Source organism: Manis pentadactyla, chromosome 5 (genome assembly GCF_030020395.1).
Source record: "Manis pentadactyla isolate mManPen7 chromosome 5, mManPen7.hap1, whole genome shotgun sequence".
Classification (NCBI taxonomy): domain Eukaryota; kingdom Metazoa; phylum Chordata; class Mammalia; order Pholidota; family Manidae; genus Manis; species Manis pentadactyla.
The window spans coordinates 89,887,623-90,031,801 of NC_080023.1; the positions used below are offsets into that span (position 1 = coordinate 89,887,623).

The 144,179-nt window shown below is 37.3% G+C and overlaps 1 protein-coding gene across 1 annotated transcript; it reads right to left on the reverse strand.

Annotated features, from left to right (window-relative positions):
* Positions 1 to 16,885: 16,885 nt before the first annotated feature.
* DKK2 (dickkopf WNT signaling pathway inhibitor 2) lies at positions 16,886 to 115,594 on the reverse strand. Its single transcript, XM_036920940.2, has 4 exons — positions 114,572 to 115,594; positions 21,476 to 21,626; positions 20,100 to 20,255; positions 16,886 to 17,684 (listed from the first exon to the last, which is right to left on the reverse strand). The coding sequence occupies exons 1-4, from the start codon at positions 114,791 to 114,793 to the stop codon at positions 17,434 to 17,436; spliced, it is 780 nt and encodes a 259-aa protein (XP_036776835.1). The 5' UTR covers positions 114,794 to 115,594; the 3' UTR covers positions 16,886 to 17,433.
* Between the last annotated feature and the right edge of the window lie 28,585 nt (positions 115,595 to 144,179).

The following is a 144,179-nucleotide window of genomic DNA, read 5'->3' on the forward strand; positions in this document are numbered from 1 at the left end:
GGTGACCACCAGAGTCCCTCCCACTCATTCAGAGATGAAGCCTGTCAGTAGGAAGGAAAAAATGCTTCCCTGTGGCCTGTTTCCACCTTGAGTCTTTTTTTGACAGAACAAAGATGGCCAGTTGGACCAAAGTTGAGGTCTTTTTTTATGTGCTGGGAACTTGAGTTCTCTGGGAATAGTGCCAAGACCACCAGACTCATTGACCTCACAACTTTTTACCATCACATCATCAGAGTGAATTCTAGTCCCTCTGGTCAATATTAGATTCTGACCAGTGTGAGTCAGGTGAAAGGTTACTAACTTAAAAATCACTTTGATTTTTTTTTCTCTCCTTTTGACCCCTTTCCATTGTCCTGGTAATTATCTTGTACTTATCACTCCTTAATGCAAGTTTGTATGTCACTATATACTGGATTCCAGGCTACTGGTTGACAAATGCCTGCTTATCTCTATATGGTTATAATTATTTAAGTTGAAAAGTTTTACACCTTATTTAAGAGGAGTTCGTTTACAGGGAAACTTTATGAATAAGAATAAAAAGTAACTTAAATAAAATTTGGCTCTCTATATATTTGTAAACAACATATCGGACAAGGGGTTAACATCCAAAATATAGAAAGAGCTCACATGCCTCAACACCCAAAAAGCAAATAACCTTATTAAAAAATGGGCAGAGGATATGAACAGACACTTCTCCAAAGAAGAAATTCAGATGACCAACAGGCACATTAAAAGATGCTCCACATCGCTAATCATCAGGGAAATGCAAATTAAAACCACAAGGAGATATCACCTCATACCAGTTAGGATGGCAAACATAGAAAAAACTAGGAACAACAAATGCTGGCGAGGATGTGGAGAATGGGGAACCTTCCTACACTGCTGGTGGGAATGTAAATTAGTTCAACCATCGTGGAAAGCATATGGAGGTTCCTCAAAAAACTAAAAATACAAATACCATATGACATGGAAATTCCATTCCTAGGCATTTACCCAAAGAAAACAACTCAGATTCAAAAAGACATCTGCACCCCTATGTTTATTGCAGCACTATTACAATAGCCAAGATATGGAAGCAACCTAAGTGTCCATCAGTGAATGAATGCACAAAGAAGATGTGGTATGTATACACAATGGAATACTATTCAGTCATAAGAAGAAAACAAATCCTACCATTTGCAACAGTGGAGAAGGAGATTGAGGGGTATTATGATTAGTACACATGGTGTGCATGTGGGTCATGGGGAAGACAGTGCAGCACAGAGAAGACAAGTTGTGAATCAGTGGCATCTTACTACACTGATGGACAGTGACTATAATGGGGTGTGGGGGATGGACTTGATAATATGGGTGAATGTAGTAACCACAATGTTTTTTATGTGAAATCTTCATAAGAGTGTATGTACATCAGTGATACCTTAATAAAAAAATAAAATAAAAAATAAAATCTGTCTCATGCTTCATGTACATAAGGAAATATTTCCACTCCTCCTTTGGGTCTTGCCTTTCTAGAAAATTAAAATTTAAATGGACACAGTGGCTTCACTGCCTCTACTAATTAAAGTAATGGTAATGGAGAATAATTATGCAGAATGGGAAAGTAAAATCAAGTTCAAGGACACAATAAATTCAATATATGGCACCCATGCCTGCATGAATAATGATATATCTCAAAATATCTTGGCAGCAGATATCATCAAATTATTCCTCAATATCTTATGAACTACTCTGCTTCCCTTTATGGGAAAAAAATACATTTTTTCTCCATTAAATGTGCATGCAAAATGGTCATCCTTCACAACCATGGATTTTCACTACAATTTTCATTATTATAGTCAACAAATACTGAGAACCTGTTTTGAGTTGGAAATACAGAAGAAAAAATAATTTATACTTTTCCTTTTACTGCATACTTCCCTGTAGTGGGGCTGGGCTAGACCCTGCTGTTGTATTAAAAGGCATTGAGAAGATATAGTGGGGGATCTGTTGAAGCTTTCAGATATTAAAGTCTAAATAAGTTAGAAATATTCAATTTTGAGCAGTATTACCTAAAGTAGTGGCCCAAAATACCTAATTCAACCCACAGTACAAAAATTTATTAATTCTTAAAAGAAATGTAAAATTTTTTTTTTGCCTGATGTTTACAAAGGTTCATGATGGGATTTCTGTTTGTTTGCTCGCTTTCTTTGATTTGTTTTATAGGTCAAAGTATGTGTTTGAGATGTTCCAGGTGGATCGGCTCTCCTCCTCCAGTCTTTGATTACTTTTCTGAAATGAGAATATGGTCTCCATATTATTATCAAACTTGGAGCAGAATCATCTTTGCACTGATAATACAGTTAGTCAGCAGAAGTCACATCCACCGAGGGGCCACTGTGGAGGAAGCCGGAAGGGTGCTCAGTAGGGGCTGAGGGAGCCTTGGCCCATCCTCCTCTTAGCCAAAGCTTTGACCTGATCCCAGACTGTGCTTTCTTCCCCAAAGAAACAGGCCATGGGAACACATTCTTTCCTTCCTACTGAAAGGCTCCATCTCTGAAAGAGTGGAATGTAAAACCTCTGGTAGTCACCTCAGCAGAAGTGGCTCCTCCCAGGCTTCTGGCTTCTTTTCCCAGCTGTACCATCAGGTCATGGAGTGACCGTCCATAGGTGAATTTCTCTGTGATGACACTCACCTGCAAGGAAGAGGTAAGATGCAGAGTTAATGTTCATCTCAAGCATCTTGCCTGAAAGATGTTACATGCTCTTTCAGAGAGAAAAGTTAGCACATGATGTCATTGCTTCCAACATATGCTCAGGTGTTAAAAAAGAAGAGGGGGTAACTAAAGCAGTACTATGTTCTTAGAGAATGTTGCTAGGCATTGAAGGAGGGTCACACAGATAAGCAGGTGGCAGGTTATTTTCCTACAACTTATGCATCATGTCACTCTGACAAGTGGAATTTAAAAGATATTTCCAGCATGGTGTGATGTACAGTGGAAATGTTTGAAGAAAGAACAGAAAGAACATGGAGAAGTGATGGGGGTCCTGGAAATATGGACTTGATTTGAACCCTTGGATGAAAATCCTCTTTTCTGGGTTGTATCCACGACTTGTGATATTACAGTGATGACATTTGCATTCTCCAGCCCAGGATCAGCTGGGGAGGAAGTAAGGGCTCAGTCCAACTGCTTTAGTGAGCACATAAACCATGACATCTCGTGGAAGATAAATCTAATTAAAGGACAGTAAACCCTAAGTCCATTTGCCTCTCAACATGCGAAACAGAATTCTGCACAACTGTGACATTTGCCTGAATTTAGAGAGGAAGTTTTTATCTATCTTCCTCTGCATCCTGGTTTTGGGTTGAAAGAAGTCATAATTTTCAGATGGTGATGTCAGATCCTTTCCCACAATAGAGATTAGACAATACCACAAACACAGATTTATGGTTTCATGGGAGAAATCTCCTGTTTTCAAACGTTCATCTTCAACAATGGCTACTGGCAGGGAAGAAGAGCCAGTCATGCATTAGACACAGGGTACTTTCTTGTCAGTGATGAACGATATGCGGACACAAGCACTGTCACTTCTGCTGTGCCCACTCCCACTTCAAACCTCCATTATTCTGCCATGTTTAAAAATGAGCTTTCATAAGATCAGCGCACCTAAGATGGATGACATCATAATGCATTTGTGCACAAGAGTTCTCTTAAGGGGATAAATGTTCATCACAGCTAGCAATAAAAATACAACAAATTACTTTGTATTTCTACCAAGGTGATTTCTATTTCAAGGTTGAAAAGGGTCTTTCTTAAAGTCTATATTCAATAGTTGAGGAAACTATTAAATTAAAACTCTCAAAACTAGAGCAAAACCATTACTTCCCTTTCTACCTCTGTAACAAGATAAGATTTGACTAAGACACTGAAACCCCTTCTATCTTTAAAATTACTCCATTATGTATGTTAAACTTGCCAGAAGTTACAGATTTGCTAATAGTATCAAGACACTGTGCTTAGTCATTTCAGAATAAATTGTTTATTTATTACTCTTATATAAAAAACTATTGTCTCCACTTCAGCATCTTATGGTGATTTAGTGCTTTTCATCTGTGTGTTTCTTTCTTTAAATACTATCTTGTTCCAAAAGGAACATAAGGGAATTTGTGAATATGTGTACAGTATAGTAAGATGGAATAAACGTATGATAAAACAAGGTAAAGTGAAAATAAGAGACAAAATTTAAGTGAGGGTAGCACAAACACTTTTGTAAAATTCACTCTATTTTCCAGACATGAATTAATGAGACAAAAACATTATTTGTCCTTTCAATTCCATTCTGTCATGATCACATGGTGGGGTTTTCCAGAGGTTATGTGACCATCTCTCCAATGGTGTGATCACTCTGAAGGCTAGTGGGACGTGTGCTTGTGTATGCTTGCCTTTTAAATTTTTTCATTTCAATGCCTGATATGGTATTAAAAGATTCAGCCCACATAAACAAAAGCACTTTGGGGCTACCTAGTCATTTTTAAGAACATAAAAGGGTCCTGAGAACTGCTGTTCTAAAATATGAACAATTGCTTTTACTTCCCTTACATTAATTAAAGCCTGACAATTTTCTCTCACAGACATTTAATATTAGTTATTCTATTTGATTATGGGCAAATGAACAACTTTCAGTTATTTATGATGGTATTATAATCATCAGGAGAGCAGTAAATCTAAATTGTTCTCTTATTTTGAGGCTATTGATTAAAGCTCCTTTGAGGAACTTATAAAAGCTATGAACCCTCTCAACCAAACAGAACCACAGACAAATTTTCACACATACTTCATAATGTTTTTAAACACCCTGACTTCTGTCTGTTGGTACCATAGAATCCTAAGAACTCCCACACAAGAACATAGAGGGAAACTCATATCCTGGTTTCCTGTAATTGACTGCTTTACAATACAGTTTTAAGGTAAATTTGGGTAGTAAAGTAAAGAGAAGCTTAATGAATAGTGGTTACCTTTTCTCCCCTCTGTCTTGTCATCTCTGTTTTTCCCCATGGTGTAAATTAAGGTAAATTATTTCTAGTAATACTGTAACTCATTCTATATTAGAAAGGAATATTGTTTCTGGTCATGTTGGTATATGGGCAGTTTTGCAGGCTCAGCTTTTCTTACTTAGATCCTAAAAATAATAACCTCAATTACATAACATAAATTTACTTTTTTGGAATATTCTGATCTCAAAAATAGAAATACTAAAGTCTCACAGATTTTAAGAACTTGGCTGCAGTCAGCTAGGTGAGCTGATATAGGCCTGTAGAGACTCTCATGAGGATGTTTTAGTTCCAACTATGGCTTCTGAATTCACTAAAATGTATTTATTGAGTGCCTCCCATATGCACAGACCTAGGCACTATAAGGGTTATTTGATTCCAGAATGACATTTGGCTGAGACTCAACTAATTTAGAGGACATAATTCATAATGTGGACATTAAATATGTGGGAGATGGTGTAACATGATCAAGCAAAATGATTCAAAAGATTGTTTCTAAATTCAGAAATCTTGGTGGATGTAACATTTACTGTCTGGCTGGCTTGAGCAAATATTTTAATCCAGTCTATCGAATTGGCATAAAGACAGTACCTGAGACATAAGGTTATTGTGAGAACTACATTTAGTAATGCATATAAAGTACAGAGAAAAGTGTGTGTCATATAACAAGTGCTCAGTAAATGTTATTACAGAAAGTGCTGTGGGATGTGATGCAATGAAAAATGCAATATGAATTTGGAGAAGAAAAGGATCACCAGGGGTCAGGAAGGTCTAAGGGAGAGTTCATGAAGGAGGTAAGACTTCAGCTGTGAGGCAATTTAAGTGGAGTGGGGAGTTATAAAGTTCTCGAGCACCATAAATTTAAAGTCTATTGGAGGAGAGAGTATCAGCCCCAATATGTATAAGCACAAGTGTCAGAAACATGGAAAGAATGCTCAGGTCTCTAGAGATGCACATAGAAGTGCTAAAACACAGGCAAGTGAAAAGGATAAAGAGTGGGCGTGAGTTATTAAAATGATTGGAATGGAGCTAAGTATACTGCACTTCTTATGGGACCAGATTGTTTCATTCATCCCTCCCAAATTAAATTTCACTTTTCTCAAAGGAATCTTTTGTGGCTAATGGTTCCAAAGGGAGGATTTGTCTTTTATTTCTGGGGAAAATGCACCTTATACACACAGAAAATACATACACGCCCACACCCCAAAAACAAAGCAACAAAATTCGAAGTTTATGTGCTTTATAAGGCACTTGTGCTTTCAACATATCTTCATTGAAAGAATTTAAAAAATAAAAGACTATGGAAGGAATTTTGGAAAGGACTCACAAGTCTACATTAATGGAAACAGATATTTCTACAGAAAAATTTCTATTTTTGCTGATTTTTTAAATGGCCATGATGATATATCCTGGTTTTGTTAGTGCACACTTCCTGATTGAGAACCCCCATTACTCTAATTAAAATAGCACCACCTGGTTTTAATACTGCACAATAAGTCTTCTGCCGCTTAATCCCAGGGCTGCAGCCACAGTCACAGTCTGGGCCATGCAGAGGTCATGCGGTGCTAGTTCACTTGCAACATTTTATGGATTAGCTGGTGGAAGAGCCTAAGGGGCAGTAGTGCTGGAGATTGAAAAAAAAAAAAAAGGTAGCGAATCCAGAATAAAGAACAAGATTCTAGAGTTGTGTACATATATGCCAGTTGTGTACGTATGTCCTTCACTCAAAATGGAGGCCTTCAGTTCTAGAGAGACGACCTTTTTGAAGAGACGCCATTTGATGGACTGCTGTGAGTTAAGTGTTTACATAGGGACTATATCTAAGCAAAAGGACTGAAGGAAGGGTGAGTTTCATGGGAACAACCTTGGTGAGTTCAAGAAATAGAAAAAAAATCTTGGCTGGAGTGGAGCCATGTGTCGTTGGATTTAGGGGCTATTCTGAGAGTGATGGGAGACTGGACTTTTGTAGCAGAGCCATGTGTGACGTTTTTTATTTTAATGGCAGTACAACAACAAAAAAGTGCCATCTCAATTAAAAAAAAATAGTAACTGATACTCAGAAATGTCAGGGAGTGGTGGGATGTGAAAAGAGTTTAAGAAAACTCCAGCCCCTCTCAGTCAATGGTTGATGGACAGAGATGCAGGCCCAGCATTTTCCTATAGTTCAGGACTTTTGTTTTGTTTCATTTTTCAGGAGGTCTAGAAATCCAGTTTTTTATATAGGAACTTTCAATGTTCTGAATGTTAGCAAATAATACAACTTTTCCTAAAATCGGTGTACAAGACAGCACACTAAATACAAGTGTTTAGGAGACAATTAATCACGTTTGGAAGACAGATGAAGCTCTGGCCTTGATAATTTACCATCTTTATGATGTTACACCTTGTCTTACAGACTGTGAAGGAGAGCAGTGAAAGGGAAAAGAAGATTAACATTTATATACCTCATCAGGTATCAGTCAAGGTCTTGGCAGGGAACAGATGGCAGACGGAGGCAAGTCACTGAGAGACTGATGAGGTCATGTGTGTAATGGCTTAGGCAGGTGTAGGGATATGCAACAAGCGATGTTGAAGCCCTTGGGGTGGGGAGCAGCAGGAGTGGCGTTGCTGCGCTGCAAGGAATCATTCCTGAAACCTGGAGAGGAGCTGGGAAAGGGTGTGCATCCCCGTCTGCAGCCTTGGGTGGGGAATACAGCCACCAGCGGACTGTGCCAGGTCAGGGCAAGAGCCGAGGGGAGACAGATTTCGAGCCCTCTGTCCTCACTTTCAGGGCTTCCTCAGGTGTCTCCCTTGGCCTAACCCGGCAAGGAGCTAGAGGCTTCGGGAGCCCCTCATGCGGCTGATACCAGCCAATCTTCTGGAACACAGGAGGACAAAGGGAAACCATCCAGCAAGTCGGGTACCTTTTTTTAAAGTGATTTTAAAATACATCACAACTTAATAATTATAGCACAACAATCAAATAATAACATTTTTTACAACTTAGGGTACCTTTATGGAAACCAGTTTAAACTAAAAGTTGTGTGTGGGGGGAGGGGTTTAACTGCCAAATATGGTCATTATACATATTTTTTTTAATCTAACTCTGATAGTTGAATTTGTTGCTTTTTCAAGGAAGAAGTGCTTCTCGAGAGTACTTTCATAGTCAGCTGAAAATTACTCATCAAACACAGGGCTTTTGGGAAAACAAAATCTAGAATCACAATCAGCCTCACTCTCTTCTTTCAGGACCCAAATCTAACGTGTGAATGGATGGATGGACAGATGGATGCCATTAGTGAAAAATTGTTTATAACATTAGAAATCACCATTCCTCCAAAAACTGACAAATTCTCTAGGCCACATGAGGCAAAGAAACAAGAAATATATGAAAAAGTATACATGAAAGAACTTGGCCCACAGGTGTAAAATTGAAGCAGATTTGTCATAGTTTGGGCAAATCTCCACCTCCCTGCCTCTAAGCCCCAGTCTGGTGATACTGGCAAGTCATTTTCAATCTGGATTTGTTCCCCTGACAGAATCATTAGACATTTCTTTAATGTATGCAGTCAAAGAGTGATTTATACACTTCTGTCATTTTTAGTAATTCTGTGTGCACAGTAATTCTGTGGTCCCTCCTTATCCACGGGCGATACATTCTAAGACTCCCCACAGGGGGTGCCTGAAACTGCAGACAGTACCTAACCCTATATATATGATGTTCTTCCCTATATACATGCCTTTGACAAAGTTTAGTTTATAAATTAGGCACAGGAAGAGATAACAACAGTAACTAATAATCAAATAGAACAATTACAGCAATGTTCTGTAATAAAAGTTACATGAGTGGGAGCTCTCTTTCTCTCTCAAAACATCTCATTGTATTGTACTCAACCTTCTTCTTGTGATGATGTGAGATAAGATGCCTGCACGATGAGATGAAGTGGGTGAGTGATGTAGGCACTGTTGACGTAGCGTTCGGCTACTGTTGACCTTCTGACAATATATCAGAAGGAGGATCGTCTACTTCCTGACTGGTTGACGGAGGATAGCTGAAACCACAGGAAGAGAAACCACAGAAAAGCAGGGACTGCTGTATTACATAAACAGAGATAATATTTTGGGAAGGCACAGAAGACAGAGTACAAGTTGAGTGGACTCTTAAACTGACTTTTTAAAAAGTAACATTTTCTAATAAATGGTGATTAATTTTCTGCTCTGAACTGTGTTATCAAAGCAGAATGTGAAGTGGGGTGGAATTGAGATCCAGTTACTGTTTTACTGTGTTAACCATACCAAAGGTAATTCCCTGATACATACTGCCCCAAATTCTGCTTTGAAAAACCCCATGCCTGCTTTCCACTTATGTGAATTTTTGAATTTTTAAATTCTCAGTTGTCCACGTATCAAATGGCATAGCGTTTATTTGTAAACTTTATAAACTGTTACATACCTATAAGCTGTTCTTGTTAATATTATCCAAACTACTAACTAGATGGATTTGCCCCCTGAAAAGAAATCAGGAAGAGTATCTGCTGGGGAGAGAATGATATATTCTTAGCCTTAATTCCAGCACTAACTGCTGTGATTGGGAGAAAATAAGGAAACAGCTTTAGGAAGTACTCAGCAAATCTTGGAGTGAAGAGTTACAAGAGATAACCTTTGCATCAGCTCTGATACTAATGAACTCTGTGACGGTAGGCAAGGCACAGAATCCCCATAATCCTAAAAGGCATGGTTGTTTATCCCAGTGGAGGCAGTACAGGCTACGGAGAAGAGTGCAAGATCTGGATTCAGAGAGTCAGGGTCTCGAATCCTTGCTCCACCCCTCCTGGCTGAGATGATGTGAAGATGCCACTAAGTCAGCACCTGGTCCATAGTAAGCACTCAAAAGAGACAAGGCAAGCATTTTGTAAGGAATAAAGTACAAAGTGTAGTGAGCCACTTGATGGCGTTCTAAGGCAAAGTAAAGTGTGCTGTATAATAGCAATGATTGTTATCGTGTCTATATCCTCTGGGAGGGTCTTTATAAGCCTTCTTCTTTGTCAGCTGACAATGAGGTAAGAGTTGGATTCTTCCTATGATGACCTGAAGAATCAGGCAGGAATGCTGGACTAGCACAATATTCTGTTTGGACAGCCCCTAAATCATTAGGTTTTCTGTGAAGCCCCAACCCCAACAGCTGATTTTCACCCAACCAGTCCTCTTTAAGTGTTCTCTTTGACTTATCTCTAAGCTACCAAAACAAAACTTTTTCCAAGGAAAGTTCCCATATCCCTTGCTTCCTAAACATTTTCTTGAATGGACTCTGCCTGTCCTTTCTTCCAGAGGACCGACCTCTTCATTCTGTCCTCGTCTTTAATACTGAGTAGGTTTCTCTGAGGTTTTTTACTATTAAATAACAGATACCCATTCTCTTCTGTAACCTTAAAACAGTGTTTTGAGCAACATCATTAAAAAATAAGTCTTAACTGCTTTCAAGTTATCTTTACCTCCTTTATTTTAAGGAAAGTTTTTCCACAGCATCTTCACATTTCTCCATAGCTAACATTGATTTTTTAAATTAAGGTATCACTGGTATACACTCTTATGAAGGTTTCACATGAAAAACAATGGGGTTACTACATTCACCCATATTATCAAGGCCCCATTGAAGTCACTGTTCATCAGTGTAGTAAGATGCCACAGAGTCACGACTTGTCTTCTCTGTGCTACACTGTCTTCCCCGTGACCCCCCCACACACAATGTGTGCCAATCATAATACCCCTTAATCCCCTTCTCTCTCCCTCCCCACCCACCCTCACCCACCCCTCCCCTTTGGTAACCACTTCTCCCTTCTTGGAGTCTGGGAGTCTGCTGTTGTTTTGTTCCTTCAGTTTTGCTTCATTGGCTAACATTGATTTTTAACAGTCCTCAACTGAAGCCCATTGTGTATTGAGGAGTTTACTCCCCATAGAGAATTCTAGGTTCCATGAAACTTGTAAAAATAAGTTTTGCTCTGTATTCCTTTCAGGCATTATAAAAGGCAGCATCGCTATATTTGGATCTTGGAAAGTTATAAGACATGGATGTGTGTTAAATAGCTTGAATGTTACTGTGAAATTTCCACAAACAGCGCTCAGCCTTACTGTTATCCATATAAGCTTTACATGCAACATACAACTGGGCACAGAATGCATGGCTATTGGAACAGACAAGAACATAGCAGGAAGGAGCAATAGGCAAGGTAGGAAAAGAAATGCAAGATAAAGTGATCTCAATTTCAAAGTGTGCCTGAAAAGCTTAAGTAGGTCTTAGAATATTTTACATGCACTAGCTGATCTGATGTTCTCCATCTGTTACCAGGCTCTGGAAGCTGAGTGGCCATTAAATACAGAATGATGATTGGTGTGGCAGGTGCAGTGGAGGGGGAAGGTGTGGAGCAAATAAAACAAGTCCATGGCATCTATAAGAAATGCTGACCCCCAGGAAATTTTAAAAGGTTGTGCACTATTATATTCATGACGTATGTGTGAGAGGTATGAGGCAAGTGTACTTCTCATGAAAGTACTTCAATTACTTACATATTGTTATTTCTTTAGAATTCCCAGATACTACACTACACAATTACTTAAACTCAAAGAGAAATGTGACTCGCTTTGACAAATTGCTCTTTAATGCAATTCATTGGCCCAATGTCAACACGAGTTTTGTGTGAGCTACAACCTTTGCTAAAATAATTTTCTAAACCTACTGCTGTGAGTCAAACTATTTTCTTCCTGTGAGTTTTCTTTGACACCCTTTGACATCTGTATTATATTGAAGCTTCTTATTAGCACCTTTTAGGATTGCCAGCATTCCACTTGATGCATCCTTCTTACACTCTTACTTGAATCTTTCTCTACTCAGACTGTGCACTGGCCCCTGTTTATTCTCTTTTCTACCTCTTCCTGCCACGCCCACATTCTTTCATTTGTCTGTAACTGTATCTCTTGGGACATTACAATAGGTTCTCTCTTTTCCTTGATGCAATCCCTCCTTCATATAATTTTTTCTTAAGCCCTCAAGATGGCTGATGAGAATTTACAAAGGGCAATTTATTAAAGAATAGTCAGTATTCTACTAAGGGCAATTCATTCTTCATATATTCAAAGCAAGGGCACTGTATAGGAAGGAGGGTTTTTTTAACCATTCTTTTCTTATCAACAGTTTCTCTATGTCCTTAATCCTCATGCTAGGCTAGAGGGAATCCACTCTTTCTTTCACAGTCTTCATCAAGTCTAACAACAGCAGATCCAATTAGTTCTACCTCTAGCATACCCTAAGTCCAATGATACCTCATGGCCTCTGCCTTTCCTCGCTGATCTGAGCCACCAGCAATTCTTGCCTGGATGCTCTAGTCTCTTCTACACAGCAGCCTGGCTGACCCTTTGGAAACATGTCAGCTCATGCTACTCAAAAGCTATCACCAGCTCCATATTTCTTTCAAAATAAAAATACGATGCTCAAGAAGGTTCTACACATCTGATCCAACTCCTTCTCTGACCTCATCTCCTATCTCTCTCCCCTCACCCGTCCCACCCTTGTCTCCCCCTCACCTTCTTCCCATTGTCACATGTTAGCCCGGACTCTGCTTCCTGTGCCACTATTTCTTCACATCTTTCCATTGTCAAACCCTCACTTCACTCAGGTTTCTACTAATACTTGCCTGCTCCAGGAGACCTTTCCTGACTACAGAATCTAAAATAGCACTATTCATCTCCCTCTATTCCTTTGACCTGCTTCAGTTTTCTTCATAGGGCTCATCCCTGTCTCCTGTAGTATTTATATAATAGTTATTTAGTTATTTTCTGCCTCCTAGCTATTGAGCTAAAAAACGACTGGAATGTAAATACAATGAAGGATAAACTCTACTGGTTTGGTTTTCTGCTTTTACCCACTGTACCTACTACCACATATATAACTCTATTTTGTAAATGTGGTAACATCTTTGGCTTAATCTTGTGTGTCCTAAAAATTCACTGAACTTTATTAGAAATGAAATCTCTCATTCTAAGGAAACAATGTCCAGACTACAGCTGCTGGTGGAGTCCCACTTCACCCAGGCATCAAGAACCCCTCTGGCTTGAGACAGAGCAGAATATGGAATAAGGGTGGCAAACTTTTTCCTTTAATTTGAGAATTTTGAATTTTGATTTCTCATTATTCTGAAGAAGACTATAACAGGTATAGACTTTAATTTCTTTGGAATTGAACATTTTTTTTACTTTAAAATGCAAGGGATTTAAATTTTGTATTTTGACTTTGTACATGTATACAATGGAACGTTACTCAGCAATAAAAAAGAAAAAGAATGAAATTCCTAGGGACTTCTTAATGGTAGAGGGTTTATATTCAAAAGTGGGCCATCTCTGTATCATTGGAACTTTATGACTTAAGTGTTTTTGTATATTTTATTATCAGGTACCCAATGTGTCAGTTAATCTGACTGCAGGACCTCTACTAGACTGTGTTAGATAATATGATGGATGTAATTTGGGAGGATAAAAAGAAAAAAGAGTTATTTTCCAATTCTGATTATAGTGTATTCTTGGAGTCAATTGAATTAATGAACTATTTTCATCCATTTGGCAATCTTCAGGTACTAAAATCTAAATTGTCCACCCTTGTCCTAAGAGGATCCATAAAAGAGGAATTGGCATTAAGGGAATGACCTCATCAGTTAATGCTCTACTAGACAGACAGTTGCTTAGGTTTTGGCTAAAACCCGTATCTTCACCATAAACAAGTAGTGATGTGCAATGGATTAAAAATATGAAGATCTGGGGAATGATACGGGCTTCTTTTCTAATTCTCAATGTTAGTTTAATGTGGAGTATATCATAATCTTTGTCTCACTCCATCTTCACCCCATTCATTCCTTTCATGTTGTATAAATTATCCAGTTTTGGAGAATTTCAGATGAGATTCTTGAATGAGAAATTCATGATTCTGTCCCTTTCCCCACCCTTATTCTTCAGCACTAACTGCCAGAAAAAAGCATTTCATTGTCTTTTTACCCATCTACTTTGTGAATTTTACAGGATGGCTCCCACAGGTAGAACTGATGTTATCTGGTTTTGCCCAAGAAGGGGTTTTGAATCTGTGTCTTTCTGGCATCTTACCCACAGATGAACATCACATTGTCTGCTTTATCAACCATAGGGCAAATTGTCATCTGTCTTTCTTCTTAAACTTTTTCTTATGACCAGAATATGTGGGTAGAGAAAGGTGTAATTAACTGACCCACACCCTCAAATCCTAAAACTAAAGTAAGGCATTTTGTTATGACAATTAAGAGTTAGGACAATTTGTCATGTCTCAGAGCATCCCACTGAACTCAGTGGAGAAGAAAAATACCACCCATATGATTGTCTAAAAATACACTGTATCTAGGACATATAACTGTCCTCAATTTGAGGAAATGAATAACTATGTAAGAGAACACTTCAGTGACTAAGTAGAATAACACGGGAATTATGTTAGCAGTGCTTGAAGTATCTTCATCTCTATCCTCTGGCCACGGGACCCCTTCAGCTCTGACCTCTGGCTTTGGTTCTGTTTTAGCTTCACTAAGTTGCCATAGCTATACTTATTCCATTCCACTATGTCACAGAATGTTGATTTTCCACATTTCTAGCCTATTGACATCTCTAATACAACATGGGCTCTTACAAACACTCCTGGTCTCATAATTGATGAACACTGTTTGTCAAACACTTCTGACTTCTCTGTGTTCAGGAAGCAGAGGAAAGACCTTCCTAGGAAGTGGATCTGAGTTCTTGCAGGGCCAGGTAACTCCCTCTGTATTCATATAGAAATAAAGATATTTTGTAGCCTTTTAGCACTGCAGGGGAATGAACATATCTAAGCATGTTGCCATCTCCAGTTTTGAAAATTTTACCCTGGAGAGAAGACAATAGGAAATATGGTAGGTGGCTTCAAGGATTTTGAAGAAGTTTGGGAAGAGCCCCTCCACAAGGTGTCCCAGAAGGCAAAGTAAGAATAAATGGGTGGAAAGACCAAGCGGAATACTTTAGCTTCATGAAAATATAACTTTCTAACAATTATAGCGGTCCTGGCATGAAATCGACTGCCTTCAGTAATAGTACACTGCCCAGGATCATTTTAGTGATGTCATCCAAGGATATTGACTCAGACTGTAAAGTCAGACCAAATCTAGTCGAACTCAGAATCTATGATTCTATGAAAGTTTTCCCATAAGCAAAACACAAGGAAATTTGAATTCTACTTTTGGAGGAGAAAAAATTTAATATATTTTATCTTATTACACATTTTCCCTAAATTACCAAGTCAATAGCTGCAAATATATTCTGCTACAAAGCTTTCTGTAAGAAATATCTCTATAAGAAAATACATCTCATTAACATTTCCTGTAAATAAATTACTTCAAATAATAATTTTTGAAGGGATGTACATAAGAGAAATAATGCAGAAACCAGATTGTAAATGTAATTGCTATATAGGAAATGTTTGACTGAAATGTTCCATTTTCACGTTGCCAAGCTTCTCTTCAGAAACCTGTTTGTGTAGATTTTGGTTCTTGGCTAGATTAGCTTGTAATTTTTGTTTTAGCAGACATGTGGGGAAAATGTAAACCTTAATTATCCTGGTAAAAGTGTGTGGGAACCTGAAATTCTTCGTAGACATGCAGGCTCAAATTCAATTTCTACTGGGAGAACTTGAATTTGATACTGCAGATGGGATTTAAGTAAAAGAAAATTAAGGAGTGACATGCAGCCTATAAATGAAAATGTCAAAAGTAACAACTATAAGATGACTTCTTTTGCTTTACACTCTAGACTTATTTAGAACTGAGTAAAGTAAAAACAAGTAATAAAATAGTTTTAAAAGAATTTAGAATCTATTGTTTCTATAGATTACCAATGTGTAGATTTTACAAGTTATTCCATTTATATCTTTTAACCTCAATGGCTGCAGAAAACAGAAACTATATCTTTGGCAAGAAAAACATCTGTTGCAGAGAGAGGTTGGTGTAGAAAAATCAGATGGTGCCATTGGCCGCTTAAAAGCTTATCATGAGCAATGGAACCTTACACTCCTACCTGTCTTGGAAGTCCACTTCATGAGACCTCCTCATATAAAGATTATTTTAGGACCTCAAAAATATAAAATAAATATTTTGAGGCCAAGTAGTGACCTCATACTGAACTCAAGTGCATAGTAAATACTGTGATAGCAAAGGCCATGTACAACTTCCATTTAGGTTGTGCAGCCTCCAGCTTCAAATATGAGGGGCCAGTTTGTGCTTCAGACATATGATCTGAGTGTTACCAAAACCTGGGTACTTGACGGTTTTCTCCATTGTCTTGCTGTGCTTCAGTGCAGGACAGATATAGCTCAAGTCTCTATCATCAGCTTACCCTAGTATTCTGCAGAGCATGTAAAGAATAAATGTATTTATCAGTCTAATTCTATCAAATATAGGGAATGCCAAAGCCTTCAAAAACCATGACTTGTTAGCATTGTTTCCCACATATTTTGGAGGTCTTAAAATTTTTTGCAGTTTATGAGAATTCTGCCCTGTGATATTTGCAATTAAAGGATAATCTTTAGAAAATAAAATATATTCAGGTCAGGAATCACATACAATCAGGACAGTTGCAATTTCATTCTTTTAGAATCTGAATAGACTGTTTCCTTATTATACTGTTCTTACTAATTATAAGTGAAATTAAATTTTTGAAAAATGTAACAAGTAGTTTGAGGAAAACAAGTATGGTTTTTGTAAAGGCCTTGATAAAAGACCGGCAATTATTTTGAAATTATGTGGAATATATGCACTGCTTTAAAATTTTTTTTTTTTTGTCTTCAAAAAAATGGCCTTCAATTGAGCAGTACAAGTAGTGTTTCAAACTGAAAGGTGCTTCTGTGTTGCAAATTAACTATTACTCCATGCTTTCATTTCCTATTTAACAACTCTTTTCATGTTTTGGAGCCTGTTGTACACCATGGTATATGGGGAGTATTTTGTTAGACTATAACTATGATTACAAATTTTTATAGGCAATCACCAATCGGAAAGAAACTGAGCCTCTGGCAGCACCTAAACCCTAGGAATGTGACATGGTATTCATCAATAATTGTCACTGTGTGCTTTTTTTTTTGGTAACAGCATTTTCACAAGTGTGTACATTATTTACATAAACAAGTTGCATAATGGAAACACACTGATTGTACTACATTTGTCATCCTTTCTAATCCTCCCAGTTCTCTTTTTCTTTTTCTCTTTCTGTGACCTATATTTTTATCACATTCCTTATTTTAGCCATTCTGCTGAGACCCAAACCCCATTTTCCACCATGCTATAATGCATTAAATACACAGATTCACAGTCTGTTGGTGATCTTTTCCACAGAGGTGATCATATTTTCTGACACACGTGGAGTCTGGCTTTGGAGGAATAGGTGGCATCTTTCCATACTTTACAAGACAGGCCCTTTGCGCAGTCACACCGCTGGAATATTTCCAGCCCATGAGAGCCCTTCCTGCGCTGTTTGGTGCAGACTTCCCCCTGATGGAGCACTGGCTTGCAGATTTTGGTCCAGAAGTGACGAGCACAACAAAACCCTTCAATGCAGTCTGATGATCGCAGGCAGGGGTCTCCTTCATGCCCTGCAGAGATGTTGGCCAGAAGTTATTACCATAACACTCTAGAAAAAAACTCCTTTACAATCAGAAGCACATAAAATATTTTTGTTTATACTATCTTCCATGACATTAGCATTTGTAATGAAAAGTCTTGGATTCATATAAATTGGCTCCCCATCTAATCTCATAAATCCATTAGGACCTATGTCCATTATTTGCTGTCTGAACATGAAGCTTAACAAATGGCTGGAACTGTGCTTCATCTTCTCTTTATTTTGGCATCGTCTGCTTTCAGGTATTTCTTTGTTATGTTTCTTAATAGATGAATGAAAAATAAATAAAGATAAATACTTTCAAATTAATTAACTCAATATCTTCTTGGAAGGTGTAAACAAACTCTGAATGAAGGAGAAGTCTGGAATTCTCAGGGACTCCTAAGACCATGTACCAGCTAGAGTCTAGCTGGAAAAACAGAAACTCTGGGTATTCAGAACAGAGGATATTTAATGCAGAGAACTGGACCCACAGGTAGTGGCAGGGCTAAGAAGCACCACAGGATGGTAAAGCAACAACGCAGGAAGCCTGTACCGCATTTAGGTTGGCGGACCCAGAGGAGCGGTGATGTCAGATTCTAGGGACGGGAATCCCTGGTTGGGCCTGGAATCCCACCAGGCTCGCCTGGCAGGAGCTGAAGCCCCAGGGAGATCCAGCTTTGCCAGAACACTACCAGAAGCCTGGAGAATAGGCCTGCTGTTTTCTTTCTCTGCCTCTCTGTCTCCCACCACAGCCAAAGCCACGTGGCCAAAGCCACCTGACAGGAGTCTGGGAAACTCGGTCTGTAAGGGGCTGACACAGAGTGGAGCAGAGAGAGGGCAGACAGCCCCAGGGTCAGGCAGGAGCGCATCACAGAAAACAAGCACATCTGGATATTTAATTTAGAAAAAAAGATTAAGTCAACAAAGAGCATCCACACATCATAGTTGGGTTGATGTGTAACCTGTATAAAGAAAAGGTCAGCAAATTTCTCTGTAACATGCCAGATTATAAATATTTCAGTCGTTCAGGCCATATGATCGGTGTCACAACTCCTCAATTCTGCTGCTGTATTGCCAAAGCCACCACAGATAATGCCTATGACTGGGATAGCCTGTGACTCAATAAAACAGTATTTATATAAACAGGGAGAAGGACAGATCAAGCCCAGAGGCCTTAGTGTGCCAAGCCTGGTCTGGAGGGTTGGCTGTCACTCCAGACATAACTGGCCCACTGTGTGATATGGACACATGCACTACTCAGTGATGTGAGTTCCTCCTAGTTGCCATAAAAAATTACACACATAATTATATAAAAATAATTAGTAAGTTTGAAACCATACTGTGACATAAGTATTGGAATAAAGAGGGATACTCATGTAATAACAAATGCATGTAAATTTGGTGGAATGGAAAAGGAGATACGGTCAGAGACTTAGGCCTTCAGGAGTGTAGACAAAGGATAACTGAAGAGGAATTGTCAATCTCTTTAGCACTAGCCCTGTGACCATTCATATTCTAGGTCAGACTAGTAGGTCAGCTATTCTACAGGATCCTAGCTCTGGAGAACATGGAAATGTGGGAAAATGGTTTTGTGGTCAAGACTGGGAATACAGTGTTTAAAAGAGTCAACTGATTTTCCTCGTTGCTGAACTTCTCAGAGCCTTCAAGGTACCAATGTTTATTATAAAGTTCCAAAAGTGGAGAGAGAGGCATTATTACACAGCTCTTGAACACAGGGTACTTTAATTCACAGAACATCTTGAAAGAGTCGTACTCTTCAGAATGCACTTGTGAAAAGTCCCCTTTAAAACTGGAGGGGTTTCATGCTTTCCAAATTGTATTGTTCATAATTAGGTCCAACAATTTCATACTTTGAAGTTTTACTATTAGTGATTAGGCTTCGAAAGGGATTGAAGGGCCATACATAATCCACTAGAAACCAATTACTTTTGGTAAATTGGCTTATGAATAGTAGCATATCTAGTTTAGTGAAATAAAATTTCTGAACATAGAAAGGCAAGAAAAAGACTCAAAGCTTAGTGATTTAATTAGTTATATGGCAGCAAATGTATTCCCATTTATTTATTTATTTTTCAGACTGCTTTACTGTTCGATATGTGACAGACATGCTTGTAAGGAGATTTCTTCTAAATTCCATGTAAAAACTGCAGGACTGTTTAGAAGATGGTGTGTTGACCAGAGGGCTGCAATTCACATAATATATATTTTCTAACAATTTGATGTCTTTAGGAAATGTCTAGCATCCACATAATTAAGAATGAATAAATTCAGTTAAAATGCTGCCATTAAAATAACTTCCTTGTATTTTTTTCTAAAATCAAAAGGATGATTCTACTTCTTTACAGAACAAGCAAAGGTAAACCCAGACCTGCAGCTCCCCTACCTTTTATATGTGACATCTTCGTGTGTGGCCTTCCCAGGTTCTGCCATCCCAAGTCATGGTTTGAATAATGACCGTGGTTTCGATCTCGGTGCCGAGTGCCATCCAGAGCTGGGATGTGAGGGGTTAAGATGCTTTCAGTGACCGGGATGCAGATGCCTGGAGATGGTTGGTAAGCAGTTAGACATCCAGTTCTGTAAAGTGTGTTCCTTATCCATGTATTCTGATGGGAGGTACAAAGCCATCTATCACCTATCTACTTATCTATCTATCTATCTATATCTATATATCTATTTATCTATCATCATCACCCATCTATTCGTTCATCCATATTCATTTATTTACATATTTACTGAGATGGAGTATTGGCTAGTTTGGCCCTGAGCCAGGCTTCCTTGATTGGAATCTTGTCTCTCTCAAGATCAAGTGACCTTGGGCAAAAAAAGTAATAAAAACAGAATTCATTTCACTGTTACTGTGAATAAATGTGAAGTGCTTAGAAAAGTGACATAGTAAAGCATTAAATTAATATTAGTTATTAGTACTTTAAAATTGTCTGACCAGCCATCCATCTTCAGGATCTAGCTTCCTTTGTTCAGTCAACAGTGCAATCCTGGTTACAAAACTGTAAACATCTCTAATGTATGAGGTCTTTTCTTCACCTTCTGTCCAAGGAACTCCCAGGAGGACTATGCCCAGAGGTCAGAAAGAAGTATAAAGATAATGTGAGCCTACTTATGTTGTTTTGTATGACAAAGTGTATGTTTCTGACTACCTTCTGTGATTATTTAATGGTTTCACTATGTGTTGTCTAGATTCTTTATTTCATTATAATGCTAGACTGTCTGCCTACAAATTCATGGAGATTGGGGGAAGCTAGGCTTATGGAAAGGCTGGGAATAGACTCCTGTGTCTCCTTTTGGAGGCACCAGTCACTCCATCACCATCTGACTGTGCCACGGGAAGGACTTTTAAAAAACACCGTGAACATGAGAATCAAGGCAAGAAACGGGTGTGACTCTGCAAGAGGGTCTCACAGCTGGGCTGCTAAATCACAGCAGGTTGTTGCTTCAGTCCTTTCACATGTACATACTTCTGTGTTTGATGGAAGAACATCTAGCTATTTCTATCTGACACATCAACATGGCACTGTTAGATCGCCATGGGTTATAAAATAGGGAAGGTGACCAGAGCCCAGAAATACTGATTTGGGACATAATCCGGGTAATCCTACATGAATCTGAACCATGATCCAATCCTTGTCAGTGTTCAAAGCCTGCTTACGTTTTCAAGGGCTGACAAGGAGAATTTAGCCTACCTTCTAGACAGGTCTCCTACATGAAAAGAATGAGCCCAGCAACACTGAGCTAGATCTTTACCGTTACTGCAGCGGGTGCCAGGACAACACATGCCATCTCTGTGGCAGCGCTTCTTTTTCCTGCGACACGCCATGCAGGCCGATGCTCCCTGGTGGGGACTGTGGCAGTACCTCCCCATCTCACATTCCTTATCGCTGCTGCAGGGGTAGGCCTGTTGGGAAGTGGAGCAAAGCACCAAAGGCAAAGTGGGTTAGATCCTGTAATGCCCGTGAAAAGTTACCGCCGCGAATCATGATGGAAAATAACCCACAGTATGCCTTCCTTGAGGGACCTGTACCACTGTAACAGGGTTCTGAGCCCAGACCCTGCACAGTGACCTACTTAACTGGGAACCTGATAAACCCTGATTGTTGATAGTGGCAAAGAGAGAGTGGACACCATTCATAGATTTTCATTGGCATGACACTGGATTTGGAATTGAGACTTTGTGTTGATGAGGAGAGCCCTTAAGAGCGATTTTGGGGGCTCAGAAACGATTGTAACTTTTAATACTGCCACTGATTTAAGGTGTAGATGAAACCATCAGTCTGGCCACATCATTTTTCATCTGCTAAACTAGGATGAGGGGAAGGTAAAATAAAACAACTAAGGGCTGTGCTAGATGCTAAAACACATCTCCTGCCCAATTCTGAAACAAATATTTTAAGAGTGACTCTTCACAGTTCCTGCCTGAGAAGATCAAGGAGGAGAACCATTTCCAGAACAGTGTGAGGCAATGAACTGTTCGGCACAAAGAAGTCAAGGAGCACAGCATCCTCATTCCAGACCTGGTGATGAGCAGCCATAAGGCCTGAGTGGTCAGAGATGCTGAGCTGCTGTTACATCACCATGTTCTTAGGAAACTGAAAAGCAGGCTCCTTACACACAAAAATAGCCCTAAGGGCTACTGCTCCATCAACTTATACAGAAAGGACTTCTGTTTCTGCATTTCTCTACCAAGTTGTATGTTCAGAAGGTTACTTAAGCAGGTTCACATAAAAAAACAAAAATACATTCTCCACTTAGGCCCCCCTTGCCTCTTGGAAGTCCTCGGAGCACTTCAAATGTCCCATTTTTCAGAGACTGATTGTTGAGAAACTGAAACACCACACTATGTATCAAACTTATATTTTGAGGCATGTTTACAGGAGACTTATTTGAAAGTCCTTTTCTCAGTTAATTTTTTTTCCCAATTTTCAAAGTAATGTAAGTTTTAAAATTGAAAAATATTAAAAAAAAGAAGCTATGTAGTTGTTTCTAAGCAAGCACAAATGATTTGAACCTGAAGCTGTAGGATGAAATGTTTGCGACCCTCAAATAATTAGTGTGATTTGAGTGCTTTCTTGGGAACGGAGGTCTGATGCCTGAAGTGAGACTGCGGTGCACATCCCTTTTCCCCCTTCTCTCCTCCTCTCATTCCCTTTCTCTCTCTGTTTCTTCCATCACCTTTTCTCCCTTACCCTTCTACTATGTGTGCATAACTCATTCTCAGGTGATTTCCATTTAGACCTGATCATCTTCAGTTAGAAACAAATGTGAAATTGTCACGTGAGTCTGAAATCTTTACACGTTGTTCTATGAGGAAAAAATGTACTTGAGCATCATTATAACTTACTGTTTACCCTCAAAAGAAAATAAAAAATAGAAAAGCCAATACCTTCAAACTGAAAGCGCTTTTGAAGGATTGCACAGTGCCAGTGTTTGGGGACTACATTATAATTGGAGCCAGTAAGAGCTATATAACAAATTTGCATATTATTGTCCCACTCTGGAACTCCATCATTAAGCTTTAGAGAGAAACTGAATGAGGTCGAATTCAGAGTATTAGGCCATTTTTCAAGAATCCAAGACTGATGAAAACAAATGTCACTTCCAGCCTTGCCACACTCTTCCCCCCAAGCACTTTACTCCCTTCGTACTTAAACCCAATTAATCTTAGAAATACAATTCACATGTTTCTGATTCATTTACATTTATTTCATCAAATTGTTTTGCAAGAAACATTTGATGTCTTACAATATTTTTTCCTTCCGTAAAAATAGGGCATGTTCTTTCAATGGAAATAAACACACGCCACCTAAAACATCGGGTACAATTTACAACTCAAACAACAGATCTTCAAGGGAGTCTGAGTACAGAATAATACTTGACTAGATCCCTAGAAAATAGTCTATATCGTAGAAAGCAAGTTGTTTGTTAAATGTAGCAGTTCATTTATGTAGAAAATTGTGGAAGCCAGATCATCATCTTCCCAATCTCAGTTGATGGGAAATGGAAAATATTTGATACAGATGATATTACAAAAAGTAATATGGACAGTAGTCTTTTATTTGACTAGGATGAGGTAATCAGATCCCTAAGGGGGATGAAATGAGAAAGTGTTTCAGGTGATCTCTGGAGACTGGCTAGTGAACAGACCTTTGGTCACAATTAAACCCTTTGTTTTACTTCTGAGTTTTCAAAATAATGACATTGTACATGTTTAATGATTGGGGAGGAAAGAAGACAGAAACGTCACAAAGTGTTCATGTGGGATGGCCACCCATCTGGACTCTTGCAAGATTGTCCTAGTTTTGTTGTTTAAATCGGGACAATCCTTTGTCCCCGCAAGCACTGTTTGTAACAATCTAGGAAGTTTTCTGGAGCCAGAAAACCGTCATCAGCTGGAAAAGCAGAAAAAAAAAGCCTGGAGGGGGAAGACCCAGCTGTGGGAATGAAAAACATTTGGGGAGAGTGTTCAGAGGCAAGTAGAAGGCAAGGGCCAGGGATGGTAACGTCTGGGGTCTCACAGCGCACAGCAGAAGGCTGGCAATTATATTTGGGAAACCAGAACAGACTGGTTTTGCTTAGCTCCTCAGGGAGATGACTGATTTCCCTCATCATGACATTCCATATGATAGATCTATATTTCAATGAACACACAAGGCATGCTACCCTTTAAGGTGGTCGTTTCAAAATCAAACCCAAAAACTGCAACTCAGGAGGTACGGGGACATATAACTCAATCTGGCTAATGTGCCCTAGTGTACTGCATGCCAAACGCTGTGTAATCTGATCTTTTCCTTTGTCCACAATTACCTCCAGGGGATTAGGGTGTATTAGATGCATCTTTGAGGATTCCTGAACATAAGGCCAGGAGGATTGAGCTATATTAAATTTGAGGGGAAAAGTTCAGATATTTCATGATGTTCTGGATGTTTGCCATAGATTCATTAGGCAGCTGCTCGGGTATTCATTCATTCAATATTCAATAATTATTTATTCAGCATTTATTTATTGACCACCAACTTTGATTCAGACACAACTAGTTCAGTGATCTTCAAATGTTTTGTCAGTGACATTCCTAAAATGATTTTGAAACACATACCCTCTCTATGTAATATGCAAAATTTTTCAGCATAAGTTTGTTTGCTTTATTAATGTGATATGTAATGTTAAACATTTTATAAGATGAAGTCCACAGTAATTTGACATGATTCAAAAAATAAAATAGCTGTTCCCTATCTATTGATCAATTGGCATACTGATCTTAAAATAAATCACAACATATTTATTGATAGATACTTTTTCTTGAAAAAATTAGATACTCTTAGAAAAGATTCAGTTAAATTTAAAAATATACAAGTCATCATAATAATTATGGATGTTCTGTACCCAGAACATTCCAACTGGGGCCAAGCTTCACTTTTAAAGTAAAGATAAAACAAGGAAAGAAAATGCTTTTATGTGTTCAGTATGCTCTGATCAACCATTAAAATATCTTTGTTAAAACCAATATTCCAAATTCTACTTTAGTTTGTCATCCAAATAAAGTTTTTGTACCTCTGGCTAATGCAGTATATCAAGATTTGGAATGACGGTCTTGCCTTTTTTCCCTATAAAATGGCAGAAGACTTATTGTGAACACAGGAATATACCCAGACAATTTTAAGGAAAAGAACCATGGCAGATGAGGATTTGGAAATTGATTCCCTTAAAACAATTCATGCTGTGCACACAAGGAAAACATTCGAGTACCTTTTTACACATACTCATTTGAAGGCTAAGGTTGCTACACATTTGATTTTTGATATAAAAGTTCAGAGCTAAAAGAATTTCTGCTAAAACTGCCTGGATTATAAATCAGGAATGAAGGATTTCTGCCAATGGTCCATTAACTTTCTTAGTGTATCCAGAAAGCCTCACTCAAATGTTAGAACCAATAATTCTATGAAATAAAGGGCCTTGGCTTCAGTTGCTCCACCCTGTTTTCTGTGTGTCATTAAGCAGAAAAGAGATTCCAGGGAATTCTCTACTTTGAACATAGACCACATTCTCAGCTCTAACATGTACATTACTGTTATTGATTGTGGGGTAAATGGGGAGAACTAACCCTTCCCATATGGTCTCAGTAGTTAGAGAAATCTAAACCATATAGTTTACCTGGATTTTTATTTTTGTCTGTTTTGACCCATTTCCCCTTCATTTGGAATATTTAGGACAAAATGCTTCTATTGCATGGTCAGAAAGCAGTCTCAGGAGTGCTTCTGCAGCCATGGTTGGAACCCTTATACTCCATATGCAATTATAAAGCCCTTTATAACTCTGAAATTGGTTGCATATAATTATCCTAAGCAAAACGGAGGAAGGAACCAAACAATTTCAATTTTTCTTCCAAATCCGGGATTGAAAGTCTGTAATATAAAATTTTCATCATAGTCTTACAAATGTGCCTGACCTCATGACCTTCAGAAAGGTAACATGATAAGAAGTTTGGAGTTATACTGCAATTATAACCTCCACAATTAATTAGCTGTTCCAAATTACTTACTAACTGAATCTGTTTCCTCCTTGATAAAGTAGGTATAATTCCTACCTTCATCAGTGTTTCCCTACTTGCCTAATCTTTCAAATCTCTGGGGTTTTCTTTGAAAACTACTTATTCACGGACTCTATCTTAGAGACCTAATTCTATAGGATGGGATCCTGTCCAGGAATCTGTATTTTCAATAAATCTTTTCCTGGTGATCATACATGATAAGATAAGATAGGGAAACACTGTTTTAGAGGATTGTTGCAAAGATCAGGGATGCCTCTTGTGTATACATCATACAGATAATGTTTGGTCTGTATGAGATATGGACTCAGTATTATCTCCCTGAGATACAGATCTAATTGGGAGACAGATTCCCTGACATTAGCGTGAGTCCAAGAGAGTCACTGACAACAACTGTTTCCAGGCAGGTTCATCTTCACTCCTAATTAGCCACTGAGCTTTAGGGGTGGGCTTGAGAATTTCGAAAACTAAATGAGAAAACAAAGTAACATACAACAAACACACCAGTGCACTTCGGGAGAAGCTCAGTATAGACCCAGAGCTGTCAACACACTCATTGTGGCTGGGCTGTTTCATACCCTCATGTGGAGTACACCTGTGTCTTGGCAATGCATACCTTAGCAGTTTTCTTGTCTCTTGTATCCTTCAGGGCTTTACAGAACAAGTACTCTTCCCCCACATATCAAGTATGATAAACAGATGACGTGTGTTTTTATTATTTTCTCCTCTTTATATATCATCAAATTTCCCTTGCCAATGAAAAATCACATTTAAAATTCAAATAGCAATGTCTGGGTATATCTGAGAATGTCACATATTTTCAAATTGCTGTTTATAGAAGATCTTCTTAGTGATTATAAAACGAACAGGTCAATGTTGGCAAATAGTTTTGTGCCGAAATGTAAACATTTGTTGGTTTTAAATGTTATGTGAGTTTGAGTCATTTTCACTTACAATGTCATGAGTTTAGAAATGAGGTTATGAGAATCCTGTGATGTGTGTGTGTGTGTGCATATATGCTATCTTACATTATCTGGGGAAGTATACCCAAGAACTGTGTAATAGAATTTACCCACGAGAAGGTAGACAGGGTTGTTTAGAACAGAGAAAAGAGGAAATCTTTGTTCCATGTAAACCTTATCAAACATTTATAATTTGTACTAAGTGCATGTATTGTCTATTAAAATTAAGACAATTTTTAAAAGAACTAATATTATGGTATTCAAAGTGAAATTTTTTATTCCTCATTAATGTATGCCTCATGGTTTTCATATTAGGAAGGCCTGAAAGAACTTGGGTTTCCTAGAGCTGGCCTTCTTGCCAGAATATCAAGAATCCAGAGTGAAGTTTCTTGATTAGAAATTTTCTCTTTTGTTTCATAAATGTCACCTTGTTAGCAGAATCAGGGTACCAATTCAGCATTCAAGTTTTATATATATGTATATACACACACAATCCATTGTTTCAACAATTATTTAATTGAGCTAATATTTATTGTCTTGACTGATTTCACTTAGTGTAGAACATGCAAACTTTATGCTTCTCTAATCTCATTTAAATCTCTTTCATTTCCTCTAGGAATTAGGCTAGACTAATAATTAATTGACCACTCAGCACCTTCTATTCTGATTTTGAGGAAACAGTTGATAGAAGCTGATAAAATTGAAAAGATTGCTCTTTCATGATTGGAAAGATGGATAAAAACACAGCAGAATATTCATTTGCAGTGCAAAAGACTTAATTTCTCTTTTAGAACTACTTTGTCTTGTATAAATATTACTTGAAATAATAAACATTACCATTCAAACTTAGAGTCATAAACCAGAAGGCAGGAGGTGTTTTGTCCTCTGGGTGTGCTGGGAGGTGAAGCAGTGACTGGAGAAGCGTGGCCCAAAGGGATTGATTTCCCAGAGGGATGGCCCAGAGGGCTGAAGCAAGAGGTTCGCTCAGTAGCAACTGGCACAATGACTGAATCCACTAAGACACCTCTTGAGTAAAAAAGTTCAAAGAGGTGGTTCATGGTTCTAACACAGAACTCTGCCAAGCTACTCATCTATTTCTGCCTTTGCCACTTGGAGGAAATAAACAGTAAGTCTGTGAAGAATCCGGGACTAGAATCATGACCCTATTATATACTACTGAGATCTGGAGGGAGTAAGATGCAAGTTATATGCGCAGCAGGAGGAGGGATTTTATAACTCCTGAGCTTTCAATAAGCCAGCTTGTCTGTTACTAAAAGAAAGAAGTTGAAGTTATGTCATGTAGTCAGTTATTTTACCATCCTTATTCTTTTGTATTTCCCAGCTTGATTCTTTCTCCAGGTAGCTCAAGCTGATATTTATATAACCTGTAAAACAGGGAAGAGTCTGTGCTCCATGTCCACGTTTCATTTTTATTTATTTGGAATGTTCATTTGATAAGGCAGATCTCACATGGAAATTCATATAAGGAGCGCTCTAAGTACACTTATATTGTTATTTCTTGGTTCCAAAGAGCAGGACAAACTATGTTTGAAAGAGTTCGAACCAGTCTCAGAGTCTCTAACAGAATGATAGTGTTAAAGCATCTGGGTGGAGTGGTTCCCTGACTTCCTGACAGATGAAATTACAATAGGCAAAGCTAATAATTTATTTCAGACACTTACAAGACAATTAGGTTGAAAAGCCCCAGCTTGGAGAGTTTTTTTTATTTTTAGTGTCTGATAACAGCAATTATATAACCACATGTCATTTATTAAAATAAAATACTGTTCCAAAAACTAATCTATATCTCAATACACACATGGTGTTACTTCTTAATCTCCTGCTCCCATGAACCAATTTAAATTCTTATTGTGCGGGAGAATGAAGGAGAGGTAACATGTAAGGATAAAGGAATTTATGTCTAGCAAACAACATGGTGCAGAGAAAGGCATCACTCATTGGTTTATAATCTACTTTTACCAAAAAATTCCATTTAAGTGCTTTGCTAGAGAATTGGGAAGGGAGAAAAGTATGAGCCAGATGACAGATCCTTTGGTTTGTGTGACTTTAGTGTTCAAATCTCCTCCTCAGAAATGTAGTATATCTTGTGATGACATACTGAATGTGCTGGTAATCCCAAAGAAAATACATTGAAGACGCTGGTCCCCCACACCACCCACATCCCAGTACATCTACTTTAGCAACCGGCACATTCTCAATGGTGCAACCGAGGTCAGATGATTTGTTATGAGTTGAAAAAAAAAGAAAATGAAACCACATCTGCAGGCATAAGACACGCCCCCTCCATCCCATTGGCCTTTCCAGCCTGTGCAAAAAGTATGCTCCTCTGTGTGTTTCTGCTGCTTTTTTGTTGGACCTTGTTTATTAGTATGGATCCCCAGAGGTACCAGCATTGGGCTCTTTTTAATCCCTCTGTGTCTGGCCTCACATTCCAGCAGACTGCAGCAAATACGGGACTTTAGAGTGTGAGATGGGGGATGGAGTGTGGGAAACAGTGGAGTGCAGCTAAGAAAGCTAGGGATTGGGATAGGTATGTCCTGCCTTAACACAATTTAAGGACTATTTTGGTTAATAGGAAGCCCAGACAAATCAATCCAACAATATTCATTAGCCAAGGGGTTAATAGAGTTCTTGTACAGCTTTGCCAGGATCAACCTGTAATCTTATACTACTTTTTTCAGAATTTTTTTCCATTCACATCCAACAGTAAAGTGCTTCTAGGCCTATGTAGGGAATACTGTCTGAAGCCTGTCCTGTTTGTTTCTGTTTTAACCAAAGAAGGCAGCCATGTTACAAAAAGATGATCAGAAAACATTAATGTTCTTAGCACGGTATATGAACTTATCTACCTCCCCCGCACTTGCTTATGCATCCCAGCTATATGGGGCTCCTTGCACATCTGTCAGCCAGCCACACTCCCTCATGACTATGCATTTGCAAACAATTTTTCTTCTGCCAAAAATACCTTTCCTCCATTCATTTATCAGCAGAATAATTCCAACTAATCTTTTAGAGCTGTATCAAGTAACTTCATTTTGGGTAAACCTTCTGGGCTGGCTTCTTATCACCGCTGATTTGAATGTCCCACTTAATCTGCACCCCGCTATCACTGATGTTTTCTGTACTGGCTAAGTGCTCCATAAACCATGTATAACCTGCAACTATATAGCTTGGGATAGCCTATGTGCTGAAGAAGAAAGGAGGTCGGTTGGTGAGTGATTTTCCAGGCAGCATCTTGGCTGTGTTTCACGGTGAGCCTCAGATTCACATTTTCAAGTGCTGTCATCTGCTCCTTTACATTTCATTCCTATAGCTGGTGACACTTTTCACATATAAATTATCAGAAGTAAGAAGAACACTCTTTCATTCTTAAGTGGTACCAGTGATCTCTGCCACTGAAATATTGCAGCTACTGGCAGCAAGGACTCAGTTCTTCACGTCTTTCCTAACTGTCCTCAGGGAATCCTTTAACTCCCTGGTGGATGGCAGCGGTAACACTGGGTACTTCTGAGGATCAGATGGCCCTGGCCACACTCTACCTTAAAAACTTCTTCCCAACTTTGCTCTGCCTTCGTCTCTCAGTATCTTTCTTACTGATGGATCAGATTTGATAGTGCTCCTAGTTAACCTCCATCACTTCTGAGGTATTATTACAGGAAGCAGAAAAGGTGAATAACTCACAATGGCATCCTTTAAACTTCTTGGAGATGGAATATGAAGGGGATTCAGTTTCTTGATACACTGTAGTCACAGCTGTATAGCATCCAGTACATAACAGCAAAAGCAATTTTTCCAAATGCTTGCCTTGTAGAATGCCACACCAAAACTTTTATTTGATACCTAACTTGTTTAGAACCCTAAATAAATTGTTAAACAAGGGTCTCACCAGCCATATGAAATGATTTCAGTCTTATTGGCAATTTTTCCCCCAAAAAATGTGGAAGGTGCTTTTAGGTTTTGAATCAAATTAATTTCAAATCGTGTATATGATTCTTGTCCACACCTATCCAATTCCTGTCATCATGCCACACATCAGGATTTTAGAGACACCTTTACATTTTTCAGGCCATCTCCCCTGTTTAAGAATTTAGAGAAATTTGCAAGGGACTTTATTCAGCCTAAGCTAGGTTCATATTTGATATTTGTAGAAAGATGATATGAGCCTGTTGCCCAGGCAACGAGGTAAGAAATAACTCTACTTTCTAGGTGAAACTTCCAAAGTCACCTGTTTGCTGCATGTTTTGAGTCCAGGCAGGGATGTCACTGTACATTTGAAAAGGTTAAGTTTCTACAAGATTCCTGTGCAGCTTAGCTGCACAGTCTAGAGACTAGAGTGATTGGATTCCCTTATTCTATAGGAAGGAGAAAGATACAGCCACACCTGGGCACAGCAGGTATCAGGATGGATTACGGTCTGACTGTAACATTTCCTGGATTTAAATGAGATCACCAGAACTCTATTCACACAAACAAGTCAAGTCGTTTACACATTAACATTGGACGAAGTGATTTTTATTACAAAACCCAGCACTAGCCAGGCTCTTTTCCGAGGGCAGATCAAAAGCATGAGGATCTGGTCATGTGCTGTTTTTCATCTCCCTGCTTGAGCCCAGCACTGCCTAATACACCCTGATCAAATGCTGCCTGGGGTTTTAAACAGAAGGGTTTGGAAAAGCTGAGAATGAACTCTTGAAAGAAGACTGCTCATCCCATAGTAACGAGAAGTGGAGCCATATCTTTATAAATGGTACATTGAAAGCTGACTACAACTTACAAATAATGATTCCAAGAAACATTAGAATGCCTTTCTTATATAGAGACATTAATAAATAACATTGCTAAAAGGCCCAAAACTGCTCTCTGGGAAGCTTCCAAACAGACATCACAGATCTTTAAAACACAGTTTCACAGAATGAATCAGTTAAACAAGTAATCACCAAGTTACTGATTATGCAATGATAATTAATATTAATATTCAACAGCAACTGCACATAGAGCTATTTATCTTTCAGGTAGTGAACTTCTTAAGTATTGACAAATTAACTCTCTGTGTCACAACTGCTAACCTATGTTTGGAGAGCTCTAGGGAGAACTTAACATCCATGTTCTGTTCTGGTAATGCCTGCAGGGGGGATCTTTCTGCTGTTAGATAAACATGTTTGGATGTACAGAGATGAGGTCATAATACACACCCATGTTCACTGTCTGGCCGGTTTATGGCTGAGTCTCCAACCAATACCCAATCAAAGCAAAATGTGTTTCCAGTGACACAGCAACATGGTTTTCATTGAGGACAGACTTGCCGAAAATAATACAAAAATTGTCTGGGAATTTGGGTGCGTAACCTGGGTGTGGTGAGGCTGAGCCTTTAACATTTTTCACCAGAGTTTAGTAACTCTCCACATAACCTCAGCTCAGTGAGGATCCTCAAATTCAGCACCTCACCAGCCAAACGACTCCTCCTGCTAACAGATGCCACAGTTGCTAGAGCTTCTCTACAAACTACACATATTTTCATGAGACCTTGAACACATAGTTCATGATTTCCAGGCTCCTGGAAACTGCAGATATTCTGCACGTGTGCTTTTGACAAAATGATCTCACAATTTGCAGAGACACTTTATCGACGTGTCACTTTACAGATGAATAAAGACCAACTGCTGGTCTTTAGCACAAATCAAAAATTTTCATTGTAATCACTTTTCTTTAATAACTGCAAAAGTTATAAGCATTCAAGAACTCAACTTACTGGATAGTTTGTGATAATTTTTAACTCTTAGTTTTAATAACAGTATTGCAATTATCTTTTTAAAGTTCTTTTCTCTTAAAAAAAAGCTCCTGAAATATTTGAGGATTAAATAATATGGTGGGTAGCATCTATTTTAAAATGATCAGCAAAAAATGGGGATGTGTTGGTGCATGTGGATGAAGCAAGATTAGCCATGAGTTAAAAATTGTTGAAGCTATGGGGTGCACACATGGGGGTTCACTCATATGATTCTTTCTACTTTTGTGCATGTTTAAAATTTTCTTTAAAAAAAAAACTAAAGAATTCCTGCAGCATAGGCAGCACTCTAAAACTTATCTTCCAGGAGCAGCCATCTCCAGACATAATGTGAAATCATTTAGTTTTACACATAGATAGAGCACAGGTAGCACTCTGACAACGTGGAAACAAAACTCTCTTTCTTTACCTGTGTCCATCCCTGCCTTGGAGAGGCTGGAAGGCAAATCTCTGAGAAGGCTGACAAGACATCTGATGCTGTGAGTTAAGTTCTGAGCTTCTACAAACTGGTTTATTCACAATCTACTACATGGAAGTTGCCACTGGATTTCTGTATTTATGCTGTAGCTTCTGATCCTCAAAGCTCTAGAGTGAAATTTAGCCCACAAGCCTACAGGGAAATACCCATCCCAGCCATTGCCACCCATTGATGATTTACTGAAGTGCTACTAATGTAGGCATCTTAGTGGTGGTAAATATGCATAAGACATGCTTATTGCTTTCCAGAGACTCAATTTACAGGGCTGAAACCAACCATTGCTTTCATGAATAGTCACATGCCAAGCAGTGGCAATACACTTACATTCAGCCCAGCCTTCCTGGGAGTACACAGGAGCCCCCTTACCTTACCAAACACGGTGAAAGAGAACTGAAGTCAGACTGAGTGAAAATTTTCTAAGTACATCGAGTCTCAATTTCTTGTTTTGTCACTGGCTTTGGAATAAGTGGAGTATATGTATGACCTGGAGGTGTAGGACTGTAACTCTTGACATTAACCACATCAGCTGCAGTTGGGGTTCCCCTCCACCCACTCCAGATTCACCCCGTGACAGCTGCTTGAAAGGTACTGTGAAGATAAAATGTTTTCTTTAAAATGTCATGTTGTTTGGCAACATTTGCTAAATGTCTCACTAATTGAGATGACAGGTCTCTCTGTTTTGCAGGAAAAATAAAAGTAACTAAGGATAGCTACTCTCTGAACAGCCTTCCCATAAACTCACATCTGTACAGCACCTTCTGGCTGACAAAGAGCCTTTGTGCACATTCTCTCATCTGATTGGGAAGGTGAGTTGGGGAGGCATTTAAAAAAAAATTTATTGATGTGAAATTCGCACATAAAATTAACCATTTCAAAGTGAATAATTGAGTAACATTGAGTACATTCACCAGGTAGTGCAACCACTACCTCCCCCTAGCTACAAAGCAATTCAATCCTTCCAGAATATGCCCCCAGTGGTGCCACACCCACTAAGCAGTTTGGGGAGGTCCTGAGCTTCAGCTTCCTGACTGAGGAAGCCACCCGGTGATGCTAGGTGACCTGCAGTGAGTGCGTGTCGGTGTAAGGGGCAAAGCCCAGCTTTTCTAACTCTACATTCTTTCCCAGACCAGACTCTGGTCTGCATCATCATCATCCCAATGACATGTGAAACCAGCTCGCAGGCCTCTAGCCTCAAAGCTTCTAATTCATTCACGTCTGCAATGGAGCCTTAGTTTGCATCCCAGTAAGTTTCCAAGCCATACTGACGTTGCCCGTCGGGAGACCACACTTTGAGAACCACTGTCCCATACTGCGTTGCCTGTTCTCTTTTCTAATTGTAAGTTTTGCTAACTCAGTGGTGTTTTATAGTTAAACAAAGTAAACTTATAAGAGGTGTTTGCTTTCTCCACCTCACAGGTATTGGGGTATTAGCTGTATCAAAATCAAAATGACTATGTGCAGGTGAAAGCACTCAGTCAACTTAAAAACTACCATGTAAATTAGAAGTAAACTCTGGGTTGAGGATCAGTCCCTTTATTATCTCTTCCAGCACGTCTAAGGAAACGACTAAATGTGTAAGTTTGCACTATTCAAACTACCTTATCATGGGTCTGACACTGCCTAGCATGGAATAGTCATTAGTGCTGAATGAATTCATTTATGACAATCAAATGTAAGAGGGTTTCTTTTACTTGAGGCACTTCTGAATGTATGGCTGTGAAGCACCTACATGACTGACACAGTGGGCAGGGCCTTATACACAGGTTAAATCCTCACCCACGTCAGGTATCAAGCCAGTGTCCTGGTCTAACTGCACTGGGAGGTCTCAGCATTGATGAGGGCATTCCCTCCTCTCATGGATCTCTGTGTGAGTTGGTGCCAGTGTTTTAGTATCAACCCCAAACCACTTTCTTCCCCCCTCACCCAATGTGTGTACATGTGTATAGATGACAATTTGTAATATAGACAACATATATCCCAACATCTGCCTACCAGATCTGTGCACTCTCTGCTAGCCACTGGCTTGAGGTTGGGTAAGGAAGCACATTGCAGGAGAGTAAACAGTAGAGCTGACAATGTCTTGTTTTTAAAGTACTGGGGTCCTTTAATCTTCCTTCTTCCTTTGATGTCAAATTTCCTTCTTTTTGCAGTGTCACTGGGACTAAATGAAACACCAGGAAACCATTTACCATTAAAGGGTGTGTTGTTACAAACACCTGCGGAGCCGAGTGTACCAGGTGACTTGAATTATTCAAACATTTCTAGATCTCTGCTCTGTGTGGGTGGCTATATTGACTCTTTTTTACTTTGGGTAAAAAGATGATGGCTCTGGTCACACTGTTATGACTTCTACTTATTTTATGCTCAAACATCTAATAAAGGCACAAACAACCGGTGTGTGTGGAGAGGAATGTTGATGGCTCTGATGAACACAAAAGCAGTTGCTTGAAAACACATAGAATCTTTGTACAAAGGGTTTCTGGACCCAAACAAAAGAGATAACTTATTGTGATCCAAGCAGCTGAAGTCTGGGAGACTGAATTCTGGGTTCAAGTCCCAAGTCTGCATCAATTAGCATGTAAACTTTGCACATACCACTTAACATCTGTGGGTTTCTGGTTTTTCATCTGTAGAAGGAAGGAGATCCCCTAAAAAAAAGTTTTGCTTTGGTGTTTGTCTTTAACAAGCTATCTGTTGCAACTAAGAAAAAATTTACCAAGTTTCCAGGGACTATTTGTCATTAATCTGCTTTTCTTTTGCATTACAGAAATAATATGGTATTACCTCCTTTTGTTGCTTTTTTCCATCTAATAAAACAAAGTAGATATCTAAGCAGAACATTTGATAAATATAAAGTAGCATCATTGTTAACACACCCTGGCATTACAGAAATTCTAATAATAGCTAATATTTATTGAGTGTTTACTATGTGCTATGTTCTGTGTTAAGGGCTTTACAAGCAATAGATTGAGTGTGAGGCTCCTTGCACAGTATAAAACATGTCCTGAATTGCGAATTTTAACAATTCAATTCAAACTGGAATGTCAGAAGGGTCCCAGCAGATATAAAGGTTTTGTGAAAATCCATATAGGTAGAGATGATTCTTCGGAGATCTTCAAAAAAATTGCAAATGTTATTCTATTTCCTTCTCACAGCAGTCTTCTCCATCTCAGTAAATGGCAAGTCTATAAAGGCAGCTGTCAGGCCAAAAACCTTAGAACCATCCTGGATTCCTGTCTTCCTAACTTCAAATCCATCAGCGAATCCACTCATCTCTATCTTCAAAGTGTTTTTAGAATTCAACCTCTTCACACCATCTGCTTCACTCCACTCCCCTCCAAGCCTTCCATCTTTGCTTCCCCATTTCAGAATTCTACATTATTTTATCTCAACACAGCAGCCCTAGCGTCCTGTTGAAATGGAAGCTGGATCCTGTCAGTTAACTAAGAGCTGCCCACTGGACTTTGCATATCACTGAGCCCAAAAGCCTAAGCCCCTTCTGTTTAAGATGAGCTGACCCTGTGCGTCTCTCTTCTCCCCGTGCATTGGTTTACGCTGCTCCAGCGGCCCTGGTCTCCTTGCTCTTACTCCTACTCACCAGGCACCCTTAAACTACAAGCCCAACGCTAGCTCCGCTCTGCCTGTACAGCTGGTCCTCAGACAACCATGTGGACCACATCCTCTCCTCCTTAAATCTTTGCTCAATGTCACCTTATTATTGAGGTCTCCCTGACACCCCAGTCTAATGCCCCTTTCCTCCTTTACCACTTTATTTTTCCCTGCTTGTAGTATTTCTCACTATCTGACATGCTATATATTTTGTCCATTGCTTATTATCTTTCCCCTCCCTGAAGTATAAGCACTGTGACAGATTCTTTATTTTGTTTTGTTTATGGCTATATCTCCAACATCTAGAACTGTGTCTGGCATTTAATAGATGCTTAATAAATGATGAATGGATGGATGTATCTTATAAATACATACTTTTGCACATCTCGCATTAAAGTGGTACTTTTCCTGTCTACTTCTCTCTCTTTCAGGCTCCATAGACCCTTTCTCCTCCAACTGTTTTTCCTTCTTTTATAAAAGTTTGTCCCACTACCTGAAAAATTGTTTTCCTGAGTTTGACTAGTGAGAGTTTCATTAGAAAGAAATAGGGTCGTTTTTATTTCTCCCCATCTACTAGCAAATTTTCTTGCCCTTGCAAATTCTCATATTAAAAACAAAATCTCTAACTATGTTCATCACCTTTTTCACTGGTAAATTTTTTGAAAGAGTGGTTGACATATGTAGTCTCTTTCCGGCCGACAACTTATTCCTTAATTCACCATTTAACCTGAAATCTGATTCTGCCAAAGTGCAGGAAACTCATCGCTCCCCATCATCCTTTACCTTCTAAGAGCTCAGTTCAAAGGTTTATCCTTCATAGTATCACTCTGTACTCTCTGCATTTTCTATTCTCTGAAGATTCTAGCACACATCATCCTGGTTCCTTACATTGTCTTAAATGGGTCCTCTTCATTCTCTCACCTTTTTAACGTGGTAATTCTAAACAGCTCTGGTCTCAGATAATTTTTTAAATTTTTTCTGTAGAATATTTCACTTCAGAAATTTCTATCTACTTCTGTACCTTTGACTATCTTGTACAGATGGCATTATAAGTAATGACTAAAACTTGTCCCTTGCAACTCCAGATATTTTTCATTCACTGCCTAATGTCTTCTGGGTCTCTTCTGGCATCCTAAATGTTGCATATTCACATCCACAGTCATTAAGTTTCCATCAAAGCCATCTTTTCCTCATGACTTTCCTATCTCTCTAAACATCTTCCAAAAAGTTGAACACTCGGAATGGTTCAAAATGTTTGAAAAAAGACAAACAAAACCTTGTGATTAAGAGAGTATGGGATGAGACTGTAGAGGGAGGAAAGGGTAGCAGTGGTCAGAGTGTTCTTAATGATCAAGTTAAACATGTTAAAATATAACATTTTATTTTTAAATTAAATATGAAAAACATTAAAAGCTTTTAATTCTGGGTGGTAGAAGTCAGGGGCTTAATTATTCTTTTACATTTTTAGTGTTTTAAATTTTTCTCTAAAACATGGCTTTTTTTTTTATTAAGGTATCATTGCCATGCAATCTTATGAAGGTTTCACATGAACAACATTGTGCTTTCAACATTCACCCATATTATCAATTTCCCCTCCCCACCCCATTGCAGTCACTGTCCATCAGCATAGTAAGATGCTATAGAGTAATTACTTGTCTTCTCCATGCTGTACTGCTTTCTCTGTGACCTACCTATATTGTGAGTGCTAATTATAATGCCCCTCAATCCCCTCCTCCCTCCCTTCCCACCCACCCTCCCTAACCCTTTCCCTTTGGTAACCGCCATCCCTTCTTGGAGTCTGTGAGTCCGCTGCTGTTTTGTTCCTTCAGTTTTGCTTTGTTCTTATACTCCACAAATGAGTGAAATAATTTGGTACTTGTCTTTCTCTGCCTGGCTTATTTCACTGAGCATAATACCCTCTAGCACCATCCATGTTGTTGCAAATGGTAGGATTTGTTTTCTTCTTATGGCTGAGTAATATTCCATTGTGTATATGTACCACATCTTCTTTATCCATTCATCTACTGATGGACACTTAGGTTGCTTCCATTTCTTGGCTATTGTAAATAGTGCTGCGATAAACATAGGGGTACAGATGTCTTTTTGAAACTGGGCTCCTGCATTCTTAGGGTAAATTCCTGAGAGTGGAATTCCCAGATCAAGTGGTATTTCTATTTTTAGTTTTTTTAAGAACCTCCATATTGCTTTCCACAATGGTTGAACTAATTTACATTCCCACCAACAGTGTAGGAGGGTTCCTCTTTCTCCACATCCTCACCAGCATTTGTTGTTGCTTGTCTTTTGGATGTTGGCTATCCTAACTCGTGTGAGGTGGTATGTCATTGTGGTTTTAATTTGCATTTCCCTGATGATTAGCTATGTGGAGCATCCTTTCATGTGCCCATTGGCCATCTGAATTTCTTCTTTGGAGAAGTGTCTGTTCAGATCCTCCACTCATTTCTTAATCAGGTTATTTGCTTTTTGGGTGTTGAGGCGTGTGAGCTCTTTATGTATTTTGGATGTTATCCCCTTATTGGATATGTCATTTATGAATATATTCTCCCATACTGTAGGATGCCTTTTTGTTCTACTGACGGTGTCCTTTGCTGTAAAGAAGCTTTTTAAATTAATGTAGTCCCATTTGTTCATTTTTGCTTTTGTTTCCCTTGCCTGAAGAGATGTGTTCAGGAAAAAGTTGCTCATGTTTACATTCAAGAAATTTTTACCTATGTTTTCTTCTATGAGTCCAAAACATGGCTTTTAAGAAAAAAATAATTGGCATGTCTCCCATTTGGGAAAACATTTGCATTAAATGGAAAATAACACAGCCAATTATTTGCTTATTTTTTTCTAAATGCCATTAAACAAAAATGCAGGTTTGGAGAAAATTGCATTTTTAGTATGGAGTTGACTAAGAAACAAGAAAACTAAGTCTTAAAATTGGATGTGAGCTTAGCAATTATTTAACTCAACATGAATCTTCTATTCAGCATCTTTGACAAGTAGCCATCCCGCCTTGGCTCCAGTAAGGAAATTATAACCTCGAGGGGCTATCTATTTCATTTTGGAAATGAATTCCTAAACTGCTCTTCCCTATATGAAGTAAGAGTCTAATTCCCTTTCCATTCCTATCCAGTTTTTCTGGTTCTGCCCATTAAATCTACTCAGAATAGGTCTTGCACTCTTATTAGTCCAGTGATTTAACTTTCTTTCATATATATAAAGACAGAACTTTTTTGTGAGTATATTAGAAACAAGAAATCCTATGCTTAGGTTTGATCACTTTCCTTACAGGGAAGGATCTATTTCTAGTTCAGATATTCTGTTATCGCCTCTTTTGGGAGTCTATATAACAGGAATTTTTTTAGCTATAGCAGTTGAGTATTTAATGGACTTCTCAATTTAAGAGAAGTAAGTGAAGAACTATCACTATGACTTTCTGTTAACAACTTTTTAAAATTATCAGATGCTGTGCTCTTCAAAATGAAGAGTAATAATGATGCCAAAATTCTTTATTTGTATTAAGGTTGCGATTTAAAATGAGCACTACTTCAATGTCAGTTATGTACTCAGTGAGTCTATGAAGTAAAAATAAACTTCTCAAAAATAAAAGTAGCTTCAGATCCTCCAAATAATGTTAATATACCCATGAATAGAAATAAGAAGTTAAAAGTTCTTGGTCAGCCTCTTCTAGGAGAAGGCCTGAGCATTTTCTAATCTTTAAACATCATACCATGATTTCTCAAGAAATTTAACTGGACTGATAACTATTGTCGCCCCCTTCTGTCAGAATTTGTAGAGTCCAAAAAAACAGTCTCTTTCTGTTAGTCTAAATCCTCCAAAATTTAATCTTGATCTTTCCTCTCAGCATGTTGACCAATTTGCTTATTTTATAATACAAAACTTAAGCTCACAATCTTCATTTTATTTTACTTTTTTCAGGACACCAGTATCTTTTATCCATTTTTTAAAAATCTCCAATATATTTTTCTTTTGCAAGTTGCATCTAATTTCCTGTGTTAGCTTAGTTATTTCTTGGTATTCCTCCTAGGTAACCACTTTTCTTTTGTGGTATTCCCATTTGTATTTCAACTCCTTGTTCAAATTTTTCTGTAGACAACCAGCTGTTAAGCTTAAGAACACCAGATGTTAGTGTAAGATTGGAGATGTTGTTACCAGGACAACCAGCACTGAGGGCAGGCCATCCCCATCACGGTGTTCACTACGCCAGAGGGGGACTGAGCTTCACTTCTCTATGGAAATAGAACAGACAAAAACGCATTTGCAGCACAAATTTAAAGAGGTGGCTAGAACACCTTTCTGGTGTAAACTCTGTTTAGACCTTTGCAGTGGTTCTGCTGTACATAAAGAAAACAAAGTGACAACTGTTTAATAAAGAAAAATGGGAAGCAAAGAAGACTTTAAACATTAGCACTTGGGAGATCATCAAAATGAAATTTTCATGGATGAGTGAACTCCCTCAGCTGATGAAAAAGGAAATCTTGGAGACTTCCGTCCTTCTTTCCCTTCCCTGAGAAGCTCAGCCCCTCACATAATAGAGAAATTCTACTTTTAAGTTACAACATAACAAAATAAAGGGATCAGTGAGAGATTCAGAACATTCCCTGCAGAAAGAGGATACTCTCAGTCTCTTTCTGTCATTCCAGAACCACAGAATCATAGGACATGAAACTTATGATAACGTAGCACAACCCTGTCACTTTTGGCTAATGAAATCGAATATTTTTTGCTTGTATACTTTATGATTCTAGTCAATTTATCCTTAAGCTCTTGACATTTCATTTTCTTGTGGTGCAAAAGTCCTACTGTGTAGTATGATGAGGAAAATCCACGTTATGGGTTGGGTATGAGTATCATCTCTTGAAAATTATCAGCCGAGCCACAGTTTCCACAAACACTCAATGAGTATAATCATAACTACTGTTCTGTTCACTACATCACTTGAATGGTCAAATGAGTTAACACATGATTTAAAGTACATGGAAAATACTGGAAAAGTGTTATTTTTATTGATTTATACAAAAACCCTAAAAAAAAAAAAAACCTGCAGTGGAGAAAATTGTCTCCTCTCCCATATACAGCCAAAGTCACCGCCATGCCAGCTGAAATGTCAAAGGCAGAAGGTTTAGAAGGTAAGCTATATTCTAAAAGGCCTAGGACTATGCATAAGAATTTTTAAGTTTTGAATTTTTGTTTGTTGATTCATTTTTTGCCTGTTATAATATTATCATCAGTTCTTTATACTTTTTCCATTTGGACTACCTAAAAGTTTATTTTTATCATAGGAAAATAAGAGAGGAAGAAATTACTGTTGTCATTGCATTTTAATCAAGAGACAATGCATTCTTTAATATACCACTCCATTATTTCAAATGGCAGCCTAAATCAGAATAGAGAAATGTCCATTTTTATGTGACATAGAAAAGCAGGTCTTTGGATGTTCATGGTATACAGAAACCACCATTAGTGTTAACTGGAAGGCTGTGTCTATAGAGACTGGAATGGAAACATTTTCAGACAATGCGGAGGAGTTTCCCCACTGTGGAATATGACCTCACAAGTTCATAATTAATAACACTGCTTTGCTTCAATTGGAGAGCCTTAGGAAATCGTGCAATGAAGCAACTTTGCATGTCTTCTCAATGGAAAGTTTTTTATTCATAAATGAAGTAATAATGAACAAGACATAGTGTGCTAGATTTTAATGTTAATTATCTTTTAAAACAACAACTCACTGGAAATGTAATGGGTTTTATTTTTCTTTTGATGTTATACTTATGCCTTCCCCAAAATTGAAGGCTGAGTGGATTTTTTTGCCCCTCTTCCTTACCCATGTTTTCCTACCTACCATTCTAAAATCAAAAAGGTTAAGAGCCTCTGTAGCTAAAATTCCCTGAAAGTAAAGGTAAAGCAAACACATCTTTAAAGCAGACTCATTGCTGGCTCCGCTTGGTGAGCTAGAGCGTGACTTCTGGGGGATTCTCACAGGGCTGGCAAAAGGACCGCCTCACCATAGCATGTGGGCTGTTTTCCCTCCAGTGGAATAGCACCCAGCACACATCAACACATCACCCATTAATTCACACACTCATCTTTTTGCATCTAATGGTATGAAAAGAGAAGCAAATTATTATTTTTTTCCAATAAAGGTCAAGAAATATCTGATGTGCTGTGGAAACCTATGGTGAAAGTGCAGCTAAACCTAGATATGCCAAATGGTTTTGTTCACCATAATGAGAAATACAAAGACAGAGAATGAAAAACATATCTTGGTAGTAAGCTACTGCTATTAATTACAGAATACTGATAAAAAGAGAAATCCGACGTTTTAGTTATGGCATGCCCAGTGAAGAGTTAAGTGAATATTACCTCTCTGAGAAGCCCTCTCTTCCATGCCTTCCTCCTGCATCCCCAGCCCAGAAACAGAAATCCCACCTCTGCTTCCAATCAAGCTCATTTCTCTTTATTGCAGCATTTATTGCAACCTACTATAGTTCTTTAGAAGTTTCCTTCAGGACAAGTAAGATGTTTAGCTCATCTCTATATGCAAGTTCATGATCTGTTTTCTGGTGCATAGAAGATGATCAATGAATATTTATCAAACACAGGAATTCTGAACTCTAAAGATTATTTAATCTAAGGAATAAGAGTAGGTGGTCTATATTTGTCAAGGATGATACTCTACAAGCACTTAAAAAAAGGACAAGATTTTTCAAAAAATTTAGCTGACCACTTCAATAGAAGTAAAGAAATGAAAATTTATTCAGCATTTTCTGCATAGCAAAACTTTATTTTTTGCAATTTCTGTGACCTAGGATAGAAATGACTGATACCATGATAATGTACATCAAAAGGTATATTAGCTATATAAATTATATACAAATTATATTATAGGTCCCCTGGAATAGACTGTTTTATTTTTATCTCTGTTGGGAGCTTTATTAACCAAATACTAATTATGCCAAACTCAAGTATGAAAACCAATCACAATCCTTTTTAAAAGGATCAAACAGAAATAGATACAAACCTGAGATCTATGAGAATATGTCTGTTACACATTACTTACAAGATTTGCACCTGTAGTCAAGACACAGCGGTGATATTGTCACTCTTAATCTCTCATTTATGTTTTACTTTCTCCAAAAGCACACATATAAACTAAACAAACAAGCAAAAAGTGTTCCTGTCCTGCATATATGGTAGCCACTTTGAAAGAGCCTAAATTCATAGATATAAGCTTAGCATAATTTTTTAAAGACATAGTATGGTAAAATTTTAATTAAGCAATGAGAGCAGAAATTATGCACTTGAGCACAGTTGCTTCCAATTTGGTATCCAGTTCAACCAACTGCCCTCCTTCCTAACGAACCCACTTTTCCTCATGTCCTCTCCATTCCTTAAATGAAACAAACAAACAAAAAAGGCCAGAAAGGTCATTATTAAGAATTTAAGAGATGAAAGAAAAAAATGACATTAAATACAGACATGTATTTACATTTCTCTTCTTAATAGATGATCATATCAAGCAGGCGATATTTTGGAGAACTAAAAATATATGCCCAATTACTGTATTTGACTTTCTAAAACTCACAAGATGTCTAAAAAAAGATTTTATTTGCCTGTGTGGGAAAATATTCCAAACATATAAAAGGGTTTTCCTGGTGGATTAGGAATGAAATATCCCAAGTCTCCACATCACAAAAATTCATTGCATTAAGCTGTTTTTATGAGTGCCGGATTGCTTCACAGAAGTTTATATTCTTGATTGATCTCGCATCTTTCTAAGGGACGCTAGCAAATTGGTCTCCCATCCGTTAAGAAATGGTTGGCTTTCAGTATTCAAAGCAAGGAAATTACCCCTTTCATGTGAATCTCTTCATTTATCTCAGAAGTCTACTTGATTCTTGATGCCTATTTTTTCAAATGTTTCTCAAGAGGATGCAGAGAGTAAGTGGGATCTAGACCCCCAGTTTGGAAAATTCCCATAAGTAACTTCATTCCTAGAACAGAATGGTCAGATTTTAAAGGGAATTTTGAAATTTTTCAAAAATATGAAATATACTTAAGAAAGAATAAGGTAAAAATCCAAAAGATGAGCAAATCCATGACAACAGTAGTTTGCAAAAGTGAAGGATATTGAAAAAGTTATGCTTGGCAGAAGTTCGCTTTCTCTTATTCATTCATTTGTTCAACAAATATTTCTTTGCCCCTTGTGAAACCAATTTGCCCTTACTACCATGAAGTGTATAGATATTCAATTGAGCTCATATACAATGAAACTCAAGTAATTTTTAAAATGTGATTTCTGAGTTTGCTCAACATGTCATCAGTTTATGACTCAATTTGCTCCTTGGCATGATAACTGAACTAAGCGGGTGGAAATTTAGACAAGAGGATGAAACTAGTTAAGAGCAAAAGGAAGGGCTTGGAAGTCCAGATTTCATTATTAATTTATTTTATAAACAGTCACTTATGTCTCATTAAGCAAGTGGCCAACTAGTCTTAAGACACATTTCCTGCAGTTCCAGCATATTTCACATTGACACTCACAGTGTTATAAAATGTATAAACTTCCCTTCACATTAGTTATAATTTATAATTAGAAAAAAAATGTTCATAGCTAATTAAATTCTATTTTCCTACTGAGTCTTACCTATCTTGAATAACTAAACTAAAGGGACAGTGAAATGGTCAGGTTGATATTTTTCCTATTTTCTTCTTTCCTACTTACTGGCTTGTTCATTCCATTGCCCCTACACCTGTTTACTTGAGGAAAATGTTATAAAATGTGTAAACTTCCCTTCACATTAGTTATAATTTATACTTAGAAAAAAATGCTTATAATCAATTTCTTTTTTCTTACTGAATCTTAACAGTATCAATTAATTAAATTAACAATGAAGTGGACAGGTTTCTATTTTTTCCTACTCTCTTCTTTCCTCCTGGCTTGTTCATTCTATCATTCTACACCTGCTCTATTTGAAACAAATGTTTTATTTATATGGTCATTGTACATTTACTATTCATTAAGATTATGCATATTTGGGGGATCCAAACACTTTATTTTTCTTATCTTTTGAGCTGAATTCTCTCTTTTCAAAGTTAATATATGAAGAGTTAATTCTAGTTAATATTTCATTTATTTGTTAGAAGCTTAACTAATATTTTGATAAAGGAGAATGTTTATATTAATACTAAATACTAATTTTGGCTTGACATTGCATATGAATCTTTGTGCCTTCTTGCCTCCTCTTTCTCTGGAAAATCAAGAATTGGCTAAATTTGTTTCTGTTCTAAAATAGGAATTATAAACTCATTAAATCTTTAAGAAAAAAGTGTTTTGACTCTGTTGAAAAGTTGGTACATGTTGTGGGTTGTCTCTTTTGCAAATTTTTTGGTCAAAAAATACCTAATATTGAATTATAGTAGCTATGTTTTAACACCATGTTAGTTTTTCTAACTTATTAATCTTATTAAAACTTCTGAGACCTTGACATTTTCACAACAAAGGGGTTCTAGAATTCCAGTGGAGTCAAACAGCCATGTAACAATAAATTTTAAAATCTTTTAACCTTATGAAGAAATTTCTAACTCTTATGTTTGCAACCACCAACAGCTTGTACAAAAAAAGAAAGAAAAAATAGTCTGGTAATAGTTAACAGTCGCAGGCTTTCTTTGTAAGCATGGATTTTCTCTTTCCTGTGCTTCTGACATTGACAATTTAGTTACTACAATGTATAAACTAGATAGACAATAATAAACCCCTTATGAAAATTTATAGATTTCAAAATGTTTCACAAATTTTTCTACTGAAAAAGATTTCTCACATAATCCTGTCCTTGCAATCATTTGCCACAAAACTCAAATACAGAAAAAAATAGCTGTTAATTACAGTAATTTCCCCTTATCCTTAGGGGATAGAGTCCAAGACCCCAGTGGATGCCGGAACCACAGATAGGACTAAACCCTATATGTGCCATGTTTTATTCCTATACCTATATCCTTATGATAAAGTTTAATTTATAAATTAGTCACAGTAAGAGATTAACATAACTGATAATAAAATAGAACAATTATAACAATATGCTGTAATAAAAGTTAACTGAATGCGGTCTTTCTCAAAATATCTTATTGTAATATACTCACCCTTCTTGAAATGTGAGATGATAAAATGCCCACATGATAAGAAGAAATGAGGTGAATAATGTAAGCATTGTGATGTAGCGTTATGCTCCTAATGATCTTCTGAGCATATGTCAGAAGTTGGATCATCTGGAACCACAGCTGGAATAACGGAAAACGTGGAAAGGGACACCGTGGATAACGGGGGATAGCACGATAGTTAAAGGCCCCTGGTGGACCTTGATCCATCACCTGCAAAACTGTGTTGACTTTGGGAAGGTTACTTCCCCTCTCTGTGCATCTGTAATATCTTGCCGTGTGGGCTTGTCCTAAGAATAATGTGATGTGACACATAATAAAGCACTTAGAACAACGTCTGCCACTTGGCACTTGTTAGTGTTAGCTACTGCTATTGTCAGTCATTCTCGTCATCAGAGCAAAGCTTGAGAAATTAAGTCTATAATTTCCAAGTCTTAGTTGATCAAACCATCATTTTTTTTCTCATCAAACAGGGGACTGGTTCTTAATCGGATGTCTCTGAATTTTGTTGGGAAAATATGGCATGTCTGTTTGTACTAACCTGTAAGCACACATCCTTCGGGTGTGAATGCAGATGGCGCATCACAGTGCTGTTAGCCATGTCTGTGACTTTGTCAACAACAGAAATCACAGGTGTATTCATATCATGTTACAGTTATTTCTGGATCTCAAAACACTGTTCCACTTATCACCATTTAAAAATTATGTTAGCCACTAAACCTATAGCTAGATCTTGTTATTTAATATATGAACATATGTATTGCTATATCACAAATTTGGTTAATCATATTTCAATACAAATGGTGTTCTTTTTAGTTCTATTACTTTATTTAGATATCATTCTAAGAAGGGATCCCTAAACTTCACCAGTGTGCCAGAGGGGTCTTGTATACTTGACCTCCTGATCGAGGGACAGCATGAGCTTCATTTATTCTCTCTTTTCTTTCTGATTCTCAGGTGAATGCACCAAGATGCAATAGGATAACTAAAGGGTGAGCAACTAAAGAAAAACAAGATAATTATCACAAGCTTTCAAAACTGTTTTATTTGGAAATTTAAATGAAGAGTATAAATCAAATTGTCAGCAAGGGGTGGACAAGAAAGTTGGAGAATAAGCAATGTGGTGTTTAGGATGGCTTGTTCTGTGTGCTGAATTTTGCAGGCTAATGTGCCATTATTGAATCAAATACCTCTCTGTCTAGGTGTTACTGTGCAGGTATTATGTAGATGTGCTTAACATTTACAGTTAGTTGACTTTAAGCAAAGGAGATTATCCTCAGTAATGTCATGGGGCTCATCCAATTAGATGAAGGTCTTAACTATAAAACCTGAGGTTTCTCAGAGAAGAGGAAATTTTGTCTGAAGACTTCAGTGTCAACTCTTTGAATTTCCAGCCTATGGATTTCAGACTTGCCAGTTCCATAATCATGTGAGCCAATTTCTCTTAAAAGATAGATGGATACTTACATACATACATACATACATATACACATACATGTAGACATATAGATTATAGATATAATGAGTAAACAAATAAGTAAGTAAATAAATAAATATATTTGTTTTTGGTTCTGTTTCTTTTGAAAACCCCAACTGTTAACAGTATTCTTTGCAACTCAACTTGATTTAAAATAGAATAAAGGTAAAAGAAGAAACCTTTATTTCCCCTTCCACATTTTTCTTATACTGTTATATCCTTTTTACTTTATCTATGCTTTCTAAAGTTTGTTTCTTGACATTTAAACACCTCCTAAGATGCAGTTTTGAAGATGCAAAATAGAAATATACCTTTATTTTATTTTGTTAATATCCAAATAATTAATATTTATTTCTCAAAAAGCTAATATCAGCTATTGTGTTAAAACTATGGCAGCAAATCTTTTTGTGAGCCTAATGCATTATGTCTAAGTTTGGCAGTAATAGGTTTCTAAAGAAGGTCAAAACCAAGAGTTATCCAGGTCTTCCCAATTTAAAAGCAATAAAAATTGTTTGGAGCATCCCACCAAAAAATAAGATTTAATACATACAGCCCATTTCACATACTTTTTATCTTTTATATATTATATAATTCTCTATTTTCTCCCAAAGAATATTAATACCACTGAGAAGTTTTTAATTGTATTTGAAGTTTGGTGAAAAATCCAGTGATACACATGGTTGTTTAAGATTTAAAAATGACTTGAGAAATTATAAAGACTCTTAAAAGTGCATAGTTTCAATTGCAGTTCAGTTTGGATGTTCGTAATAAGTCACGGATAATTAATTTATACTTGTAAGGTCATCAAAATTATGAGGTAATTACTAAGTTAACACAATAATTTGCCAAAAAAAAAACCAGTAGCTAATATATTGACTAGCAAACAGTTGGCTTCTGTGACATAATAATATTCCTTCACTGAAGAATAATAACAAATGTTTCCAAACTCTGGAATCAGACTCTGAGTTTAAAGAAAAGAATGCAATTCACTTATTTTTCTCATGTGCTTTCCACACAATGGAATTTATGCGGGAATATGCATTATAGGCCAAATTCTATGTAGCATTACTCTCACTCTAGTCACAAAGGCTGCAACCGAATACCAACCTAATTAATTTCCAGGGGATTTTCTCATCAGTAGCCAACTCTCCCTCCCTTCTAAATTTTCAACCATTCTAATTTACCCAAGAATGTATGTGTGGTTTTTATTTAAATCTCTTCTGTTAGGAAGTGAACTGAATGTCTTGACCATTGTTCACAAACAGTCATGTCTGAGAGAGCATGGCCTGAGCCTCTGGGTTCGTTCTTTCTTTCGACGACATGTATCTTAATGCAGAGCCTGGAAGTAGTGTTCTCTGGAGGCTGTCTAAGAACTACCAGGCTTTTCAGAGAACAGTCACAATAAGAAACTATCTTCAAAGAACTCTCTTTATTTTTAGAGTCCATTTGTGCATTACGGAAGTACACATTATTATTTTTTTCATTTCAAAGGAGGGACCACTTTGTTTAAAGCTTAACAACCACTTATAGGGATAAGAATTGCTGACAATGAAGTTCCTTGGTGGATTCACACTTTCCTTCCTTCCTTCCCTCAATCATTCACTCACTCATCCATTCAGTTAATAAGCACTGAGAACTCATCACCGGTTGGCACTGACTTCACAATGATGGAAGACAAGCACAGGGTCTGCTCTCCTGGGGCTTGCTGTTTAGAGGAGTAGGTATTCATAAATAAATATGATAAGCTTAAATAAGTACTCTGAGTGACTGTGGAAGCATAGGCAAAAGAACCTCATCAGGATAAAGGGTCAGAGAAAGTTTTTCCAAAGAAGTGATATTTGAGCTAAGATCTGAAGAATGCCTAGGAGTTAACTGGTGGAAGGGAGAACCATGCTGAAGAAAAGTTCCAGAAAGCGGGAATAGTTTGGGTACAGTAAAAGAGAAGACTACTCTATCCAGAGGCCTGGGAGCAAAGTGGTGATGGAGTGAGATGAGGCTTGCTCAGCCATGGCCCAGACATCAAGCTTTCTCTGTAAAAGAAATAGGAAGGCACAGAGGATTTAAAGGAGGAAGATGACATGATCCTAGGGCACAGATCTGTCTTTCCCTCTGGAAGTTTTGTTAAACACATAGAACACAGTTCCTGGCACATAATACACGTGATAAATATTTGTTAAAAGAAAGAAGGCAGTGAGGAAAAGGAGGGAAACCTCAGAGAGTTAGACAGAGAGGCAAGATTTGGAAATAATCTAAGTCAAATAGAGCCCATCCACTGCTGTGGCTCCTCAACTTTTCCAGAGCTTGTCTCATTTTGGTCATTACATCATTTTTATAAATATGTATAATAAAGCCAGGACAGTTAAGCAACTTGCTCAAGATGATACAACCAGTTCTCACACCAGCCCTCTCCCCAGAATATTATGTACATATGCACATGTATCACTGTTCTCTCTATACACTGAGGGGGTCTTGATCCTAAGATGTAAATAATGAGACCGCACTTCACATTCTTAAAATTATTGTAAATATCACATTTACTGTTAATTAAAGTTGCCATGAAACACAGTGTGCCCAACAGATAGCAGAAATCCATAATGCCTCAAGGGGACTGCCTAATGAGGTAATTGATTCTTCATTTTCCATATGGTTTTCTTGGTAGTTTGGATTTGAATGTGTTGGCAAGCTTTCTGAACTGTTGTCACACATAGCGTTTACAGAAAATTGAAGAACTGGCTCTGGTTGTATGTAGTTCCTTCAGGTTAAGAGGAAAGTAATTAATATTATTGCCTCCCCCACTGAAGAGAAGATAAAAAGACACTCCCTCAAGATACATGGCCTGTTTGACTCCCTTTCCCACATTGCCAATTTGGATTTCACGGGAGCATAACTGGTCAACTTAGAGACACTCCCAGAATAAAACAGAAGTACTCAAGAAGAAATGTTCACATTCACCCTAAAAAAACCCAGTTCCTTTCTGGAATTAAGTTGAGTGCTAGGTTCCTGAGGATGAGGCTGACTTATGCTTTTATTTATTTTCTTAAATGTAAGCACCAATTACCTCAAAGAAGCAGTTCATTGATCTTTGCTCCAAACTGAAGCCTAGCTTCTCTTACTCTGTCTTTGCTTAAAGTTGAAGGCTCTAGTTCAGGCCCCTTTTCCGCTCTTTGGTTCCTTGTAGCCTGGACTCAGCCCAGCTGCTCCCGCTTCTCTTTCTCCAGGACTGCTTTCCTGGGCTACCTCGCTCTCAGAGCCTGTTCTCTGCAGTACACACACCCCATTTTCCTGATCTGTTCCTTCTCAGGCTTCCCAGCACTACCCCCATAAATTTAGGCCCATGCTGACTCCAGAATAACACAAAAAAGTTTTATTCTGAAAATCAGTTACTTAAGTTGCACCAAGTGTAGTGTTTAAATGGGGAGGGGTTGCCAGATGGGAAGAAGGATAATTTCAACAAAAGGAAGGATGATATATTTGTGCTGATATCCTTCCCTCTCTGTTTCTTTCTGATCTCTGTCAATATAGCCTTTGAAAGCTCTGGGTATTTAAGTGCTTGCTTCAGGTGCAAGAAATAATTCACTGCTTTCCGAACTAAAAAATTCAGGGAGAAAAAAACAGCTTGGAATTGATTGATGGTAGCAAAGGCAAGGAGCTGTTAGGGACCTGCTCTATACCAAGCGATTGCTGAGAATTCTACATACATCATCAAAAGGAAGGAACACGGAGTCCTTGCGAGCACAGCAATATCCCCAAGAGTTTAAAGTGGTCAGAAATCTCCCCGACCCTTTCTATTCCAAACTTCCTCTCAGCTCCATGATGTGGGACCCCAAACCCAGTTGCCTAAGACCTGGAAAACTTCCTGTTTCTCCTCCAGAGCTGGATGCAGAATAACGGAGGGAGATGCTCCACACAGACAGTGTCAGGGAAACTATGAGTTGGATAGAATGTTATAAAACCCCACCATGGTCATTATTTTCTTCAGAACATGGATTTTTGATTTGGGGTCAAACTAGTGTGCTCAAGCCAAGTGGCTTGGGTCTAAATCCCAGGTCTACCACTTTTGAGATGCATGACCTTTGAAGTACTTATGTAACACCATTATTTATAGAATAGGGAGAGTACTGCTAACTACTCTACAGGGCTATGGTGGGGACTGAATGAATTAAAGAAATGAGAACACTTTCTGGTGCTATATGGGACCATTAAATTGAGAATGCAAATAACCATTTTGAAGCTTTCTGAATATGTATATAACTACAACCATACAACTGTAGTCCATTTAAAAAGAGTAATGGTTATCTATTTTTTCCAGTTTCACTCTGAAGATTCAGTGAGATGATACATGCGAAGGTCTCAGCAAAGTGGCATAAAGCAGGTATTCCACAGTAGCTGTCGTTATTATTGTTGTTGTTATTACCACTATCCTCCTCCTTCTCATTCTGTACTATTACTACACGACTATCTTCTTCATCCCACGGCCCACCTATGAAGAGTATCTGGATTGGCAATCCCTATCACTGCTACAGGATCTCTTAAATGATTGTCCCAACAAGGTCTCACTGCTTTTGGTCAAAATTCAATCTCGATTTTATTGCTCTGGTCTAGTTTGTCAACTGCTACATCTGCACAGGGTCTACTGAACCCTTAAAAAGTTAGGACTGTGGCCGCACTGGCCTTGCTGATCACTGGACAAATCTTTAATCCACACAGTGCCATTCCAAAATTGCAAGTCAACTCCTAATAATTACGTGGCTACCTTGTCCCAACAGAGGGGTAAGCTGGTGGCCACAATTTGCATTTGATGGTAGTTTTTAGGAAATCTTGCTATTAAATACAACTGACCACTTTTTTGAGAAGTACTAGAAAGGTAAAGTTTCCGAAATGCGAACACAACTATTTGGAAACAGACAAAAGGAATTCAGTAACTGTTGTTGTCATGTTTCAACCTCTTAAAATACCAAATTAGGTTTTATTTATTTTGCTTTGCTTTGCTTTACAGAAGTAAACACTTGTTTGGGTGGCCATCTAAAAATCCATTTTAGCACCGACTTATGTCACAGTGTACAAACATTTTCTTGCTTTGTGTTCTCTCTGAGTAAACATATAGAGAATGTGATTTCCCCTATGTACTCTGTCATTTGCACTGTGCTGGGGGATTTCATTAGTCTGAGACACACAAGATCCCTGAGTCAGGAAAAACCTAGCCACTAGCTTTCTAAGTGATATTGAGCCACTCCCTCTAGACTTGCGATTTCTTTGTATTACAGATTTATCTCTCCTAAAAGAAAAACATATTATGTTTCTCCCCATGCTTTCTATATTTTTAAAGCAATAGTAGCTGCATAATTCAATTTAATGCATTTCAAAAATAATTATTAAACAACTTATATCTACACTCTGCTTAGTGCTGGAGGAGGAAAGGACTAGAAGATTAATGGTACACTGATGAGACATAGCAGAGAAACTCCTGCCCTCAGGATCATCAAAACCAAAGACCTATATACAACTACCTGTGATTCAGGCCAGACTGCATAAACGTTACACGATGTTTTAAACCTTCTGGAAAATAATTCCTTAACTAAGTTAAAATCACCCTACATCCAGAGTTTGAGTGATGCTGTAATTGCTTATTTCTACTGTCTTCCATCTATTTAATAGTGGTTATTTGATCCATTCTTTGCATTCTAGTCTGAAAGTAATATTCTTGGTATGTTTAATAAGGAGACCCCTCCTATTTTCCTAGATGCCCTGGCTGCTGATCAACAAAAGCCATCAGAACACTTAATTCTCTATGCTTGGCACCACATCAGTCTGGGAGTAGTTTACATGCACAGTCATTTGGTGTAAATACTCATTAAAGGTTCTGTTGGCTCATTTGGTCACCCACATTTTGCAGTGGGTGGCCAGTTGGTATCCTCATTATTTTATTTTCCACCCCTGAAAATAATCCAGATGTAGCAACCTGACACTACTTTCTTTGGCACTCTGTATCCACTGTAATGGAGCATCCTGTTGTTTGTGATGCTAGTTGACAGGTTCAGAGAACTAATGCCCTCAGGCTGGTAATGCTATAATAAATTTTTATCTCATATACCTTTTTCAGTGTAACCTCTTGAAATGCAATCTGATCACTTCAAGGATAATTTCTCACAATTGAGAACTTAAAGATTTGTGTCATTTCCCTCCCTCCCTCTCTTTTTTCCCTCCCTCTCATCTCTACCCCCATCTTTATATAAATGAACAAACCAATTCACAGAACAGAATTTACCAAGGCTATTCACAAATCATAGAGTAAAACTCTCGCTTTTTCACTCACTCCCTAGATTGGTCTTTACTACCTAGAGTTTCCTGATTAGTACTTGGATCAGAGAAGCAGAATCTCTGTAATGCCATCTTTCAAAGTTTAGCAATGAAACTTCTGAAAAAAAAAGTCAGCCATTGTTTCTGAACTACATATTAAAAGCAAAGCAGAGCAGTATTAAAATACAAAGAACGTAAAAACACGTTTTGTTTCAGAGATCGCAATCTTGTTATAAAACCAATATAAGTAAGTTGGTGCTATTTTCCTCATTATTATGATAATCATCAGTAAAATTCTTATAATATCTATCAGATGGTGCATTTATTAATGTATGGGTTAAAAATCACAATATATATTACATTCTTAGAACAGTTGCTGTCTTTTTCTTGTAGGTGGCACTATATGAGAAGCTATTAGATTCTTCTCATGAATTAGGATCAATTTCAGTAAGAAAATATACAAAGTTTTTAATTTTAGAATTTATCAAACTCTAAGATTCTTTTGTTGACATTTCCATGGATGCTAGGATGTGAAGATGAGGTCTGGTAAAGGGAGAGAGAATGTGTCCATCTACTAGATGTTGGGCATCATATTGCATATTTGTATCTTCTCATTTAATACCAAAAATGACCATACAAGGTACCTATTCTTTTGTCTATTGTGCAAAAAACTAAAACATGGACCAACAAAAGTTAAATAAAGAGCCAGGACTTGAAGGCAAGTCAGCTGGCTCAAAAACTCACATTCTTCCCATTCCTTGAGTTCTGATAGACTACTTAACATCATTTTTTCAAAGACAGGAAGAGTGTAGGAAGCATCCTGTCATCCCGTGCAAAGCTTTACAGTATCTTGGATTTTAACTGCTGCTAAGATTTAATAACTGGGGAAGAAACAATGAGCAAAGTATCCTCCTGTGGACCATAAATAGGCCACTCCGTGGTAAATTACATCTCATGACTTATCCTAGAAGGAGTCCCATGTCACTGTTGGATAGGGTTGCTGACCGAAACCATGAGGGCTTGCATGTGTTCAGGATCTGCTCTGCTAAGTGTGTAACACTCTCGGCAGATGCTGTATTCCCAGCCTCACTACTGACTTACCCAAACTCAGTGCACTCATGCACAGAGGCAGTTTCCGTCGTTTCTCATACATCACAGTATCCAGGTGCTTGTTTGTTAAACCTTGACATTTAACCACATAAGACCATTCTAAATCAAAGAGATTTATAAAGGAACAATTCATAAAACTAGTCACTTGAATTTACTGCAAGTCTTAAATTATTCAACCACAAGCCTATACATAAAATTTCATTTTGGTGGGTGTATTATGTTTTTCTACACCAATCTATATTGTAGAAAGTTTCTCTCATATAGGATGCTATAAGAACTCTGAAATAAAATTTTAATTTTAACAATTGCTGCATAACTATACATGTTTATTTTGTTTCACTTTCATTTCATTTTCAATACGATTTGCAACTCAGCACATTCTGAGAACCTAGTATTAATTTCAACTTAGACTATATGGTTGAATCTCTATAATATCTATACAACTGTATGTTTACATATATAGATATATGTACCTATTGATATATTTGTGCATACATATATACACACCTATATACATATATCTATCCACATGTTATCAAACATTAAATTTAAATGTTGGAGTTCAAATCTCTTAAATTTAACTTTTCTGCATGTTCTATACTGACTATCATGTATTGTGTCTGTTGAAACACAAAGTGAAGCGAATGGAAGACATGTCATTTGACTTTTAGTCATTCTTACACTAGATACGTCACTTCGGAAGTATAACAAGTAATAATCCTGCAAGTTTGCAGTTAAGACACAAGTAAAAAATTTTATTCTGTATGATTTACTGTGATTAAATAAGATAACTGTATGCTGAAATCTTTGTAAACAAGTTCATAGGAAATTCATTTATTTACCAACAAATTTATTAAACAAATGCTACATATAAAGGCAAATAAATATGCTGCTGTTGATTTTCAATAATGTTCCCACTAATAACTAAGCACCATGAGCTGGGTACTTCAGGAGGCACTTGGAGAATACAAAGATGTATGAGGGGTCATCCAAGCCATCACAAACTTTATTATCTATTAGTATTGAATTAATGCCCTAATAATTTTTTGTAAAAACACACGTAGTCTCATTTTATCCTTAGAACAATATGAAGTAAGCATTATTATTATCTCTGCACTCAAAGTGGGCAAGTGCTGTGAGTAAGGATTCAGTACGTGCCAGGACCCAACCCTTAAACATGCTGCCCACTTGAAAATGATCTGCTCATAATTTGCTGATGCGGCATATAATGATTTAAAACTTACTGAAAGTTTTGTTTGGCTCTGCTATTATCAGAGGGTGAGCCAATCCGGGAAAAATGGATGGAATCAGAGTAAAGCAAAATCATGCCCTGTGGATTCACGAAGGAGTGACTTGAATTTTAAAAATGAATTGAATTAACAATCAAATTTTTGTGATTTCATGTTGACATTATACAAATGATATTTCTAATTTTTAACTGGGAAAATAAAGATTTTTCTTCTAAAGCATTGCATTTTATCCGTTATTCAATCTAAAATCCTCAAAAGCAATTACACAAATGGAAATATTCTTCCATCCTATTTAAAGCCTGACTCTAATTCCTTAGGAAGCTGCTGTTGAGTACAGGGATAGGTAGAAACAGGCTCTTCATTAGCATTCAAAATGTGTTACTGTGCGTTTGTATTTGAATCCCTGCTTTTTAAACTGTAATGTCAAACTAGTCTATCATTTTTGAAACAGAAGAGCTGTGTTCTTTCCATGCTGAGCCTTTCGGAAAGCAACCACCTTCACTGTCCTTTGCCTCCTCCATGGTCTTAAACTATTTGAAATCCTGTCTCTTCTTTAGGGTCTGGGACAAAGTCCATCTATGATGTTGCTCAGTGATGCTTTTCCATGATTATTCCCAACAAAAGGGACTTTTCTTCATCACTAAACTATTTTTGTTTTTGACCTTTATTTATCATTTATTCTCTTTATATGACACTTCTTTAACAATTCTTTGTGTTTGAGTGTTGAATTTTCTCTAAGCTAAATCATAAATTCTTACAATTTTTTTTCTTTGAGGTCATAGCAGCAACTAGGACTGAGTTGGTACACTCAATAAGTATTGCACAGATCAATAAAATATTACCAATGAATTCAACACTAATATCAATCTAATGACACATTTTATAATTATAATATTGCTATCAATATAACTAATGTTTGAAGATTTGGAGGATTTCCATGTGTGACAATTAAAAAACCTTATGAAGTGGCATTTATTCCATTCTGTGATTATTTCATTTATTGACTTATTTTCTTCCTCTTTTACTAGAATAAAGCTTCCATGAAAGCAAAGACCTGTCTACTTTGTTCAGCATTTTATTCCCAAATATCTATTAAATATTTGTAGAAGGAAGGAGGGAGGGAAAAAGGTGTATATAGGATCTGTTTGCATAAGTTGCTGCCCTTATCACCACTTTTCCTAATTAGAAAGTTACCCATGCCTCATTCCCTAGTTTCTGGAGCTCCTAATACAGCAGGACAGGAATAAACTCAGAGGAATTGGGGCTGCTGACACTGGGCACCTTTGATAGCAAAGAGAGGACAGAAAATGTTTTACCTGTTTCCATCGCTCTTTTGCTCACTAATTTGCCTTCCATATACATAGCACAAAGGTGTTGAAACCTAAGTTTAAGAAAGAAAAAACAGTGAAGATAGTGTAAATTGTGTAAAGCAGCAGCCAAAAATAAAGAGTAAATGAAAGGAAAGGAGGGAGAAAAGACAGAAAGGGCATCATGTTAGGGTAATTTTTTAAAATGCAATGGAGAAAGGATAATCTTGTCAATAAATGGTGCAAGAGTGATTGGACATCCATAGGGAAAAAAAAGAACCTTAAACTAAATCTCATACCTTACACAAAATTTAACTCAAAATGTATCATGGATTTAAATGTAAACATAAAACTATAAAACTTTTAGAATAAAAGTAGGAGAAAACTTCGGGATCTAGGACTAGGTGAAGAATTCTTAGACGTGACAACAAAAACATAATCCATGGAAAGAAAAACTAATAAATTGGGTTTCATTAAAGTTACAAATTTTTATTCTAGGAAAGACCCTTTTAAATGTATTAAAAGACACCAATAGGAGGAAATGCTTGCATACCACATCTCTGACAAAGGTCTAGTATATAGAATATAGAAAAAACTCTTAAAATTCAATAGCAAAAAGGCAAACAATCCTATTAGAAAATAGGAAAAAGGCATGAAGAGATATTTCAACTAGGAAGATACACAGATGGCAAAATGCTCAACATCACAAGTTATTAGAGAAATGCAAATTAAAACTGCAGGGACGTATCAGTCAGAATGTCAGAATGGCTGAAATTAAAAAAAAATAGTGACAACATTAAATATTGGTGAGGATGCAGAGAAACTGAATCACTTGTACATAGCTGATGGGAATTAAAATGGCACAGTATTCTAGAAAACTGTTTGGTATTTTCTTTAAAAATAAAAATGTAACTGTCACATAACCCATAGACTTGCACTCCTGAGCTTTTATCCCAGAGAAATGAAGACTTCTGTTTATACAAAAATCTGTTTACAAATGTTTATATATTCTTTTTTATTGTGGTAAAATATGCTTAAGTTTTACCATTTTAACCATTTTTAAGTGTACAGTTCAGTGGCATTAAGCACATTCACAATATTGCACAACTATCACCACTATATCCAGAACTTTTTCATCATCCCAAACAGAAACTCCATACATATTAAATAACAACTTCCCGTTTACCTTTTCCCTTCAGCCTCTGGTAATCTCTATTCTATTTTCTGTGACTTTGTTGCCTATTTTAGGTACTTCATGTAAGTGGCTTTCGTGTAGCTTATTTCACTTGTTCCAAGTCATTATCCATGTTATAGCATGTGTCAGAATTTCATTCCCTTTTAAGGCTAAGCAACATTCCATGGTATGTATATACCACATTTATTTTATCCATTTATCTGTTGATGGACACTTGGGTTGTTTCTACCTTTTGGCCACTGTGAATAATGCTGCATTGAACATTGGTACACAAGTATCTATGGCAGTTTTATTCTTAGCAGATAGAAATGAAACAAATGCAAATGTCTTTCAACAGGCAAATGGCTAAACTGGTATATCTATATATACTTAGCAATAAATAGAATGAACTATTGATACACACAATAGCCTGTATGAAGTTTCAGATAATTATGTTGAGTGAGAAAAGCCAATCCCAAGCAATTATATATTGTATGATTCCATTTATAGAACATTCTTGAATTGTCAGAATCAGGGCAGGAGAGAAGTGAGTAGGACAATAAATAGCAACCTGATAGAACCCTATGGAATGGGAATGTGCTCTATCTTGACTTGTATCAATGTCAGTATCCTGTGTGATACTGTGTTATACTTGTGCAACTGTATACCGACTTGTATATAACAACTGTATGCAGATGTTACCACTGGGGGACATGGACACCAGGGAACACCAGTTCTCTCCATATTATTTATTATAACTGCGTGTGAATCTTACCACAAAACAAAATGTTTAACTACAAGAAAGGAAGGAAGGAAGAGACAGAAGGAGGGTGGAAGGAAGGTAAGGAATCTCAGTCAGATATGCAAATACCCAATACAAATTCTAACAGTTCAGGACATAGATTAGATCCCAGCCTGCTAACTTCCTCCACATCGCCCCCTAATGGAGGCCCAGAGGCACTGTGTGATTATTAAGATATTTCTGGAGTGGAAAGGATGGTGACTCAGGTTCATTTGAATACCCACAGTGTACCGCACACAGTACAATTATAAAATGGCACAATTTTAAATTTCCTTCAACTCAGATTTCTTTACAGGATTCCCTGAAAAGTTTTGGCAGGCACACCTTGACACTAAATATCCATCCATCAGCAGTGGGAGTTTCTCTTCCTGGAGATGTGTTATGGAAACAGAGGGCATACTCTGGCTCTTCTTCATATCATATAAGTATTTTGCCTCTTACCAAAGATTTATGATGAGGCAAATAACTCTTGAGTCTTATGTGAATTGTTTGAGACCTTGCTTTGTGGCACTAATTGTTTAGTTTTAATGTAAGACATTGTCTGTCATAAAGTGAAAGCAGAAGTTTAAAAAAAATACAGATTTTGTTCTTTTTAAGTCCCTGGTGTTGTCATGCATTCCATAAGCAATTTCAGGCCAAGTGTAAATAAATTCCCTCTTAATGTACTTTAAAAAGTTACAAATTTCAATGTAGATTGGCAATCTTAGTGTGGAATAGCAGTGTACCACAGAATATATTCCTCTTTAAACTTCGTAGTTCTAGATTTCCTATTTGCACATAATTGGAGAAACTTATCCACATACACACAAACACACACACACACACACCATCAATGAATCCATCAGAAGAGTCTACAGTCTCTTTAATTTGAAGCAGCTGATGCATTCTAAATGTGGAGAGCCCAGGCTTCTAGAATCATCAGTACCATCATTAAGAATCAGAATCCTTGATTTAAATGTTCTTTATTATTCTCTCTGTAGGAGGATTTATATCATATAGTTATTAGTTCTTCCCCTATTGTTCCCAGACTGTCATGCATAAATGTCAACAAGAGTGTATTTCATTCATACTCTAAAATTAAATCCTTTATCCCACAATGAGCCATAATCACGACCACATACGACTATGATTTACCATAACTAAAATAGATGGCGTGGGATTTATTGTTGGCTTATGTTTGAAATAGCACAGGCAGATTTTTCAATTAAGTAATTGCATGCTAACTATTTGGGACATAATTACCACTCATTTTGTTTTCCATACATCTCCATCAGTTAGATAGCAAATTGTTACAATGCCCGGTTAGTAAAATCTAAGAGACTGCTCTGTGTGTGTGTGTGTGTAAACATGCTCTTTGAGAACATGGTCATTTTTAGTAGAGAAAAAAACTGGATAATGAACTCTTTCTTAATCATATATATATTTTAATTATCTTTATATATTGACAGCTTATATGTACTGTTACTGTGTATGTCAATGATCTCATGTGAATGGCTTGCCCTTGGGTGGCAGCACCACCCTGATGATTTACTTCAAGAACTCAGTCTCTCTCATTTATTGGAGTTTGTCAGTCAGGGCCCTCTACCTCCTCCTGCCCTCCCTTGGCCAAGAAAAGGAATGCAGGGCCCCAGCGAGGGCCACTCAACCTCTGGGGATTTTCATACGAGTTGAGAGGCCAAAAGATGGAGTTTGGTTAAAGCTCTTTAATTCTGTCCAAGGACCATAATAACACCCAACAGGTCTTGTTTTCTAGAACTGTGGAGCCCTGTTGGTTCCTGCTTTCCTGAGGCTCCATTCATTCTTTCAGCTACATCATATCCTCACAATGAAGTCCTTTTAAAAAATATTTTGAATGAGTCGCTGAAGAGGTGATTGATTTTTGTGGGTCACACACGAAGAATGCTAACTGCTATGATGTTTCCCTCTTCTTGGAGATGAGAAAGTCGAGGTGCAGAGAGGTGAAGGAGCTAGTCCACAATCATACATTATTTAGGCAATACACCTGAAGTCAGGTCCGCCTGATTGCAAGTCAGCTCTTAATCCCTAAGTAACAGTGATGCTCTTTACAGCTTCAAGAGTTTAGATGAGAGAATTTCTAGATGGTCATACAGTCACGTTAGAGCAGACCAAAAATATAAGTGTATATAAGAGGCAACATCCCTTGCTTTGTTACATGTAATCAAATAGTCAGTGTTTATCAAGCACCCAAAGGATTCCTTGCACTAAATAAGGAGCACAAAGCTGTGAGCAATTCTGCAGTGAGCCTGGAGGCTCCTGTCACTCCCTAGTCAGTGTCTAATGTCACATAGCTGTGCACAGTTCCAGAATTAGCACAGGTTCAAGTGCAGTCCCTACCTGCATTTAAAATAATATTTTTATTTCACACCCATTTAGCAAGGTAGGATAGGTGAAATCCAGTGCAACAAGTGTTCATGTATGTGTAAACATCCCTGTAAAGCTCCCATGAAGAGTTATATTGTAAGTCTCACTCAAATGCAGGAGGATCAAATTATGCATAGACTGGAAATAAGAATGGAAGGCAGCCCTTCAATCCCAACCTCAAGCACCTTCCTCTCTTCTGAGACTTGGATACAGTTCACGTCTGTGATTCTGTGCTTTCGTCTTTCCCCAGTGTCACAAAAGGAAAGCATGACTGTCTAAGGGGCTGTGCAGCTCTCGGGAGAAGGGTCACGGGCAGGATGGGGTGAGAACATGGCTGGGTAGGGGCTAGGCTCTGCACGATGCAGCCTGCCCGAACTGGCATGACTGCTTCCCGGAGACCTCTGCCTCTCCTTTTCTGCAAGGACCTGACATGCCACCCCTAGAAGCACCTTCTCTTGGAAGTATTGTAGCTGTGGTCATTTGTAGGTCTGTTTGAAAGTGGTTTCCCTTTTGGCTGAGGAAAGAGTGGAATGTGGTCTGAGAGATTGGGTGGCAGGGGAAGTAGCATGAAAGACCACCTACATCATGAGGAAAGTTACAAAATTACTATCTAGTCAAATCAACAAATTTCCCCTTGAAATTTGTTTAAAATGCCTTACAGTATTTATTTTTGGATGTACTAGAATGATCCTGCTCTATAAGTTCATGCAAATCTGGCCTTGATTTTGGCCTCTATGCTTACCAGCTGTGTGACCTTGGGCAAGCAACTTCTCTGTGCTGAATTTCCTGGTCTGTAAAATGAGGATACGTCAAAACATTCCTGTCTCTCAGGACTTGGGGGACAACTGAATTGGATGGTCTATCCAAAAATTGTCCAGCATATGATAGTTACTTAACAATATGAATACTTCCTCCCAATCAGGAAACATTTTTGAGTACTATTCCACTGAAGCACACTGTACACCGTGCTCAGAAAACAAGTGTCACCTAGCTAATAATGCCTACTGAATATACCCCACTGCAGATGCCTGTTTCTCTTTTCTTTAAAAATAGAGTGTAATTTAGCTCATCAGGAATAAAATTAATCAGTCAAGATTTTTCTTTTTTTTCTTGGTGTTGGTGGTATCAATTGTTAGGTATCATTAGAAACTAGTGGCATATTTAAGCTGTGGATTTGAAAAGAATATGAAGGGGCTACTTAAAGTTAGTGTGGGCAAGGTTTTAGAGCCGGAATGTCCAATAGTGGGAGTCATATAGTAATTTCGACTTTTCTAGCAACCACATTAAAAAAGTAAAAAGAAACAGGTAAAATTAATCTTATAACATATTTAGTATAACCCAACAGATCCAAAATATTATTTTAATATGTAATAAACATACAGACGTTATTAGTAACATGTTTTCCTTTTTTCATATTAAATCTTTGAAATATGGTGTGTATTTTATAATTACAACCCATCTCTGTTCAAGTAATACATTCTCTAGTAACATGTAGTTCTACCCAAAACAATAAAGTTGTGTTTAATGGAAAAATATTTTATGATATTTCTGTTTTTAAATTTAAATTAATTTTAGCCAACTAACATTAAAAATTCATTAGCTATGCTATTATGATAGTCACACCATCAAGTAGTCAATAGCCACATGTAGCGAGTGGCCACCATATTGGATAGTGAAGGTTTAGAGAAACAAAAGATATGGTATAGTAGTCTGAGGTGAGCAGAGGAAGAAACAATGGTCTCTTTTAAGCCTGAAGAGGAAGCGGTGGAAAAGAAACCTGAATAGCATTGCTGCATGGAAAGATTTCCCTCCATATATATCTTTGATTGAGATACATGGCAGCCTAGATGACCAAGTACAGAGACAATGAAAGGTATGAATACCTAGAACCACACTCCTCCAGTGACATGCAGGTGACCTGATTTCCCAAAAATGCAAAGTGTAATTTATAACATTTGCTCATTTCCATGGTACAAATTCTCCCATCATAGCTGATGGCAAGCTAACCACATGACATCACCAGAAACAGAGTTGAGGAAAAATATGTAAAATTGTCTTTCTCCAACACACCCACTGCATCTCGGGCTACCATTCAATCTCTTGCTAGTCTTCTGATAGCCAAACTCAACTGGTATCCAGAGACAAGCATGCCCCAGATGCCTTTCTTGCAGGTCAGCCTCCTAGGGCACTGAACAGGTTGGAGAAGGACCAGAAAAGATAAGTGGAAAATATACTCCATGCTCAAAATAAGGACCTTTCTTTTCTCTTTTCCTTCTGCACATAAAGTGATAACCATAAGGGATCTGAAATGTGTAGCACAGACTGAAGGTAAGAGGCTAAAAGGGAACAGGCATCAGGCTATTTGTTTTCTAGATTTAAAAACTGTGTTCTATGTGAGTATAGAATTTATGTAAAGGAAGAAGGCCCTTCCAAAATAAATTCATGTTGGACAATACTTAGAAAAAATAGTTAATGTAGACTCACAAATTATGAGAAAGCACATTTCCTTTTTGCAATGGATTAGGGAATTTCCTTTGTGAAAATAATTGTTACAAGCAGACAATTATTGAAATGTCCACTTTTTTGATAGGCAATAATGAGTTTTTTATATTAATAGTATAATTAGTCAGGTTATTGACAAAAACCATCTGCTTCATACGTAAATGTGGTTTATAGTCAATTATTTCAAGATCTTGTTTTAGGATGCTCCCAGGCTTGTGTATCTGTGTTGTACAGCTGTCTTCACCCTTGTGCCCAGTAATCCTTTAAATCCTTCCTTTTGATTCCACTGCAGGACAAAGCCAGGTCTTCACTATGTGCACTCCATGCTAGGCCTGCCCTATGGCCCTTTGTCTTCTCTTTGTTTTCAGGATATTCTAAAATACCAATTTCATGTCTCCCTATTGCTCAGGAAACTTCAGGTTCTCTTTTGACTACTGAATCAAGTCCAGATTCTTGGCCTGGCCTTCAAAAAGCTCCATAACTTGAATTCAACCTACATTTCTAGTTTCATATGAGCACTTCTGTGCAGCTAGATCAACTCACTGCAATCTCCAGAACATGTGCCCAATTTGCCACAGTGCTTTCAACCCCCACTGACTCCTTTCTGCCTGGCCTCCAGCACACACTTACGCATGTGTGCGTGCACACACACACACACACACACACACACGTGCATGTATACATATCAGAATACTACTTTTGCTCATTCATATTTTTGCAAATCCCACCAATCATTGAACTTCAGCACTGAGGCTCAAACTTTCTGAGGGCTTCATAACCATCCAGCCTACATCCTCAGCTCCAAACCCTGGCCTCCAGCGACAGTTAATTCCCTCACTCATTTGCCACTTGGAGCCTCTTTCCAGATGTTTCCATGGCCAACCTGGCATCTATCCTTTTTGTTTCCTTCCTAATACTGAACTCTGAAGTGATCCTATGGACCCAGCAAGGTGACCAGATTTTGAATCTAAATCACTTTCTGAACCTTTCTTCAGAGGTTGGAGATGAGTGGCAGGCTATGAAAGGCCAACAGTTTCTACAGATAAATGTAACAACATTGAACAGATCAGTCTATCAGCAGCAGTTCCATATTTGGAGCTAGGCCACCCTAAATCCTGGTGTCCCCATGTTATTAGATGAAAAATTTGCATTACGACATAGTGGAAATGATAAAAGTTTGGGTTAATTGCTCAGCTTTTCACGTTTTTATTTCTGCTTTGGCAAGCTGCTTTCTGATAGATCCACAGAATGCAGCTGTGCCCACCTGAGCCCAATGTTTGTTTTTACTGTGGACCCTACAATTGCTGGGTAGCTACCCTCCCTACTTGCTGCCCCCTCTGTACTTCCTGGCCATTAAAGGTTTGCCCATGGGTTGGCTTCTGGATTCAGGCTCTTGTTGAAGATCTGGAACAACAATCCTCAGTCTGCATTTTGTGAGATGTTAACTGGTGTTAGTGGAGATGGGAGTATATATTCATAAATTTGGGCTATGCTCGCAAGAGCAAAGATAAGTTGTTTTACTGAAGAATTTCTCAGAGACTTTACTAGGCTAAAATGAAATGTGATTCATTAAAAAGAGATTATAGTAGGCAATATTTCACATGTATATTTGAATTGAAAAATCTCTCCTGACTATACCCTGGCCCCAGAACATGAGGACTTACCTCATAGGGGTGTTGTGAATATTAAATGAGTTATTGAGTGGAAAGCACTTAGAATGATGTCTAGCAGATGATGGACACTCTTTGGGCTTATTACCACCACTGTTGTCCCATAGATGTCTAACTGACACCTCACCAGGTATTCCTATGCCCTCTGAGAAAGAAACAGACTTGCATGTGGGTTGGACGGGGATCTACTCAGGAGCTATGAAAATCCCATATGGATATAGCACAGTGCCAGTAGGGACCATCCTTTGGGTTCCTTTGAATCAGGAACCAGTTCAAGTTCACAAAGGTTTATTATTTTCCATTCTTTCCAAAGTCTGGCTAACCAGGTGTGGTTAAAATTGTAGCATTTCCAGAATATCTCTCCTGGCTTTAGTATATCTGCATATCAATAGGCATTCAGAGATGGAAAGAAGTATGGCTTTAGTGTATTTGCATCTTTCCTCAGGGGTGGAGAAGTTCATCTCCATATCAATGGGTGATTACCTGGGCAACAGAGGGCTTATCTGTACCTGAGAGGTGAAGGGGAGGGTCGGTGTGGTTGCTGCTGGAGCAGAGAAGAAAGATGGCCTAGGACTGCAGTTAGTGAGCAATAAACGGGTTTTAAACTTTATTTCTCCCTTTGACTGATTTTGGTTTTTAGGGGTATTTTGCCCCTGGATTTCCTTTCCCCGGACTTACAATTGGAGGTAGTCAACAGGATTCCTCTGAACCCAAAATCTGTTATAATGGGTGCGATCTTTGGGAGGGCCACCCCTAGAAATGATGGGGAGAAGCAGCGCTCGTGCCGAGGGACATGTGCCTACACTCGTGTGGTTGTGAAGGTGCCACCACTGGTGCTGGCCGTGCCGAACCCGGCCCAGGGCTGGAGCCTAAGGCTACTGCTTCTGCCACTGCTGCTGCTCTTGCTGGCCAGAGCCTGGCCACAACCATGGAAAGGAGCAGAGGTCCGGGTCACCTTGAAGCAACTGGCTGCTGTGTACCACGCCTTGCTGGCTCCAGAGCCCATCGCTGGAACAGCTCCGACCAAGGTAATAGCCTCCTATCCCATCCCGGGGTGGGTGCGAGACTGGACCCAAAGGCCACAGAGTGGCGTGGCACAGACACCTCAAAAAACAATGTGGGCCCATCGGTGTGGCTTGTCTTTCACCTTTGAAGAAGTCAGCCAAGCCCAGAAGGAGTGCCCTGCACGTTGTGCAGATCAGCAAACCACCAAGAGGGGCCTAAAGCATCTCTCTGCAGCCTATGGTCGGTCACCGGTGACTGAGAGTGATCAAGGTACCCACTTTATTGGACATGTGTTGCAAGGATGGGTGCAGCAATTAGGAGTAAAATGGACGTGGCCCTGGACATTTCAACACGTGGATCGGCGATGGCTGGCTCTTCTGGCATCTTGGGGAAAAGGCCTGTAAGCTGGCCTTCTGTGTATTCCTGTAATAACAGCAAATTGGCCCCCGACAATCATGGTTCTTTGCTTCTATGGTCTTTGTGTCCTGGATGCACCCCCTGGACTTACACCAGGGTTCAATTTAATAGCATGGAGCAATGGTTAGAGCACAGCATTCAGAGATTTGCTTAAATCCTGTTTCTTCTATGGGCAAATTGTTAAAGGAGCTATGCCTTTAAGTCTGTAAAATTGGAAAAATAATATTTACCTTTCTGGGTTGTTGTCTGTAATTTATGAGATCATGTATATGAAGTATTTAGCCCATGCCTAGTATATGCTCAATAAATGGAGATTCCTAATTATCCCAGCGATAGACTCATTTCTCTAGTTTATTTAACTTGTGAAACACTAGCCATCTTTACCCAGTAGTCATTGCCCCAGTATCTAGGAGGACCAATTTGCTTCACACTTAGCAGATATTTAGTAAATATGTTGACCTCTTGGTTGCTGACTGATGGGATTGCTGGATTAGGTCTAAGAGACCTAACGGGCAGCTCTGTGCTATTTGGACTTGAAGAGGGAAGCCATACATGTTCTCGTACAAGTGGCCAATGCTCTGGGCTGCCAAAACAGGCAAACTAGATTTCACAAGATCAAAAAGGAATCTCTGAAGCAACTCTGGTACTTCTTTATTTCTTAAAACCTATAAATAATTTCTAATACAATGCATAAAGATTTAGTTCCTAGTTAAAATGACAAGTATTCCCAAATGTCTTGCTTTGATTAGGAAAGTTGTGAATAATACTGAAGTTATTCACAATCCAGTGGTTGGAAGTTGTGGGAAAAATAATTTTAATTTTAAATGTTTCACACAACACTGCTAATGTTATCTATCCTGTTTGGGCAGGGTGAAAACTGGCAAGCGTTGTGAGATGGGGAATTTATGTGAGTTAATGGAAATGTTGTGGCTGACCAACAAAGGAACTTCCCCAGCCAAAATCAAAACAAAGATATTAACTTGGAATGGAGAAGAAAGCCTGCAGCATAATATCATGCACAGAAACCTTATCTAGTGGTTGAGGTAATTTGGTTTGAAGAACTTAAAGAGCATTTTGTGGTTTATGGAAACTGCCAACAGACACTGTATTTAGCAGCCACTCCACTACTAAGTTCACATACCATCTTCTCTTCTCACCAAGTGGGGCCATTTAGCTTTCTCTATCTCTGAGTTGTTATCAACCTAAGACCTCTTTGAGTCAAAAGCCAAGCTTCCCAAGCTTGCAACACAATGCTCAGGCACTGCTGGCTATTTGCAAGGACCCAAATGGCCACAACACATGTGAAAGTTCGCTTACATTCACTTAAGGTAATTTTTCAGAGCCCACTTACACAATTTTGGTCCAGGATTTAGACACATCCATCCCTCTTTCTTCCAGAAAGAAGTCTTCCAAAAACAATCACACACATTCACAAATGATCCTCATTACATGTTCACAATTAAAGTTTATTAAAAAATTCTGAATTAAATTTATTCAGAGAGTGGGTTATACTCATCACCAGCTGTTGCAGAAAATAAATAATAATTTGGGGGTTAGAGATCAATTCTTAATTTCTCTTTTATAATTCAGAACCATGGCTTTCTTGGTTTAACTAATAGGAGAGAACCAGGGAAGAATAAAAAGACTTGCTAACTCTTCAAATTAACCCTTTTGTGGCTACCACTGGCCCCATCTGGCCCCCAGCCGCTCTCCTTTGAAGTCCTGGTGCCCCTCTGAGGACCGTCCTGCACACCTGACACTAGAACAAGTGGTACCAGGGCTCCCGTTTGATCGACACATGGGCACATGCATTAGCTTCACTCAAACACTTCAGGGAGTCAATAGTCTCATTCATTTTCTAACAAAATTTGTTGTTATTCTACCACAGGAAATTTCTCAAGACTAACATATTATCTTATTAAAAAGTTTGGCTTCATTTGTTATAGATAACATTGTTAATACCATTAACTATGTTAATTATATGAAATATTAGAGCTATCACCTAAAATATAAATTTCCTATAATCTAATTAGTGTCCTCTAATATGTCTCTAAAATTTAATAATATTAAATGCTTTATGGAGATTAATTATAGTTCTAATGTCATTTTCTAAGACAGCATCTTTGGGAATTAATGAATCAGGAACTAGAATGTATAGTATTTGTGTTAATCCTTTTATTTCATTTTTCTTTACTTACAGACATTATTATAAATATGTTTGAGTTATTAAACTTTTTCCCACTTAAACTATTTCATGTAAGAAATTTTAAGTGAAAATTAAACTTTAACTCAGAAATATGGAATGTCCCATTTGTTGTCACTTTTTTTTTCATTTTCAGATTAGATAAAAGTCTCTGAGGATGTTTTTTTTTTTCATGAAATAAAATACACAGAAGCCACCATTTTACTCTTGTTTATTCACCTTTTTGATGAAGGAATTTTTAAAATAAATTCACTAGTATAAGTTTTAATAATCATGCATAATGTAGGAGGGAAAGCAAAATGTTCTCACATGCAGAATGGGGTCACTGAAGAACAGGGCCCCATCTACCTCTAGGTACCCCTTAGCCATGAGAAATTTAAAAAAAAATACTTCCATATTTAATTTAACCATTCATGTGACTATCTGTTCCAAACTCTGAGTTCTGTGATATTGAAGCTATTAAAATGGCAAAAAGAGTCCTGAAGAATTAAAAACCAAAAAAGTCTGCTTTGGAAGTCTCATTTGCAATGAAAATCAAATAGCATGAATGCGCACAAAGTATATTTGTCATTCTGAGTCTTCATAGTCACAGAATTTCTTAAATGATAAGTTTCAGATACAAAGCTAGCCCCACCTACAATGATATGTAGATCAGATTTTTAAAATAGCCTATGATTTGACTTATGAAGACATAGAATATGCAACTCTAAGGGAAAAAGTACACAGTTAGAGATTTGTTTCAAGTATTTCAATAGATCCCATTTCACTTCTAAGAAAGGTAACTGAACACCTCTCGTAGACATCAGACTATAAGTTTAGTATGCTATGAGAAAAGGTTTCTGCATGAAGCTCCTTTGAGCCCAGAGTTCTAAGGTAAACTATGAAATCACATGGATGTTGAAGTTGACAGATCTTGGAGGCCACGACAACCCTCACATTTGAAGACATCAAAGAAAGGGCCACATCTGGTGATTAACCTCACACACAAAATTACTGGGTCATGGGATGTGGAGACCGTCTTTCATAGTTCCCTTGGTGACCTGTTCAGCTAGTCTAAAAATTAGATGGACGGGGGAAAACAGCTGCCCAAGAGCAGCTCTCTCTTTTCTAGGTCGTTGTGACAGGAATACAACTCAGGTTTGTCTCCTGCTTCTCTGTAAAGAGTCTGAGACCTAGTTCAGCCTTTTTCTGTAGGCCAAGGTTAATTTGAGAACCTCATTTTAATTTGACTGGTAATAAATTACATGTGATTTTTAAAATAAATCATTGAGTTGAGAGGAAGCACAGAAATTTTCTCCAACTATCATATATTAAACATTCTCCACACAGTTCGGTAGCACGGGAGAGTCCATTTATTTTTATTATCTCTAATTTTATTATCTCTAAAATAATTTATTTTAGACCTTATGCAAAACTCAAGTGTGACTCTCTGTAATCCCACTAGCCCCAGTTCTTTCTTCAAGTTTCAAAAAAAGAACTATGCCCACATACTAGCTATAATTTACATAATGCAAGAGCTCTTCCTGTGTAGTCAGTATCTAAAACAGGGTCTGACATAAAGTAGGCTCTCAATAAATGTTTAGTAAAAAATGGTTCAGTGAATGAACAATTATGCCACAGCAACACCAAAAATATTGCTAGATATTCTTTCCAGGTTAAAAAGTTTCAATTATTTTATTGGTGCATCCTGTGAAATGGTTTTCAGATTTTTTTACCACCCACGTGCCGCATGTTTTGGTGGAAATATATAGATCATACTTATGCATGTCGTGTCAATATGCAAACAGATTCAGTTCCTCCTGAAATACAGGAAATTACCAGGAGTATCAACAAGATTATCTGGGGTCAACTATTTGGACACCCAAGAGACAGACTTTAAAATTCCCTTATAGTGTGATTCTCGCTTTACCATGCCGACTGGAAAACGTCCTTGCAGTTCCATCCAAAAAAAAGTTACTGGAGGACAGAAATACATTTAGTTCACACACCAAACCATCCATGATGAAGGGACTAGGTAGATGAAATACTGATTTTTTTTTTCTCAAAAACATCTAAGTTCAGGTGTACTGAAATATTCAGGTCTACAATTAGGCATATTTGTGTAGACAGTTATTCAAATGCTTTTTAATAGGCATTATATTTTAAATAGTTTAAAATGCCCTTCTCATTTCAAATAGTTTCTTCTTTTTCTCTTTCATGGTCTACAAATTACATCTGACTAAATGCACCTATTTAGTGAAAATGGATTCCATTAGAGTGTAATCTTACCCAGCTATTGTTTTCTTCTGGAGAAAATAATAGAGAACATGTGCAGATGTGTAATATCAGGCTCCTGTTTCTAGAATTACAGTCTTAAAGCTGTCAGGACTGTTCAAGAACAAGGCTGATTCGGAGCTCGTTCGGCATATGAAACACCCTTTTTGTGAACATGTAAGTAGGTGAGGCAAGAGAATGCTAAACGACTGGCACTGGAGAGCTTGAAATATCTAAGCGAAGGGATGTTTTCTTTTCCTCTCTGTTGTCAAGACATCCTGTTTTTCCACAAAATAAATGAATCATATTTTCTAATCTATTTTGAATGCACTGTTTTTTCTAGCCCATTCTGTTTCAATCTCACAATTGTGGTAGCCTTCCATCTGGCCACAAAACAAGTTATTTTGCTTAAATGTCTTCTGGCAAAAGAGCACATAAAGTGCATCCACATTTTTCGATGAAATTGTTGTAAATTTTTTGATTATGCAAGGGCATAAAGGTGTATTTACATTCCTTTCTTTAGCTGAGTAAGGATAGTCAACATTCCTTCCAAAAGCAATCTCTGAAATGGATGCCAGCAAGCAGTTTATAAATCACATTTAACTCAGTAGTTCTAGTCAAAACAGAATAGTGACTTTAAAATTATAATAATAATTTTAAATGAAAATCTTCAATGGATTCTCCTATAAGGGAATAACTGTATAAGATATATTCTATATATTCTATAGTTTTATATTTATAGTATTATATTTCTAGTTCTGTAAAATATCAGTATTATTTCCAAAAAATATATGTCTAATAAACTTGTCAGAGTTTCTCAAGATAAGCCATATCCAAATAGCTGTAGCTTATCCAAAAAATTGCCCTTTATCCTGTTTAGAAAGAGAAATCAGTTTATTTGTGCTAATTATACAGAGCATCTTGAGGACCACATTAGAAAGCTTACATCTGAAGCAATGAAATTCCAAGTCATTTTACATCATGTAAATTGGTCATAATATAAGTATGTGATTTTGCAACTGATAAAAATATCTTCCTGAATACTAATAAACTTTCAGAGGAACAACTGAAGCATTACAAAAGGGAGTCCCTGACTTAACTCCTTAGCATTATCTACTTTGTTTCCTTAAGGAAAAAAAGGCAGGAATTGCCTTCAGGGAAAGCATACAAATTTTGGACCAAGAAAGAACTGGATTCATATATTTCCTGACCTCAGAGCTTAGCTTTTAACTTAACTCCTTAACTGACTTAACTCCTTAGCATTACCTACTTTGTTTCCTTAGGGAAAAAAAGGCAGGAATTGCCTTCAGGGAAAGCATACAAATTTTGGACCCAGAAAGACTTGGATTCGTATATATCCTGACCTCAGAGCTTAGCTTTTACATTCTTAGGCAAGTTACTTTGCTTTCCTGATGATAATCCTATGCCTACCTTCTAAAGTTGCCATGAGAATCACAACTAAAATTTGAAGATCACCTAACGCAAGGCCTGGACCACTGCAGATTGTAGGTGTTTAAGAATGCGTTAGATGTGACCCTACTTTATAAAGAAAATCTTTAAGTATATATACAGAGATATAAATATATATAAACACAAATATATGTATTTACATATACATAGGTGTGAGTGTGAACATTTATCTGTGTGGGAACATATATATACATGTACACATCTTTATTTTAAGGGAACTTCCTTTTCTAATTCAATATTTCTTTAGTTAGAAAGGATATGGCTACATAAAAAAGCTAATTGAAAAATCTAAGTCAAGTCTTTGTATTTTCCATTATTTTTAACTTCGATGTTCTACAGACATGAGTAATGTAAATCTTAAGTATAAACTGCAGTATTTGAAATTGGTAAGACTTCAACTCTTCAAATTATAAAGCATAAATCATTCAAATTATAAAACAGAAAGAACTGTGCCTGTGAACGGAAGAGGAAAGTTTTGAAAACTTATCACTGAAAATGAATAAACATGATAATGAAATAGGTGATGGGAAAAGAAATGCATAAAGAGGTGATAAGAGCATATGTAACTGGAGAAAAGAAAAGTGCATACAGGGATGATAAAATAGAAACCCAAATATCAATAGGCCAAAATATGTAAAACAATGCACAATTTTATAAAGATAAAAGCCCGCTAAAACTTATTGAACTTGCAATTTACTATATATATAATAAATTCTTACTTTTAAGAAGAACAGTCCTGGATTAATGGCAAATTTGCTTTTACTATGGATTTTTCTTTGCTAGTGTTATAGTCAGAAAAAACACACTTCAATAGTTTTGAAAGGATGTTAATGACTAGAGATCAAATTACAGTGTTTCTGTTTCATTCATCAACAATATAACCCTCATTTCAATTAGAATAAAGATGGTTTTTACAACATTTGGACAAAATGATGATGGGTTTTTCAATCTAAGCAAAACTGGCACCATCAATTTTGTAACTCTGGACGCTAAACAGTGTACTATTAGCCCCTGAAACATTCCTCATAAAGAGGCTTCTACTCCAAGAAGGAAAGGGCAGTTTAAACCTAAATGTCTCGATTTATTACTTGGTAACTATTCAGTATCTTTCTGCTGTGCTATATGCTAACTTGCTTCATTTTACTATTTTTCCTATTCTATGTGGTAAGAGAGGGGTCCTGAACCAGATTTCCTAAATTGTAATCTCTTTCAGATGTAGTGTGCCCACATAAGCCAAAGGACAAAGAGAACAAACTTCTGTGGTCCATTATGTGCCACACAGGATGTTAGACTCTTTAAATTGTCTCATAAAATCCTCATGCAATGCTTATTATCTCCATTTTACAGATAAAGAAATAAGACTTTGAATGAAGTCTTTTGTCTATGGCTATACAGTTAGGAACTGGAAATCCAACATCTGCAGAGTTGAGGTAAGTAGTTAATTTTATTTCCACAACTACCTGAACTGTAACTGCAACTCGTTCTAAAGTCACAGACTTGAAGCTTCCTGGGAGGAGAAACCCAGGTATGACTGTCCTATGGATTGACCTCTTTTCAGTTCTCTCCATATCATTTGGACAGGGCTCTTCTGTCTACTGAAAACAAAACAGAACAGAACAAAAAAACCCATACTCTCAGCTTCGAATGAGACCAGGCGTTATAACTCTTCAGCATCACAAACCCATAAACATGCACAGAAGCATATGAAGTTAAAGAATGCCAAGAATTGCCAGCAACTGTCAAAAGGAAGAAGCAGCAAGAAAGAACCCTTCCTTAGAGCCTTTACAAGGAGCATGATTCTGCCAAAACCTTGATGGCAGACTTCTTCCCTCCAGACCTGTGAGAGGATAAACTTCTGTTGTTTTAAGCCTGTCTGTCGCATTTTGTAAGAGCAGTCCTAGGAAACTAATGGAGATTGGTAATCCTAAAGCCTTAATTGTTCCAAGAATTTTCTAAGTAAACAAGTTAACTCCTATAAGAGGATGTCTACACATTCAGAAATAAATTAAAGAAATAGCTTTTGAGACAATACAACTGAGGCTTAAATTAATGAATCCTGATTGTTGTAAAGATCAATACATTCTAAACTCTTAGCACAAAACCTGGAGGTATCTCATGGTGGCTAAAGAGCAGTGCATTCATTCTCTTTCTGTTTCTTCCTTCTTATCCCAGATTATTTGCAGGTTTTCAGGTCCTAGAGGGCAGAGATCATGGCTTGCCACCTCTCACACCATTTGATGCAGTATCTTGCTCATAAGGAACGATATTCTGTGTGTACTCAAGAATGAACTATTATTATTTTAACCTAAAGGAATGAAAGACTACTTGTTTTCCATAAGGAAAGGCATATAGCTATGCATTAAAAATAAATTCTGGAATCATGAGGAAAAATACTCTTTTGAAGTCATGACAGACAAAAATGATTGTCCTTTAGACTGTGACAACCTTATCATTACATCTTTCACTACAAACCTCAACCCTGGAAAACTCACTGGTCTTTGCTGACAAGAAGTATGCTCACCCAATCAAAGATAGGCAGGAAGTGAAGTGTTACGTGCCATGAAAATCTTGCTCTGCGCTTAATTTTTTGCACTTGGTTCATAATGACTTTTCCATCTCTCTTCAAAGAAAAGAAATCTTCGATTTCAAAACCATGTGTTGGAGAAAAAAAAATCTGTCCTGAATTATGTCATTCTGAACTAGCTATAAGACACTGTTTCTTTGCAATGCCTGATCCCACAGTGTATAGATATGCAAACAAATTGTTCAAATCTTTTAAGTCTACATTTTGTATTCTGCAACTCCACGTATCACCGTGTGGCTGTACAGTTAGCAGACCTACTGGTTCTTCCTGCCTTTTACTTGCTTTTTCCATAAGCAGAAGCTGGATCTAATTTTCGAATGAAAGACCTCTTCACCAAAAATTTATTTTTATGAAGGAATGGCTTTACAGTGTTTGCCATTTGGGTTCTTTTATTTGGCTCTTTTATTCTTCTCAAAATGTGAATGGAAAATGTTTATCTGCTGGAGGGCTTCACATGCTTCTGCTTTGCTGGCTCAATGATTTCTACTGCCAAAATGAAAAGAAGAGAGAGAAAAAAAGGAGGAGAAAACCACTAGTCCTTGAACAAATGTTGAGTCTAAAGCAAATTTGGTATGCCCTAAAAATGGTATAAAAAATTTAAAAATTAATATATTCTAACCTCTGGTCCTGGGCTTCTGGTCTGCTCCCTGGTGAAATAGTTACCATAGCATGTAATTAAAATTCCAGATCTGAGAATAGCACAGATGTGTTTGAATACTGCTGTGCCACTTACAAATTGTGTGATCTTTATTAAGCTTTCACTTCCTTTTCTGTAAAATGGGGATAATACCCATCTCTTAGCATCCTTGTGGGGATTAAATTAGATAACATGCATAAACTGCTTAGTATAAGGTCAGATAAATTATCACATTCCATAAATGACTAATAGTCTGTAATTCATGGCACCTACTACTGCATTATGGGTAGATTGAAAGTGAAATCCTCCATAGCTCGAGTCTACTAAAGCCTCACTACTTAAAAGGTGGGGGCCAGCCGGTTCCTTCTGAGGGACTGAGGGAGAGCATTCCTCCCCTCTCTGATGGTCGTTGGCAGTCTTTAGTGGCCCTTGGCTTGTAGGTCTCCCCCTTTCTCTTCACATGGCATGCTCCATATGTGCCTGCGATTCTGAGGGAAACTTTGAAGGGAACTAGCTACTAGATGGCGGAGTCTCTCTTCCCACCCAGGTCAGGTGAGGGTTCTATGCAGGACTGCGGGAGACTCCCACCAGCGTTTGCTCTGGTCTCCCTCTGCCCAGGCAGTTACAGTCATTCCAGTCCTAACGGAAGTGCGCATGCTTCACCCTCCCACCCTGAGCTCCCCGTGTGCCTCTGCCTGGCTGGATGGCGCTGCCCTAGAATTCTGCCTTGGCAGGCTTCTGACATGGGGGTGTTCAGTCATGATCCCACAAACGGTAGCTTTGTCCCTGCAGCTCCTCAGCCAACACATACTCCAAATACCTGAACCTACAGCTTCCTTTCCCACTGAACAGGGTTACCATGGAAAAACACATCATCAGTAGGGTACAACTAACCTGTCTCAGATGGAGTTCATCATCATATCACTTGGGCCCTGGTTAACATGCAAACTACTGGGCTCCACCTGGATCTGCTAAGTCAGCATCTATATTCCGATACACTCCCCAGGTATTGTGTATGTACAGTGTAATCTGAGAAGCTCTGCTCTAGAAGTTGTCTGAGTCTTGCATTCCAAACCAAACTACTAGACTGGGGAAAACATCATAGGGATGAGGTTCAATTTTCCTATTTGTGTTACTTATTTCTCTTCTTATGAGAGGTGGTCAAAATCAGAATTAATGAAGCAACACAGTTCAACATTACATATTCTTAGTGCTCTGTGCATTAGGAGAAAGAGAGAGAGAGAATCTATAAAATAGAGTGCAAGAGAGAGAAAACAATTTAAAGAAAGCCCACCATTCCAGATTGCATAATCAGAGTGAATGAGGGATTGGGTGTGTGACTGTGATGCTGAATTACTGACTCCATTTCCAAGTGCTTCTTATGTTGTGATATTGTGAGGTCTCACTTAATTTGATTCAAATATTTAGAGATGTATTTTTCATCTACCAACTACTGCATTTGGTGCTCAGACAGATAACAATTCTAATGATCTATTCTAGTGATGAAGGAAAAGAGGATTGTATTGGTAATTACTGATAGACTATGCTAGGATTCACACTGATGCCTCGAGAAATTTTCAAGGGTGATTTAGACTAAAGCCCAGTTAAGAATCTATTAGCATCTATTCTACCATTAAGCACAAGTTATCTGCATTTGCCAAGAAAATCTCTTCTAATAATGTTTTAAATTTACCCTGCTATATAATTCTATAATTCAATAAAATTATACAAGATGTAGTATACAGAAGAACTGGGTAAATGTTACACATGTTGTAGTAGCAAAATAAGGCTACCCCACTGATGGCCATATCCTAATTCCCGGAATTTGTGAATATATGACTTCACATGACAAAAGGGAACTGCTCAGATATTGAAGACCTAGAAGTGGGGAGATTATCCTGGAATATATGGGCAGGCCCAATCCAATCACACAGATCTTTAGAACTCGAAAAGCTTTCCAGGCTATATTCAGAGGACCTATAAGACTTAGAGATGTTACTAAGGACGAAGGGTCAGAGCAATGCAATGTGAAAGGACTTCTGTTGCTGACTTTGAAGATGGAGGGAAGTGGTCTCAAGAGCCAAGGACTGCGAGTGGCCTTTAGAAACTGGAAAAATCCCAGAAGTGGATTGTCGCCAGAAAGGAACATAGCCCTGCTGACACACTGATTTTAGCATATGAGACTAGTGTCAAACATCCAACATATAGTTTTGTAAGATAATTTGTTGCTTTAAGCCACTAAATTAGTGGTCATTTGTTAGGTAGCAAAAGTAAACAGAAAATAGAAAATAGAAAAATGTGAAACAACAGGAAGACCTGGAAGATTTGTTTCTTCCTTCTTAATACCTTTAACAGAGTTCTACCCAGAATATATGGAGATATTTTGATGATACTCATCATCCTATTCTCTTCCTTATATGGTATCTGGTGTGCACCATTGTCTTAATTCTCCCATACACTCCACGCATCCCATTTGCATTATTATTCTGAACTTGCAATTAAAGAGGTAGAAGTATTTTCAAAGACTCCTGTAAGTGGGGAGATAAAATGCAGAGATTTTTATTTTATTTTGGCTTTAGTTTCTAATAGACTCACACTCCCCAGTAGACAAACTATATTATGATTCTACAATTATCAGTAGAGTTCCACAAAGTACCTGCTTCCACTGGATAAGCCACACTAATAACAAAAATAAGTCTTTCAATCTCATTTAGTAAACATTTTGTTTCTAGAGCAGTGGGTTCCCAAATCTGACAGAATACCAGGATCACTGGAGAAGCTCTTCCGGGAAGACTATGGTCTCTTGTTTTAAAACAGCATAATTAAATGGAAACGAACCATAACGCCAACGGAATTTAAAAGAAATAGCATTCTTCTGTGTAAAAACCAGTCATGGCTTCAAAGACTAATCCCAACATTTAAGAAAATGTTGGAAACAAAAACTGAAGAGCTAAGAAGGTAATCAAAGAGCTAGAATGTAGCTAATGAGCTAGAAGGTAACTGTAGGGGGTGGAAAAAATTAAAGGGCTAGAAGGTAATGGTTTGAGAACTCACATTAAAATGACTTAAAAAAACAAGCAGCTTTTTTTTTTGTTATTAATGATAATCATATTTGAGTACATAATTTTGGTAATGTGAGAAGGGTGTATTCAGAAGGAGGAAAGTCAACATCTCAACGATCATTTTAAAGCAATGAGTTTTTCTATGTACCTAACTAAACTCCAGGGAAGAATTCCTCCCTGGTCTCAGATCCTCTTTCCATGCTCAGCAGCACCTGGGTGTGGGAAAAAGAATACCTTCAGCAAACAATCTTTTGGTAAGAAGAAGGCTGTTTGTCTGGGTCAGATTCCTAGGATCTGGTTGAAATCTTTAGTGACTCCAAGATCATGCTAAGTGCACAGGTATTTGTCAGGAATTAAATTCTATATGATTCATTTGATGGCCGAACTGATTGCGGTGGTTCCCACTTTTCTTTTTATTCTCTGCTCACCCTTCCCCCACACCCACACTGCATACCTCCCAATTTGACTTAAGTGAAAGAAGTGATAGGGCAGATGACAATCTCTGGTTTGTGTCTGGTTACAGTACAAAGCAAATGAAATGAAAATTAAGGAAACACATAATGGTTAAATAAGAACCTTTTGGCAAAAATATTGTTCCCCAATTTTGATTGGTAAGTACAGCATTTTGAAAGTAAATCGTAATAAAATCTTAACCTTCCTTGGTTGTAAAATGCATCTGTTTTAGAGGAGAAAGTGAAGGGACATAAGGAGTGTTAATATGACAAATAAGTCAAACATTGATAGGCTGTGAAAACTTTTTAAAGGGTCAGTGTTCTAAATGTTGTAAGGAGAAGACACTCTTTAAAGATAGAAATTCACTCCAAATTCCTGGAATGAGTGGATAAAATAATGGGTGCATATATTTAGAAAAAGCAACACTCATAGTACCTTTGCTATTTTAGGTTAATGATTTTTCCCCAATAGAATGATCCTAAATTCATTTAAAAAATAGGATATTTGTGTTAATTTTCAAGTTTGTGCTTAAATTGAAGCTTCTGCATGGAACTTTAATATCTCTTCTGTGTCAATGGACTCAAGAGTGACAGAGGCTGTATTTTCTCTTTGTAGGGTCATGAAAGCTTTAAGGTCTCTTTCAATATGGGCTTAAGGAAGATGGCAGTAAGGAAACATTATTTTTTCATATGTATTGTCTTTTCCTGCCAAAATAGTCATTTAGCTCAGCACTCCTGACAATAAAGTGATTGCATTTGAGAGCCCCTCAGTACTTTTAAGTAAATATAGTTTTAAATTATGGCACTGCAAAATAATAAATGTTTCTGAGAAGAAAGCGGATGCCTTAGGTGTGGTGGTGCATCCTAGTCCAAAGATGCCTTTCTTTGAGGATGCTTATGGAGCTTAAGGTGATTCTAAATCAATGTCTGTTGACATCTTCAAGTGCAATGGATCTCAAGTTGGCTGCACATTGAAATCACTCAGAGATGCTTAAAAACTATGCATGACAGAATTTTACACCAAAGGATTTTATTTAACTGGTCTGAGGTGCAGCCTGGGCATCTAGTGATTGTAGTGTGTGGTTACGGTTAACAAGTGGTACACTAGTGGATTCAGTCATGCTCTATGGCAAGTATGGACATATAAGGACATACTTGATATTGTTAAGACTCAAGGTAAACAGCAGGAGGTGATTGCATGTCTTTATACAGCTTTGCTGAATCCTTGGGAAACATCAGTTCTCAGAATGAAAAACTTCCCAAACTAGACACCCATATCATCTCCTGATATCCTTACTCCATTCCTGGCTGCACCTTGTTTGATAAAATGCCAAAACTCTCTCTGAGTCATGTTCTTAGTTAGGTTTCAGTCGCTGATAACACAGAGTTGACAGAAAATAGGTATTCTCTAATCACCACCATTAAAACTTAAGTAGACTACATAAAAAGCAATTCAGAATCATCCTATAGGGCTGAGAAGGACTCTGTAAGATTTATAATACAAAATTCATTCTTTCAAGTAGCATTTACTATCCACCTATTCTATGTCTGTTATTGTACAAGACACTGGGAATACAATGGTGAAAAAAAATTTGATCTTTCCATTTGGGTGGGAGTGGAGAATGAGGTATAATACTGACCAAAAATATTCATGATAGTAACAGCTATAGTGACAGCAAATACAGGATGCTTTGGAAACACCTAGGAATCTTGTTTTTCCTTTAAAAGTTTAGTAAGGCCTGTAAGATGAGGAAGAGTTACCCAGGTCAAACGTGTAATAGGAAAAAGCAGCAGCAGCAGGGCTAAGCAAAGGTAAGCACTCCTGTAAGTTATGGACTTGTAAATCATGTTAATGAAGTTAGGCTTTATCTTAAAGGGGAGAGACACCATCAGATTTGCAATTTGGAAAGCTCACTCCAGTCACAAAGTAGAAGAACAAAGGGAGAGGGCCAAAGATCCTTTAATGTTTCATACACAAAACAATACCTTAAACACACACACACACACACACACACACACACACAGGCAGCCCGAACCTTCTCTAGACATCAAGTTATTTATTTTGTGTCTAATTTGGTTTATATTTTTTTTCAGGTTTTTAGAGTTTAATAGTCTAAGAAAATTATAAATCAAATAAAACCACTTTAGTAGTAGTAATCAAATAGAAGGCTCCCTGGACTTGATATTTTACAAAGCAGAAATTTTCAAGAGTACTTAGAAATATGATGAATGAATATAATCAAAACTAGATTGTATAACAGAAATATCAGGTCATTACTCTATGATCAGGAGTATTTGGTTATTTGTAATGTCTTTTCACAAACTGCCAAATAGCAGAATTTTGTGTTTGCAAAACTGATAAGTAAATGAAACATAAAGGATTATCAAAGTTGAGCCAAGTATGTCTTCTCAACAACTGCAATGTTTTCATATACTTACATGTTTAGTATGAAGGAATTATAGATTACCTCGTGAAGGATCAATGCAGAAGATAGGATGTATATCATCCTCAATCATAGAAAAAAACTCCATTAATTTCAACACTAGAAAATTATAATATATTCTTCCTTGGCTAATGCTTATTTAATAATGTCTTGGGAACTGAAGAATTCAAAAATAAAATAAAAATAGTGGAATTTAAGAGTAATGTTGCAACTAAGGAAGGACCTGGGGTAATCTCCATTGGCAAGAATCAGAACCACTGAGAGTCAGGACAACAGTGTGGGCTTGGAGAGAGGTGCTGGAGAACATGAACTTTTTCTGTATTTATGAAATATTACTACAAACAAAAAGGTAATGAAAAACACAAAGGATAGAAATCTGCAGCTAGGAGGGTAAGGGGAGAAGATGAGTTCGTATATTAAACATACATATTAATTATTGCACAAAGCTGGGGAGGAGTTTGTAGTTGGAAGTGGTAGAGCAAAGGAAAAATGAAATTTTATTTCAGAATAAGTTTATGAAATTACATTTCAACAAGGGAACTTGCAGCTGATGAAGGGCCAAGGGACAGCAATATTTTTAAGATATGTCACTTTAATAAAATACACAAGCCCTCACTTTGACACAGCATTGGAAAGGACGTTCCTGAATTAGTACCAAAGTGGAACAAGGCATTTTATTGCACAAAAGAGAAATTTTAGGCTCCTTGGATAACATGTTTTTCCTTAAATGACTACTTCCTAACCAGTTTCTAAGTCTCTGTAATTCTGTGGGAGTTCTCCTTGAATTATTGGGAATAAGAATTTGATGACAGGTGATGGTTCCTTAATTCTTCAAATTTTTACTTCAAAAGGACATATTTTCCTCTAAGGATTCCAAAGAATTTTGCCATGTATGGAGTTTACCATCACTTTATAGACTTAAATTAATTGTTTTTTGCACTAAAACAAAACAAAATAAAACACCTGTGGGTTTCTTTCTTCCATTTAAATGATTTGATTTACCTGCAAACAGTCTACCTTCCCACAAGGCTAAGAAAGGAGTATCTACATACTGTCTATACTCAGTGTGTGCTTTAAGTTAGATTATAGCCTGACTCTTAAAGACCCTTCAACTTAAAATGATAAAATGCACAATGATTACTTTCAAGTTATAGGTTAATCATTTATTAAGGCAGTTACATGTGAGAGTGGGCAGGCAATAAAAATAGATAATGCTTCTATTCCTACTTTCTAAATTGAAATAATCTAAGCACACATCAGTACATTCAACAATCTTTCACTCAGCAATTTAAGCTAAATCCAATATTTAACTTAAGCATCATTTCTAAGGGAGGACAGGGGTGTTTATCTTTTTTTCTATATTTCCAGTTCTTGGGCAATAATTATCCCATAGAAGGTTCTCAATAAATAGTGATTAAGAGAATAAATGTGGGGTTTGAACTTTGTAAAAGGTGTTAAGTCTCAGGAACTAGAACTTTAAAGAGAATGGGATTGTGAGGATAGGAAGGATCTTGGGAAAAGAGAGGAGAGTAGGAAGGCAAGGGAAAACCTCCTCCTATGTATACACCAAGGAAGCAACTACATCAGATAAAACCCTGAAAACAACCTGAAGACTGAGAAGAAGAACTGAAGAACAGACCATCTACATCTGGTGAAGAAGAGAAGACCATACAGAGAGGGGTATAGTGGCAGAGCCCCAATCTAGCAGGACCCAAGCTGTTTCCCCAGTCCAGCTCACAGATGGGAGGAAGAGGAATGGAGCAGGGAGGGGATAGGCACTAAGGAACTGCACACTTGGCCTTGGAGATCTGCTCTGGGAATAGAAGTTCATGTTGCACTGGGCCTTGGTGATTAACAGGGTTGGGCACCAGGGAGAGTTGGAGTGCTCTGGGAAGCTGAGACTCCTCTTAAGTGGAGAGAGCCATGCTCCATCAGTCCCACTGAGACACAACACAGAGGTGGCAGTGTGAAAGATTTACCAAGAATGGGAAGGGTGCTAGAAGGGCAGGGGATGGAGGGAGTTCTCTCTGGAGGAGAAAGGACAGGTGGATGATGCTTCCCCAGCCTTCCCTCAAGCCAACAAGTTGGGCACTCACAGGAGCCAGCCCTAAATGCTCCATCCCCCTGGCTGGGAGTTCAGCACCTAGGTGCTTTCCTGCCACCTGCTTGTTCAATCAATCCAAAATCAGTCGACTTTGATGCCTGGCAGGCAGAGAGAGACTTTCCCAACTTTTCTGGCCCTCTCTCAGTCCAACTGGTGAGGCACCTGGGGCGACAGCTCCAAATACTCCTTCCCTCTTGCTGGTGGCCCAGCCCTGAAGCATGCTTCTCTGCACAACAAGCCCCATCAACCCTGCCTGCCCAGCAGCACCTCCATTGCTTCCTAGCAGGCAGAGGGAAGACCTGCTGACAGCAATCCTAGCAGAAGGTCTACTGCATGGCTCACAAAAGCCCCACTGAAATGAACTGTCAGCCCATGCTGACTGACATAGGCCACTGCCAGCAGACAGGCAGAAAGTGGCCTGCCCACAGCGTACCACCAGCAGCTGCAGCTTTGCTGCAAAGGAGAACCAGGCACTGATCAGTAAAGTCTTGAGCTTCTGAGCATCACAAGATGCCTTCTTCATAAAGTCATCACTCTCTACACCAGGAGGCATAGCAGATCTATCTAATACAAAGGAAGAAACATAGAAACCCAGACAAAATGAGAAGGTAGAAGAATAAGGTCCAAACAAAAGAACAGAATTAGGCATCTTCTAGAGGGCTAAATGAAATGGAGATCACCAATCTTCTTGATAAAGATTTCAAAGTACCCTTCCTAAATGTGCTCACTGACCTGCAGAAAATAATTCATGAGGTAAGTGAGAACTTCAACAAAGAGATAGATTTGAAAAAGAGTCATTCAGAGCTGAAGAATACAGTAACTGAAATGAAAAAACAAAATGGAGGGAACAAATGATAGATTGCTGCAAGTAGAGGAGACAATCAATGAAATGGAAATTAGAGAACAGGAATATAATGAAGCTGAGAAACAGAGAGAAAAAATAATTTCTAGGAGTGAGAGGAAGCAAAGAAAGCTGTGTGACAACTCCAAATAAAACAATATTTGCATTAATAGGGGCACCAGAAGGAGAAGAAAGAGACAAAGGAGTAGAAAATCTCTTTGAAGAATAATTGTTGAAAACATCCACAATCTAGGAATGAAATAGACATTCAGGTCATGGAAGCACAGAGAGCCCCTTACAAAAAGAGGCCCCAGGAAGACAACACCAAGACATAATTAAAATGGAAAAGATTAAAAAGAGAGATTACTGAAAGTAGCAAGAGAGAAGCAGACAGTTACTTATAAGGGAAAACCCATAAGACTGTCAGAAGATTTCTCACCTGAAACTTTACAAGCAAAAAGGCGGTGGCATGAAAGATTAAATATATTAAAAGAGAAAGACCTTCAACCAAGAATCTTCTACCCAGCAAGGTTATCATTCAAAGTTGAAGGAGAGATTAAAAGTTTCTCAGACAAATAAAAGTTGAAAAAATTCACCACCATTAAACTGGCCCTAGAGGATATGTTAAAGAGACTCTGTAGATAGAAACATTCCTAAGGCTAAATATTTTTCATCATGAAAATACATCCACAGAAACGGTAGTAGATCAATTACTTACAAAGCAAGTATGAAGTTAAAAATACCAAACAAAAGTAGTAAAACTATATACAATATCAGTCAAGGGATGCACAAAATATGCAGATCATGACATCTAATACATAGAGAGGAGGGAGAGCACAAAAGAAGTAATTTCAGATTGTAATCAAAACAGGAAGACAATCAACTTAATATAGTTATATATTTAGGATACTATTATGAACTTCATGGTAACCACAAACCTAAAGCCTATAATAAATAGACAAAGATAAAAAAAAGAAATCCAATCACAGCACTAAAGAAAACCATCAAATAACAAAAGAAGAGTATAAGAGAAGAATAAAGGAAAGGAAGGAACTATAAAAAACAAACAGAAAACAATAAAATGACGATAAGTATACACCTATCAATAACATGGTAAATGTAAATGTACTGAATGCACCAATCAAAAGACATAAAGTGGCAGAATGGATAAAGAAACAAGACTCATCTATGTGCTGCCTACAAGAGACTCATTTTAGATCTAAAGACATATATAGACTGAAAGTGAAAGGATGGAAAGATATTTCATGCAAATAACAAGGAGAAAAAAGCAGTAGTAGCAATACTTATATCAGACAAAATAGACTTCAAGATGAAAAAGTAAAGAGATAAAGAAAGATATTACATAATGATAAAGGGGTCATCCAACAAGAGGATATCACCACTATAAATATCTATGCACCTAACAGAGGAGCACTTAAATATGTAAAACAAATACTAATAGAATTAGAGGAGAAAATAGACTACAACTCAATTATATTAGGGGTCTTTAACATGCCACTTACATCAATGGCAGATCAACCAGAAAGAAAATAAATAAGGAAACAAAGGAAATGGACATCACACTAGATCAGATGTACTTAACAGACATCTATAGAACAATTCACGCAAAATTTTCTCAAGTACACATGGAACTTTCTCCAGAATAGGTCACATATTAGGACACAAGAAGATCCTCAATCAGTCCAAGAAGAATGAAATTGTATAAGGCATCTTTTCAGATCACAATGGTATGGAATGAGAAATAAATTATACAAAGAATAACAAAACACCATAAATGCATGGATGTTAAACAACATGCTTCTAAATAATCAATGTATCAATGAACAAACCAAAAAAGAAATCAAGTAATATATGAAGACAAATGAAAACAAAAATATAACTGTTCAAAATATGTGGGATGCCACAAAAGCAGTTCTAAGAGGGAAGTACATAGCAGTACTACCTCAAGACACAAAAACAATCCCACATACACAATCTGAACTCTCAACTAAATAAACTAGAAAAAGAAGAACAAGTGAAACCCAGTTAGAAGAAGGAGGAACATAATAAAGAGCAGAGCAGAAATAAAGGAAATAAAGAAGAATAAAACAAAGGAAAAAAATCAATGAAGCCTAGAGCTGGTTCATTGAGAAGATAAACAAAATAGACAAACGCATAGCCAAACTTACCAAGAAAAAAAAGACAGAAGACACAAATAAACAAAATCAGACGCACACACACACAAAATAGTTACAACTGACACCACAGAGATACAAAGAATTATTAGAGAATTCTATGAAAAGTGATATGCCAAAAAATTGGACAACTGAGAAGAAATAGACAAATCCCCAGAAAAGTACAACCTTCCAAGACTAACCCAGGAAGAAGCAGAAAATCTGATCAGACCAATTATCAGTAACAAATTTGAATTGTAATAAAAACTCCCACAAACAAAAACTCCAGAACCAGATGACTTCACAGCCGAATTCTACCAAATATTTAAAGAAGAACTAATACCCATCCTTTCTAAAGTACTCCAAAATGTAGAAGAGGAGGGAAAACTTCCAAACTCATTCTATGAGGCCAGCATCACTCTAATACCAGAACCAAAGATAGCACAAAAAAGGAAATTATAGATCAATATTCCTCATGAATACAGATTCAAAATCATCAACAAAATATTAGCAAACAAATTCAAAAATACATCAAAAGGATGATCCTTCATGACCAAGTGGGATTTATTCCTTGGATGCAAACATGGTATAATATTCATAAATCTATTAAAATCATATACCCCATTAGCAAAAGGATAAAAACCATATGATGAACTCAATAGATGCTAAGAAAGCACCTGACAAAATTCAACATCCATTCATGATAAAAACTCTCAACAAAATGGTTATAGATAGTATATACCTTAACATAATAAAGTTTATATATGACAAACTGACAGCTAACATCATACTCAAAGTCAAAGAGCTGACATTTTTTTCCTCTCAGATCAGGAACAGGACAAGGCTGTCTACTCTCATCACTTACATAGCACTGGAAGTCCTAGCCAGAGTAATAAAGACAAAAAGACAAATTCATAAGAAAGAAGCAAAATGATCACTATTTGCAGATGACATGAAAACCCTAAAGATTTGACCAAAAAACTATTAGAACTAATGACTAGATTTAGCAAGGTTGCAGGATACAAAATTAATACACAGAAATCTGTTGCATACCTATATACTAACAATGAACTAGCAGAAAAATAATTCCATTTACAATTCCATCAAAAAGAAAAAAATACCTAGAAATAAACCTAACCAAGGAGGCAAAAGACCTGTACTTTGAAAACTATAAGATACTCATGAAAGAAATTAAAGATACAAAAAACTGGAAACCTATCCCATGCTCATGGGTAGGAAGAGTTAATATTGTCAAAATGGCCATTCTGCCCAAAGTAATTCACAGATTTAATGCAATCCTTATCATAATACCAAAGGCATTTTTCAAAGAACCAGAGCAAACAATCCTAAAAATCATATGGAATAACAAAAGACCCCATATAGCCAAAGCAATCCTGAGAAAGAAGAACAAGGCTGGGAATATCATACTCCTCATTTCAAGCTATACTACAAAGCTACAGTAACCAAAACGGTATAGTACTGGCACAAGAACACACCCATAGATCAATGGAACAGAATAGAGAGCCCAAATGTAAACCCATGCATGTATGTTCAATTAATATATGATAAAGGATCCATGTCCATGAATATACAATCGGGAAAAGACTGTCTTTTCAATAAATGGTGTTGGGAAAACTTGACAACTATATTCAAATGAATGAAACTGATCACTGTATAACACCATACATAAAAGTAAACTAGAAATGGATTAAAGACCTGAACATAAGACATGAAACCGTAAAACTCTCAGAAGAAAACATGGGCAAAAATCTCTCAAACAAAAGCATGAGCAATTTTTTCTGGATATATCTCCTCAGGCAAGGGAAACAAAATAAAAAATGAAACAAGTGGGACTACATCAAACTAAAGAGCTTTTGTACAGCAAGGGACACCATCAACAGAACAAAAAGGCAACCTACAGTAATGGGAGAATATATTCATTAATGACTTATCCAATAGTGGTTAACATCCAAAATATATAAAGAACTCATGTGACTTAACACCAAAAAAAACCCACATAACCCAATTAAAAAATGGGTGGAGGACGTGAACAGACATTTTTCCAAAGAAAAAGTACAGATGGCTAACAGGCACATGAAAAGATGTTTCACATTGCTAATCATCAGGGAAATGCCAATCTAAACTGCGAAGAGATGTCATCTTACACCAGTGAAATATTGGTGAGGATGTGGAGAAAAGGGAACCCTCCTACACTGTTGGTGGGAATGTAAATTGGTGCAGCCACTATGGAAAGTAGTACAGAGGTACCTCAAAAACTAAAAATAGAAATACCATTCTACCCAGTAATTCCAATTCTAGGTATTTACCCATAGAAAACAAAATCCCTGATTCAGAAAGAAATAAGCATTCCTGTTTATTGTCACATTATTTACAATACCAAAGATGTGGAAGCAACCAAAGTGTCCATCTGTAGATGAATGGATAAAGTAGTACATATATACATAATTGAAAATTACTCAGCCATAAAAAAGAAAGAAATCTTGCCATTTGCAATAACATGGATGGACTTAGAGGATATGATGCTAAATGAAATAAGCCAAATACCATATGATTTCAGTTATTTGTGGAGTCTAAAAACAAAACAAAACAAAATGAACAAAACAGCAGAAGAATCAGAGACACTGAGAAGTTACTTGTGGTTACAATGGGGAATTAGTTGGGGTGGGTGAGTGGAGATGGTGAGGAGGATAAAGGGGCACAAAAATCTCAATCATGATGGACAGTGACTGTAATGGGGTATGTGGTGGAGACTTGATAATGGAAGGAGTCTAGTAACCACAATGTTGCCCATGTAATTGTATATTAATGATACCAAAAAAAATCTCCATCATAATGTAAGTTGGTCACAGAGACAGAACTGCATCATGGAGAACACAGCCAATGGTTCCATAACATCTTTCTATGTTGACAGTAGCTGCACTAGTTGGGGTGAGGATTTAATAATGTGTGTAACTGTTGAACCACTGTGTTCTATATTTGAAATCAACATAATATTGTGTATCAACTATACTTAAAAAAAAGTGAGGATAAAGTCACACTCAAAAAAAAGTGAGAGAATGGGTCCACTTGCCTTCCTAGTTCTGTTAAATTCTGACACTGCTGAAAGTTTTCTATTCATTTTGGTCCTAGCCCTGAAGAAAGACCAAGAATTTGCATAAGAAACTTACATAATATTATATATTGAGTATACTTCAATTAAAAAAAAATTTGCATAAGAAAGTTGCTCTCAAGGTTTTCAGTCTAAGGACCCTATTCAAATCTTAAAAATTATTGAGGGCCCCAAACAACTTTAGTTTACATTTGTTGTATTTATCAATAATGATCATATTATAAGTTAAAACTTTAAAAACATAATATTTATTAGTTCATTTAATAAGTAACAATAACCCCATTATATGTTTATGAAAAATAACTATATTTTCAAAAACAAAAGAAAAATATAGTGAGAAACATGGCGTTATTTTACATTTTGTAAGTCTCTTCACTGTCTGGCTTTGTAGAAGATAGCTGGAATCTCCTATCTGCCTCTGCATTTAACTTCTTGTGATATGTTTTTTTGTTGAACTAAAGAAAATCTGACTTCAAACATATATGTAGTTTGAAAGGGGAGGAGTATTTTAATAGTTTTTTCAAATAATTGTGAATATTCTTCTTTGATTACTACACCAAAGCTTGACAGATGGTAGTTTCATAAAAGTTAGTTGCCTGGTGGAATCTGAAACCACATCAATGAACTTTTCATACTCTATTACATTAAATCTTTTGGTCTTCTTTGCCTTACAATTTTGCAACCTTTAGAAAATGTTAGTTTGCAGTTATGTAGACCTTGAAAGCTCAACTCTTATCATGGCAATAAATATCAAAATAGTTTAGCTTGAAGTAACAAGTTTCCTTTGTTCATTTCTGAGAAAATACTTGCTAAACACTTGTTAACTCTGAAGAACCAGAGATTTTTATTCAGCCATTCTTTCAGGTTAAAAAAAATAATAATGTCCTTGATAAAAAGCAGCTAGTTCAACTTGCAGCTCAAGTTTTGTAGTCATATTATGGTAATCAGTTGAAGTGCCTTATGCAGACTTTCTATTTCATAATACAGAATATTTAAAAGGTATGTGTTCAAGGGTCAAGGTTTAATAAAACTAACTTTTACTGCTTTATCAAGGACATGCTTGAGCATAAGTGGCATACATATGTATGTATGTGTGTATGGTGTGTATGATTTTATTACAAATGCATTGATGGAGAAGTAGTAGTATGGTCTGGTGCCACTATCTTAATTCATGCTAAGGCCCCAGCAATTTTACTCATCATTGTTTTGCACCAGTATTAACAAATGTCACCACAGTGAAAAAGGCAAATAACATCTTAGTGTTATTATGAAATTTGATCTTTTAGACTTCTTGAAAGAATCCCAGACATACCTAAGAGTCCATGGACCAAACTTTGAGAACCACTGGCATAAAGCATCGTTTTATGTCAATAAATTTGAAAAAGTAATTTTCTATTTTGCTCTTAAAAAGAAAAATTACAGTACCTGCTCCTATCACCTTTAGAACAGGAAGTTGCTAACTAGACATCTTACCATTTAAATAACAAAAATCCTTTCAACCACTACCTCCAAAATGCAAAACGCACACAAACTTAAACTGCTGAAAGATCTTACATCCCATTTATGTAATATTGCTGAAGGAAAAGTTTAAACACATATTTTAAAGAGATTTTAACCTGTTTTACTACAGCTTAAGAATCATCATGTCCTTTATAAGTAGGTTAGGGCAGGAGCAAATAGATTTAATCATTATCCCCAGTAGAACAATTCAGCAGCCATTTTTTGTAAATGCGATTAAAATAAACTTTATCTTGTGTTTATGTCAGTTTCAATGTTGAGACCTTAAAATTCATTATTCTCCTCATTCACTATAAGTCATTTCTTCTCTATACAGTATCTTAGAGAATTACAGAAATAAGATAGAGACCTGTTTTGTGGAAGAAGTTGTTTATTGAAGCCATGAATGCTTTTCTAACAGAAAAAAATAAAAGAACCTATGATATTAGGTTCAGTAGAAAATACCCAAAACCATGATGTGAGAGATGGTGAGTGAAGAGAGGGATATATCCAGGTTCATATATCAGGGAAATACTCCAGAAAGCAGGGATGTGTGAATGGGAAATGGGATCATCATTTTGGGGGAAAAAACTCATAAAAGCTCTAACTACATTTGCCAAGGCTCAAGTCCTACTTTTACACAAGTTTCACTAATACTATTTATCACTGTGTTGTCAACATATGACCTCTAAAAATTACTTTTAAAGTGATAACACTTTTCAGAAGATGTGACCAGAGATATTTACCTCTCTCTCAACTCTCATCTGCAGGTACCCTACCTGAATGGAAAATTTCTAAGTTATACAAAGATTCTCAGGTTTTTCTTTTGTATCACCTTTAATTTTTTTTATTTTTAGTATCTTAAAAGTACATTTTATACATGCAAAGTATATTGAAATATTTGTACGTTGTCAAACACAACTGTGAACCCACCATCCAATCCAAGAGCTAGAACAGCAACAACTTGCCTCTATTTAACATACTTCTCATATTCCAACCTCTGGTTTCCTCCAAAATTAACACTATCCTTGATATTATCTATATTTGTTCTTTCTGTCACTATCATTTATACTTCAAAGCTTCATTCATGCTCACTTCTAACGATAGTTCATTTATTTATTTTCACTTCTCCATAACACTCCATGATATTAATCTACCATAATTTATATATGCATCAACAAACTGGGTTATTTTCTGTTGTTTGATATTGCAATTAGTGCTGCTATGGCCCTTTTTCTACATATCTCTGGCACACATGAATACACATTTCTCTGGACATATTTTTAACAGTAGAAATGTCAGGTCATAGATTGTACAAATGTTCAGAATTACAAGACAATGCTAAGTGGTTGTAGTGATTATACTCCCCTCCCATGAACAATAAATTAAGGTGCCACATAATCTGCTACAAACTTGGTGTTATCATTACCAAGTTCTTAATTTTTGATCATCTAATATACAACAGAAGATCAATATCCTTATTTTCATTCTCTTTTCTACTAATAAGATTGAGGTTCTATTCAAATATTTATTGGCCATTTTATTACTCTTCTGTCAAATGCCTCTTCATGTGTTTTTCCCATTTTTAATGTATTGTTTATCACCCTTTTAATTCCTTGCTGACTTACAGGAATTTGTTGAATATTGCAGACACTAATCAATCCCTAATCATATAAGATATGGGTGGGCTATATGTGCTCACACATCTCCCCATTAGTGGCCTGTTCTCTACATTATTTATGGTGTCATTTGATAGGCCAGTATTCTTACTTTTAATGTAGTCAAGATTACATTTTTTTGTTTCTGTTGGTTAGTACCTTGCTCAAAAAATCCTTTCTCATCCAAGGTTTGAAAGATATTTACTGTATTTTCTTCTAAATGTTTTATATTCTTTTCTTTTGACTTATAAACTCTAATCCATTTGATTTTTATATGTAGTAAGGTAGTTTACAATATCAGTTTTTTCTATATGGATACTTAATTTTTCCAGAACAAGTTCTTAAATAGTCCCTCTTTCTCTTAATGATCCATTTCTCAATCAATATCTAGGCTCTCTAGTTTGTTTCATTGTTTCTTTTGTCAGTACCACAGTGTCAACATAACTTTGTATTTTTCATCTCTGAGATACAAATACTAGGCCTTGTAAATGGGATTATACATGCATGTAACTGACCTGAAATTTAGGCAAAAGAAGATATTTTTAGTTGCTAAAATAAAATACAGTTTTCCTCAAGTGTTTAGTGCCAGTGTGAGAGATAAGTCATATTGGTAATATGAGTTAACATTAAAGTAGAGAACTTTAGTACTCATGTTAAAAATTGGGATTATGATAAGTGATATGATAACAATATCATAACACCTCTTGTGTAATACCCTTTCCACTGACCCTAAATAATAATTAAGGCTTGCCCTTCCAAAGAGTCAAATTAAAGCAAAGTTATTTAAAAGTCTGAGTTTGGGGAGCTAAGTCACATCTCAATATAAAACTATAAGAGAACATCACGGCCAGTCTAAAATATCATTCGCCTCATCTGCTTAGCATCCACTAATAGTTATATAACATAACATAGAGAAAAACTAAAAAACAAACAACAAAAACACATTTGGAAGGTATTAAAAACAGTTCATATATGGGTTTTGATGTTGCCTAGTCGCTAAAAAAAAGTGATTGAGGAATCCAGTCTTACTAACAAAGAACAGGATTTACAAAGCATTTTGTTTGTATAGGATATAGTTAATAAACGCCACTTGAGTAATTTTTCCAACCCTGGCAATAGCAGACTTGATGAGTGAACTGGTGGCCAGAATACCAGAATTTTTTTAATGTTCTAAACATACACAGACAAAACACCTCCTAGACTAGAAAATAAGTATGTCTCTCATATTTGTATGAAATTATTTTATTAAGAAGGTGTACTCTGCCCTGTGTGGATCTCATTTAGTCTAATTTAAATTCCCAAGTCATTTTTCTATTAGCTACTATTAACTCATACCTTTGTGGAGATGCCTGTTTTGATCTATGGATGTGTTCTGAAGACAGAGCTAAGGAGCTGTCCTGATAGGCTGCCTTTATATTGAGGGAGAGGAAAAAGTTACAGATGAATCCAAGGCTTTTGATTGAGCAAATTAGAAAAATGGATTTACTATCAGAGATGAGGAAACCTGTGGGTGCAATAGGTTAGGAGAAGGTGAAAGATGGAATTTTGATATGGTTGGTATGACATATCTATTAGCAGAAATGTTAGGCTGGCAAGTGGATATATTATTCTGAAGTATAAGAGAGGTTTTGCCTAGAAATATATATATGAGTGTCATTGGCATAATGGTATCTAAATATCTAAAGTTACAAGACCATTATGTCACAAAGGGAATGACTGAAGATGACAAGGAGTAAACATCATACTGATAGCAATCCAGTTCTTTTGTTCAAGGTATAAAAACACTAGTTTGTCATGATTTATTCTAAGTAATCTATGTTACTTCTTGGGTATATTTATTTCCCTAAGTACTGAGTTTTATAATCTGCTTTGCAATATAGTCTAGAATTGATATCAGACTCATCATTCTACAGAATAAACCTCTTTTTGAAAATCAAAATATCTCTTCCATATTATATTATTCCTTTTGGATCAATGGCAAAGGTTGACTTATGTTCACACAGTGGGATAAAATCACTTCTGGGTAATAAACTTTTAGCTCCCTCCTGAACTGGGTAATTCTGTCTGCTTATCTCAGGGCAGAGACAATCAACATTGTAGGGCACACCTGAGTGAAGACGAGTAGTTTTTAATAAATGGACATAGTTTTCAAAATTATGTTTTGTGAAAGAGAGAGAAAGAGACATAACAGGAACACAAACTAAAGCTCTAAACTGTGATGCCATCGACTACGTCCCTCATTATTTTCACTAATGTTTTTCCTACCTAGTTATATTAATTATAAGCTGTTGTTAGAGGCAGCTGTTACTAAGAGGAAAAGGAATGGGAAACTTATTAAGTATTGCTTTTACAAAAAAAAACAACCTCAAAACATCTGGGCTCTGCACTCAGAAATATTTTTGGTGAGACTGAAATGATTATGTAAAAGATCACGCAGAAGGAACAGCAGCTAAATGCTTTCTTTCTTGCCTACATTTTTGAAGTCTCCTTTTACTTTCACAGTAGTTTTGGTCAAATGCTATGAAAAGTGTAATGAATTTGTCTAGTTTCCCTCATTTTTAAACCTTTGAAGATTCTTTAAAATCAGAATGTGTTTGTCCCATATTTGCCAGTGATTAGAAAAGCCACTCATTTAAAGTATAATGTTTGGCCTGTTTGTTTGTTTGTTTGTTACAGCAGCATTTCCTCCCCTTCAAGGAACTTTTCCCACCCTTCTGAGAAGTGCCCAAAACTTGGAGAGGTTAAGAGGGAATGACAAAACAGGAAAAAAAAACGGAAAAAACGTGTAAATCAAAACCAAAATGTTGGCTCAGACTCGTAGAATAAACCCTACACCCTGGGTCCCAGCTAAACATGAGTTAGAGGGTTATGTTATCACCTTAGTCAGGACTGTTACTGTTAGGCCAGTATAGCTGTTGTCACTGGAAAACAGTGTAGCCAAGTCATACTTCCCCATGGAGGAAAGAGCAGTGTCAGAATTTCAAGAAGGTCCAAATCAGGACACCTGGGTGCCAGATAGGCCCAGCTGCATCTGCGGGCTGGCCAGTGCTACAGAACACCATCTGCTCAGCACATGAAATGCCAGTTTCTTTGCCGAAGATGGGTTTGAAAAATGGGATTCTTTAAAGAGAAAGCTCACAGCTCGGCTGTGACATCCTTAGCCTTTCTCACATTTTAAAATAAACAATTTTAGGAAGAGGGGATTAAAGGCTTATGTCTGAGGGATGACAAGTAGGGTATATTGCTAGCTCCAGAGGAATTGCCTCAGAAGTTCTCCTTTGGATCAGCATTTGGCTTTTCATTCTGGTGACTGATGAAGTATGGCTGCAACTCTCAGAAAATTCCAGGTGTTAAGCATGTGCACATTTCAAAAATGCTCCATGTTCCTGTTGCTGGGTTTGCAGCAATCAGACCAATGTGGGAATATCGCTCTTCCCTAGTCCTTCTAAAACATAATGAGATATGTGCCCCATGTCTTGACTTCCTGATCACTAGTGAGAATCTGATCAGAGCAAACATGATGGATAGATCCAGAATCTACTGAACAAGTAGTATTAATTGCCTTTTTTCCCCATGAAAACTGACATCTAGAAGACTATAAATTAACACTTCTTTGAAAATTTCGGGGGCTAAATTTCCCACAAACTATCTTAAGTCCTTGTTTAGCAACTTGTTACCTTTTAGGAACTATTAGTAATAATCAGATATTTGAATGTTTATTTTTGTCTTTAATGGCTATATACAGTCTACTCCCCTTGGAGATTATAGCAATTTGAGTTTCTTCTTCAGAGACAAGAAGACCAGGACTTCCATAATGTTTCTAGAGTTTACAGGCACAGTTCTATAAAGTTGTTAAATTCCTAAAACAAAAAATAAAACCCCAATGTGGGAAAACAATCTTTTCATCTTTTTTCAGATTGGTTAGAAATGGAAAGAAAACTTAGATTTTATAATATACCTATAGTCGTAAGGTCATTTTGAAAATGCAGTAACTCTACCAAAGGTTTCACCAATCCTATTCAATAGATCCCCATTTAAACAAGATCAGAATATTCACCTTGATTTTCAGGCACATAAAGCAAGAACTCAATTAATTAAGCCAAGAATTAATTAAGACTGACTTGGGAAATTACTCACAGTTCAGAGGAAATGCCACTGATCATTTTTCTTTCTCAGTTCATACAAGGCCTGCTTCAGTAGAACATGGCTGTTTCTGAATAATTAAAAAGTATCTTGTACAAGGAATGAAGTACATAAAAGAATAATCAGACACACTTGCTAAACTAATTGCATATGGAGTTGTGCCAATCTGCAATCTTGGTGATTAGATTATGTCTCTGTACTCTTCATTTCATTTTTTTTTAATGTTTTATTCTTCCACCTCCCACCCCACTCCTCTGGCAATGACTAATTTGTTCTCTGTATTTATAAGCTTGTTTTTTTTTTATGTTTGCTTGTTTGTTTGAGTTTTAGATTCTCCATATGAGAGTGATCATGCAATATCTGTCTTTATCTCTGACTTATTTCGTTTAGCAAAATGCCCTTGAGGCTCCATCCATGTTGTAACTAATGGCAAGATTTCATTCTTTCTATGGCTGAGTGATATTCCATATTATTCTCCATCCAATCATCTGTCAAGGGACACTTTGGTTGTTTCCATATCTTGGTTATTGTAAATAATGCAGCAATGAATGGAGGGAGCACATGTATCTTTTCAAGTTAGTGTTTTAATTTTCTCCAGGTAAATACCTAAAAGTGGAATTTCTGGATTGCATGGTAGTTGTTTTTAATTTTTTGAGGTACCTCCATACATAGTGCCTGCACCAATTTTCATTGTCACCAACAGTGTACAAGGGTCCCCTTTTCTCCACATCCTCTTCAAGACTTGTTATTTCTTGCCTTTTTGGTAAAAGCCATTCTAACAGGCATATGATAATATTTCATTGTGGTTTTTATTTGCATTTCCTTGGTGATGAATGATGTTGAGCATCTTTTATGTACCAGCTGGCCATCTGTACTATGGTCTGATGACCTGATTGTCATCTGAATCTCATTTACTTTTACAAAAAAAATATTTTTGAACTGAAGTGATATCCCTATTTACCTCAATAGGCAAAACTATGCTACATTAAAACTATAATCAAATAACTCTGAATTTGAAACTGAGCCATTATGTGACCACAGATACCAAATGTGGACTTGCTCATAATATATATAGTCCTGCTTGCCTGACTGCCTCCCTCAAACATTTCCTAAGTACTCTGCACTTGACAGAAGCTCACAGTGTATTGAGAAGATGGAGATAAAGTTTATGGCATAAAGTAGGTTCTCAACAAATACTAGGTGCCCTGTCTCCTAGTAGCAAGGCAATATGTATTGCTCAGCTATCCAAACCCTCTAATGCTGGCTATAGGATATTGCTAGGCATGTACTAGAGAGGGATAGTGATAACCATGTTTAATATCAGACTACACTATCCATGAATAGACAATGACTATGATTTGCGGGTTGGCCTATTTATCCTGCTTGATTTTGCGACTGAGTCCCAAGTCGTTATCAGTTATGCTCTTCCTTCCTTTCCATGCATCTTAGTTAAAGATTACTTCTTCAAAACCTGACATTAAATCTCATTGTGATGATTGCCCTGGGCTATCCATTGAGTGTACAATTCCTAAATCTGATAGCATGGATTTGAAATAAATAATTTGTTCATTGCTTCGCCACTCTGCCTTGATTCCCTAAGATAGTCTAAATAGTCCTTGAAAATTCATAACATCTTGGTCCCAACCATCAGAGCATTCCCTCCAGCTAGTCTCTGACTCACCCAGAAGTAGACTTCTTTAAAACACAGAATTACTGCTGAAGTTGGGCTACACTCTTTTTTATTATTGACCAAGAACAAGTTTTATATTTTTTTGCTCTTACTTAATTTTTTAAGTGCTAGGCCATCACATATAGTTGCCCTTTTGTGTTGAAAGCTTGTATTTTCTAACAAGAAAATTCACAGCACACGCTCCAATCCAATTTGTAATCAGTCACTGGAATGGCTGTGGCATAAGACCTAAGTGTTGGTCACTTGTGCTTTTAACAGTGAGAACCAACAGAAATTAGAATTCAGTTACAACGTCTTGCAGCTGGTGTGGCAAGGACCCCATTGCAAATGTAACTGCAAGAAGATTTTTCTTGCTAAAAAGAAAATTTTCCTTCTGAAGAGTGTTGGGAAGATAGTACTGGGGCAAATAGGCAAGCAAGGAAATTTACAAGGATTTCCAAAGAGCATTTTGGAAGCATTGTATTAAGTTAAACAATTAGAAAAACATTTTTACTGAGTTAAGCAGTTTAGCTTTTCTCTGAAATTTTAATAGGATATGTTTGCATTTAAAAAAACAACTTCTGACAGACTTTTTTTTTGGCTTCAGTGCATGCATTTTAACTAACAAGTGGCACACGAAATAATGTGTGTCATCAGAATGGACTCTAGGGAACTGCACTGGGTATGATTTGTTCCTGCCTCTTCTTTCAGGAAAAGAGTGGGTTTTGGGTGGGGAACACACTGTTGGCTTGCACTCATTAACTGCTTCCTGAACACCATGATTCTCTTGGAAATAGCAACCACAGTACCTAAATGCTGACCAGGTTCTTCTAATGGGGAAGACTTGATTACAAGATAATATTATATATAAACACATTTAAAAAATTTTAAGATTATAACCCCAACTGAGGGTTTTCCACCTTAAAGCAATCAACACTGAAGGGTTTACAGTTGTAACCACAATACTGATTCCATGACTCAGAATGTCTTTGGAATGTTTTGGAATTGTTTTCAGAAACTACACCACATTTCTTTGACATCTTCACCTTCTATGGGGTGTTTGGTTTATGAAAAGAACACAGAGTCATTCACAGCCAAGCATTTCAGATGCGGTATGCCAATCAATATGCTTAACATTGTTTTGGTCATACAGTTATGGGCTAAAGTAAAGAAACATGTAAATTTCTTCTAAAGTTACTTTCAAAAGGTCTAAATGACAATATCAAAGGAATGAGTTTCTGCAATGACTCATTTGGAAAAATAATGTTGGAGTGTGCTTGTCTAAAAATTCTCTGACCACTTTAAACTTGAATCTTTATCAAATGTCACTGATACATTTCAGCACACTTTCTGTTTCTCTCTGCCCTACTTATAGTAGGATCTTACCAACTGAACATACCCTTCCCCCACCGATCCATTCTAAGCTCACCAGACTCCCCTCCTACTAGTGCAGCTTTGGTATTTCTTTCCATACTTCTAGTTCCTTGTAAGCCTGCTTCTTCCCACTGTTTCTTTGATGTTTGTAAATGATAAAATTAGGATCAGACTTCCTCAGTGAACAATGAGGATTTATGAAGAAAGAAGTTAAAATTGAATTTTTTATGAAATATTTGGAAAAGGCAGACACCACTTCTTTACCTTATCACCACAATGTTCAAGCATAAATAGACCTTTTCTTGACTGTTCATGGAAATAGTCATACTCTTCCAGGCCAACCTGACTATCCATCAAAGGAATCTGAGTGTAATCCGTGAAGAATGACTAAAATAACTTGATTACACTTTCTATTAATGAAGAAGGATTTTCACATAGAGATTGATACCCAACTTTGTTTTATACATGCTTCATTTACAGCAGAAAGCAAAATGTTCCTATATGCAACATAATTAAAAATAGCTAGATAACTAAGAGAGGCAATACAAGTATTCACCTTCTGAAATATTTATAAAAAGGAAAACTCATCAATATTAGAATTGTCACAGTTCTAATACTCTATTGGAAATAGAGTCATGAACTGGACAATTTCTGGGTGCCTCTATCAACCGTAGAAGTCCAGATGGTTTCCACAAGAAGACTACATTTATTTTGATGGCTAAATAAACCAATGACCTGGCATAGCATATGTGTCTAATAAATATTTACTGTGATCATAGTATCTAATACACTAAAGAAGTAAGAAGCATTTGCAAGTTGACTGACTTATCTGAATAATTTAATCACATCTGAATTCTGAAACAGACTACCACAATGTCTCCAGCTGGCTTCTCTGTCCTCCAATTTATATGAGGGGCAGCATAGCACAGTGATTGAGCAGAAAGACTCAAGTAAGACTGCCTGGCTTTAAGCCCCAGCTTCACCATTCATCAGTTGTGTGGCCCCTGGGATAAAATAGAAAGAAGATAGATAATTGATGATGCTGTATGCCATTTTGAGAGGTTTAGACTTCATGCTTTGGAAATGGATGTAAGTTGGAGAATATCCTGATCAAATTTTGACTATAGAAAGCTGATTTTAGAAGTAGTATGGAGGGTGATTTGGAGAAGTGCAAACCTATTACAGTACTGTAACAGTCCATCAGAAAATGATAATGGTCTGAATCAAGGCAATGACAGGATGAGAATAAAGCAGCAAATAAGATCAATATTAAGAATGAGAATCCTATAAATTAGAGAATAACTGTTTGGGGATAGAAAGCAGGAAACCTAGATTGTTTGGATAAATGGTTGGGTGAGCTGCCTGCAATTGGAACATGAGTGATCAGAGTTATTACATCATTCACCCAGAAAAGCCTCCTTAGCAGTAAAATATGTTACAGCAGCTTAGGAAAATAACCAGTTTCCTGTTTGAAGCATTTTTGACAGAACGTATTTCCTCAGTCACAGTCCAAGAGATTTCACACCCATTCAGCTTGTCTTTACAATGGGCGGTTTCCCTGAACTCTATCCATTCTGAATCTCCTAACCCATAATGTGCCCAAACTATGACCCTCCAGTTCAGTGTTAGAGCTTTAACAATGCACTTATTTCTATTATTGAGACCCTTATTAAATCTTTCCAAGATGTTTTTCTTGGAAAATATGCTCTTTCAGGTTCACCTGCTGTCCTATGTAGAAATTATAACCATCTTCAACTGCATATTCTTAGAAATAAAGTATGCAGTTACACATGGCATACACTGAAAAAGGACAATAGATTCAGATTAAACATGCCTGACACATCCAAGTGCCACATGCAGCATAGTTACTAGTCACTGACTCCTGGACCTGGAGAGAGGCAGAGGGTAAGCACATCCCAGAGGAAGAGGCTCACCTCAGCTGGGCCAGAGTCTGACATGCAGTTGCAGAGTGGAAAGTGGGAGAGGTCTCGGACAATGGGTATTTCTTTCCATGAAGACCTTCCTGCCTCTGCTTTCTACCTCCCCTCACTGGGGCTGATTCCTGAGTACTGCTGATCTCCAAGCATAGCGCCCTGAACTCCCTGTGGGGCCAGGACAGTATCAAATGGGTCAATAGTTTTCAAAGCATAGGTTTGATGAAACCATCCAATGAGTCATGACCAGCATTTAAAAAGAGAGAGAACAGAGCAGAACAAGAGAATAGCATAGAGCAGAACAGAGGGAAAGAACTAAAATTTTAAAGTGTCTCATAGCATTACCCATTATAAGAGTATTTATTTTTGAAAATTGTTTTCAAGGTTGTGTGTGTGTGTGTGTGTGTGTGTGTGTGTGTGTGTGTGTACTAGATTATAATGTGAAATATGTTTTCTTTTTCTTTGCATTTCTGTCAAAAAGTTTTAAAGCCATTGGCCTCTATCCTAGATGATGCTTGGACAAAGGTCAAGCAATCTGTGTTCCCAGCAGCCTGTCATTATTTCCTTTCCTTCTTTTGGGCGTTCTGACTGTTCTGGCACAGACTCTCTCCAGCCAGGCCTCTTGCTAATCACGTCATTACAGTATGATAACTGAAACAGTGAGCAAGAACCAAACAGTCAAAGCTGCTTCTTTCATTAATTTTCCTTAAATCCTACTGACATAGTTGTCACCATGGCATGGTGCTCTTTGATAATACATTTTAACATACACAAACTTAGAGCTGAAAAGGAGCTCTCTATTTAATTTATCTCCCAACTGCTTTTTAATCAACTGACTCTCGTTCTTCTGCAGAACTTTGTTATTACAGATTTAACATAAATCGTTGCTTCTGATTATTTGAAAGCTTGTGTAAGAAGTCAGAGGTTCCAAGTTCCTGGTGAAATTCCTTTGTCACAGGCGCTGTATGTAGTCCATGTCACAGATCAGGAAATATCTCCTAGTTTGGTTCCCTCCTAGTAAAAGGAGAAAATTAAACCAGGTGATTTCTAATGTATTTCCCAACTCTAACTATGCCCACTTTAGGTGATTGAACAGGTTCTTAAAGCTTATAGATGATAAAACGTTCTCTTGGTTCTTTCTATGGAGCTTTCCATCTTGAATAACAACAATTAAGCACACTTGAAGAATCCTCTTATACAGTTACTAAACAGGTAAGCACTTCTAAGAATCTCAGGCTGAAAGTAAACACTAAGGAGGAGGTTTTGCACACTAGAAGTTAAAAAATTATTTCTAAATAGCAAATAGCAAAAGAATTACTCTGTAGGAGGCAGTTCAAGCTAAAATATATATTGTTTAAAATACGTATTTCATAATATGTAACATTTGATGAGTATAAACCATAGATACCTGAACATTCTAATCAGACATGAGTTGGTTTAACAACAGGCCTATCCAAGAGAGAAAAATTGGAAGCTATTTAAATCCCAAGCATTTAAATAAGTAGGGTTGAAGACGCAAAAGCTCCCGTCTTGATGGGAAAGTACACAGCTTTCTTTCATCACCAGTGAGTGATGAACCAGACTGAGGCATGATAAGAACTAGGGGTAATCAGACTTGATTCTTATGGCCCACAGTCCTCTGGCCGAGGGCACTTCCAACCAGGCTCCCTTGACAGCTATGAGAAACCGTACAGACTGGACTGCCTGATGCCTGGCACTTCGAAGTTAGCTGTAAAAGGTATCATTTTTGATAGGGAGATTTTTTTGGTTTGCTTCTTTCTGGGAAGGCTTCCAAAAGAGTTGAGCAGGCAAGGGGGCCTCAGGAGTTTAATCAAGCTAAAGGTAGATTTCTGCATGTGTGATAAATGACTGCAAAGAAGGTAAGACTACCAGTAAAGGGCAGAGAGTGGAACAGAAAGAAAAGAGGCTGAGGAGGGAATGTGAGGAAGTGCCCACATTCTTGGGCAGAAGGTTGTAGAGGAATAAGGGAAAGAAATAAAGAGGAATGATCCAAAGTAGAAAAGAGAAGTATGTAACACTACAGAAGCAAGGAGAATAAAGTACAAGGGGCAGACAACAGGCTACAGGGGACAGAGGATGGTTAGTGAAAAAACACTTTGGATTTTAAGAGAAAAAATTAACAAAACGTTAATTTTGTTGAGCCAAATTTCAAAGGGTTAAGATGAAGTAAAGCGAGAATTAAATGAAGACCCGTATTTGAGTGTGAGCTGTCATTTCAGTTGGTTTTAAATGACCATTTTTCTCCCTGCCCTCCCATTTGGATGAAGCTTTTTAGTTCATTATCAGATAGAAATGTTTATTGGCAAACAGCTTGTTTCCAATATATTAAAAGAAATTCATCACAAACGTCAATGAGAGGACTTTCATTCTCAATGTAACATGGTTAAAATATCGCCAAGGTACCTGAATCATGAAAACAAATTAACACAAATAAAACAGAAAGAGAAAGTGAAGGGAATGGAATGGGAATAATGAGCCCTGCATTTCTGAGTCTTTCTAGCAGGACAGCCAACACCCAGGGTTGTAAACCTTCCAAATTCGCAGCTGGCTCTCCGGGCCCCAGGCACCAGGCAGGAAGTGTCAAGAAACTTGCCTTTGCAGAAGCTTTCTTACTTTGGAGAATATCAAATTAGTGCTGTTGGCAGCAGCCCCTAACATGTTGTTCAATTAGCTGGGTTCCTGTGGTTAAATAACTAACACTGCCATGGTTGTTGGGACCCCACTTACTGTGATTATATTTTTCATGTGTGATGTGCCCTTGCTTCTGTGCAATTTCACCAATTACTCAATTATGGGCTATTTCGCTTCCTTTTTATGGGACACTACTGACTTACCATCCCTCTTCGTGTTAACATTCGATACAAGAAACATGTGAACATATTTATGTGTATTTTGTCGTCTCGTTTTGTTTTACAATTCTTGGCCGTGCTGTAATTGAATTCATTTGCTTCCTTCGCGTGCACCCCTTGCACTCGTGTAGTTACCTCTGCCCAGCCTGGGGGTGGAGATTAGGCAGCCGCTTTCCGTTTTGTGCATGAGCTCTTGGCCTTACGTATTTCTGTAACGGTTGAAGGCATAAGGACATCAGCACAACACATGCACTGTCCTCTTCCTGTCCATCGCCCAGTAAGATAAGGATGATTACTGCTATGGTTGCTGTTTTTGCTACCCCATTGTACGAATTACAAACACAAAGGATCAGAGACAGTTTTTAAAGACAGGAAGCGAGTGAGTGGCGAGCCTGAATTTGGAACCTGTTGGGAAACTACAGAGCTGCAGGGGCGCTGAATGGCTGGATGCCCTGAACAGCAGCCTGCCCCGGTTAAAGCAAGGGCATCGCAGGCTCTAACTCCGCGGTTTCTCCCTATCCGATCGCAGTGTGAAGAGTGCCAGACGAGCACACTTAACACTCTTGTAGGGACACCACGGGAAGGCCTCTGTGCTGCCGCCGTCAGCGGACATGGGGTGGCACTGGGACGTAGGGACACGGGTCCTGGCGAGTGTGTGGCGGATGCTGTGAGAAAAGAGAAAATAGGACTTATCCAACAGTATCGCCTTCAACTCAGGGCAACACCATAACTTGGTGGGCAAGAGCAGAAGGAAGAACGTTGTGTTTCTGTGTGTCTACGGTGTACTCCTGGCAGAGTGAGAAGTAGAGGCAGAAGGAAAATGCTGCACTGCTAATAGTGCCTGCCGTTGTACACACGGAGTGCTAACCACCTTTGGGCTGCTCAGAGTAGCAGTTGGCAATAACAGAGGGCTTGGATTTTGTAGTGGTTTTTGATGAACCTAGAGTTACATCCATGTCATTAGAAATATAAAAAAAAACAGTTTAATACAAATCCATGTTCCCTCTTAAATCCAGAAAAACATTAGGTACTGTAGCAGCACAGACTGGTGGTTAAATATGCAGCTTCTAACACGAGACTGCTTAAGCTTCTATTTTGCCTTTCTCCACTTACTGCTGCGTGACTTGTACCAATTGCGTAACCTCTCTGTGTCTCAGGACAATTATTGTCTTATCGTTTGTAAAATATTCTACCATTTATAAAAATAAGGATGATAATAGGACTAGCTTCAAAGTGCTGCTGAGTTCAAAATAATTAATTCAAATGAAGTGTCTGGAGCAGAGCCTGACACAGAGTAAATAATAAGTGGAACTTCTTACTATAATTTAATGTGTTCTGTAACTACTTGCAAGCCAGCTTGAGGAAATAATATGTATGAAGATCATTCACCTCTTCCAGTCTCTAGGTAAAGGAACATTCTTATTCTGCATGATAAAGCATAAATATGGAAAGCTACCATTTCAGGAAAAGTTTGGATAGATCTCCTACTTTAAGAAGTCATTCTTCCTAATTGTGGTGCTTTGATTTGTACTGCCACTTAATGTTCTTATTTATTCATTCATTGATTTTACCTATATTTTTGTTTTAGACAGGGTGGGACAGTTATGATTATATGATTATGTAGTATTTAAATTTGAGTTATTCTATATACCAATTACAATACATACAAGAAATTAAATTAGGCACTGTAATATATATTTAGAAGGAAAGCTGATGCACATTTGTCTCTTTTACTTGACTATGGAGGAGAGATAAGTAACTTTGAAAACAATTACTTTTGTGCTTTTGTTGATTTGATTTATCTGTTTATTATTAGCACAAAAGTATATACATGGATAAATCTAAACTAGTATTAAGATCTCACAAATATAATCTGTCATATAGGTTCAGTGGTTGTGGAATAAGTGTTAGAATAACAACCCTGTTTTTAGTGCTACATAAACTAATTACTTGAACTAAAGTACAGCAGTTTAGATCTGATATTGAAACCCATCTGCCTTAAAGTTTTCTCTGACTCCATTTACTGTTACAAAGACAAAGACATATGGGGTGAGCTCTCCTAAGGACATCTGATTAGATGTTGCTATTATTCATGGCCTTTCATGTTGGTTTGAACCCAAAGAAGTGGGCAGCGACCCAAAGTTGTTAGCATGCAAGACTCATTGGGAAGCCACTATTTAAAATATTTGGATGATGACTATTCTTCCTGTGGAGAGATGTTTCTATCAAAAAAAATCTCTGATATTTTTATATCAGTTGACCTCTTTGTTTGGGAGAATGGTTTATATTTGTCCTAAAAAATCTAACGATTAGAGAAAAATACGTTGTTCTACTCTATTTCCTAGCAAGAGTGGACAGAGGAAGAAGAGACAGTTAACCTCTGCTTACCTTATGTGATAATACTAAGTATTCATCCTATAGTCCATATTTAAATTGTCTATGTAATTGTAAAACAACCCTACACAATGCAAAAATCTATGGACTAATCATTATTAATTTTGTTTCCTTTTGGGTTTTGCTTCAGATTTTTAAAAATCAGCTCCGGAAGAGACACAAATATCACATGAAGATTTTCAATAATCTTTTCAATGGTCTGGTAAATAACTAGGAGGAGCTTTCTCCTTTTTATAGATAAGTACAAGTAACTAGATATATAATGAAGTAAAATGATTTTAAAGGGCTGTTAGGGAGTCACACACAGTAATGAGATTGTAATTCATTTCAAAGTTACATCCATATTAAAGAATTTCAGTTACAGCAATACCAAAGAATACCAGCCAAAAGAGACTGGGTCTAAAATGGCAAATATATTGAGAATTATAATAGGGCTCTGTAATTTAACAGATTATTTTAATATACATTTAAAATGATTGTGCAGGGAAAAGAAGAGGAAATGGCGATATTCTCCTAGAACAAAATACATCAGTTACACTTCTATTGCATTACTTTCTTTACTTTAAAAACTGTAAGATTTGAAACATCCTGGGAGAAGTGCATCAGAGGAGAGTACTAAAGAAGACTATGGTAGGGTCAAATTCACAGCTGGAGTGAGTTTAAGTAACCGTGTCCCTTGCTCTCTGTACTCTAGCACAAAAGTGTAATGATAGATTCTCTTATTAGATTATCATTCAAGTGCTTTTCTTGCTATTCACAAGGTAACCTGCCACTTGTCTCAACTCTCAATTCTTTATAATTCACAGTGAAAGAAAAGGAGCCTTAGTGTAGACTGTTTCGAATTCTTTTTATTTTGAAAAACTTAATTTCAAAAAATGATTTTCTTTCCTGATTATATTTAGCATCAGTTGATGTCCAAAGGAGAGCAGATATTTACTCCCTAGCAGGGGAAAGTTGAGTTGGAGTTAAAAAAAGAGTCATGGGTAATTTCAAAAAGTGACAAGATCACCTACAGAAAATAGAATATGTTGTTTATATATAGTTTATTTCAACGAGCACTTTCATGAGTGGTTGTGCGTACAAATAGATACAGCATTTTTATTAAGGAATATGCAATATGCACATTATTGGTGCTCTCAAACCAACTCCCTCAAGCTTCTGTTTCAATGTATTCCAAGCATTCTCTTTCCACGTCATTAACTTCATCCAAACCTGTCCTTCAAGTATAGAAGTTACCTTATAAAATCATAGAACCCAAATTTACATTAAGCCAATATCAGCTTCTTTTTAGACACACATGCTTAGAACTTATTTACATTTAAAATTATTTTCCACTGTTCTACTCATAATTTTAAAAAATATTTCAAAATCCTACAGCATTGCATTCAAGCTAATCTTCTTGTATCAAATAGGCAAAGCAAGAAGTAAAGACTGAAAGAAATTATTACAAGCACAAATCCAAAAGGATTTTTACCCACACACAAAATAATTGTGAATTGTAAAGGTAAATTGATTTTTTTAAGTTGCTTATTTTTTATGGCTTTTAAGGTGGCCCATAAAGGTTGACACCTTTTAGGTGATGTCAAGCAATAGTGTACTCAGAGTATATTTATCCACATGATACTGAAGATTTTGTTAAAAATTACTTTTAATTTAGAACACTTGTAATAATCTCTTTAAAAATTAAAACATGTAAATATTGACACATATATATGTAACAGTCCTTCAACTTAATTTATCCCATACACATATATGTACCTTTTAAAACCCACCAGCAATATATGCAAATGGAAAGTCAAATTAAAACATTAATGTGAATAATTCAGCAAAATCATTTTTGCTACTTCTACATCACCTGAATACAACTGCTTCCGAATTTCTATGTCAGTTTCCATCATTACTCATAGCTCTCTTTGAAAGCAAACCTAAGAATCTTTCCTGAAATCCAAAGACATCTTTTCAAAGAGTGATTCACAAATAATCCACCTTGCCTAGAGAACAAGTAGAATTCCTATAAATAAGGATGTTTTCTTCATATGAATTCAGGCTATGATGAATCAAGAGAACTTTGAGACCTGTTTAGTCTCATTTTCACTTTTGTAGGTTAACAAATTATTAAATTTCTTCAATAATTTTTTTCAGCAATGGCAATAAATTTTTTATTTTAATTCTCTACCCAGAACATAAATCAGAAAAATGAATAGATGATTATTCTATTTTCACTTAAGGAAAGGAGAACTAAATTTCTAGTATGCCTACTTGAAGTTGCATCCTACTGTTTCTTGTTCCTGTATCTTCAGCAACAGCATCATAAGAATGAGTGAAGGGGGAAAGAATTAAACTTATTCGGTCTCAGGATGATATAGACTTAAGTAGCTAGTTTGATCAGCTGTCACGTTACTTCCAGTGCTCTCAATCATATTTTTCTATATTGATGGATAAAAATTCAGGTCAGCTATATTTCAGTTCTAGAATTTTTCTCCGTAAAAGGCTGTGGCATCTTCCCTTCTGAAGAGTTTTCTAATTTCCATTCCATTATTGAAATAAGAATTCTAAGAATTTTGGTAACCATATAACTAGTGGAATAAAGAAGATTAAGAGATCCATAAATATTCAAAGAATTCCTTGTCCTACTTCAAAGAAGACAGATTTTTCTATTTATGTCTTCTTACTAGTACACAGTTTAGATCACTGACTAAACAAGTGAGAAGCCAGAATATCTAAAGATAATCCTCTGATTTTCTAGCTATCTTCATGCAACTCAACTCCATATTTTAATTTATGTTAACAATATTATCTGATAAGTTACAATTTTCTTACAAATCCAACTTCAACTTGAGGATCTGGTATTACAGTTAAACAAATGAAACATATTCCACAGAACTACTAAGTTATGGAGAGCATACAACAATTCACACACACACTCCAAAAAAGAAAGGAAACTCATTTTGTAAAATGAATATGTAAATCTTCAATTTGAAGACATACAAAGAGTTGCAATCTCTCTAAGGAACAGACATTTGGAGAGACAGCAAAATAAACATATACATACTTATATGTAAATATACTATCAAAACATAAAGTATAAACTAAGTTCTAGAGTGCATCCCTCAGTCTAGTCCATGTAACCCCATGGCAGTGTTGACATACTGAAAATTTGACTGAGGTTCATCAGGTGTTGGGGCCCAGTGATGTTGGAACCAGTCTTCTACAAAACTCACAGAATGTACATGGATTAGAATGGAAAGGATCCTCAAAAGATCATTGGGGTCCATACCTCTGTCTTTGGCTAAACTAAACATTAAGCTCTCTTCAACAACTGATGACAAAGAAGTCAATAGCATTAGAGAAAAGTCTTATGGTTTTGATTGAGAGTATCCTTTCTTTCTAAACTTTGCCCCATTTCATGATGGATTTCCAAGAGAATGTTAAGTCCATTTTCATTGAAAATTTCAGGGTGTTACTGAGGGAAGAGAAAAAGGGAATGAGAGTGTTCATGTAAGTGTGGAGGTATGTGCACATGTGTGAGAATGTGCAAAGGATATGTATGCATTTAATATGTATGAATATATATAGTTTATTTCCCTTGAGACGGCAAAAAAAAAATCCTATGTTTGCAGACTTTGTATACCTTTTCGAGGATAGCTGAAATGTTTGACATTTCAAAACCCGGGAAGCATTCTGGAATTGCAAAAACTAGCAAAACTGTCCCCGTGAGAGGGCAGTAGGGGGCCAAGTGTGAGCCAACTCTTCCCTCGCTGTCCATCCAGGACCGGCCCTCGCTGTCAACCTTTATTCACCCTGTCGCATGCGCTGGCGGCGGGGCCAGTGGAGGGCTTCGAGAGCGCGCGCAGCGGCTGCAGCAATCTCCCTCATAAGACAGGGAAACTTGACGTCCGTGGGGCAATGAGCCGTATTTGTGGGTTGACAGTTGTGCTGTGCGAGGTGCATGTGCTGTTTGGCAAACTGACTCTGGCTTCCTACAAAAGGAGCTGAAAGGGGGTTGCTGTCCTGGTTCCCAGCGCCCACAGGGCCCCCTCTCCTGGCCGCTGTGTGCCGGCCACAGCGTTGCCGAGTGTGCGAGCTCGCGTCTCTGTCTGTTTACATGTGACTGTCAATCTATCTGTCTATGTAACAGCGACAGAGACTCCCGCGAAAAGTTCCCTCTCGCAAAAAATGCCTCTGGCGTCCTTGCTTTGTCGCCGGCACCCGGGTAGCTGGAGCCTACGATGCAGGGATTGTTATTTCATCATTTTGCTTCCTCCGGATGATTTATTTACGATTCTACGGAAGTGAGAAATGCGCGTTCTATTGCAGTTTTCTGTTTGTTAACTTATTTTGAAGGGATAAAATGATTGGGAGGGAACGCGAACTTGAAAAGGGATAAATTCCCCCTCCAAATCGTAAAATATAATGGTTAAGAGCCCAGGACCTGGACTCAAGTGTTTGGATTAGAATCCCGCTCTACCACTTACACTAGTTGTGTGCTTTGGGAAAATCGCTTAATCACTCCGTGCCTCAGTTTTTTGTGCAGAAGGGGGAGAGTTAACAGCGCCTAGCTCATAGAGTTGTGAAGATTAAATACATGTAAAACTCTTAGAACAGTGTCCGACACATAACAATTGCCATATATTAGCTGCTACTGACATCATCGGTGGCATCGCCTCGTTAACTTTGGAGAAGGACGGTTCTGGCCACTTTCCCCACCGGTAAACACTAGATCTTGATACAGGTTCATGTATCCAAAGCAAAGGTGAGACAGAACCCTAACCCACTCGCTCCACGCCCTCCGCCACCAGCAGCCACCCAGTCACCCCCACCAGCGCAGATCTACTTCTGGGAACCCCTCCCCAACTTTCGTGCTCGCCACACCTGGGGGCGCACTCGCAAGGTCGAGGGAAGCAAAGGCAAACAACACGCTCAAGAGCGCTGGTCCCTACCTCTCCTGGCTGAAGAGTGTATTGGGGTGTTTTCCTACCTGCCCCAGGTTTTTGCCCTTCTTACTGCTGCCGAAAGCCAGTCCTTGGTATGTGCCCGCAGATCGATTGGCGGCCTGGGCAGGCGTCTCCCCGCCCAGAGAGGACTTGATGGAGTTGAGTTTGGCCCGCGAGCTGCCGAGCTGTGAGCTCTCCACCATCAGCACCACGGCCAGTAGGAGCAGGCAGCAGGACGAGTCCTTGCCCCGCATCAACGCGGCCATTTCCCGGCGAGGGGTCCCGGGGAAGTTCAAATCCCCTAGGGGTGAGGATGCAAGGGGCGGGAGGACCACAAGGGACCCCCTCACGTGGGGCGCGTGTGCTCGCAGACTCTGTTCCCCCAACCCCACTTGGCTTCGGGGGCGCAGCACCGTGTGAACTCAGTCTCACGCCTCAGACCAGGAGCGAGCAGGACCCAAGCAAGACCCGGTTCTCCACCAGGGCAGGAAATTCTGTAGTAACTGCAAGCAATCAAAGGCAGAAGCCTTCTTGCCAAAGAGGCGTGACCCGAGGTGCGAGAAGACCCAGCCCCACGGCCCGCACCGCTTCTGTCGCTCCTCGCCCCGCCTCCGTGGTCCCGCGCGAGTCTCCGCGGTCCAGTCCTCCTCTTAACTGCACAGGAGGTCAACACTAGTTCTTCTCCTTCGGCCTCAGTTGCTTTTCTCTCCTCTTTTCCTTCCTTACTCTTTATGTCTCAACCTTTGCAGGACACAAGTCCTCCTTTGCAATGCTAGCGGGCGCTATAATGGGGGATCTGGAACCCCCCAACACCTGGCCCGCAAGGTCTGAAGCGAGCCGCGGTCCCCAAAGCGCGCGCGCGCACAGTCGCCCCCAAGCGTAGTTCCCCGTTGGCGCCCGGCAGCCAAACGCTGCCAGGGACGCGGCGACGCCCTGGGAGCGGTCTTGCACCGCGCGGTCTCCCTCTCTGCGTTTGCTCTTACCGCCGCCCCCTTTGCTTTTTATAGCTTCGCACAGTGGGCTTTTTTTTTTTCCCTCCGCCCCCAATTCAAGAGTGACAAAGAGTGAAAACGTTTCTCTCACCACCCCCATGTTCCCGCCCCCCTCTTTTCCCCTCTGCGGCTGCTCCTTCTGCGGCTTCCCCTCCCGCTTCTCCCTTTCTCCCCCTCTTACCCTCCACTCCACAACACTCGGAAAAATGGGATTCACTCCCAGAGGAACATGAGCGCTCCTAAATTCCTGACAACAGCCCCAGAGGGTGGAAGGACTTTTGCAAACAGACGCAGGGCAAATGTGGAGGTGGAGTGGGGCAAGCTGCCACGGCACTTCGGGACCTCCAGTACCCTTCCCAGGTTCCCCGGCCCGTCTCCAGTCCGACTCCTAGGGGAGCGCTGGAAAAGCCCTGCACACGATTTGGGGAAGCGAGCCTCCGGGCGTTACTGTATGGTCTGTGCACGCTCCAGTCTGGGTTTTAGCTTGTGCTGCCCGGTGGATGTGTGAGGCTGGGCTGTGTGGGTGCGCCAGGGGTGCCCAACTATCCGTATGGGGCTATGAAACGGGAAGAAAAGGACCAGAGAAGGGGCAAGATGCTCCTATTCTCCGTCCCGGGAGGCGTTTGGGTTCTCTAATCTCCTCCTACCCCCACCGCCCGGACCTCCAACATCCCCCGCCCCCCGCCGCACATGCAGCGTGTTTACGTCTCAGCACTGCTGGGAGGAACCCGGGTGCCCCGGAGTACGCTCCGAGGGTTTGAAACTCACAGCTCTACCCCTCACCTTTGCGGCGCCAGGTAGCTGCCCCCTTTGCGAAGAGGAAATCCCAGACAGGAATAAAGGGGGTAGCGGAGGCTTTGAGGACCTGCCTTCCCCTGCTTCCTGCCTTCTAGCCTCTGGGAATTCCATGGGAAGCCTCTCCGGCCAACCCCCGAGGCTCCCCGGGTCCCGTTTGCGTCTGCAAAGGTATAAGGAGGTTCCGAGAGGAGCTGGGGCGCGCGGAGGCCCCAGTGGCAGCGGCTGGGGGAAGACGCCGACTTTCTGCAGGAGAACAGTTGTTCCCCGCGAGCTCAGAAAGGTTGGGTAGCCAAGCGCCAAAGCTTGCAGAAGCAATGCGAGGGGTTGTTCGAAAGTTGCTGCATTTCTCTTCTGGGCTCTAACGACTCCGGGCAGAGAAATTGAGGCACTGCTGCTCTTGACCGCTCACAGCTGAGGCAGAAGGTTTCTCTCTCCAGTTACACTCTAGAACTTTTGGACCTGGGTTGCTCAGTTTTACACTTGATCTTCGTATACACCAGCACGTACAGAGGTATACATTCAACATCGTGTCATAAGTAAGAACGTTTTAAAATACATAAGCAAAAGAGGATTAAAACTTGAAAAGATCTCTGGCATGTTTTCGTACATTTGGATTGCCTTGTGGTTCCTTTCTTCAAGGTAAAGATTTTCACATTAAAAATTATTTTATCACTTAAAATTTTTTTTTAAAAATCGTGGGTTTGTAAGTACCAGTGGAGCATTCTAGCCACTAGTGGAGGACTGGAAACTGACCCACACTCTGTAATACACATTTAGGATTCAGTGTGTAGACTCTACAAAAAAGTATACCTTTGCCTTCATTTTGATTTGCCAATCAGAAAACAGAGAAATGTAGAAAATTAAGTTAGAAGTCTACTGGTTCCAAAGTTTTTCAAGAGTATTAGAGCAAAAGGTTTACAGGAGAGAGCTAAATATATAGGCAAGAAATCACTCTCCATCCACTTGAAGGGTGTGGATATTCACCCTCTGCTGAAGAACAAACTCGAACCAAAGATAATTCGAAAATATTTTGCCTGTTTCTGTAAGTTCTCACTTTCTTTACCTCCAACCAAAATAAAACCCTACATAGTCATACCTAACTCTTGTCATATGTACTGCTAACAAGAGAAGTGATGCCAAACTCAGCCTATTTACTCTCAAGAAATCCCTCAGCTTTTCATATCATAAGGAGACTATCTCAGAGGTTTACACAACACCCCACAAGCTCCAAAAGCAAACTTTTGCAGATAGAATTAAGAATCCAAGTTCACATCATGTTTACTTGCACATTCTTCCACATATATAAAACAAATCACACTACAAATGCTGAAACGTACACTACTATACCTTAGGCTAAAAAGGAGGAAAAAACATCTCATTCGTGAGCCAAAAGCTCTCTGTAAAATTGTGTAACAGACACACACTACCTACAGACAAGTTGATATATATACACAGAATCAAATAACTGTAAATAAACATAATCCTTTGGATTACTGTCATAACCCCACATGTGTTTTCTCATGTGTGTTATCATAAGTATAAAGATACCAGTTTCATGTGCTACTTGAAAAGATAGATTTGTATGCCTCATGCAATAACATTATTAGGGAGTAAATGTATAAAAGACATATTGTACGGAAGTAAGGATAGGGTCCTCTTGTCTGGAATAAAGTGCCGCTGTGGACAATTTTCCGTTTGGCCATGCTTTCCCTCTTCTCTCTGCTCCACCAGCTGTGGGGTCATTTTGGGTTCATACAAAAACCACAACTGTCTCAGCAGTTGTTTCTGGGTCCTGGTTTCCTTCTGAGTATCTAGCCCCAAGGTAAACTAAGTGTACGCCCTTACTGCCTTATTCTTGTTTTTCATCCCATTATCTCTCTCCATGCAGTAGAAACCACTTCCTTCGATGGTCTGTTTAGCAGCTGTTCGTGCATTCACTGTTTATCAAGTTTAGGGCCTTGAGTGTGCAAAAGTGAGAAAGTCGGAGCCATAGCTACCGAGAGGGTTGAGGTCCACTGTCAAAGCCTTGCCTCCATGAAATCTGCCCCTCCCCTCTCTTAGGAGTTACTCCTGTGGACTTTCTGTTCTCACGCACACTGGACTCTGCCAACCTCAGTCTCTGAAGGCATCTGGAACCTCCAAGCTGGACTGAATTCATATCACTGTGAGAATAAAAGGATTGAAGCTCTCAGTTTTTCCTTTCCTCAGAAGGTACATATACATTTTAATAGCATACAGGGAGATAATACTCCTACATTTGTGGTTGAACCCAATGAAATGACACTAGATGTTGTAATTTTAGGTTAGTTGGAACAGATGTATGGTACTGCAGCAAACTTGGGAAGGGAGATTACTTTTCAGTAGGCCTTATAGGACCCCTAAACCATCTTGTCTGTGTAGGACAGACATGAATGACCTTAATCTGGTTGGCTGTTAAAGGATTAGGAAACTATGATTAATGTAGGTTTCCTTTCTGTGTGGTAAAGTAGGCTAGCTAGTTCTCTATTCTCTTTGTACTCACACTTTTAATCTTACCACATGAGATTTTTACATTTCTCACTGTGCCTGAGGATAAACCATGTGCTGCTGTCAGTTACATTTTAGTGATTTTTAATAAATATAAGTTAGCACTGGTATTGTGAACAAGTGTTTGTGCTCCTTGATAGGACTAATTTCCATACCAGATATGAGAAATTGTACCTTTTATTTGATTCCTGCCATAGTTTCAGCTATCTGCTCTCTTCTGCCTTGATTTCACAGACAGCAAAACCGGCTAATAAGAAGACTGCATCACTCACATTGGGGCACTAGCTGTGCTTGATACAAACATGCCCAAGTGAAATGGCTTACGGGATTTCACAGTAAATCAATCAGAAACATAATCGTTGCTTAGCCAATGGTATGTTTTTTGATCCTTGACATATCATTGTCTACTCAGTACTTTATCTGCCATCCAAATGAAAGAGAGTTACTCCCTAGAGACTGAACCCAACTAATAAAAAGTGTGCTAACATTAGAGTCAGAAACTCAGACAGACAAACTTCTACTGGTTCCTGTGCATGTGAGTGACTTTAGGGGAAATTAAAATTAGAAACCAACCCCCAAAGTTTAATACCAAACCTTTCCCCTTATGATGCTCAGTTTCTGCTGGTCCTATATACTGCATATTCTTCTTGGTGGTCCACTTACTCCCGCTGCTGAGTTCTGGCAGGCCATTGCAAGATTCATTTTTGGAAACAGAACTACACTTGGCAGTAAAAGAGAAACACATTTAATTCTTAAGAGAGGACCATTGCAAGAAATCTTGTCTTAATGAACAACCACTTCTAGATAATCTTTACCAGTGGTTTTCAAACTCCGTCCCTTAGGTCTCCCGGGTTCTTTAGACATCCCAGAAGGAAGTTAGAGCTGCTGTATTTTTTATAGGACCTCTTAGGAGAGGGCTCCAGCAACATCAATTTTTAAATGCCTCTTTTTGTTATTGTTTTATTTTGGGAGGGTTGTGTTGGTTTGTTGGTTTTAATCAACTGTTAAGTGCTAAGATTTGACCACAGTGAGTTGGCCAAAATATTCTATAAGCCCTCAACCTGCCAACAAGATGGATTGATTTCTGCCCTGTTATTATTAGAGATTATTTCCAAAACAAACATTTCTCAAATGGACAACCATTGAAAATCTGGCAATTTACTCAGACAGAAATGATTTGGTCATTTAAAATAGGGAGTATTAAAAAAATGGAAGGACAAGGGAGCTAATCCAGTCATGGTATAATGTGCTCATTCCAATCAGTTCTCTAAACCTATGACTAATGAACATTGAAAAACTAACTATACCTTTCGATATTTTATCATACCTTTTTATACTCTAGGAATAGACTACAGTGCTCAAAAACAGTTTGAGGCATGAAAAGTCAAGATATTAAACTTTGATCGGCTTAAGGAATTATATAGGTAACTGGCTTGGAATATACAGCAATAATAAAAATAGTAATAACCAAAATATATGGAATGCTCACTATGTTCCAGGCTTGTTAAGTATTTTAAATGCATTACATTTATTATCTCGTATTTGTATCCCATAGATCATGCTTTTAAAACAAGGCCCACTGTTAAAATAATACTAAGCAAAGAGTAACTTGCAGCACAGCAGGCCCTTGTTTGTATTACAGGTGCCTGGTTATGGCAACAATGTGAAGTGTATTTAAGAAAAGGACAATCTACCAGAAGAAAGTGGAGGCACCTTTACATCACTGCAACAGGCTTAACAGTGATTCCTCTGAAAGAGCAAAGGTACATCACTTGGTCAAAGGCTACAAATAACACCAAGAATATAAGTAGATGACTCCATGTATTGCAACTTTGCCCTGTATAGTAAAACCTCTTGGAAACTGAATTATCATTTAGCAAAGAACCAAAAAAGCTCTCTGTCATAAGGATGGGTATCTTAGTCTGCTCAGGCTGCTATCATAAAATGATACAGACTGGCTAACTTAAACAAAAGAAATTTATTTTCACAGTTCTGGAGGTAAAAAATCCAAGATCAAGGTAACCAGGTTTGGTTTCTTCTGAGGCCTTTTTCCTTGCTTGTAAATGGCCCCCTTCTCACTGTGTCCTTATGTGGTCATCCCTGTTTTTGTCCAGATTTCTCCTTATAAGGACACAGACATATTGGATTAAGGCTTACCCTAAAGATCTCATTTTAACTTAATTACCTTTTAAAAGACCTTATCCTCAAAAGAAGTTACATTCTGAGGACCTGGAGGTTAGGGTTTCTACATATGAATTTGGGGGAAACACAATTCAGCTCATATGAATGGATTTATAGACATAGTGCATATTAAAACATTTAGGGAAAGACTAACATTTCTGGAACTCTGCCAGAGTTCCTGAACTTAATATGGGAGATGTGTCATATGTCTACTTAAAAACATTATTTAAATCTTTCCTATTACCATTTTACCTCTGACCTGTGTTAATGATATTGACTTCCTCACCTTCCTTATTTGTGTGAATTATGGCCAAATATGAACCCAGCTGACTGAGTCTGAATATGATTGTTAAAATTCCACAGGGGCCCTGTAAAAGAAAACAAAGAACACAAGCTATTTGCCAAGAAGATAAGGTCATGTCTACATTTAAAAACAGCACTTTGTTAATGAAAGATGGAAACAATAAAATACAGGAGTACATGATAAAAAAATAAAATTATTGTAGATCAAAGAAAAAGGAAGCGGCAATCAAAAATAGAGTGATCTAGCAATCAGCAAGTTATTCTGTTACTAACTTAATTTGTCCAATTATTTAATTTGATTTGTTCTGTTTGCTCAGTAAATTAATAGTTACTTGGAATCACAGTAATTTTAATTAGTTCAAGGCAGTGCTGAATATGTGGAAGCAGAGGGAATATCTAATTTCATTGAATCTGCTTATGAAGTCATTTTTAATATATGTGCACTTAAACCACCTTGTTTTAAAATTATTTGAGTTAAAATAAGCTGAATTTAGTGTAGTTTGTATTATTGTTTTTCTTTCTGAAATCATAAAATGCTATTTTTGTTGGTAGTGTCAAAAATATATATGCAGATTTATGTTTACCTAAAATCAAATATCTCCTAGAATATAACAACTGTTTCCTTGTTCTAAAATTGTGTTAGCCTTGTTCTCCAGTATAAATTAACAAGAAATAAAATTCTTAAATCTTTGCTCAATTTGCCTTTTAAGTATCAAAATATACTAGATAAATATTATCATGTTATAGAATTACTCAAATTTTGAAAACTATCCTTTAGTTCTATAACATTGCATATATTTCCTCCCTCCACTTAACACTGGAGCTAGCATTGGGGCCAGGGATATACAAACTGGGGCCCTTTCTAACACAAAAAGGCAAGTTACATTTATAACCTTCTAAGGACTGCTTTCAGAATTACCTGATTTTTCTTTAATACATTTGTGTAATTCTAGGAGGCCATCCATTTTAAAAAGCCCAAAGTTGCAAGTTCTGACCAAAAGTTATACTTATCACAATATAACACTCTTCATTCTCTTTAGCCAAGTGTAGATACAGCCTAACACTGCTAATTAACTGTTAATGTGTACTTTATCTGTCACTTATTTTAAAGCACTTTCTGAATATAGCAGATAGGATCATTTGACTTTCTTTTCAATGACTATTTAATGTTAAAATGCCTCTAAGAAAACCACTCTGAGCAACACTTCTAAGTAAATCCAAATATATGGGGACAGAAATTGCAAACCATCCCACTATTATCCTCTGATAAGAGTTCTTGTCAACTGTTAGACATGGGCTTTAAAAAGTCAGTGATTTTACACAATTATTAGTCTGCAAGACTAGGAGAAGTCCAAGTTCATGCAGCAGAGGGCAGTAATGCACATTTATCAATGACAAGAAAGATGAAGAGCTATGGATCATTATAAAGTAACTTTTCTGGAGAAAAGTGTTGACAGGATTTTCATATCCCAGTGTTATTCAAATGGAAAAGACCTCTCCTACAAAAGAACTCAGCTACTCCCCCCATGAAGAGTAGTTGCAATACTTCTCAAATCTTACACTGCCAAGATTGGGGAAAAAAAAATCAGAAAGCTTTCCCTAACTGAACAACACACGAGAAGCTATATTCCTTCATCAAGGCCTATATAGAATGGCACTGAAGTCTACTATAAAAATTCTTCCCAACAACTCAGAAACAAAGGCAAGCAAATGATGTTGTAAATGGTCCAATTAATTTGCAGAGTGCATTGGAAACAAATACCTATTTAATCTGATCATTACTTATTCTCAAACTTTCCCTGGATGCTTCAAAAAAGTGCAGTAAAATCCAAGGACCTCAGTACTTATCTCCCCTTTAGTTCCTATGACTGTCCACCACCATAACAATGTTCACATCTTTTTGTCCTGGTTCTAAAAAACTACTTCAATAAGCTGCTTTATTACTTACTCACTCTATCCTGATTTTACCCATGTTCTGCTACTTGTGACAAATCATCAAATAAAGCAGCCAACACAAGGGCACAATGTTATTCAAAAAGCTTAGAAGTAACAATTTGAAGGTAGAGTCTGGGATATAACATGATGGCATAGTTTTTAATCAGCTATACAATACCACAAAAAGATGCTAGGATAACATCAAAAAGAAAAAAACCCACAGACAACATCTATAGTAAAATTAGGCAACAAGGTACATGAGCAAAAATCACCAATAATTATGAGATCCATATGTCAGTTTCTGTGAAAAAGGATGTGAGAAATCAATGGGGCTCTGAGAATGAGAGAATTCTGAAGTCTCCATCTAGTCCTCATTGGAAAGAACACAGCCAATCTGAGAACAGTAGACAAAGCCAGGAGGGAATGTGTCCTGCAGGTTCTAAATCAAGGAACAAAGTCTCTCAATGTACAGAAACTCAGAAACTTCTGGAAATAGAATCCAAATTGGGCAGGACAGAAACAATCAGGACAAAAAGAAAAGGTCTAGATTACAGTGAGAAAAGAGAGGAAGTAGCCCTCAAATATACAAGTCCATTTTTAAAATTACTTCATAAACAAAACATAAACACAACAATGTAGTTAGAAAAATTATTCTGGCCCAGTCCTCTCTCTAAAAGCAAATAAAAACTTATTTGACAAAAAATGGGCAATGAAAAGGGGTTTTGGTCCAATCCCATATAATTAAATATGTGAAAAAAAAAAAGAGTAAGCATTAGAATAGCATCACTAAAAGCAGGCCAAAAAACAATGCCCAGTAACCACATAAAACAGTAACCTAATATTTCAACACATGCTAAAGGAAATTAAGAAAAGATGGAAACTAAAATAACCTCATAAATCAGATTTAGAAAATTCTAATGATATGTTTTAAGAAAAGAAAGATTTGAAAAGAGATGCAATAGGAAAAAAAATGTCAGAAATGAAGATTGAACTGGGAAGAACAAAAGAGCAACATGAAATACTTTAGGAGAAATATCAGGAAAATAAGGGATATTATGTAAATCAAAAAGAAGTAAAGAAAGAGATAAAAAGAGCCCAAGAAAAATGATAAACATAGAAGATAGGAAAAGAAGGTCCAACACACTTAAAAGTTTTCCCCAAATTAGAAACCTAAACAATAACTCAACAAACACTATATAAAATCATTTCAGAAAATATATTAAAATAACATGAACAAAACCAAAAAGATCAGAAACTACATATCATAAGGTTTTACAAGGGGAAGTCAAACCATAATAAACACAACCCCAAACATATTCTAGTTAAATTATTCAACTTGAAGAAAATATCCTTCGGTCAGTTAAAAATCAGGCCCCTTTTAACAACCATGTTTTATGCCAAGAGACAATTAAGTAAAATACTTTAAGATATTTTAAAAAATGGAAGCTAAAGGTTTGGAGTCCAGCTAAACTAGTCTTCATGTACAAAGTTTCCAGACAAAATGGTTTGTGAATTCAAGAAGTCAGAGAACATTATTATGTAAGCTTTTCCTTAGAAATTTACCAGAAAATAAGATTTAGAAAACCACAATGATTGGGGAGACACTGAAATAAGGAATGGCACTAAATATGCAATTACCTATAGAACTAGGACTTCATGATGGTCTTCAGAGAGAGACAATATTATATAATGGTTATATGTAGTAACAAGTTATGCAAGAGAAAAAGGAGAGAGTAGTAACAGAACAATCTCTTTGTGAATAGTGATGTGGAGAAATCTTCAATAAAGTAGTAGTACATAAAACCCAACAGACCTTTTAAACAATACACCATGACTAAAGGGGATTTGTTGAATATAAGGTTGAGAAATCCATTAATATACTCCATTGATATAATAGATCTAATGATAACCTTTACAGGTGCAGGAAAAGCTTTTGGCAACATTCAACCAGTGCCATTCATGTTAAAATTACCCAGTAGAATGGGAGTTTATGGAAATATATATACCCATATGGATATGTATATCATATAAATATATATACACATACCTCATAACAAAAGTTAGCATCTTGATTTGACAGGAAATAACTTGATGCTTAAATGAAAAAGAAATAAGACAAGGATGACCACAATCTCCACTACTACTGACCACTGTGTTATTGGTAACATTTTTCAAGTAAGCAGCAGAAATCTAAAGCCATAAGAACTGGAAAAGTTAAAGCAAAATTATCTCTACTGGAAATCCAAAAAATGTAACTTTTTGATTCTAAAAAGAATCTGAAAACTAAAGAAGCAGTTTTTAAACGTAATATCCAATAGCCACTAATCTTCATATGAAAGGAAAAAATCATTTAGATATATAATCTAAGAGAAAATCTCTTATCAATTGCCAAAAACTAATAATACAATTCTTAGGCATAAATACAACCTGACATATGTAGATCAAAATCTATATGAAAACAGCTACTACTCATGAAATATAAAAAGACAGATTTAAGCAAATGGAAAGTTATGTAATATTCTTGGAGCAGAAAACAACTTTATGAAGATGTCAGTTATATCTGAATTAATTAAAATATTTAATGTAATCTCAATAAAAATACATCATGTTTCTTTTTCCCTGGAAAAGTTGACTTTGAAATTCATTAATTGAATCAAAATCTTTTGGGAGAGCAAAGAATAGTCAGGAAAACTGAAATAAGGCATTAATTTGTTACTGGCACATAAACAGACATTCAAACCAATGTGACTTAATAGAAAACTCAGAAGTATACTTAATTGCATATGAACATTTATGTTTATGACATCTATATGATGGATGATGGATAAATCTATCTAGATACATATGTGTATGATAGAAGCAGCAGATTTTGTTTCTTACCAAAAGATTTCTTGACATAAAAAATAGAAACATTGGGTTAAAAGATGGACTTTAAAAAAATTGGTTTAACTAGGTAGGCATAAAAAAGGATCTATTAAAATTAGATCTATTCCTCATGCTCTGGTGGATAAATTCCAAATGGACCAAAAATGTAAATGTTAAAAAAATAAAATAAAGCAATACAAGAAGTAAAAAGAAACTGTGGCTGAATTCCGCCATAAACTGAATTCCTACACAACCAGGGAAATGCTCTTCTGTTTTAAAATCCAGGAGAAATAAAGGGAAAGATTGGCAAATTTTATTTCAAATAGATGATATTTTTTCATGACAAAATCCACTCTAAACAAAGCTAAAAGATTAATAACAAACAGGAAAATATATTTGAATCTCATATGAGAGACAAATAGTGAATATCACTAATATATAAAGAACTTTTAAAATTGAAAAGTCTAATAACTCTGTAAAGAAAATAGCCTTGAGATATAAATAGATTGTTCAGAGAAAAACTTAAATAGTTCTTAAAAATATAAAAAGTACTTGTATATAATAAGACAAGTCCAAATTAAAACATAACCATGCCAATATATCATTTCTTATCAATAAGACTGCAAAAATCCAAGCATTTGACAATATCTCTACAGGAAGACTGTGAGAAAACAAACACCCTCAGACACTGGCGATGGGATAAAAAATGGCATTACCCCATATGAAGATTTGGCAACTTAGTAATATTGTATATGAACTTACCCTTTGACTCAGTGAGTAATCCCATTTTTAGGAATTTATTCCAAAGAAACACTAGTAAAAATAGGAAAGACACAGACACAACATATTTATTGTAGGATCATTTGTAATATCAAGGATCTGAAAATAATGTAAGTGTCCATAAGCAGGACTTCGGTTGAATAAACTCAGAACATAACCACACTGGAGCTCTATGTATCTGTATAAAGGAATGAGTAATATATATTACTATGGAATGATCTCCAAGATGTACCAATAAGTGAAAAAAAGGAAGATGGAAAACTATGTACTATCATTTAACCAAGAAAGGGTAGGTTACAGATACAAATATTTGTATTTGCCTCTCATTCATGGTTCTCACAGCTGTAGCGCAAGATTTCTGGGGATCATGTTGCTCCAACTCTACCTGCCTCCCTGGCCACAGTAGATGGATTTGGTATATTATCTGACCCAGCAAAGCCATTGAGGCTCTTCCTTCTGAACTTGGAATTAGCACTAAAAATTACAGTCTGAGTCTACATGTGTTCTTGACACCTTAAGAATACACAAACTCCAAATCTGTCAATAGTATATTCTATCTTGTAAACAGGAAGGAAAGAAAGTCAGTATTTGGTAAGAGAGATTAGATTGATGGAGATGATCAGAAAGGTGGAGATGAATGATGGAGAGGGGACATAATAGGTGAAGTTAAAAATAATAGACTAGATGGATGGAGGAAGGGATAGGCAGCTAAGTAGGTATAGAGAGAGAGACAGAGATTGAGCAATAGAGATAAACAATTATCAAATGCAAAAATATCTCCAAGTTATACGGTCAAATGAGAAAAGCGCAGTGTGGAAAAATACAGTCTGTGTTTGCATGTGTGCACACAAGCTGAACATTGAAATGAAACTCAAACTGCTAATGTTGGTTTCATCATGGGGAGGGAAGTAGGACTGAGGCAAATGGATTGCTGAAAGGTACATTTTATTGTTTCATACATTCCAGTATTATTCAACTTGTTTATAGGTCATTTGTATTTTTATTTTATGTAAACATTAAGATATACGTATAGTCAAGTATTACTTGAGCACGTAGAAAAACAAAATTTTTAAATGTTAATATCCAGAAATCACTGAACAAGAACCCAAGACAGAGAGAGGAAAAAATCAGACTTCAAAACAGTTAGGAAACATTTAACTCTTTTTCAACTAAAAAATCCTATCAATTTTCAACTTTACTGATAAAAGAGATAAATAATAACATAAGACTTGTGTTTGGAATATAATACTTTATTTCCTTTCGTAGACTGCTTTCTTGTGTTTCCTTAGTGTAACACTAAATGGCTTGCTATTCTCTAGGCATTAACATTCTCTGGAAGAAAAAAGCCATAAATTGTGTTGCTTAGTGGCAGAGACAGGGCTGGGAATAAACACTCAGGACAGAACACCCAAAATAGATTTTAGTTATCATGAGTAGGGATTCTGATTTTCTGTTTATGTAATTTTTTTTCCAGAATACCTTAGCTCCATTCACATGGACTGATATGGACAAATGTGAAATATGTGATTATACATATACTTAACAATTGCCAATGGCAAACAAACACACATAGTAAAAACTTATCTCAAATAAATTTTATCTGCTATTAAGTTACTTCACAATGACTCAATCAAACCTTCTCAATTATTGGAAATTCTGATCAATAACTGATTCACAGTTGCCCAATGCATCAGTGGCAAAGGCCCAAACTGAACTCCACCCTCTGATTTCACTTGAGCACTGTTTCCAACAAATTCCACTCGGAGTAAGGTCTGCATGTTTTCCTCCTTGGACACTAGAGGGAGATTGTTTGCAGTGATCCACTTTGAGGAATATTTTGCAATAAAGCTATGACCTTTTTATCATCATCCGGTGCGTGCGGCTGCATACAGTCATATAAGGCAGCTTCACATCAGTAGGCCCTATCAAGAAGACACATCTTCAAGAAAATTCTTCTAACGTTTTTGGGAGAGACACCAATTTAGGAACTAATTCACATTGATTTATAAAATGAGATTCTAAATCGAGGAAATTTAAAATAGGTAAAATTACCCTCTAGCCAAAGTAGACCACAGCTCACACCTTGTTAAGCTAATCATAATCACAAATAAAAATACATTTTAAGAAATGTTATGGTCAAACTTAGAACCTCAGTGGACACAACCAATTGTACTGAAGTATTTTTTGTAGAAAATCTCCAGTGATACCTTCTGTGTTCTTCTCTTCCATTATTCTCCTTCTTGATCATTCAACCCCAACACGGTGGCCTCATTGCTGCTGCTCAATCCTACAGACTTGGGAACTTCTCACCTGGGAACTTCTCCCTAGCTGGTTCCTTTGCCCAAACTTCTTCCTGCCAACATCTGTGTGACTCAGACGCTCAGCGGTTTCAAGTCTTTGCCCAAGTGTCATCTTCCCCGTCAAGTCTACCCTACTTAAAATTACATATCACCACTACATGGCCTTCCTCATTTCTATTAATTTACTCTCTATTTTATTTCTCCTGTAACATTTATAAGTCTCTATTATTCTGCATATTTTACTCATTTATTATGTTGATTATGGTCTATGTTCTCCACTAACATGTAAGCTCAAAGAGGGTGAGAATTTTAGCATACATATAGCCCAAACACCTAGATTAATGCCTGGCATGTAGAAGGCACTAAATGTTAAAGGACTTAATTAAATTCTCTTCAATAAAATTATTGTTTTGTACTTGAACTTAATAACAATTTTCATGAGCTCAACATTCATTATTGAAATGAGTTTTTTGTACCAGAAAAACTTGCAAAGATAGTAACATTAAGTTTCTTTGACATAGTGTCTTGAAATCCCTTAATTTTGTTCAACATCAATGAATAAGAAATCTTTTCATTATTCTTTTTTCTTCTTTTACATCCATTTATATTCATAATTCATCTTTATTTTTCCATTGGAGTTGAAGAAGTATAAAAGATGGCTTCGAGTAGGAATAACCATAAGCAAAATTGTAAAGTTAGACCAAGTGAATCTTTGATGCTGTACCAACAATAATCATCTAATATTCTACCTCTCTCAGACATTGGCCCAGAAAACTGTGCTATCACTAGCCATTAACTAGTCCCTGGTGGAGTGTCAACTCTGTGTAGCTGAAGATACTACTGCTCTAGAGGGATATGTGTGTTTGAATGAAACTGGAAAACTCCAAGACCCCCAGATCCAAAAAAGTACATCTCTGTGTCAGGTAGGGGGAGGGAAAATTTGGAAAAAAGAGGAATCTTCAGCCATTCTTTAAATCATACCACACCGAAGGCTTCCACTTTTAAGACTGTCACTGGCTGAATGAGTTTTTAATTGGTGGATCCCGTTTGAAAGAAAAAACACTAACAGTGCCCAATGTGTAGATCAACAGGCCATAACTGACAACAATGGAACTATAACAGAGGTGGGCATGCAAAGTCAGAATGAACATAGAAATGGGTGCAGTGTTGGGTAGATACAGAGGATAGGCTTAGGCCTCCCAGCACTGAATGTTCTTCTTATATTAAAAGCATTTTCATTTTCCTTTGTGAAACTACCTACCCCTCAACTGCCCCATTCTTATTTCATGTGACTTCAGTGGTGGACACAGGACCCAGACTAGCAATTCAAAACATTCTATCCTGGCCACGGAAGTTGATTCTTAGCAGCAGGGTCAGACATTTGCTGGAAACATTGACAGTGAGAAGCTCTCTGCTTATCAATAGTTCTTCACTGGCAGCATGTAAGAGAGGAGAGCAGCTCCCTGAGAAAGAAGCCTCTATGAGGAAAGCACAGTCAAGAAGTGAAGACAGGTTACTTGCTATGGTTTCAGCAGACCTGAGGTCAAATGTGAGAGAATCCTATTAGGTGAGCCAATAAATGTCCCTTTTTGACTAAGCCATTTCAAGGTTGGGTTTTTCATTACCTAAAATCAAAAGTGTGCTAATACAGAAAAATATAGTGAATTTGGAATAAATAAGAACACAACTTGGGAAAAATCAAATCTAGAAACAAATAGAGGAAATTTGTTACTTAAGTAAGTATACTATTCATTAAGTTCAAGCTTAACACATGCTAGAATTCAGGTTTGACTGGGGGAAGATGTTTGAGAACTTACTGGAAAACATCTGATACAATCATCTTGTGTAACAGATATCATGGGGAAAAAATGCTTATGATTTTCCAATATGGAAATATAGCTTAAGATTGAAAAGTTCTTCAGATTGAAAGGTATGTGTTTTACTATTTATACCGTCTGGAACTGGTAACTTTATATGACATGGAACTGTAAGGAGAATCTCTTTCACTCTTGATTTATAAGACTTCTCAAGCATTATTAAATTTATAAATAACATTTGATTTTTAAATACCTCTAAGGATTATTATGTTGCAATTAATACAAATTTACTCAAGCTTGTATAGAAAATTTGAGGCAGGCAGTGGAAGGAATTTGATAATCAGAGCACAGTAGGTAATATCCCGGTCAGGCGAGGGTAAGGAGCAAAAGCAGAGCTCAGCTCGGTCACACTGGCCCAGGCCTGGGGGCCGAGAACCAGACCACTCCGTCTGCTTTTCATGGGACTGCCTGCCTCCTGTTCCTGCCTAGCTTTGTGCTTCTGCTTCATTTCACTGCTTCTCTCTGAAAACAACCGTTCTTTGCTCATTTGTGGCTGCCTTCTCTCTATAAATGGATGTAACTTTTTTTAGAACCAACTTCCAGTCACATCTCTATGATCTTGGGACTCAGTTTTTCTCAGCTGGGTGGTTCACTCAGCTTGATCATCCTAAAGTCCAAACTTCTGACTAAGAGAATCTGCTTGGGTACCTTTAAGTGCAGAGTCACCTCCTGGTACGAAAGCTACATAGGTTCACCATCCCCCACAGGGGAAGTTTGAATGGGGACACGTACTTTTCAGAGAGGATGTGAGCAGGGAGGTAATGATTAATTTTTCTACTGCAGAAAATAATATAAAAACTATTCTGATTACCACAGGAAGGCTTACACATTCTTTCTCACTGGGAAAACAGGATATCATAAGAGATAGCATGAAGAAATACATCATAATGATTTGAATCATTAATTCCTACTTAAAGAGCATTATAGAATGATTTGTATTCCATACAGAGGACTTTAGTTTGTATTAAAAATAAACTAAAATATAAGTGCTTCAGAAGATTCACTAGACATATCTGAAATTATTCTGCCCATTATGTCTTCCAGAGTTTAAAATCAACAACATTACCTCAGTAGCATTCATAGGTGTGTAACATAAATTTATTTCAGAATAAAGATTTTTAGAAACAAACCAGACATTACGTTCACTCTGATAATTGTTTAGGGATGTTCGTTTCAACTGGAACATTCAAGGGGGAAGAAGGGAAAAGGAAAAACATCACTGACTAACCTATAAGAACAACTGAAAAATTCAAATTGTTTCTGATGTTAAAATGGACATAGTTTCTCAAGACATCATAAAATAATTTAAAACATATTCATATTGCTATAGATAATATTTATCTAAAACAGAGAAATTACAGCCATATAAAATTGAATGTGTCTAATTTAGTTTTAGGAAATCTTTATGATCTAATATACAAAGCAATCTGGGAGGAAACGAAAGCAAAAAATTCAAGCTTTCCAAAGTCTGTTATTTTTTCTGAAATGTGGCATATTGAAATAATCTCTACTGAAAGGAATACTGATGAGGCAATTGCGTAAATGATAGTTCAAAAGATGAAAGAGGCAAATGATGTATTAAAGAATCAATAAGAGACACAATGTAAATAGTGCACAATACTGGTTAAAACTGCTGAGGGTTTCTGTACTGCTTGGTATTTCAAACTTATAAGGTAACAATGACAATATTTTATTAATAAAATAACATTTTAAAATAAAATATTAATTGGCAACTCAGTTTGAACACAAACATATTCTTCTTATATTTAAAGATATAAAAAGTTTTCTAAGAAATACATTGATTAAAAGAGCTTCAAATTTTTTATTCCTTGATGCACACACTCTACCTGCAGTTTCAGTTTGCTAATCTCAGTGGCACAAAGATCAAAGTTTTCAGGACCCACACGGAGAGGAAGGAATTGACTCACCTCAATAATGACAAGTCAGAAAATCAAGAAGCCTCTGAAGTAAACTCTTACTAACCTTCTCTCTATACTATGAGGTAAATCTTAAATAATCACTGTAGGAGACAGGCCATGATCTGTTTAAATTATAACCACCCAATTACTGAGGAGAGGACATATTTTTCCTAGTGAAAGAAACATATCTTCTGTAGGATTAGAAAAATGTTAGAAGCCATTCTTATTTAAATTAATTAATAAGGTAGAAAATTACAGTAAAACAAAGCAAATACATCAGACTTTTATGATAGTGGTATTTCAAGAAAATAGAGCATTTCAAGTGACTGAGTGATAGCTTTTGGAGGGTCAAGAAATGCTTCCAGGCAGAGATCATATTTGAACTGAGGTTTAAGGAGTAGGTAGGAAATAGAGAACTAGAGGAAGATAACAAAGGCCACAGGGGCACAGACATTGGCAGGGCAGAAGCTTAACAAAGAGCAACCATTCCTGGATGGTTGGAGCACAGAATCTACTAAAGAAGATAAGAGGCTGTAAAAGCAGTGATTCCAGGAAAACAGTCTCTCAGATGTAGACAAGGGAACCCCACTGACTTATTTCAGAGTTTCAGGTATGACTAGCTATATTCCTCTAAAACTGTTATCTTCTTAAACCTGGACAATTCCAAGAATCTCACCTGTCCTTGCTCAAATGCATTTTTCATCAAATATTTAAAAAGACTTTATTCAGAATATGTGTTGCATGGCTGGCTCTTCTACTTGAAACCTTGCCTTCCCAGGTCATGGCTATCTGTCAGCCACTTTCCTGTCCTCGGTACCTAACACCATGCAGCACTTCCAAGGTGCTAAATAAATGTTTAATGAATGAAGAAAGAAATGCTAACTAGGAACTTTCTGCATATTTATAGTAGCTTGATTGAAAATTAATAAAGATTTGGCACCATAACATAGGCTGTCATAAAATCTTCATGGTTAATAAGGAGAGAACTGAAATGTATTGACAATTCAGGATTTAATGTGTCTTTCTGATTTATTTGCCTAAAAATAACAGGACCTTGGTCTGCAAGTCAGGAGAACTTGCTACTGTGTGACCCTGATCAAGTTAACTTAACCTCATCTTTATAATGACAAGTAACATTAATACCCCTTTAAACTCTGCAATATAACAGGGTGCAGGGATCATTTTATTTTAAATATTCTAAAAATACTTGTTTACCTCACTTGTTTGCTATTATTCAGGAAATAACTTAGTTCTTACAGTAAAATTAATTTCTGCCTTTTTGTCCTAACTAAATGTAGAAAATTATTTACTGTTATTGTTAATATGTGGTCATATCATTAATAATCTTGATAGTATTTACATATACATGTGTCTTACTTCATTCTAAGTATAAGAAAAACAGTATTACCATTCTAATGTAGCTACAGTTGGAAGTTTACAAAGCAAAAAATTAAAGTATAAAAGCTGAAAATAAGGAAGAGAAATAAACAGAATTCACTTATTAATTTATACATTCTCACCTTTACCTTTCTAAAAAAAGTTGAGGTAGTTGAATAAAAATATAGTTTATAATATTACTAAGAATAGCCTTGCTAGATTTGCTGAATTTATTTATCAGAGGAACAGAGAGAAAATAGATCTTCTAAATATAAGGCTGATTCCTTAGGGACAATTAAATCTAGGAAATTTATGTAACAACTTAGGTAGAGAGGCACTATGTAGTTGGACAGATGTGTCATTACAGGAAAAGCAAATAATTTAAACACATTTAATAGGGAAACATTCATCAGAAAAGGCAGAACAGGCAGGAACCTTTTCACCAAGAGCTTAAGCTGCATGTGAAGAAGAAGTAATTCATTGTCAAAAGCTTACCAATTAAAAATATTAACAACACTAATGCTCAAAAAGTAGAAACTATAAATGTAGTACACAACTTTTTCAAAAACATGGCTTACCCAAATAGCACTGATTACATGTAAACATAAACACATTAGACATGTTTTCAAAATGTCAAATAGTAATGGTAAATGTTAAATAGTCATGACTCAGGAACACAACAGTTCAGTTCAATAAATAATTGCCACATATATATTCAAACAGCAGCTCAGGATGCAAAGATGTTTACTGTATGGTCTTTATCCTTGAGCAGCACAAAGTCTCAGAAGGGAGGCAGTTTTGCAAGAAAGTAAGTTATAGTACAGTATGGTAAAATGAAAGATTAACAATGTGTACAAGGTGCAGAGATAGCACATAAAGTTAATAATTATGAGTAATGACTTCTGTAGAGATTTGTGGTGGGAGGGTGGGGTGGAAGGTGTAGAAAAAGGTTTCCCAGAGGAGAGGAAGTCTGAAGTGAATAGTTCAGCTACAAGTTCACTTTCCTATACTTCACTCTCTATATTCCTGAAAAGACAATGCTGGTTTGGAAAAATGAAAAAGGATCATCACAGCAGGGTTTGATTTTATTCCTTGGCAAGAAATAAGGAAGGCATACAAAGGGCCAAAAATCATGGTAATTAGAGGAGGAGGGCCAGAACTTTAACAATCATAACAATCAAAGAAGAAGAATTTTAAATCAATTTTAAATTGAATTTACAGTCATTCTGAAGCATTATTTTCCTCCATATCTTCCAAAAATATCTGAATCTGCCAAATACAATTCACAAATTTGTCCCATGCATTTGTTTCTAGCAGAGTGAAAACTGTTTATGCAAGCTGTCCCACATTCTATGTAGATGGTCAGGGCATGACCTGTATGTCTTTAAGTATTCAAAATGCATTTTCATAGTCAAAGACCTATCACATGCTCTCCTACTGAGTGCCTAAAATAGCCTCTGAGGCTAGAATAAAGGAAGTTGATTAATTATTTCTCAACCTGATTAAGATTACAACCGCACTGGAAAAACATATCATATGATTGTAGAGGAGTTTCAAGACAAAATCTTTTCAAGTTTATCTGTATGATCGTATGAAGAAAAGTATATTTAGTACTCACTGAAGTAAAGGAAAAATCATTTTGGGATAGTATTGTTATGACAATAGTTCAAGGAATATAGATTCAGGTCATAGTATCTTTGATTTGAACAATTGAACATCGAAAGCCCCAAATAATAGAATTAAAAAATGGGCAGAGGATCTGAACAGACACTTCTCCAAGGAAGAAATTCAGATGGCCAATAGGCACATGAAAAGATGCTCTACATTGCTAATCATCAGAGAAATGCAAATTAAAACCACAATGAGATATTACCACCTCCCACCTGTCAGAATGGCCACCATCCAAAAGACAAGGATTGACAAGTGTTGGCTAGGATGTGGAGAAAGGGAACCTCCTACTGTTGGTGGGAGTGGCGATTGGCGCTGCCACTGTGGAGAGCAGTATGGGAATTCCTCAAAAAATTAAAAATAGGAGTACCATACAATCCAGTAATTTTACTTCTGGGTATTTGCCTGAAGAAAATAAAAACACTAATTCAAAAAGATATATGCATCCCTATGTTTATTGCAGCATTATTATAATAGTCAAGACATGGAAGCAACCTAAATGTCCACTGATTGATAGATGAATGGGTAAAGAAGATGTAATACTATGGATTTATACTCAGCCACAAAAAAGAATGAAATCTTGCCATTCACAGGAGCATAGATGGAACTAGAGGATATTTTGGTAAGTGAAATAAGTCAGTCAGAGAAAAACAAACACCATATGATTTCACTTAATAGGTGAAATCTAAAAAAACCAAAACAAATGCACAAACACACCAAAAAAAACAGTAATGGACTCATAAATACAGAGAACAAATGGGTGGTTGCCAGAAGGGAGGAGGGGTGGAGGATGGGCAAAATAGGTGAAGGAGATAAAGAGGCACAAACTTCCAGTTATAAAATAAGTAAGTCATAGAGATGAAAAGCACTGCATAGGGAACAGAGTCGATAACATTGTAATAACTTTGTATGGTGAGAAATGGCAACTACACTTACTGTGGTGAGCATTTAGTAATTTATGTAATTGTCAAATCATTATGTTGTACACCTGACACTAGTGTTATATTGTAGGCTAACTATACTTGAATAATAAAAAAGGAAAAATATTTTATATCAGAAAAATTTTTAAATAAAGGCATCACTTACGGTGTCTATTAAGTGACGGGCATTTCATTAAGGGTTATATGTACATTTTTTCTTTTGGTCTTTATCACATCCCTGCAAGTAACTGACACTATATCCAATTTGAGATGAGGAGGAACTCCAGACTTCAGCATCTTCAGAAGCTTCACAAAATTATAGGATTACATTTAATGAGGATGGGGGAAAAAATATGAGGGACTTTTCAGATAGATTAAACAGTCTGAAGCAAGGTGACCAAGGAGTTTGAAGTGTTAATTCTGCCTTTTGTACCCGGAAGACAGCAAGTATTTACTCCAACTAGAGTCAGGTTATCCTGTATCCTGCTCTCCTCCCCACTCTGTTTGACTTTCCTGAATTTCAGAATCCGTGTATGACCAATGACAAGCACTAGTCCTCAACTGAGGAAGCCCAAGGATCCTGGCTATCGGGGATATAAACTGGGTGTGGACGGTCCCTAAAGAGCTCAGTGTCCAGCATGTTTTGGAGCTTTCCAGCTTCACCTGTACAAGTACAAACATTTGGCCTATTCAACCTGCAGGAATAAAGCATCCTATGAATAATGGAAACGTTTTTGCTCCTGCTATTTTGAAGGATTCCAAGGAAATCCATAAAACAGCTTGCTTTCTCTCAAGAAAAGAGGAAAGATACATTTGTTTTGAGAGATGATCTCTCCTCCAATTTCCTGTCACAAATTAGTCACTGTTTCCCTAACACAACTACAAACTCCCCAAACCAGAGAAGACAGTTTTGTTTGCTCTCCCTCGTGTACTTTCACCAGCAACGTCAAGTCTCCAAAAGGTGGTGTGAAAGCGTGCCTTCTGTGACCACACTGTATTTCAATGAACCTTTTTAAATTATTGCTCAAACTCCAGAATTTCATGGACTAGAATTTGAAATCTGTTGGTCTGGAGTTATTACATTCTTAATTTTATAGAAGATGGATGTTTTTTCACAAGAAAAAGAATCTCACAAGAGACAGTAAATTTATTACTAAGAAGTCCAGTATTTGTAATTTCATGTTTGCATTCTCTTTTAACAAGGATTCTTTAGTTGAACTTTCTGTGAAATGATAAGCTACCTTATAAAATATGCTTCTCCCTTCTTCCCATCAATTTCTATTTTGCTATTTAAATTTTCACTTAGATTGTCTAAATCAACATAAAATTCTAAGTGGTGGAGCCAGGTTTGGAAGGCTGGCAGGACCGACTCAAAGTCCCATCGTTTTTGTAACAATCACATTTCCCGTCTTGTAAGTTCTTGTTGACTATGCTGTGTGGCTATGGCAGTTGGAGTTCTGTGATAGAATTTATTTAGGAAGAAGAAACTGGACAAATATCACCTGCCCCACCTCCACCTCAGTGTGCACTTAGACTTATGCAGTATTTTGGGGGCCTATATGTTTTCAGTCTAACATTTTCACTAACTCACCAAGGTAGTTTCAGAATGGTCTCTAAAAAAGTTTATCAACTTGGAAGATAATTACCCTCAAATGATCTTGAGAGTTTGAGTGACTTGAGCTATCCATCTTAGAAACTTCGGGTTTCCACTACCATCAGCTTGGGCTGCTATAGCAATTAACCATAGGCTGGGTGGCTTCAACAACAAGCAATTATTTGTCATGACTGGAGGCTGGAAGTCAGAGATCAGAGTGCCACTGCGGTCAAGTTCTTGGTGAGAACCTCCTTTGTGGTTACACCCTCACGTGGCCTTTCCTGGGTATATGCACACAAAGACAGAGAGAGAGATTTTATGTTTCTTCCTCTTTTTATAAGGACACCAAGCCTATATGAAGGTTCCACTCTCATAACCTTATTATCTCCCAAAGGCCCCACCTCCAAATACCATCCCATGGGGATTAAGGTTTCAACATATGAATTTTGGGCTCATAGCACTTAGGAGATAGAACTTTAAAATTTTTATATTCTGGAGGTCTAACAGGGAATGCAGTGAGTACAAATAGAAATGGCACCAGTCATACCTGTTCCCAGTTCTACCTTTCTGTCTCTAGTTTATATCCCAGGAACAGTTCAGGGTACTCCTCCTAGGAATAATTGTGACTTTTGATTTATGTGATGTTAATGCCCCTTCTTCCCATGTTTGGGTATATGAAACTGTTTTGCTCCTACACAAAGATAAATGGGAGAGTAGAGTGGCCCCTTGGGAAGTCACCATAACATTATAGATCTAGAATGTCTTTTGTGGCTGCCCTAGTTTGTGAGCAGGGCTCAGATACTCCGCAGAGCATCCTGTCAACATGACCACTCATGCATTCCAACTAATTCTTCAGAAGAACATGTATTCTTAGTGGAATGGCACAATCAGGGTCTTACCCTTCATCTGCTTATCCTAAATTAGTTCAGAGAAGCAGTGACTACATTATTATGGCTTCAATGACTTTATTAAGAGGACAGTATTTATCAATACTTCTCTGAGTCTCCCATGAGAGGTGGGGAGGGGAGCTATCTCTAAAGTTGCCACACCACTAGATAGATATAAATTGCCTACTGCCTCATGTAAAACTTACATATTCATTTTACTGTTTTTTATTATTCCTGACACATTTACCACACACAGATATCTATACTTTTTTTTCAACCTCTGACTTCAGAAAATTGTAGAGACGTTTAAAAAGTATCCTATAGATAATCCCTTGTCAGAAATGGTAGCATCGGACTTAAAACCTTTTGAGAAGGATTCCACCACAACTAGGAAGCACTAAAGAGTTTTTTTAAATTAATTCAATATGAAAAGAATTTGTATTGCTTTTTATCAGGGCATCTTTATCACTTTTAATTTAAATATTTAATTACATTGAACTTATGCTTAAAAATACAGAGTGATATATAAAAAAGTAAATTTATCAACCAACATGGACATACAAGATTTTTAAATATCCCAATTTTGCTAAGTTAGCCCTTTCATTTTGAAGCTTCTTCCTCTTTTCCTGTATTTCTAAGAAGTCTAAGATCTGTAGGATTACAATTATGCTAATTAACTCATCCTTTCAACAAACCCATACTTCATACCTACTGTATACCAACTTCTGTTCTTGGCCCCTTCCTATGGAAATAGTTTGCTCTTTGGTTAGGTACAATGAGTATCCTGGCAAGTAATATTCTGATTACAGAATTTTCAAATATATACATATATATATAATATATATTAATAAGAAGAATATTAAAGAACTTCTATTGTTTATTGAATATTACTATATTCCAAGAATGCCTTTAAGAGTTTTGATGACCAAGCATATTTTCACATTTAAAAATGAGAAAATCCAATCAAAGAGAGATTAGCTAACCTGTCCAAGTTGCAACTGTTGAGCACAAAATTATAGGTGGCCACAAATAATGCTCCCAAAGCCGTTTGGTACATTTCAATTATAAAATCACATAATCACATTTTTTGATCTGTAAAAGAATTTTGGATAGATAAGGAGAGTGATTTATCATATTTTAATTTGGAATAGTTAATATTCCCAGTCAGTTTCTCTGCTAGCTTCAGAGTTTAAAGGTGAAGCTCATGTCAAAATTCATGCAGTAAACTGTGAAATTTGATAACCTGAAGAGAAGATTAAAGGAATTTTTCTAACATCAAAATTCCTAGTGATGGCAGCAGCATTTATTGATTTATTGAATCAAAAATAATGATCAGTTACTTTGTGCCAGAGATACAACAGTCAACAAGGAGACACAGTCTGACTTCACTGAAGTGTTGGTTGAGTTATTAAAGAACTGATCAAGCAAATATTGAATCTGTAATTTAGATAACTATTATGGGAAACTTCAGGATACCTTAGGGAGGAAAGAGAAATTCCAGGATACTTTGAGCGGAAGTAATGGTCACCAAATTTGGAACATCAGAAAAGTCCTCCTTGGTAAGGTAATATCGAAGTTGGAATAAGATGGATAGCATCAAATCAGGTAAAACAAAAAATGCTGCAGTGGTAGAAGGACATTGTAAACAAAGGGGCAACATGAGCAGAATGGAAAGGAGATTTTCTGTTAGTGTGACACAGAGAAGAGTAGAGTGGCTGGAGGCACAAAGTAAAAGAGGTGAGGTGTGGTGGGAGGTGTGGAAGAAGATGTAGGCAGGAGCCAGATCATGCAGGCTGTATTATGGAATTAGCTCTTTATTCTGAGAACAAAGGGGTGTGATTAAAAGGATTTACACAGAGGAACAACTTGGACAAAAATAACTTGAAAGAAAAGTCCAGTCTGGCCACATTGTGCTGAAAGGTTTGGAAGAGAACAAGAAAACTGCTTTGGAAACTAGAATAGCACAAGGGAACTGGAAAGGAGTGAAGTAGGACAAATGGAACAAAATAGACGCAAAATGGGCAAAATATAGGACTAATTTAAGGGCAGGATTAGCTGCTCCACCATAGAAAGGATATCATATCCCGAGGACTGGAAGTAATGAAACATGCTTATATAGGTAAGCCAATCAATAAGAGGTAGGAAGTAGAGGGTGATGATGCCCAAGGAATTCAATAATCTTGAATAATTGGACTTGGAGATTGTTAGTTGAGGATAAGATGGGCAGGGTTAACAAGAGATCTCAGAGAGTGGTAATACATGAAATAGATGCTAATGGAACAGAAATGAGAGTAGCTAATGATTACTGGGTGCTAGAGATTGTGTCAAGTGCCTACTTTTTTTTTTTTTTTTTAACTCAGAGCAGCTCTATGAATTAGAGAAATTCAGCAGCCCTACTTTTGGGGATGAAGGAATTTAGAGAAGAGATGGTGAATTAAGTTTGTTAAAAGTCTCACAGCTCCTAAGCAGTAGAACCAAGATCAAAATCCAGGCGGTCTGGTTCCAGAGTCTGCAGGCTGAGCTACTGTACTGTAGGCAGCAGAGCCGGTCAGCCACAGCGACAGCACTGAGTGTGGTGGGGCCTACTGGCCACCACTACAGCACCAGCCCAATCTGCAGTGACTCTTTCAGTCCTTTCCTGTAAATTCTCTTTCACACTGGATTTGATGTATTCAAACAGGTGACATTTAGTAGAAGGTCACATTTAACCCTCTGATTTAACATTTTAGAAGTAGTCAAATAAAACTGGCAATGAAGCAAAAAGAGAAAATGTAAATGTAGGATGTGATTAACATGAGAAAGCTAGACCATAGTGTTTATAGGACAGCACAGGCATTAGTCAAGTGCAACCAATTAAATGTGATGTTCATTACCTCTTCCTTTGGATCCAATTATGTGTTTAAATCTCCGACTTATGTGCATTGGCATGGGAGCATGTTGATAGATTTGGGTTAGATGTTTAAGTTACATAACCATTCAGTTATGTGATTCACCCAGTGAAACATCATTTCTGAATGGCTCCTGAGTGATAATTTAAAATATAAATTGTTCTAGGGGAAGGAGTGAGAGAAATAATTGTATGTTCTTTTCTCCAAGCTCCAAAAGTTGTTCAGTAAAGATCCCGTCTCTCTAATAGACCTCAAAGTTTCCTGACAGTTGAATATACTCTGTAACAGAGTATCTGTAAAGCAAAATTGTACATTACATGCTTTCTTCAAGCCCACATGTAACAAATAAAGATATCAAATGAACTGACATTTCTGCATTACAGTTGAAAATAACATCCTGTGTGACTTCTCTGTGCTGTGCTATTAGCTCAACTTCAGACTTTCTAAACACTGGTTTTGTTTTCAGAGAATAATGTTGGAGTTCCTGTACTGAGTGTGTGGAAACTGGTTCTAAGGCTGTGGGCAAGTTAAGAATGTGTGGGTTTTGGCTTCAGAATTAGCCATGCTTTAGTGATCTCCTGCATTAAACTGTTTCTTATTAATAGATCATGCAACTACCCACCGTCCACCCTCCCTTCTTCCTCATACACATCTCTGACACATTCTCATAATCCATAGCAAATGTGCACTCTCAAAGTTTCACTTTTTTTTTCTTAAGCCCACCCTGACTTCCACTGTGATACAATGTAACCATCAGCTATCAGAATTTAGCGTTTGGAGTGAGGCATATAAAATAAGTGTGAGTATCCTGAAAGTATAGTGGATACTTTTGAAATAATATAACATCAGTTGGGATATTCTTCTCTTCAAAGAGAATGAACATTATCCTGAATAAAGGAAAGAAATATACAGTTATGTAGATAGAGAAATTATGATAAAATACATGAAATATTTGTCCTTAAAAACCTTTCCACTCTGGATAAAGACTTCGAAAGTGTCTGCTTTAAAAATAAATTTAAAAAAGAATTTCCAAGTTTACTTTTTTCTTTTAAATCATTCTAAATTATGACAATTCTCCCCATATATTTAGCCTCTGTTCAGATCTCATGACATCCCTTATAGTCCAGTACAAAAATGTTGCTCTTTATTAACATTCTGCCAAGCATTTACTCTTTTCTCAACTCTCATCTTCTTAACTGCTAGGCTTCTCCATAATGTGGGCCCCTCCTTGGTGACACCCACTCACTCCTTCCCTTGGCTTCTCTGCCACTGTCCTGGCTCTCCTCGCTCTATAGATTCTTATCTAAATTTTCATGAACTAATCTTATTTCCCATACTTCCTAAATATAAATGTCCCACGTCTTTTTTGTCTACCTCTCTCCTGTTCTCCCTTTCTGAACCTCCACTGATGTTATCTGCACTTAAACATTAAACTCTATAAATACATGGATCTTTATCTCCTCCCCCCACCCCGACCTGTGTGTTACAATTTCATATGTAAAATAGAAGATGTATGTACAGGACACAGACATTTTATTGAGAAGGGAGTGTGATAAGTGGAGAATGAAGCCAAAAACCACAATCAGAGGAAGGAATACCTTGATAGGAGGTCAAAAACACATGATTTTCCAGAAGGAAAAAGGGAGAAGGGCACTCCAAACAGGGTGAGTGGTGTGCTGGAAAACCTCAAGTGGTTCAGATGGAATAAAAGACAAAGGCAAATATTGATGGAAACGTTAGAAAGTGACTTGATGATCACATATAAAAGTGTTCTTTTTGATGATACAGATAGGAGTACTCATAGCTGGTTTTAAAATGACATATGAAGAAGCATTCCTACGT

Excerpts from the sequence above, each read along its gene's own strand:
- DKK2 (XM_036920940.2), bottom strand. The coding sequence starts at position 114,793 with ATGGCCGCGTTGATGCGGGGCAAGGACTCGTCCTGCTGCCTGCTCCTA. Across the intron at positions 21,627-114,571 it reads AGGGCAAAAACCTGGGGCAG|GCCTACCCCTGCAGCAGCGA; the intron begins GTAGGAAAACAC and ends ACTTCCCAACAG. Across the intron at positions 17,685-20,099 it reads GAAGATGTCACATATAAAAG|GGCATGAAGGAGACCCCTGC; the intron begins GTAGGGGAGCTG and ends ACATCTCTGCAG.